Here is a 130,304-nt window from a genome sequence, read left to right as displayed (position 1 = left end):
AAAAATAAAAGTTTAACACATGTACTACAATCAAAGCAAGCATCAAAATAAAAATATACAAAAACATTAACATTTAGTAAATGTACTCTATTTTTTCCACACAGTTATGAAATTGATATACTTTTTTAAAATAAAAACAAAATCAACATTTTGATATCCCTTTTTATTATTTCAGTTCAGGGTCAGCAACTCTCATGCACCTCTAGCACCTCTGCTGGAACACTCCATCATCGCAGTTCCTGTTTACACTGAGCATGTGCAAACCTCCCGCAGGCGACCGGGCCACACCTCCGTGCACCTTCCTCTTTATTTTTCCTAGCTTCCGGACCGCTTCCCTACTTCCTTCACAGGTGTTACCGTTGATACTAATTAAGGCTCTGTTCCATTTAGTGTACCATTGTTCTCAAACCTTTTCATTTCAAGGACCCCCATAACTCTGGGAGTGTACACATGGAACCAAATGGACTCTTACGGGTTCATTTGGTTCCATTTGTACACTCTCAGAGTTACAGACCCGTACAGGGCCATTTGGAACAAGGACACTTTGACCCCCTTTCCACTGGTTGGTTCCGGTTCAGTTCTTTTTGGTGGGAAAAACTAGACCTATATTAAATTGTTTATAGGATAAATACAAGTAAATTAATACATGATAACCCTTCCACAGTAGTAGCCATTATTTTGCATATTTTCCTACATAATGCCTCATTTGCATATTTAAAAATGTTAAATATATAATACAATAAATCATTGTCTTCATGTAAGTACTCAATTGGGGAAGTTTCATAGTGATAACAATCTAATATATAGGTATGGTTTTGCCCACTCAATTCATAATTAATGGAGCTCTGGCTCATGGACTAAAAACCAAAAAGAACTGAACCCGGTTCCCATTGGGAACCAACCAGTGGAAAAGGGGCCTTAGAGACCCACTGGTGTAGCAAATGTTTTCCAGTGAGCCAACATGCACAATAGCATGAGCCTTCGTTAGTATAAGCGGTAACACCTGTGAAGGCCCAAAAGGGGGTAAACAATAATTGGCTACACTAAATAAAAGGTAGAGAAGGAAGACACCTCCAAGGCTCCAACCACTGCTGTATATGGCTGCAATCAGGCAGAAAACTCCTATCTCATACTGTATTTTAACTTTTTGCGTTTTTTCTTTTGTAAATTAACACCCTACGTTGATCACATTGCTACAAGATCTGCTACTTTTGCAAAAAAAATTGAATCCTGAAAAGTAACAGTTTTTGGACATATGAGGTTTCCACCCCGCAAGAGACAATATGCAAATTCACAGTGACGAATACCGCAAAGGAGTGCACGGACCAAATTAATTATTAATTAATAGTTATATTGCATTTACATAATCTCCCGTACGGACTGGCTATGATCATCTTTTATTCATTCAAGTAAGTTACCGGATTGCAGCTTTAAAAAAAAAATAGAAATAAATAAATACAAATAAATAAATCTGTTTGCTGGAGACCATGCTTATGCAACACTCTCTTCTCAAGTCTCTCCCCTTTCTCTTCATTCAAATTAACACTTTTTAGGCCCCGGCCGGGCAGCAAAAGGATCTCTTGTTTCTGCTGTCTTTAGTGCAACAACCTCAATCAGGAGTAATCTGTATTCACGGAATCACGGCAGTTTTTGCAAAGCGGTACTTCTGAGAAATCTCTCTGAAAAAGCCCCGGCTAGATTGGATTCACCTTATATTCAATTAGTCAGTGTGTCTCCCACTCACACGCCACTCCTACCATGCTGCTAGATGCTGTATGATCTCCTAATAGGCTTTACCTCTCTGACCCGTCGAGATCTAACTGTAACAGACCTGGTCGCCTCAAGCGTGACTCTGGGCTGTATAGCCACCACTACTGGTGTCATGATGATCCCATAGTCTAGCGTGACTCTGGGCTGTATAGCCACCACTACTGGTGTCATGATGATCCCATAGTCTGTATAGCCACCACTACTGGTGTCATGATGATCCCATAGTCTGTATAGCCACCACTACTGGTGTCATGATGATCCCATAGTCTATACGCTGTGATGGAATCTTTGTTCATTTGACTCTGAATGTATATTTCGTCGCTGCCGGGCGGAAACCTCCTATCTCCATAATTCTTTCTAACTATTTGTGTTTTTTTTTCATAAATCAATGCCCTACTTGATCACACTACAGCGTCACAGGAAAGCATCAAAAGTAGCACGCTTCAAGCTTGTCCATATGCTACTTTGGTTGTTTTTGAATTTTGAATCCTGTGAAAAGTGTGATTTAGTAAAGTTTTGGACAAAATTACGTTTCCACCCAACCCAGGTGACGATATATTCGATACATTTTGGATACACTCAGAGTGATATTAACCCTGAGCATTTTTCAGTGTATCCTATGTGCACTATTACATGGTTTACTATTACATTGTTATTGCAGCATTAATAGGAATCATTCTTGCTACAATGCAACATTGCCGTTAGCCAATGACTTTGGTATGAATACGTGTTTGTTTGTCTGTCATAAACCATTTGCCTAATGAAGACCTACGAAACATTGCCCTTGTAGCAGTAAAAGGTTGTTGTTGTTTTTGGGAACTATAACCTTTCTCTGATTTCTATATCTTTATCCAGCACCTGTCCTAAAGTAGGTATAAGATTGTTTCTTTTTTCTTCTTTTTTTGTTTTTGCACGATAAAAACAGTACAAAAGGTAACAGTATTAAAAGACAAAAATAAACATAAGACATGGCAAACAACAAGTACCTTGTGTGCAGTCGAATGTGTGTGTGCATGTGTATGTGTGTGTGAGTGTGTCTGTGTGTGTGAGTGTGAGTGTGCGTGTGTATACATGTGTCTGTGTATGTGTGTGCAGAAGTAAGGCTACATTATATAAAAAAGGTAGAAGCAAGCAGAGAGGCTTGATTCATCAGGCTGGCCCTCAATCTATGTTTAAAGTTACTGAGTGAAGTTGAGGAGTTGGCTACTTGGCAATAAGTACGTTGTGTATTCCAGAGTAAAGAAACTATGTCTTTAAAGATGTGCACACAACCTCCTCATGAACTACAATATAGCAGCCCCATGGATGTACATACAGTACAAAGTGTCTAATTGTGACTATTTGAATCTCCTTTGTGTGCATCATCATCAAATGTTATTTAAAATAAAAAAGAAGGAAGTTGTCGTTGGGTACAAAAACACTTTCTACCTTTTGAGTATTTACTTTTTTTTTAGATGGTGCACCTTTCAGCATATTACGTAAGTCATTTAGTGTGAATGCACACAACAACAGAATATTGTTGAAACACTTTCATCAGCAAAATGGCTGTCCAGCACTGATTACTGTGTGTGCTGAGAAAGACTCTTTTCCTGAGTGTTGTCAATGTCTGTATAGGATGGAATAATCAGGACTAAAATGTGGCCAGATCCACACTTCATCCAAAATATTACCATCATTTTAGAAGATTATAGTACAAATACAGACGCTCCTGAGTCCCTTGCCCAAGGGCAAATTATCCCTAGCAATACTTTTAATAGTTAGGGAAAATTAGCAAAAGTTGTGGCAAATCTGCAAAAAAGATGCTTACCACTAGCTTTCTTCACAGATGTGTTCATAAAGATGTCTACTATCACAGAAAGAATTGTTCCAAGCCAACTCACTTGGGAAACTTTGTGGGAGCCAATCAAAGTTGGGGTGCCCGGAGAGCCTTTAGACTAAAAGAACAACATTTTAAAATTGGCCAATATGAGCTTGTGACGTGTGTAAATAGGTTTTTTTTTTGGGTGCTGAATCCGTTCGAACCATTCATTTTCAGTAAAAATGACTTCCTAGCCATAAACTCTGCCATGCCTGCTTTTGTATGTTCCAGACATGTGTAATAACTAATAATCCATTTTATGCATATCTCAATGGATGTCTATGGTGTTTTCTTGTTTTCTTTTCTGCTTGTGTGTTGGGAGTGGGGGAGCATATTAAACAATAAAAAGCATTTTATTAATATATCACAAATGCATCTGAATTGAAAGTAGATGGACAATCTTTAATTAATTTAACTGATTTATTCTTTTCAGAATCAGAAAGGCTTTATTGTCACACCTTAACACATAATTAACAGTAAAATAAGGGTGAAATTAATGTACCAGGGCTCCCCAGATTTTCAGTTCATTAATATATTTTAAAAAAACAGAATCACTATAAAAAAACAAATCAACACATAATTAAAAAAAACCTAAGGTGCTAAAAAGAAAGCATGCTTTTGTAAACAATAAATACAAATAAACATAGAACTATCTCTACTCTTCCAACTCCCTGGCATCTCCCTCACTGCTCTTGTCATCTAGCTTGTTGTTCTTGCAAAAATGTGCCATGGCGGTTACAGTACCACAAGCAGAAATGCACTCATGCATTCAAGTCCATGTTCCATGGGAAATCGCACAAAGGTTTTGGGGACTGGAGATTTGACATCTTCAACAAGCGTGCCGCTACTGGGAGTATCAAACCAGAAAAACTGCCTCCGACAACAGGAGCCACAGGCAGCACAGCACTCTCTCCGAGCTTATATCCAGACCAGAGATTGGCAGCTTCCATTCATACTCCAGTACATACTGGAGTATGGATGGAAGCTTGGTGAAGCTTGGTGAAGCTTGGGGTCTGTTGACGGTACAGGCTATGAGCCTGTACCGTCAACAGACCCCATCACACCAGGCTATGAGCCTGTACCGTCAACAGACCCCATCACACCAGGCTATGAGCCTGTACCGTCAACAGACCCCATCACACCAAACTATCTTCTGAAGTTAGTCAGTTGCAACTGTGAAGGGGACTGTACATACTCAGGTGCTGCTGTAAAAATCAAGGAGTGAAGTGCATTTCTGCTTGTGGTAACCGCCATGGCAAAGTTTGCAAGAGTGACAGGGAGTTGGAAGAGTAGAGATAGTTGCATGTTTATTGTCTCCACCAGGCCGAAGGCATGGGGAGAGAGTATGTTTTGCACTCCGTCCGTGTGTCCGTCCGTCCGTGTGTGTGTCCGTCCTTCCTTCCGTCCGTCTGTGTACAGCTAATCTCCGGCACCGTTAACCCGGCCGATGCCAAACTTTGCACACACACTCCCTGGATGCCAACGATGAACCTCTGCCCCACATTTTCCAGAACGGCCAGTTATAGCGCCACCATGAGGCAGCTTTTCACATGTTTTACCTAAAACTGCACCGATCTGCGTGAAACGTTGCATGCACACTCCCTAGAGGCCAAGGACAAACCTTTCACCTGTATTTTCCGCATCTGCCTTTTATAGCGCCACCAGGAGGCCGACTTTTGTAAAACACATTTTTTGATATTACTCCTCCAGATTCTGTCCAAAAATCTCACAAATCGTTACACAGTATCTCTATGGTCATGTGCTCAAGTCGGATCTGTCCGATATTTCATATTCCATCCTAATTGGCTATAATTGGCTTTCACAGTTTGCACGATTGCCCCGTTTTTAACAATAGCCTCAAATCATGAACGCAGCATGCAATTTACGTGAAATCTTTCACACATTTTCTTACTAGGCTGAGGAATATATCCCACCCTTTTCACATTGGCCTGTTATAGCGCCACCAACAGGTTGATTTTTGCAAAACACATTTTTGGAACAAAATGCCTCAAATCATCCAATTGCCATCAAAGGCAAACATGTTCTCCTAAACATTTTGCCAAACATCTCACACAGTCCTATCCTCCTGGTGGAGACCTGTGCCCAGAAGGGCACTTTTTCTAGTTCATATTTGTATTTATTGTTTACTCTTCATGTGACCACCGCGCTCTGACTGTAGGTGCGCTACCCGTTCAAACGCTATCCAGCCTTCATCAGTGTGACACTGATGAAGGCTGGAAATGTTTGCCGAAATGTTTGTCCCTGTTCAAAAATGCAATAAATATTTTGAACTGAAGTCTTGGTGTGTGTGACCCACTGCCGTTATTTTTTATATATTTCTTGTTCTTTTTTATTATGTGTTGATATTTTTATATAGTGATATAGAGCCATATTCTGTTTATTTGTTTATTAATGAACTGAAAGTCTGAGGAGCCCTGGCAAATTAATTTCACCCTTATTTTAGGCCTACTGTTAATTATTTTTAAGGTGTGACAATAAAGTCTTTCTGATTTTGAAAAGAATAAATCAATTAAATATTGTTATTTTTGTCCATCTACTTCTCTTTTAACAGTTAGTTTCAATTAAGATGCATTTGTGATATATTCATGATTTTTATATTTTAATATGCCCCCCACCACCCCCTCCCACACACGCACGCATGCACGCACGCGCACACACACAAACAGAAAAGAAAAAACCATAGACATCCATTGAGATATACATAACATGGCATATTAGTTATTATGCATGTCTGGGACATACAAAAGCAGGCATGGGCGATTCTATGGCATGGGAGTAATTTTTACTGAAAACAAATGTTTGGAACGGATTCAGCACCCCAAAAAACCCTATTTGCTAATTCTCCCTAACTATAAGGCTTTTCCTTTCACTCATCCCCATACAGGCAATCAAGTTCAACATCAATATTAATGTTATTACTTGTGTTTCTACACACGAACACGTGGTGTATTATGTATCGTTGCCCATGTGGATGGCCTATGTGGGTAAAACCACCAGACAGCTCAAGCAACGAATCAGTGAACATAAGAGCTCCATTCGGAGAAACAACCATGATTAAGCTATTACTGTCCAATTCAATGATTCTAAACATGACATTTCCTCTTTTTATGGATATATATAGACCGATTCAGAAACGGGTCTCATGGTCGCAGGCAATGTATTTCCTGTAGGCGGAGACGACATATCTGCGGTTTCCCCGCACCTCCTTCTACTACAGTGAATGGAAAAGTGACTGATGTTAGTCTGCCTCAAACGTTACTCTTTTACCTGCTTTTTACTAACACTAACATTACAAAGATGCCCAGAACATCGGGATGAACCTGTGTAGTTAATGGCTGCTCCAACAGTAGTGGCAACATTAAAAAAAAAGAAAAAACGGAATGTCAAAATATCTACCGCGGTGGCTGAGACCTGAGTCTATCTGCCTGCCCAGAAGAGGTGGTAACCATGATCTTTTACTCAAACAGTGTGAAGCATATTGGATTCATACTCTACAAACCATTCACCCAAAACGGCTCAATGATTAATTGATTACTAAACGTTATAATTTCCATGTCCTTACGTTTTTAGGGTTATTATTACTTTTCAGTGCCCCATTTTGCACCCTCCTTCCCCTAAGCACTTTAGTTCAGAACTTCTTGCCTGTTTGACAATGAAAGGAGAAATTAAGTCATATGTCCGCCAATTTTTTTTTTTTAATTGATAATTTTTATCCCACGATTTTGCAACCCAGTTTTTTCACCCAGTGCCAATTATCTAATGTAATCCTGGGCGCTACGCTTCCTCTGCCAACCTGGGGGGGCAGCGGACTGACCTCATGCCTCCTTCTATGCATGAGGAGTCCAAGCTGCTTCTTTTCACCTGACAGGGGGGAATTTCCCCGGCCGGACGTAGCGTGTGGAAGGAACACGTTATTCCGACCAGTTCCTTTCCCCTCCACCAGGCGCCCCGGCTGGCCAGGGGGAGGTAGTTTAGAGACCAGGATTACTGCATGTTTTTTGTGAGGGTACCTACCCTAGGGGACACGGGGAGAACATGCAAACTCCACACAGAAAGGCCCTTTTGCCAACCCCAACCGCGGGTATGGGCACTGATGACGTGGAGGAGGGAACACGCCCCCAGCGTCCACAGCGTCCCCAGCGGGAATCGAACCCAGGACCTTCTAGCTGTGAGGCGACAGCACTACCGACTGTGCCACCGTGCCCCTAAATGTCCGCCAAATATGACGTAAATTTGTGGCAACACAAACATTAAATGCCATTGACACTGAAGGGAAAATGTACGTCATATGTAGACGAGCAAATCGGCTAACCAACATAAATTCAGCTGTTCATGAGATGATGTATGATGATGTATAATGATAAGAGCGCCTCACTTCACACGGGTGTGATTTTTATTGTACACTACACGCTCACAGTTATGGGACTCCTTGGAATTAAAAGACTTGAGAACCACTGGAATAAATAAAAAATGCATTCATAATTGTTAATGTACAGCTACAGCTAGCTACAGCTAGCTAAGTAAAGTAGTACAGTAAGAGTATAAAAGAGTCATGCAACATCAACTGAAACATTCAAGATATGACTGTAAACAAAATATCACCATGTGATAAATGACGTGGTCTAAGAATGGCATAGACTGGCATATAATCACTGATACGATACCAGCGTTTTAGGTACAGTAGCTTTCCCGATACTGGTATCAGTATCGGAACAACAACAAACAAACAAAAACATATCACATACACAAGGTTTTTGTCGGTTTGCCTTTCTCAAAGCACCTGGTCTCACAGGGAGAGCATGATGATGAAAGGAAATGAGAAATCTTGTAGTGCACAACAGTAGTGAAGGCAGGATGCATTCATCAATATATCACTGTCTATAGGCGCAGCACAAAGAATTAATAAAAACGTTACACTTTGAACCTATCAAATGGAAATTGTTGCCGTCTGTCAGAAACCTCTTATCTCCATATTTTAACTTTGTATGTTTTTTCATAAATTAATAATGCCCTACATCACACAACAGTGTCATACAGAATTAGTGAAAACGGCTGATATTCGTCACACTGTGACACATTTTGAGCTTGAAGCTCTGCTGTTTTTGCTATCTTTCAATTTGAATCCTGAAAAGTAACAGTTTTGTTTTAGACATATGAGGTTTCCACCCGACATTAACAAAATGCAAATGTATGCAGTTGTAGCAGCTCTTCCCAGTCGATAACTGAACAAGAGTCCTTATTGAATGTTAATAAAGTTAACACAGTCAATGTGTCTTCATCGCCTGATATACGCTTCATATTTCCACTTAGATACAAATGTGACTGGCTTCGTCTTTAAAATCAAATTACCCATGCATTTGATTCGGACAGATAAATGTTTTCTGTGTCCTCTCACACCAGTACAGATACATTATGGACTATAACTGTTATTAGCTATTTGAGAAATGATTTGTTTCCCAGGGTAACAGTAGTGAAGTCTTTTTTGGTCCGTCCATCTGCACGCACGCACACACACACGCACACGCACACACGCACACGCACACACACACGCACACACACACACACACACACACACACACATGTGACATGCAACCTCCATGCCAACAAACACACAAAATTACATTAGACCTGATTCAATTCTTTACCTATAGCCCTCGAAATCTATCTGATTACTGCCTTACGACACTTGGACTGTGAACAGCATGACAATAAGTAGTGTAATACTAATAAAAAAAAGCTCACACAACATTGATCGCCTGGTGGAAGTTATGAATACAAAAGACTCACACAGGGGAAGGCAGTGGAGGCACAGCAGTAAAGATACTGGCTATGAGGTTTGGGGTGGCTCCATAAACATTGCAGGACTGTATGAATGCCCTATTTCTTTAAACAGATCTACAAGCCCACATAGCACCTTGTAGCTCATGCAGCATACAGTAACAGATCTTCAATAGAAACTCAAGTAGCAGCTGAAATAGCAGATCTACAAGCTCACAAGTGCCACAGAAGTAAGTAAGCCTTGCCGAGCCACGAGTCCCATATAGGGTAGGAGCCTATCTCCTGTTTCTGTAGCGTGAGGCAGCTTGATGTACAAGTACACCCCCTGGACATGACCCTAGTATGTCACAGGGATTTGCCCCCAATCCAACCCTTGATGCTGAGTGCCAAGCAGGGAGGCACTGGGTCCCATTTTTCATAGTCTTTGGTATGACCCAGCCAGGGGTCGAGCCCTGACATCCCAGTCCCAGGGCGGACACTCTAACCACAAGGTCAATGAGCTGGTCACAGAAGTACCTCCACTAAAATAAAATGCACATGTTTTATACTTTTTGAAATATTTATAATGGGTTTTAAAACTAAAATAAAAAGGTAAACACTTGATTAAACTGTGTTGTATACCAGTATCAGTATGCTGTGGCAGCTATACTGATAAATGCTGGTGTATAATATACCACACATATACGAACATTGTACACACACTGATCTTTTTTTTTAGGATCCTAAATATAGCGTAAATATACTGACCTTCTATTGTTTTCCTTTACTATTATTATTATTGTATGAAGTGAGCCAAACACAAACAAGTTTTACTCTTATGTACAAGATGTGCACAAGATGTAAGTCTGAATACAGAAGTCAATCGGGGCTGTGATGAGGCGGACATTTTTGCCCAAATTTGGAGTCATACAACATGCAATAGAAATAACGGTGATGGGTCGCACACACCAAGAACTGCATGAATGAAGGCTGGACAAACGCTGGACAAATGTTTTCAGCTGATCAGTGATGAAGCCTGGTTAGCCTGAAACGTTTGTCTATTATTCACTATGCAAGAATAAAAACTAAAGCAGTTCTTGGTGTGTGCGACCCATCACCGTTATTTCTATTGCATGATTTGAACGGGTATTGGGTAACGCACCATGAGTCAGAGCGCGGTGGTCACAAAACAAAGGTGAGTCATACAACATAGAATAGATGACTGAGGTCACAGGCTGGTCCGAGATCCCGTTCCCAAGTTGATTCCACATCTTTTTCATTATTCTTTAGTTTGAAATGTTTTGAAATTGATTGCCTGATAAGTGATAACATGTCCAAAATAGGGACGCCATGCAGGGTTCATTCATGGTTAAATCAGTTATCGACTGTCGGGGGGGAAAGCAAACAGCTCTGCATTGGAAGTTGTGCTGTTGTCACAGTACTGGAGTATATAGTGCATTATACACTCCTTGAGGCAAATCCTTGATGCAAAGTCCTTACATTTTACCAGCTGTACAGTATGTACTGTATGCTTGACTAGCCAGGTTAAGATACTGTATCAGTCTGCCCGATATATGAGCCATTTACTTGACTTTTTGACTACATTCAAATATTGGCAATTGTGCAGCCCAATGTGTGCCAATTTCTAACTTATTTTGGGCACGTCATCTTAGGTGAAAAGTTATACAAATTGCCCAGAAATAGCCTCACGGTGTGGATAGTCTGTTTTAGATATCTAAAATGTTCAAATCGATTAGAATTTATTTTGCACTTTTTTATGAAATCTCAGCCAATCAACAATCAGTGGGCTAGGGGTCTCCAAAATCAGGGTCAGCATCGGGCCCCAGAATCTGCCATCGGTCTCTAAATCTATGACCTGATGTATGACTAAAGACTAAACCCCAGCAATACAGGACATGAGAAGCTTTTGGTTGCTAGCTACCTTATGTCATTCATTCTAGTCTAATTATACCTTTCTGGATATTTGGATACACACTTCTAGGTATACCTTCATGCATAGAATAGTGTCTACTAAAGCATTGGATAAAGACTTCTAGGTATACCTTCGTAGAATAGTGTAAATACTAAATACTAAGGCATGTGTTGCCTCACTTGTGAGCGGAAGGAAGTGCTGATTGGCTGGAGCTATAGTCTGGCAAAAGATAATTCTGTCACTAATCTTCTTGACCAGTGGCAGTGACCACTCTTACCTAAGCGATTCTCACAGTGAGCGAAGGTAAACAGACAGTAATTAACTTCTCACTATAGCAACACCAACGCACTTCCAATGGAAATGTATGGTAGCTTAGTAAGACCAAATAACTGGCAGCAGGCAATTTGTAGCAGGTGCATTCTAATTAAGATCCCACTGTGAAGATTTCTTTTTCTTTTTTACAGGAGCAGTATGTCTGTCCACTAACTAGAACTCTTTCCCATAAGCTACTGTCTTGTCATGTAGGCAACACTGTTCCAGTCTCACTTCCGTTTCACTGTCCGTGTGCTGGATGCAATGCACATGGTGTACATTACATTGGCTCTCCATTTACATTATGGGTCAAGACTCACGGAATGTACATTTCTTCAGCAATTAAATCAACTGGAAAACTAATGGTATTTGCATAAATATATTCAATCTGTACTCCCAAGATTAGCATTCATATTTACATCATACATACATCATATCATTCGCATATAGAACTTATCCAGTTCCCTGTAAAGTAAACTAAAGAAAGCAGCCAATTTGCATGGAGCAGTATGTGGGTTCCCCCCAGCCACTTATGAACACAAGCCAGTTAATTGCTACACACAGTCACCAATATGACCATTAATGCCACAATGTAGGCCTACCTATGGTCCTGTACATACACTGTATTCCTGTGAACTTAGGGAGAGGTGAACCTTAAAAGCATTGGGTCCCTGGCCCCATTTATAACAACTAAAAGTGAATACATGTACATTAGGTTTTTTTTTTTTTTTTTTTACAATCACCTACAATATCAACATAGCTCCATATCCTATAGGCGTATCAGATATATACTACTAGCTAGGCCTACTTTATACTACGACTACTACACCAACTACTACCAACAATAACTATACAACCACAACTGCTACTATACTGCCAGTGCTACTCTCACTACTGCTGCTGCTGCTGCTACTATACTCCTGTAGCCTGCTAACATGGTCACTCACAGTGCATACTGTATAGGCATTTACAATAAAGGAAAGCCCGACTGATATTGCCATATGCATTATATCCTTTTTATAAACAGCAACGGGTTGTGAAAACTCGAAGCCCCATTTTTATTTTCTCATATTTGTCAGAATGTTTAAACACGTGATCATTCGGGAATCGGTATAGTAGGAGGATATAGGCTGGTTGGTGGTGGTGGTGATAATCCGGTGATGAATATAGCTGCAGATCTTTTTTCCCCCCTTCTTCTTCTTCTTCCCCCCCTCCCCGTGTATAAATAAAGTATTCTGGCAAAACTGACACATCACAAACTTAGCAGCACAATAAAGAATAAAACTACAAGGCTACAATTAAACCGAGACGGGGAGGATGTGTATAATAATAACAAAGCACATCAGCGGATAGCTCGTATACAGTGCAGGTGTTACCTACCTGGTAGCATACGTCTAGCTATTATGTGAAGAATGTGCTCCTCTGTGTCAGTGTCTTCAGCAGCAGCGACTCCCACCTCGGATCAATGCATGTTGTTTTGGCGTCCTCCTCGCTGTAACCAGGGGCCGCTCATCCACTCCTGCAGGTAATAACCCATCATGACTGACACGAACTGCATGCTGTCCCGTCATGGTGTGTGGTGTTGGTGGTGCGTGTGTGTGTGTGCTATTCTAACCCGCTGCGGTTCCAATCCAAGCAACCGTCCGAAACTTTTTTTTTTCTCCTCCTCCTCCCCCCACTCCTCTCTCTCCCTCTCTCATATAATTGGCACTATTCTTAGTCTTCTTTCTAAATACTTAATTGGATTAAACTGCACGGTTTTGTGACACCAAGCGACAGGTCAGAGTGGCGCTAGCCGCCCAATCGCGGGTGGGGTGAAGATCTTTGTGCGGTGATCAGCCCCACGGCTCTCTCTCTCCCCCCTACACCGATTTACCTAATCCGTGTGACGCCCAAGCAAGGGTCCCTGCTTGTACCTGCGGGGATAGGATAGATAGGAGCGGCTCGGACTACTGGAGGGAGCTAGAGAGGGCTCTGCTGCTACGGTACAAAAAAAAATCGGGAAGGACAAACGGGGGCTCGAGTCGAAGCCCGCCCGGGACCCGCGCTGCTGGAAACCGCCGCTACTACACGCCTAAATAGCCCCTGATACCGTCCAATACACACAGATCGAGGGGCTAGTCTCCCATAATGATCATAACGCTCCGGGCTCTCTTGGAACACGGGGTAAGGAACCGTAGTAAGCCTGTGAAGTGATCCTGCTGCGGAACTTGACGGGACGCTTATCCATCCCGACCGCCGCCTCGGTTTCGGTCGCTCTCCGTATAGGCCCCGGGGTGTCTGCGCACACCACGGAGAGACGCCCGCCGGTGTTGTTTCACCGAGATAAGGAGAAATTACATTCCTGTGCTGTCAGCACAGCGGGGTCTTAACCGAGAGAATTGAAAAGTATATCTCGGTGCCAAATTAAAACGCCTAATTTCCCCCCAGCCCAATGTCCTTTATCCAATCACGTGCCCTATCTTTGCAGGGCATATGGATCTGAGGGGAAGCCTTATTTTTGTAGCTCTCTTCTTCGAATTGACGCTTTGCTTGAACTCTAGGTGGTAGCGTATAGTAGCTATGGTATGGATTTCTGCAGAGAGGGCGATGCATGTGGGTGATTCGACTACTATTCAGCATGGACAGAAAGTATATTGCATGCATAGCTTATCAAGCTATAAATCCAATATGCCAAAGCAAAGCCCATGGCTATACCCGCCTATCTTTTGTGGTTAAATGCTATGCGGCTGCCATAGCGTTAAAGTTAGTACATTTTGAAAGCTTTGATGATATTTTCTAGAACCTGTCAATAATCCAAAATAGTAGTCTATCAATTAGATATTATAATAGTTCTACCTTGGTTTGTCATGGATGGAGAGAAACATATATATTTCCCACACAAATACAGTATTTATTTTTTTATTTTCAACTTACCTTAATTGACTATACATAACATGGGCGCATTATATTATCATAATAAATAATATTAATATTTTTCTGTAAATATCTGTTTGATTAATTAGGGAAACACTTGTTACTGTATGTTATGTCGATCGAGTGCCCTTAAATTCTCACATATTCTGCATTTGTCATTCATATGTGACTGAAATTATTTTCATGATGAAATGAAATATGGCTGTAACCACCATTTTCTGCAAAAAACTTTTGCAGAAAATAGCAGATCTACAAGCGCTTCGATCATTGCATAATATGCAACTTTGTCCTGTTTGTTGTGTAACAAAAAATCACACCTGTGTGAACTGAGTGGTGCAACTCCCCTCCCCCCCCCCCCCCTCTCTCTCTCTCTCTCTCTCATTAGCAGGCAACAGTGCAGCACTATATCTCTCTCTTCGTTTGTGGCACTACAGTGCTACTCATAGTCACATAGGTTAACACGGACATTGCTGTTCCTTGGAGTGGTTGCACCACTCAAAAATAACTACATTTCCCTCATATGTAGCAGCAGTTATCGACCACTGGGGTAGTGTGGTGGTGCATGGTGTTTACCTGCAGAAAAACACTGTCCTCTTGCTGTATTTGGGTGTTTACATTATGGTTTGATTTGGTAGCCCAAACAAACCCAAATATATAGTGAGAGGACATGCAGTGTGTGTTTCTGGGGGAAACACCACCACACTCCATGCAGTGGCTAATAACTGCTATAGAGCAATGGTTTTCAACCAGTGGTCCGGGGACCACCAGTGGTCCTTGAGGGGGTTCCAGGTGGTCACCAGTTAACCCATTTTGACCTGAGATCAGATTCTAAAAATGTCTTCTACATCCTGACAGTTTTCTGAAAAAGCTATGTTTCTATGTCAGTCGTTCTTCGATTTTTCAAAAATAGCAGACCTACAAGCTCGTAGTGGCGCGCTATGAGCTTGTAGATCTGCTATTTTTCAATAGCTAAAGCATAACATAATGCTAACCAAAAGGGGTTCCCGCCCAAAATGGGTTCAACTAAAATGGTAACCAAATGGACCCTTAGATCTTTAACCCTTACGGGTCCATTCTTCGTTCCTATACTCTCACCTATGGTCATGACGTGGGGGTCATGACCGAAAGAATCATGAATGAATACAAGCGGCGGAAATTAGTTTCCGACGGGTGGCATGGCATCTCCCTTATAGGTGAGAAGTTCAGTCACGCGAGGGAGACTCGGAGTAGAGCCGCTGCTTCTTCGCCTGGAAAGGAGCCAGCTTAGGTGGTTCGGACATCTGGTTAGGATGCCTCTCGAGCATGGAATTGTGAACAAAATTGTATCCACAACAAATATAACAAAAACAACAACAAAATATTCTTTAGTTTTGGGTCTGAGAGGCTAATGTCATCAAATGGTGGTCTGTGGCTCAAATACAAACAAAATAAACAAACAATGGACCAATGGAAATGAAAACCACTAGTTTAGAGGGAAATGATGACAATGAATGTATATTGTTATGTTTTGTTATGTAAAGGGCAAAAAATATCCACTGTAGACTAGAGCCCTGAGGGACTCCAGTCAACCAACAATAAGGTCTAAAGCGGTGGTTCTGAAAGTGGGGTCCAGGGACCCCTGGGGATCACCAGCTACATTCTACATCTGGTCATATTTAGAATTTAATTTAATATTTTTTTTGAATACAGCATCATAATCATTTTAACCACTATCCATATTTTATACGTTGGCTATTAAAACAATAGAAGATCTACAAGCTCGAGTTAAACAGTTTTGGAAAAATCTTGAAATCATTTTTGATTAACTTTTTTTAACACAATATCGTGTCTTCTGGGGGTCACCTGGCATAAAACATTTTCAGATGTGCGTCTGCGGCCAAATATATGTGGTGGTCCTTGATGGAAAAGGGTAACAGTCCGACACACAACATATCTGACACCCTATATACCCAAACCCTAATTTAACCCTAACCGCACACGGAAGCCATGAATGGCACGGGTGAGTCTTAACCAACCACTTACACTTATGCCTGAGCCTCGGGTGAAGCATCAGTGAATCCCCGCTATGAATCTGGCCCCGCCAGGCTATGTCGGAGCCACGGGTGAGTCTTAACCCGGCCACATATGTCGGACTATATATTGGTACATCGGCCATGTACTAATAGAGGGCATGCGCGTGACATCATAATCAAACCAGGAAGTTATGCAGGAATGCCTACTGAGGCACTATGGCCTTGACAGCCCATACATCCAAACGGAAAAGTCATATGCATTAAACGACATTAAACAATGTTAAACTCACTTTTCCTGTCACTTTGCCACTCGATTTGCCATTCACTTTATGCATGTTGCGCATACCCTCTATCTATATAGTCCGACATATGTGGCCAGTAACATCGGACTAACATATGCCACCCAGTAGTCAGTATAGGCCTATACTATCTGCAAGGGAGATGATCAATATAGAGGCCCTTTTCATTCTCTCTTTCCTTTCTTTCTTTCTTCCTTCCTTCCTTCCTTCCTTCCTTCCTTTCTATACCATTACACATGGGACATGCAGTCTTGCCAAGAAACATTCAAACAAAATGATATGCAAAGCGAAACATAATCCCACAATTCTCTTCCAATAATTATTTATCATTGGAGGTTGTAATCAAGACGTTATCAAATGGCCCATGCCTATTACAACACCGTATATCACGCCAGTTAACTGTAGTATAGTATTTTATTACAACACTGTATATCACACCAGTTAACTGTAGTATAGCATTTTATTACAACACCGTATATCACGCCAGTTAACTGTAGTATAGTATTGTATTACAACACCGTATATCACGCCAGTTAACTGTAGTATAGCATTTTATTACAACACCGTATATCACGCCAGTTAACTGTAGTATAGCATTTTATTACAACACCGTATATCACGCCAGTTAACTGTAGTATAGCATTTTATTACAACACCGTATATCACGCCAGTTAACTGTAGTATAGCATTTTATTACAACACCGTATATCACGCCAGTTAACTGTAGTATAGCATTTTATTACAACACCGTATATCACGCCAGTTAACTGTAGTATAGCATTTTATTACAACACCGTATATCACGCCAGTTAACTGTAGTATAGCATTTTATTACAACACTGTATATCACGCCAGTTAACTGTAGTATAGTATTTTATTACAACACCGTATATCACGCCAGTTAACTGTAGTATAGCATTTTATTACAACACTGTATATCACGCCAGTTAACTGTAGTATAGCATTTTATTACAACACTGTATATCACGCCAGTTAACTGTAGTATAGCATTTTATTACAACACCGTATATCACGCCAGTTAACTGTAGTATAGCATTTTATTACAACACCGTATATCACACCAGTTAACTGTAGTATAGCATTTTCAAAACCAAGAGATGTTGAAGCCCACGTTTTAAAGCCACTATTTGTGGACATTTTGCCCATAGTCTCCATTAACCCATTTTGACTTGAGATCAGATTCTAAAAATGTCTTCTACATCCTGACAGTTTTCTGAAAAAGCTATGTTTCTATGTCAGTCGTTCTTCGATTTTTCAAAAATAGCAGACCTACAAGCTCGTAGCGCGCCACTCAGTGGCGCGCTATGAGCTTGTAGATCTGCTATTTTTCAATAGCTAAAGCATAACATAATGCTTACACCAAAAGGGGTTCCCGCCCAAAAGGACATTTTCTTATCGATTACTCACCCCATGGAGACTTGAATTCATGGATATTTTTGAGGGGCGCTTGCCCCTCCTATGTCCAGCTTTGAGGGTTTGTGTAAACACAAAGATTGTCTTAACACAAACATTCAATGCCATTGACAATGAATGGCCAGATTTTGTAAACACAAACATTGAATGCCATTGACATTGAATGGCCAGCGTTGAGTGTTTGTGTAAACACAAACATTGTGTAAACACAAACATTGAAGACGAAGGTGAGGACGCAAATTGTGATTGGCCGGAATGAGATGATGTATGTGATGATAAGAGCGCCCCTCACTTCACACAGGTGTGATTTTTTTGTTTTTGTTGCATTCCTAAACCAATAATTTGACGACCAGCAGTGATTCCCTATAGAATAGAATATATAAATAGAAAAAACTGAATAAAAATACATAGAAAAAAAAGGTCATCTTGGGGGTGAACTATGGCCTTTAACACCAATACATGGTTCTCATACCTTTTTGTGTCATACAAGGACCCCCAAATTAATCTGTATTTGGCCACAAAAATGTTGCTATAAAAAGAAATTCCTGGGGACCCCCTGGAACCCCCTCTAAGTTCTCTAGAGAACCACCACTAATCTACATAATACGAGGTTGCCTTCATTTTTCTTTGCACTTTTAGTTTCTTCTTATAAATGGCATTGCAGGTATACGTTTTGTGAGCATAATGCAATAACATATCAAGTAAATCCCTTCTAACCTATACTATTAGGATATTATTAGGTCTATTATATATATATATATAATAACAATAATCTATCTATCTATCAATAATCTATCTATCTATCTATCTATCTATCTATCTATCTATCTATCTATCTATCTATCTATCTATCTATCTATCTATCTATCTATCTATCTATCTATCTATCTATCTATCTGATGTATAGATATAGGTGGGTAGACGAAGAAGACACAGTAGGAGGAAGTAGGTGGGTGTGTCGGTGTGTGTTTGCCTCTACGGTGTTTGCGTGGACGCATCGTGACGTGTCTCTTTGCACGCATGCCCTCTGCAGTCAGGCAGTGCTTTGCTTTTTGCGCGTCGTCCGGGGCCTTGCTGTGTGTGAGCCGTCCTGTCAGAGCAGAGAGAGACACAGGGAGAGAGAGAGAGAGAGAGAGAGAGAAAGACAGAGAGAGAGAGAGCGCTGTGGATGGAAAACGTATTGCGAGTAGATTTTTTTTGGTGAGGTCATGTTTTTAAGCCGAACGACAGCAGCGGAGGAGACGTAAGATCATTCTTCTTCATCATCATCGGCCCACAACAACAGTCTCGTTTTATTTTGTCCTTCAAAGAGCCGTTATCCGCCATCATCGCACCGCATAGAGAAGAGAGAGAGAGCGAGAGAGAGCGAGAGAGAGACACACCACCATACGGCGTTTGGTTTGATGACAGAGGTAAAAGAGATCGTCGCTATTACGGGTTATTGTTGTAGCATTGGTTGGGGGAGGGTCGCGGTGTGTGTGTGTGTGTGTGTGTGTGTGCGTGCGTTTGCTACTTGCCGATGCGTTTGTTGTCTTCTTAGGGAGGGGGGGGGGGGGTTACATTGTAGCGAGAACGATTATAGCCTTAAATGCCGTCATATCATTGTAATTACTACGTAATAACGCACATAATGTATAGGATACACTGTAAAAGCCCTCGATGTTAATGTAACTCAGAGGAGTGTACGAAATGGAACCAAATGGACCCGTAAGGGGTCCATTTGGTTCCATCGTACACCCCTCGGAGTTGTTAGCCTACATTGTTGCAATAACGTCGTCAACCTATATATGTGCACGGATATACGTATACGAATCCCACCATCTTGCGATTTTTCCCCCCCAAACGTGAATTATTATGATGTGTTTTTTTGTATTGTACAATGATGAATGATTCCATAGCCAGGCGGAAAAAAAATGTACCTGCTGCGCCAGCCCACTGTCGTCAGAAAGCATGAAGGGTCGTGTGTTTTCCAAGGTTAAGACATTTAGCAGCAGCAGAAGGAAAATAAATCAATCGGTATTGATCCTCTGCGATTTATGGTTATATATGTTGTACCGGTAAGGTTTCAATGGTATACCCCCCTACCCCCACCCCCCTGATTCCATTCAAGGCCGTGTATAGTCGGCCATAGCCTTTAATTATCTGCTTCTAATTCACATGCATGCTGAGAAAGCTGTTTTATTCAATATACAGAGGCATATATGTGAGTAATACTGGAAACTATCCAAATCATGTGTTGAAATATAATTGTAATTTTTATAGAAGATATAATTGTAATTTTTATAGAAGACATGTTATTGTATCATGCCACTGGCATCATTGTCCATTAGACTGCATGCTAAAACTGAACGTGAAAGCATTAGCCTGCTATATTTTAGGGCGAGGAGTGGTGTCTGATACTGCCTTGTTAAACCCTGTTCATTAAAATGATAGGCTAATCTGGCCGATAGCAAGCTTCATTAGACACAACCCAAGCCGGGGCAATTAAAGGCCAGTGGACTGGAGGACTAGGTCAACACTAGTCCTTCTAATGCTGAGAGGAGAGGAGGCGTATAGAGGAGGTGCTGCTGCGTCTGGAAGCTTTGTGAGGCGTCTAGATTTCTCCTATCAGCCTCTGGGCCCGGGGCAGGGCCGGTTCTAGCCTGCCCCACTATAGGGTGGGCACGGCGAATATATAGAGGCGGGGGTGGGGGGGGGCAGCCCTGCACGGGGTCAAATCCCCATAACCCCTGAAATGCATAGAAAACTATATGCTGATGCATATCAGTTTATCTATCCATCCATCTATCTTCTCCTTCTTTGACCAGCAACAGTAACCCAATTTCCATCAGCACCCCGTCAGTTAACAGCATTTATGGCAAACGGTGTTCAGGTGGGTCTAAATTCCTATAAATATGCTGCTCACCCAATCAGAAATCATGCATGATAAATGGTGTATAATATATATTCCATCCTCATACCTTTTGATTGGGTGGGCATGACGCACGTTTGGGTGGGCTCTGCCCACCCGCCCCTGCCCCTCCTAGAACCGGCCCTGGCCCGGGGAGCCACTGTTGGGCCGTGAGGATACCACAAGTCTCTCTAGGAGTCTATAGGTCATCCTCAGACGAGCCCTCCATCATCGCTTCCAGTCACCCCGGTTCTCCATGCTCTGAGTACATCCACGGATGCTAATGTGGGACGTCCTCTTGATCGAGGCCCATGTGTTGGTTCCCACAGCATGAATTTGCTGGCTGGCAGTTCTTGATGTCTTTGGCAGTGTCCTGCTAGACTCATTCTCCTGGCTGCTATTTTCTGGTTCACCCTTGGTATTCCCTCATACAGGATCTTGTTGATATACACTCTTGCTGATCTGTTAAGTACTGCACACAACATTCTGGTGTAGAACCCGTCTAGAGATTCTCCAGGGTTGGCTTCACGGTCCAGCATGCCATATAGAAGAACAAACAGAAGAAGCATAGAAGAAGCTGAGTTTGATTTGACGGGGGAGGTTGGAGTTCCATACACTGGTCATTCTGTTCAGGGCCCTCCATGCAAGGGTCTTCCTCACGTCCAGATCTTGCTCGGTTGAGTTGACCCATGAGCCTCGGTACTTGACGTCCTTGACTTCCTTCAGAGCAGTGCCTTCTGTTGTTGGTGGATGTTCCGGTGAGATGTTATAGGTGATACCCTCAGTTTTCTTGGTATTCAGCTGGAGGCCAACCTTGGCACACTGTATCTCCACTCTGTTCAGGAGTTCCTGTGCTGCTCCTGAGCAGGCTGATGTGGTCCGTATAGTCCAGATCTACTACTGTGGTGTGTCGTCTCTCTCAACCTCCTTGGTGTTAGAGTGAAGCCAAGATCCAGCTGCTCTTGTCCACTGATGGCCTTCCTGAGTGCATAATCCAGGCCTATGATGAAGAGGAAGGGGGCTAGGGTGTTCCTCCAGCCCGGATGTCAAACTCCTCGCTGTTGCCATCTTGGGGTCACCACCTTAGCCCTTGTTCCTGCATACATGATGCGGTCTCTATTGCCTCAACATATTAACATTTCTGGATAAACAGCGTAAGCTATTGCTAACATAAGCCGTTTCTTACAATGGAGGTCTGCGAGCAAGTAAACCGGATGTGAAAACATGGTAATCTGCCCAATTCTCGCTGCATGGTGCAGTTAACTATAGTAACTACCATCTATCACCACAGCAGTTAACTTGTAAAAAGTGGTTAAAATAAACATGCTCTGAAAAAAAATGCACGTGGCCCAAAATGCACGCTGTCGCTGTCACGAAAAGGTTGAGAACCACCGATCTAGATGTCCTCGTTGTTGCCGTTTCTTCTGAACTGACTGATTGGATGGGAACACTAACAGGTGCTGCATATAGAGCGTTGCAGTCCCGCCCCCTACCATGGCCCAGGAAATTATTCTCCGTTCATTTTCCTCATAGACATTTCAGAAAGTATTTATTTAAAGACGTTTACGCCGCGGACAAAGCCAACTCGAGTCGTGACAAATCATGACAACAAACACAATTTCTTGGGCCGAACAAATAATTAGAAAGAAGAAAAAAACACTTTTGTTGTTGTTTTTCTTCTTTGTAATTATTTGTTTGGTCCAAAATATTGTTTGTGTTGTCATGAGTTGTCACGACTCGAGTTGGCTTTGTCCGCGGTGTAACCGTCTTTAAATAAATACGTTTTGAAATGTCTATGGGAAAAATGCATTGGGATTCATTTCCTGGGCCATGGTAGGGGGCGGGACTGCGACACTCTATAGGCTCTATGCACATACGCCTCTTCGGACTTCCTTCACATCTGTTACCGATGATACTAATTAAGGCTCTGTTCCATTTTTTTATACAGTGGTTCTCAAATCTTTTAATTTCAAGGACCCCCATAACTCTGAGAGTTATATGGGGGTCCCTTACGGATCCATTTGGTCTCAGAGTTACACACCCGTACAGGGCCATTTGGAATCCATTCAAGGAGGAGACTTTGAGACCCAAGGGTGTTTCCACTTTCCAGTGAGCCAACATGCACAATAGCAGGCAGCACCATGACTCTGTTTGGCCAGCATGGAACAGAGCCTTGAGCCAAAATCTCGGCCACTCGCTCACTCACACTCGATCACTCCAGCATGGCCAAATTACGGTGTAATTGGTGACCTGTCGAAATATGTGAACATCTTGTGGACTTCACACAACTTACATGGAGGTCTTTAAAAACGTGGCCTGAATACCGTTAATAATAACTCTAGCTAATGAATAAACTGCAATAATTTACATTCAGACACTGACATTATTATGTGACGTCTACACGATTGTCACATATTTCAGCAGATCACCAATTTCACTGTAACACCACCATGCTGCATGGAGTGAGCGAGTGTGAGTGAATGAGTGGCCGAGATTTGGGGGTATTGGAATTTGGCTTTAATTAGTATCATTGGCAACACCTGTGAAGGAAGTCAGAAGAGGCCCGGAAGTAGGAAAGAGTTATTTCCAAAATGGAGTATGTGCATTATAGAGCCTATTGGCAGACCACTGGCGTGTTTACTGCATCCCCCTGTAAACCGGCACAGCACACTTTATGGAATGTCTTTTTACAGGGGCTGTTGTATCTGTTTTAGTGGTGCTGTTGCATCTGCCTAATATTATGCACTGAGCACAACAACTAGTTGTTATATAACCAGGTGGTATTATGAATTGTATGTTGTTGCTGCTGTCGAGCTAGAAACCTTGTATCTTTCTTAACCTTTACTGGTTTTCTTTGTAATTTAATGCCCCACTTCGCTACTACAGTGTTGTACAAAAGTAGCAATATTCTTTTTTTATAGGGTGAAAGTCTTTCTGTGTGTGTGTGTTTTTTTTTAGAAATATTTAACCAATACAAAAGTACTAAAGTAGTAACAAGAGGTGGTGACTAAATTCAATAACTACATTGGATCCATTGAAACGCAGGCTTCCTTTTTTTGAATTCCTGAAAAGCAGAGAGTGATATAACTGCTGGGATGAGTTCACCTATAGGTATCAAAGAACGCCCCCCCCCCCCCTCCCCCATGTTGACATTGTGCCAACCCTCCTGAGCGCCGTGCTAACACAGTGATATTAATGACACTGTCCTGTTATCCACTCTAATGCGTTATGAACTTACGACTCAACCCATCAGGATCCGTAAACGTGTGTCTTCTCATGTAACTCATAAAAAAAAGACTTAGTGTATAGTATAGTGCAGTGTATACTGTATAGTGCAATGTAGTGCAGTGAATCTCAAAGTGGGGTCCAGCAAAAGTAGTTAATATTATAGCATCACAATCATTCTAACCACCTTATACGTATATGTACTAAAATATGTCGGCAATTCAAAAACAGCAGATCTACATTTTGCTATTTTTGAAATCTCAAAAATGTTAGGAAAATTGTGCATTCCTTAATTTTACATAAATATTGTCAAATGGTGTGTGTGTGTGTGTGTGTGTGTGTGTGTGTGTGTGTGTGTGTGTGTGTGTGTGTGTGTGCGCGCGCCCACACACGGGTCTCCGCGGCCAAATGCATATAAATTCGGGGATCCTTGACACGATAAAGTTATAGAACCCCTAGTGTGTAGTGGAGCGTGTCTATTGTGATGTTGTTGTGAGGGACTGACACACACACACACAGAGAGAGAGAGAGATGCATGCGTGTTTGTGACGTTGGAGGAGCAGAAGGGGAACACTGACACGTCTCACTGTGGCGATTCTTCCGTTCCTCATATGGACTGTGTTTTGTATAGCGAGACAGAGAGATGATGGCGAGTCCTGATTATTACATAAGCTTCGCTTGGCTTCCTGAAAGGGGAAGGCAGCAAGATAAAATGACCGAAGTGATGTGTTTAATTCCTAGGCCCGGTCATATGGAAAAGTGTAGAGGGCTCTTAAACAGTGTATAGCTAGAAAGATGACCATTAAATAGCAAATGCAACAACCGTGTAATAGCCGTGTAATTGCGCATATTGCATTGGAAAAAGTAGAAATTGGCAGTGTCAATAGGCTACTTATTCACACTTAGTCGCGAATCAATGTCGCGTGGCAGAAAATAGCCGATCTACAAGCTTACAGAGCTCAGCTTATAGATAATTGGTTCTCAAATCAAGGGTCCATTTATACGTTGGCACGAGATATCTCGTGTTTAGCTATTAAACCCTGCTGTGCCAAACACGAGAACACGAGATTTGATAAAAAAGTAATTATCCAGAATTAATAATATTATTTTTACCGTATTTCAGCTTCCGTCGCTAGGCAACGCTTGCCACCGTGGTGTGATATCATCGGAATCCAAAAACTCATTAATCCAACCTCTCGGTTAGCATATTAGCATTTCTATCGCTAGATCACAGCCGCAACTCTGGCTCGAAAATGGACGATTACCATACTTCCGGTTCACAGGGGCAAATCGCGGGGTCTTCTTCACGGCCTTTTTCGTGCATTCTGTTGGCACTGGCGCCAGATTCCAGGCACGGCGGGATGTAATCGGTTAACATAAACATTCTCTTCTGGGGGTCCCCGGCACAAATCTTTTCAGATGTGGGTCCGCGGCAGAATACATTTTGGGGGTTCATGACACGAAAACGTTTGAGAAGCACTGGCATATAAGGAAATGTGGAAAACCGTCACATCAGTTTATTCACACTTAGTTGCGAGCCAATGTCGCGCAATAAAGAAAATAGCCGATCTACAAGCTCACATGGAAAGGGGGGGGGGGGGGGGGGGGGGGGCTGGGGGGCATTTAAATGAGCATCTCTTTGCTTTGTGTTCCTATAGGACCCTCCTTCCCTCTTTGACCCACTTAACATGTGCCTGTGTGGAAGACCTGCCTGCAGCGGTAACAGGGCCTGGACTGGAGTCCTGGGCCGGGGTCCAAAAACTTGCAAGCGGTCACCGGTCGGTCAGTCAGTCAGGCACACAAGGCTATAGGAATCTTCACCAGCAGTCCAGCAGGCGCTTTTGGTCTCCATCCAATGTGATGATAGAGAGATATTCTGAGCCTTGTGTCACACAAAAGCATCGAGAGTAGCATTATCCGGCATCCGCAAGCTCGAAATTCGCACCGCGTTTCGTGCTTTTTGATGCCTTTGTGTCCAAAGGTTTTGGACATACATATCAGATCTTCCGTCTCGGGTCTGGTTTGCTGAGTTGGTTGCGGTGGATCTATTCTGCCTGAAGTGTGAATTTCAGCAGCAGTACTTTTAACACCTCATTTAAATGATTTCTTAGGAGCACCAAGGGAGCCTCGCCATTTTATCATGAGTCTTGGGTCGCGATTTCGATACACAATCACGATCACAATTCGTTGATAATTCACTTTACTTGACTGCCGCGTGTGTGTGTGTGTGTGTGTGTGTGTGTGTGTGTGTGTGTGCGTGTCCATCTTTGTCCCTTGTTTCCCACAGAGAACATTTGTGGATGCGCAGAAAGCAGTGTTTGAAGATCACCTCGCCACCATGAACAAGAACAAAAGAGAACGGGAGTTCTACAGCATCGACGTTGGGGACTCGACGTTCTGCGTGCTGAAGCGCTACCAGAACCTCAGGCCCATAGGCTCAGGAGCACAGGGAATCGTCTGGTAAGCGACGCACCCTCCGTCCATAGTCAGTCTTCGTCTCCATGCCAAAATAATATTGGCGATATTGTTTGCCGTGCATCTGCACAGCATCAGAGGGATTCATGCTAATAAATAAAGTATCTAATTTCATTCAATCTTTAAGAAATCAAACGTTTTGATCATTCCGTCCTCGTGCAAATTACATTGGTTCCATCATCCAAATACATTTTAATTTAAACTTGTGAGCAAGGGTCAGAATAGGGCTGGGCAAAATATGTTGATAATATATTGATACTGTGATTGTGACTAGATACCATCTGCGATTTGGGATATTGTACTATCTTGGTATGGCATACAGGCTAAGTGTTGTCTTTTCCTGGTTTTACAACGCATTCTCACTCCCAAGATGGGCAAGAATGGTTAACTTTTTTGGACGGATTTGACCAAACGTCGACGGCACATGTTGACTGGCCACAACACTTGGCAAGGCGACTCGCTTGGCGGTGCCTCCTGTAGCTCAAGTCCGATTTAGACAGCGCGCCTCCGTCGCTTTAAATGTTTGGGTTTGAGAACGGCTCTTCCGATTTCTTGGAGTGCGGAAGTGCCCGGGGCGGCACTGTTTGACGCCATGATATGCATTTTGGGGAGTGACAGACAGTGTGTTGGGTTTTAATGGCAGCTGCATTATGGTCGAGTGATGCCCTTTTTCTGAATTTAACCTACCCACTCTCTGTTCTCGCTGTATATTATTTGCCTTTTTACTGAATTATTATGTTAAGCATTAAGTGACTAGCCTTGGGAACCAACAGTTCCTGAGCCATGTGGCCCACACAAGTCAGGAGCATATCTCCTGTTTCTGTAGTGTGATGCAGCTTAAGTACACACCCTGGACATGACGCTATAGTATGAAACCAACCCCGACCTCACCGTCTCAGGGCGAACACTCTAACCACAAGGCCACTGAGCTGCTACCATGAAGCTTTACTGATGAATATTTATCCCAAAAATGTCATCATTGCATAAATATTTTTGTGAAAGCACTCAGCCCCACAATATTGTCACAATGTCAATATCGGAGTATTTGGTAATTCAAAATATCGGGATATTAGATTGTGTCTCTATCGCAACAGCCGTACTTATGTATAAGAGTTGACATTTTTAATCAGGGTTCAATGTCAAAAGTAGTATCTTAATAATGTCTCTGTATGTTTCATGGTTATGTCATCATAAAGCCATTGTGCAGTTGAACTGTAAAAATGCATAATGGCGTGGTCTCCACTACTGTACTCCTGCATTTCCCATACTCTGTCCTTTTCTTCCTCCAGCTCTGCATACGACCACAATCTCGAAAGAAACGTTGCCATCAAGAAGCTGAGTCGGCCCTTCCAGAATCAGACCCATGCCAAGAGGGCGTACAGAGAACTAGTACTTATGAAATGTGTCAATCATAAAAATGTACGTTGGGTGAAACTGCTAACACAGAACTACAGTAATTTAGTATTTTGTCGCTGTAGGGCAGAAACCCTGCCATCTCCATATTTTAGCTTTCATGTTTTTTCGTACATTAATGCCCTACTTCATCATACAAGAATGTTGCACAAAATTCAATGTTTTTAATATTATCTTTTAAATAGTCAAGGAATGGCTTTGGACGAAAATGTTTCTGCCCTACAGCAGCGATCTATGAAATGTGTCAATCATCAGGGTTCAATTTGAGAAAATAAATGAATAACCATTTACCCCATTTTATGTACTTCTTTGTAAGACAGCGAAAATAGCGAAAATATCCATTATATGAACTCACCCGTTGTTGTTAATTTAACATTTTAAGATGCTCCGATATATCTAATTATGACTAATTATCACACTGTATGAACAAATCATAACAACGTTATGCTGACATGCATGTCTTGTGTTTCCACAGATTATTGGTCTATTAAATGTATTTACTCCACAAAAAACATTAGAAGAATTTCAAGACGTGTAAGTAACTCTTGGTCTGTGTGCGCGCGCGTGTGTGTGTCTGTGTGTGTGTGTGTGTGTGTGTGTGTGTGTGTGTGTGTGTGTGTGTATGTGTGTCTGTCTGTCTGTCTGTCTGTCTGTCTGTCTGTCTGTGTGTGTGTGTGTGTGTGTGTGTGTGTGTGTGTGTGTGTGTGTGTGTGTGTGTGTGTGTGTGTGTGTGTGTGTGTGTGTGTGTGTGTGTGTGTGCGCGTGTGCGGCTGCAAGCGTGTCTATGTACAATTCTTCTGCTTGTTTGAAAATATGCACATACTAAAACAAAGTGCTGTGTGCGTGCACGCATGCATGCATCTGCGTGTGTGTGTGTGTGTGTGTTACAGATACATAGTGATGGAGCTGATGGATGCCAACCTGTGCCAGGTGATTCAGATGGAGCTGGACCACGAGAGGCTGTCCTACCTGCTGTACCAGATGCTGTGTGGCATCAAGCACCTCCACGCGGCGGGCATCATTCACAGGGTAGGGCACCATTCACCTCCTCCACGCGGCGGGCATCATTCACAGGGTAGGGCACCATTCACCTCCTCCATGCTGTGGGCATCTTTCCCAGGGCGCCCGCTTCGAATGCTATCAACGCATAATGACCAGTAGGTTACTCATCAAGACATGCATCATCATCATCATTTTTCGACCGCGGTCGAGATCATGGATTCCACAATGCTACGCCAGACTTCCCGGTCCTTCATTGCCACCCCCAGTTCCTGCCTACTGATTACTGAAGCATGTGTCCCTAGCGATGACATCAGGGAACCACAGCTTTCTACCTCTGGTCTGCTTTGAGGCAGGACTCCAGAGAAGAAGGGACGATATAACCTCATTGTCAGCTCTGTAGCAGTGGCCGGCAAACTGTTCTTCTGGACCGGACTAGTGAAGAAACACGGGGAAGGTTGCTGTATATTAGATTAGTCGATGGGTGGCTCTTCCAAGACAGATTTTGCGCTCTCATTAGAAGGCGGGTGTAAGTGCCATCCAACCGATTCTCTTGTTTCTTTGAAAGTGTCCATGTCTCGGAGCCATAGAGAGCATCAAGACATGCAATGGAGCCAGTAGGCTCTACTGGAGCCTACTTGCAACGTCTCCGCTCCAGTAGAGCCTACTGGCTCCATTGTATGCTCTTGATAAGTAACCTACTGGTTGATATGGGTTGATAGCACTCGAATCCGCTACACAGGGTAGCATCATTCACAGTGTAGCATCATTCACAGGGTAGCATCATTCACAGGGTAGCATCATTCACAGGGTTGCATCATTCATAGGGTATAGTATCATTCACAGGGTATAGCATCATTCACAGGGTAGCATCATTCACAGGGTAGCATCATTCACAGGGTAGCATCATTCACAGGGTAGCATCATTCACAGGGTTGCATCATTCACAGGGTAGCATCATTCACAGGGTAGCATCATTCACAGGGTAGCATGATAGCATCATTCACATTGTAGCATCATTCACAGGGTAGCATCATTCACAGGGTAGCATCATTCACAGTGTAGCATCATTCACAGTGTAGCATCATTCACAGTGTAGCATCATTCACAGGGTAGCATCATTCACAGTGTAGCATCATTCACAGGGTAGCATCATTCACAGGGTAGCATCATTCACAGGGTAGCTGTCGGTAGCATCATTCACAGGGTAGTATCATTCACAGGGTAGCATCATTCACAGGGTAGCATCATTCACAGGGTAGCATCATTCACAGGGTAGCATCATTCACAGGGTTGCACTATTCTCACATTCCCAACATAAGGATGCCAGGGTAAAAGTGGTTAAAGGGATATTTCACTTTCAAACAAAAATAAACAAAATAAATGAGAAAAGTAATGATAAAAGTGAAATATCCCTTTAATGAAATGTAAAAATGTATTAAAGGGATATTTCTGGTTATCTGGTCTGCAGCCGCTGCTTATACAAAGTCAATTGGTTAATGTGTCCGTTTCACTTTATCTTTTTCCTGTGCAAAACACAGCACCTGACACTATAGTGAAAGGATGTCCAGTTTGCTGGAACTAGCTTAGAAGAAATACAGATAAAACCTCAAAGGAATACCTGAAAAAAATTGCTCCTCGGATCACAGCTCTCCGCCAGGCCAGTCCATCTGAGACAATCCTGGGATGAAAAATAGGTCTGTTTTGATGACTATAGAGATTTGCGTGTTGGATCTGTATAGGAGTAATATGTTTTGCGAAAATTGGCCTCCTGGTGGCGCTATAGCAAGGCCAATGTGAAGAATTTGGGGCAGGTCCTGCTCTGGCCTCCAGTGAGTTTCAGGCCAATTAGTATTCGCTGTACACGCGAATGGACGGAAGGACAGGGGACAAAACATTCTCCGCCAGAGACAATTAAACCAATGTACTTGCCATGTTTGTATCTCGGCTCTCCGTACAAAAACAGACCTAGAGCTGCATGACTCATTACATGACGCACACTGTAGGCAACACTGCATGAATGTAAATTCAGTTATATCAAAGTTACCAGGGCAGACATTCCTTGCAGCAGCACTCGCTAGAACAAACATGTTACATTTATGGTATTTGAGAGCCCATGCATGGATGATGAACAGGGGCGGATTTAGCAATTACAGTATGTTTTAACAGCGGGCGACAGCCAGACGAATTCACCGGAAGTGCATTCTTTGTCGAGACCCGGCAACTACTGGCGATAGCTGGCTATAGCAGGCGAACAGGCGATGGTCGAAAAGTGGGCGGAGGAACGTCGACCGAAAAGATAAAAATAATTAAACTTTTGGGGGACATCGTCCGGCGATAGTGGCCGATTAGGCGATAGCCAATGAAATTCATGTGTCGCTCGCCGTTGTTCTCCCGCTGTTAAAACTAGTGATGCACCGAATATTCGTCCGCAGGAAAATATTCAGCCGAAAATGGCTAAACATTTTCGACCTATTCGGTTTCGGCCCGAATAGGCAGAAAATATATCACCGCACATAGTGTATGCAATTAATGCATTTAAAAGTGCTGAATATATGTTTTATGGACCCATAACAGTGATTATTATTTAGTTTTGCCGTAATCATGTCTTTTGCCATTATCAGGTAGCTTTAACCCATTTTGACCTGGGAATGATTCTACAAATCTGTTTCCTATATTTCGGCCAAGAATTTCCCTTTTTGGTGCATCCCTAGTTAAAACGCACTGTTAGGGACTCGAGGCAAAGCTCAACTTTGGTCCGTCCCCCAAACAAACCCTTCACTTGATACCCTAGGAACAATGTGGGACTGGGAACCCAAGTAGCATAGGAACATACTTTGTATCACAAAAACTAAATAGAATCCTCATTGCAATACTGTACCACTCTGTAGGCAACTTTGGCCAGCATGGGATAGTTAATTAGCCTACTCACCACTGCTGCTATGGAGGATGAAAGAGAACACACTTGTTCCAGAGTTTGTAGGCCTACATTGTTTTGTTCACGCTTGACAAGCGTCAAGGTGGCCTCAATAGAACTCAGGTTTCCTCTAAAAATGGTGTGCTTTTCAAAATAAGAGTCTCTTTTGGAAATGTTCATTAGTCAACAACACTTGTTTTATTTTGAAAATCGACTTACCGAATGGAAGTAGCGTGGGTGAAACTATTTCACATTGGGGAGAAATAAACTGGAATAGTTGATTTGCACGCCTCTGGGCTCCACGCAAATGGCCTGGTGTGTGTGGCGTGGTCCCTAAATCCCACTGGTGAGGAATAGACTGATGAAGACTTTGACAGCATGGCACTATGTGGGTCTACGTAGATGGGAGTACTGTGTGTGATGTGGACGAGTGTTGAAATTTAACAATTTGACTATCATGTTAACAAATAGTGACAGTTTCCTACATAATTAAAGGAATATAGTGATTTTCGGACCCGTAGAAGCAGCCTGTCCTGATAGGCGAACATGTGACACGTGTGAGCCTGTAGATCGGCTATTTGTTTAGCGAAGAGATTCGGTGTAGAGGGGTGAAAAGGAGTTTGGTATTGATGATATGCACACAGCTGCCATCTTGCCAGCAAGGTGCTACCTAGGTGCAACTTCCCATAGACAGCCAATTCATCCAAACAGAACAGTCCTATCTAATTGTATTAAATAACGTCAAACTCACCAACATTGCAGCTGTACGGAAAGCTTGAATTATCCTCTTTCTATATCTGCAATGTGTTTGTTTAATACAAATCCACTGTAGACATCTTATGAGCTACTCCCTGTCAAGAAATTCCTTGCAGATGATTTTTTTCTAAGTACTGGAGTTTGGAAGTGCTCGTTGACTATCACCCAACAGCCCATGTGTACCACCTGTTTAGAATTTGCACATAATGCAGGAGGCAGCAGGAGGTTGCTTTACAGATAACGAGTGCTTCCAAACTCTGACACTCATCTGCAGGGAACTTCTTGACAGGAAGTAGCTCATAACATGTCTACGGTGGATTTTTATGAAACAAACACTTTGCAGATAGTAAGACGATAATTCAAGCTTTTCGTACAGCTGCAATGTTGGTGAGTTTGACGTTATTTAATACAATTAAATAGGACTTTTCTGTTTGGATGAATGGGCTGTCTATGGGAAGTTGCACCTAGGTAGCACCTTGCTGGCAAGATGGCAGCCATATGCATATCATCAATAGACCCCTGAGGGAGCCCGGGCCATGAAACATATATGATTTAAGTGATTAAACTCCTCCATACTTCTCCTCTGACCTGCAGTAGTTCGAGATAAAACAGGGGAGCTCTAATTAGCAGTCTCATCACGATATTCTCCTGTGGATGAACTCACTTCAAAGATATACATGTTAAACCACGTCATCATGTTGGCTTAAGGACTCATTTAATGAGCCGTATAATAATTAAGTTCTCCCTTTGCAGCATAGCTTTGGAATTCACACCGCTCACCGCAAACGCACTGGTGGTGCGCACTGGAGAATTAGGGGGGGGGGGTATTTCTCACCTCTATTCGATCAAATAAAAACCCACAAATAGTAACCTACAACAGGGGTCTTCAACAGGGGTCCTCCTCAGAGGGGTCCTCAGAGTTAACCCATTCAGGCCTGACGTCGAAATAAAAAAAACGTTCGCTCTGAAAGAATATATATTCAAAGATTTGTGCCGCATTTTTACGATTTTTCAAAAATAGCAGACCTACAAGCTCAGTGGCGCGCTACGAGCTTGTAGGTCTGCTATTTTTCAATAGCTAAAGTATAACATAATGATTCGTTAAAACACCAAAAGGGGTTCCTGCCCAGAATGGAATCTGCATGTGATATAAACCTTTTTGAGCGGTGCAGCCACTCCATTGCCCAGCAATGTGTGTCCCTGGCTGGCTGGGTCCCTGACTGGCTGGCTGGCTGGCTGGGTCCGTCCGAGCACGGAAATGCGTTTTTTCACCACCAAGTGTCACTGTTGCGCAGCCTAACACACACACACACACACACACACACACACACACACACAGTACAAGTACAGTATTTTTACATTAACCACTTGAACCATGCCCGCAGAACCATGCATCCCTTTTCTGAGAGGAATATTAGCCAAAAATCAGACCTGTCTGAAGTGAGTGGTGGAACAGCACCCCCTGTTGGTACCCTAAACATACGGACAGACAGACAGACAGACAGACATAGGGATGGACGGACATTTCTGATTGTAGGAGTGGTTGCACCACTCAAAAATAGCCATTCTACAAGCTCACAATGCCTCGAACTGCGAGGCGCTGTGAGCTTGAACATCAGCTATTTTCGGAGCAGACCAAGTACAATTGGCGATATAACTGGTTAACTGTCTGTAAAAATAGAAAAATACGCATCAACATGAATCCAACACAACGCTACACAGTGTCAAACAACTCTATGAAGCTATCTATGAAATCTAAGAGAAAGTTTAATCCGCAACACAGTTTTTATACATTATATAGTGGGGGGGTGGGGGACCTGAGATGAAGCAGGGGCCTGCTTCATTTCTCTCTCAGCCTAGGGGTTCCTTGGCCTGAAAGTGGTTGAAGACTCCCGGACCTTAAATGACATTCTTCTTGGCCTGTGTTCCTTCCCCCACAGGACCTGAAGCCCAGTAACATAGTGGTGAAGTCAGACTGCACACTGAAGATCCTGGACTTTGGCCTGGCTCGGACCGCCGCCACAGGCCTGCTGATGACGCCCTACGTGGTGACGCGGTACTACCGAGCCCCCGAGGTCATCCTGGGCATGGGCTACCAAGCCAACGGTCAGTATAGCCGCCGCCTGTCTGGCAGGTGTATAACGTTCAAATGCTGTATATACATCACTGGCAGTGCTCTCACCACTACTACACATTTTAGTTGTCACGCAAATAATTGCGATTAACGATTTAATTTGAACATCGGAACATATGAATAAAATGCAATTCTGTTTGGCCTTTTAGGCTTCGTAATCCAAAATGACCCAGGGCAGATATGACATATTAATATACAAAGAAATGACTGAGGATTGTGTAATAATTGTGACAGGCCTATAGTCACTGGTTGTCAACCTGTGAGTGGGGGGGTCAGATGGGTGGGCCAGTCGGGTGGGTTCATTCACCAAAGCTTTCAACATTTTCAAGTGAGCCCTGATCCCGGAAAGGTTGACAACTATACTGTTAAAAGTGATTTGGGTTCAAACAAAAAGGGGGTTTAAAAAAAGAAAAAAAAAAGGTTAAAGCTCTATATTCCGTTTGTACAGTAATGGGAGTCTCCTGGTCTCTCTTTAGTAAGCAGAAAATAATCAATGTAATCCAATCAGGAGTTAAAGATCAATTTCACTTGTTTAATCTCCCGATTGGATGAAATTGGTATCCTGAATAAAATATTTTCTAGTTCACTAAATGGCTGCAGAGATGAGATGGGGAGACCCCTGTTACTGAACAAACACCCTAAAGCAATGATTATTATGAGAATAGAGAGATATGTACAGTAACTAACCCTAGCCCTCACTTAGAGCACCTTTAACCCATTTTCTGAAAAAGCTATGTTTCTATGTCAGTCGTTCTTCAATTTTTCAAAAATAGCAGACCTACAAGCTCGTAGCGTGCCACTCGGTGGCGCGCTATGAGCTTGTAGATCTGCTAGTTTTCAATAGCTAAAGCATAACATAATGCTAACACCAAAAGGGGTTCCCGCCCAAAATGGGTTTTAATCTACTTCAGTTACATTTAAATTGTGACCACAAATCCATATTATGTTTATCTAATATAGTGAAAATAGGTTTCATGATCCACATATTTATTCTTAAGTAGCATGGTGCTTCTGTGCATAACTGGATTTGGTTGTTATTGAGATTATTGCTTCCCGAACTAACCCCTTCTAACCGCATGCTCTACCTTCTTCTCCTCTCGTACATGGTACAATCCTGTGTTAACTAGACAACTCGTACATGGTACAATCCTGTGTTAACTAGACAACTCGTACATGGTACAATCCTGTGTCAACTAGACCACTCGTACATGGTACAATCCTGTGTCAACTAGACAACTCGTACATGGTACAATCCTGTGTTAACTAGACAACTCGTACGTGGTACAATCCTGTGTTAACTAGACAACTCGTACATGGTACAATCCTGTGTTAACTAGACAACTCGTACGTGGTACAATACCTGTGTTAACTAGACAACTCGTACATGGTACAATCCTGTGTTAACTAGACAACTCGTACGTGGTACAATACCTGTGTTAACTAGACAACTCGTACATGGTACAATCCTGTGTTAACTAGACAACTCGTACATGGTACAATCCTGTGTCAACTAGACGATGTTCAGCCACTCGATGCAGCCCTTTTACAATACCTCTGTTGCTTTGGCAGCAAAGGCAACAAACAATCATGTAGTCATGACATTGTAACACAGTGGCTGCCTTACACCATTATTTTTAGTGTCAAATAAAAGTACATGAAAACAGATGGATAATGGCTGCCATGAGAGCTAATAAACAAACCAAACATTCTGGAGTTTGGACATCCTGGCAAAAATGATTTAAACGATTATTGTTTTTACAATTGCACACCTTTGTAAAAAAGTGTGGATGTATTATGTCCTTGTTTTCATGAAAACGTTGTCTATATGAACCCTTTAACACGGAGGATTTTACGCTGTACTTCTCTCTTTGTTCACGTCTTGTCCTCCACTACGCTAGTGGACATTTGGTCAGTGGGCTGCATACTGGCCGAAATGGTTCGCCATAAAATCCTTTTCCCGGGAAGGGACTGTATCCTTGCATCATTCTCCCTAAAAAAAAGAAAAGAAACGCTTCTAATCGTAACGCTTTCTTATTTATACGTTCCTTGTTAACATTCTCTGTTGAAATGCTGTGCTGGTTCCAATCTGTGCGGTGCTTTGCATTTGGCACCGGCGCCAAGATGAGACTGTAAGATCTTTCCTCTGGATAGCAATCAATTCTTGGCACGGGTGGGGCAACAGAAAACGCTCGCCAGGTTCTTCAGGCAATCACTACTAACTAAAAAGAGGTCAATATAATACTCCTCCTTCAAGAGTGAGTTTTAGGACGGTCATGGGCTATGATCTCTCTGCAACAAGTCATCGTTCATCTTCATTCCCCCACCGCCCCACCCACCCCTAAAACCCATGGGGGGAAATCTTCCTTCTCACATCTGACATAAGCCTCCAGCTGCTGCTGCTGCTGCTGCTGCTGCATGCCGTCTGCTTTCAATTTCCATCCACGCTGCATACTTTCTTTTGGCTCTTTTTGACTTTCTTTCAGAGCTATAAGTTCCGTGTCATCTAATGCAGGGGTCTTCCCCTAGGGGTGGTCCTCATTTAGCCTACTTTGTGTGATAGGAACTATTCATTATTATTTATTTATTTTCTTTACGTTAATCACTTGAACCATAGCATCACTCTTAGCCGAAAATAGCACATCTACAAGCTAATAAGTTAGCTTGTAGATCTGCTAATAAAAGAAAAGAAATCACACCCGTGTGAAGTAAGTGGTGCAACTCCGTGTGGGGGTCCCCGGGGGGGGGGGGGGGACCCAACCACCCAGCCAGCCAGCCACCCACCCACCCACCCACACACATAGTCACTTAAGGAAGTGGTTGCACCACTTAAAAACACATAGCTGATCTACAAGCACCCGACGTGTTGCGTTGACGTTGTGCGCCGTTTTCTCTTTTTCTGCATAGGTTATTTCCATGACTTACGTTACCTCCCCCTTCTTTCAGGTTTGGTTCTGGTTATAATGGAAACGTAAAAAAAAGAAAGAATTACGATCACTGAATTGTTACTTTCTGGAACATTTCAGGTTATAATATGGAACGGTTCTGGGTATAGGTAAACCTTTATAGTTCCAAAAGAGCCGTTTTTCCTCATCCACACCGCACCATCTTTCTTTGTTGTTGTTTTCTTTGTGTTTGACTTTTGTATTTATTTCCTTTTGTGTGTGTGTGTGTGTGTGTGTGTGTGTGTGTGTGTGTGTGTGTGTGTGTGTGTGTGTGTGTGTGGTCTGCATGCTCTCCCTCCCTCCTCCTCCTCCTCCTGTCATCATCATCATCATCATCATCATCACTCCTCCCGGTCATCCGTGCAGTGGACGTATGGTCAGTTGGGTGCATTGTGGCCGAGATGATCCGGGGGAGCGTGTTGTTCCCCGGCACTGATCGTATCCTTCTCCCCCCTCCCCCCCACCCAGCCACCCGTCAGTCACTTCATCCTGGGTGAAGTGATGTACACCCGCCACACCCTCCCTCCCCTCCCCTCCCCTCCCCACCACACCCACCCTCCCCCCCACACACCCTCTTCAGTTGCCATCTGATCCATCCCCAGAGTTACAGTGGTGGAAAAAAAAAGTACTCACATTTCCTACTTAACCCATTTTGACCCGAGGACGATTCTATAGAAATGTCTTCTAAATCATGACAGTTTTCGGAAAAACCCTCATGTTTCTATGTCAAGGAACCCAAAAACTATATATAATTGGCTACCGACCGCCATCTGCCAGTTAAAACGTTCGCTCTGAAAGAATATATATTCCAAATTTGTGCCACATTTTCACGATTAAAACAATAAATAGCAGACCTACAAGCTCGTAGCGCGGCACCGCGTTATATGAGCTTGTAGATCAGCTATTTTTCAATAGCTAAAGTATAACATAATGCTTAAAACACCAAAAAGGGTTCCCGCCCAAAATGGGTTAAGTAAAAGCATCAATACTGCAATGCAGAACCACTGCTTATGCAGAATGTTCTATTTCAAGTTTTCAAATGTATAAAGATATTTTGAAAATAGCTGAGCTTGCAGGTCGGCTATTTTCAAATGACCGAAATGTATATATAGGGTTGAAGTGGTATAGTGTGTTTTATAATAATAATGATCTACAAAGTAACTCGTAACTTTTCATATAAATTGTAGTGGAGTAAAATTACAATATTTATTTAGTATTGGAAATACTCCAGGAAAATACAAATACCTCAATATTGTACAGTAGTTAAGTAAATGTACTTAGTTACTTTTTCACCACTGCAGTTCCCATCCGATCACTTCGCGCCACCATATTCCTACTGGGTTTACATCCAGACAGTCTCTCCTCCTCCTCCTCCTCCTCCTCCTCCTCCCCCTCCTCTGCTGCCCCTAGCTCTGGTCCATAGCCTTCTACTGCTTCTACGATTCTGCCCTGCAGTATAAGGCTATGGGACTTTCGGTTTTAAATCTCAAATCGAAATCAGACCAGCCTCTCTTTAGCGTATTTTAAAATAACGTTTTTGCTACTCACCAAAACAAAGGCGGGTTGTGTCATTAGAAAGCCTACTTGGCCAAAAAGTACCGTTTATACGTGTGGTGGGGGGCTCAGAGTGCGTCCACTAAGGAAAGTAGGCTTTCTATTGACACAACCCGTCTTTGTATTGGTGACGTTCGTGAGATTTCCACTAAAGAGGAGAGGCTGGTCTGATTTCGATTTGAGATTTAAAACCAAAAGTCCCATAGCCTTATACTCAGGGCAGAATCGTAGAAGCAGTAGAAGGCTATGGACCAGAGCTATGCTGCCCCCATATCACCTTATGAACACTCCCAACCCTCTGCTGCCGGGGGCAGAAACCGCCTATCTCCATATTCTACCTTTTGTTTTGTAAATCAACGCCCTACTCGATCACACTACGGCAGCGTCACACAGAAGCATCAAAAGAAGCAGATCGGCCAAGTGCGAAGCAAACGCGTTTTGAGCTGGTCGATCTGCTACTTTTGCTGCTATTTCTGAATTTGAATCCTGAAAAGTAACAGTTTCGGGACATATGAGTGTTTCCACCCGAACAGAGATGAGGACCACTGCATAGTAGAATTTAAAGGGATGTCTTCTAGAGAATACTACTGGATAGTTATGGTTTGAGTCAGTTATAGAGGAAGAAGATGTAGTTTGTGCTTTATCACTTTACAGATCATGTGGATTTTAAAGCTGCAGTCCATAATCCAGGCTATTTTGCCAGTGTGACACCCGCACACAACCAAGCATGAAATGACGTGTCTTTTCCACTAGTCCCTCCCTAACGTTTTAGTCTAGTTTTTATTTGATGACGAAATTGTCAATATATTTATTGACAATATATGGTATTTATTTAGTCATGGTTTTAGTCATTATTTATATTTAATTATTTAATAGTCTTTATTTAGTTTTCAAATACGTTTTTGTTAATGAAAAAGGTAGTCGACGGACTTTACAATGCAAATTGAATAGATTTAAAACAAATGGTATCAAATGGTTATGGGTGTCCGTGGCCTATGGGATATCAAACTTGGGGGTCCTTGAAATGAAAAAGTATAGATTGGTCAATGTCACATTCACTAAGAACAGTTATGGATTGCAGCTTTAACCCATTTAGGCCTGACGTAAAAAAAAAAAAAAGAAAAGTCTTCTAAATCCTGACAGTTTTCTGAAAAACCTCATGTGTCGTTCTCAAACATTTTCATGTCAAGGACCCCCAAGATTATATGTAATTGGCTGCCGACCCCCATCTGAAAATATGTTGTTCCAGGGACCCCCCAGAAGCAAAGATTTGAGTTAAAAACGTTCGCTCTGAAAGAATATATATTAAAAGATTTGCACTACATTTTTCAAAAATAGCAGACTTACAAGCTCGTATAGCGCGGCTATGAGCTTGTAGACCTGCTATTTTTCAATAGCTAAAGTATAACATAATGCTAACCCATTCTGTACGGGAACCCCTTTTGGTGTTTTAACTAAGCATTATGTTATACCACCGGGTGGCGCGCTACGAGCTTGTAGATCTGCTATTTTTGAAAAATCGTGAAAATGCGGCACAAATCTTTGAATATATATTCTTTCAGAATACTTTTTATTTTTATTTTGACGTCAGGCCTAAATGGGTTAAAACACCAAAAGGGGTTCCCGCCCAAAGTACTTTTCTTTGTTTGCGGATGAGAAGCAAATGTTTGCATACATGTACTTGTACAGTCCAGTGTGTGCATGCCATGCGCGCACTGTGCCGTGGTGTCTCTGTGTGGTATACGTTTTCCCTAACGCCGCCCGCCTCAGACATCGACCAGTGGAACAAAGTGATAGAGCAGCTGGGGACTCCGTCTCAGGAGTTCCTGATGAAGCTCAACCAATCAGTGAGGACGTATGTGGAGAACAGGCCGCGCTACGCCGGGTACACCTTCGAGAAGCTCTTCCCCGACGTGCTGTTCCCCGCCGACTCCGAACACAACAAACTGAAAGGTATAGTGTTTTTTTTATTTTTTTATGTTTTTTTTTGTGGCTTTCACCTTTATTTTATATATGTTTTATGGAGGGACAGACAGTAGACTGACAGGAAATGGGGAGAGAGATGGGGGGATGACATGCAGTAAAGGCCGTCGGCAGGGACGTGGTGGGCCCATAATTCAGCCCGGAGAGTGGAGTTGCGGAGGCCCTCTAGCCTATTTTATTAATAAAAAAAAAAAAACCGCTGGCCCAGACCGGCCTGGACTGGACCGGCCGTTCGGGAGTTGTCCCGAATTTCCCAATGGCCAGCACGTCCCTGGCCGTCGGGATCGGGAGTCGAACCCACGGCACACTGCCAGACTGGATTACCAGCCAAGGTGCCTGGACCGCTGAGCCACGGAATAGTGTTTTTGTTATCTCTGTTGTGGCAGAAACGTCTTACCCTCCACTTTCTAACTTTGTGTTATTTTATTATTATTTTATTTTTTTAATGAATGCCCTATTTGATCACACTACAGTGAGCGTCACACAAATGCATCAAAGCTTGCTACCATTTTTTTTGAATCCTGAAAAGTTATACAGTCTTGGACGTGAGTGCGCAAATCGCCTTCGCGTTTGAGTAAATGCAACCCGATATGGACAGAATAGTAAATCCACGTCCCCCCAGATGTATGTACTGTATGTACTGTATGTATCCCAGTATGTATTTAACCCATTTTGACCTGAGATCAGATTCAAAAAATGTCTTCTACATCCTGACAGTTTTCTGAAAAAGCCATGTTTCTATGTCAGTGGTTCTTCGATTTTTCAAAAATAGCAGACCTACAAGCTCGTAGCGCGCCACTCGGTGGCGCGCTATGAGCTTGTAGATCTGCTATTTTTCAATAGCTAAAGCATAACATAATGCTAACACCAAAAGGGGTTCCCGTCCAAAATGGGTTAATTCAGTCTGACCAGGAGCAGGGATAAAACATATCCCCGCTGGCCCTACAAATCAATGACAAGACAATATATCAAAAGCACAAGCATGGATTTCTCCCATAGTAAATCCAACCCTGTGTATTATACACATGTACTGTATATATATCGATCGCACGTTTTGGGTGAAACAAGCATGCTGATATATGTCTGAAAATGTAGGTGATAATTTGTTCATCACATAATAAGTACCCTTATTTATTGACAACGACGACGAGAATATTTGCATTTTATTCAACACTCCGAAGTCCCACAGGAGTTATTGTATCCAGTGCTCCACCATTTTGTCTCCACTAGCATGTGGAAAATACAACTATACAACGATATGTCTCTCACATATCGGGTTTTTCTTTTCAGCATGAAATCAATTTCAGTAAAATTATTTACTTCCCCTGGTTGGTGCAATCGGTAAAATGCAGCCCCAGGTCCATAGATTACAATATACAATGATAATTTAGCCATTTAGCGCCGGACACTTCTTATCCAGAGTGTGATATCAGCGTGAACAGAGTAAGCGTGAACTGTAGTCAAAGAACTGCGAGGTAAATAGTGACAGAAGTAGAGTGCTGCTGAGAGAACATTGTAGCGGGTCAGAAACAACGGCGTTGACGCAAAAACACCAATGTCATGTTATTCTAATTGGCGTGCCTTGACCTTTGACCTTCTTCCTTCTAATTGGCGTGCCTTGCCCATTGACCTTCTTCCGCTCTGCGTTTTGGTTTCTTTGGGCTCCGAAACAACACCAGTGCCAATTCAATTCAATGGTATATATTGGACTGAGAAAACAAAGGTTTACATTGTGCCAAAGCAAATATGTCTCTGTCGGGTGGAAACTTCACATGTCCAAAACTGTGACTTTTCAGGATTCAAATTCAAAAATAGGAAAAGTAGCAGGATTTACGTGGCCGGGTAAGAATGAGCTTAGGCTTAATGTCAGTCGGCTCCAGGCGAGCCTACTGGTAATCTACTGGTTATTATCGGTTGATTTTCATACAAATCCGTTGCTATGGTAAATCATGTTCGAAGGCAGCGTTTCCGCCATGTTTTGACGTGCTGACTTACATGTTGCTGAGCTCGGCAGCCACAGCTCTATAGGTTGAGCAGAGGTCACTCCACGCCGTGTAGGTTCAGGCCTGCCTTGCCCATTTTAGCTGTGCACCGATTGGTCGTTCTGACATGTAAGCCCACAGGGAAGGTACGGCTCTCGCCTGCATTTACTGGTCAGCTGCCATGTAACCCCTGCAGGGTGATATGACAGCCGACCAATCGGAACAAGCTTATTACCCTCTCTGTCCTTTTCATCACCCCTCTTATCCATGTCAAATAAAGGCTCCCAGCTTTTATTTGACATGGATAAGATGCAACATGATTTTATACACAATAGTGTCACAAATCTTTGAATATATTCTTTCACTGCTTATGGGGGGGGGGGGGGGGGTCCCTGGTGCAAAACCTTTTCAGATGGGGGTCGGCGGCCGAATACATATCATTTTGGGGGTCCTTGACATGGAAAAAGTTTGAGCACCACCGATATAGAATACTGTCAGGATTTAGAAGACGTTCAAAACGTTGAAGCCCGCTGTCTTACGGTACGCGTTTGCTGTGTCCCTGCAGCGAGCCAAGCCAGAGACCTCTTGTCCAAGATGCTCGTCATCGACGCCTCCAAACGCATCTCTGTGGATGAGGCCCTGAAGCACCCCTACATCAACGTGTGGTACGACCCAGCTGAGGTGGAGGCGGTGAGTGAATCAGCCAATGGATAATAATAAAAAACAAGACATGACTCAAGTCATTATATCAGCTTGCATTCCATTCCCTTGCATGTTGTACCTTAGTGGGGCTTTCTGTAGTCACGTTTGCACGTCATGGTGTGGTGTGGGGAGAGGAGAGGAGAGCGGGCTTAGTGTCCCACTGGCTGTGGGGCTTACTGTCCCATTGGCCGTATAGGGCTAGTCTCCCATTGGCTTAGATGCCAGCCAATCATGAAAATCTCACCACTAGACCACGTGACTAGACTAGAAAGTCTGATCATTGATCGTAAAAAGTGTATATTGTTGATACATGATTCTATAGGGTTACGTAAACATTATAATGAATCGTGTCTTGCTTCGGTCTATGTTTTCACCTCTCTCTCTCTGTCTCAGCCTCCTCCGAAGATCACAGACAAACAGCTGGATGAGAGAGAGCACTCCGTAGAAGAATGGAAAGGTTAGACAATCAAGACTAAAAAGGATAACACAAAAAAAGTCCTGGGGACTTTGTTTCCATTGTGGTCCAATGCATTCAAATCATCCGAGAAGGTTTTGGTGACTTATGTCACTATTTACTGTACCTTGTTGTATATTGAATACAGCTCTACTTATTGTGATCTCGCACGTCGCGCTGCATAAGATGCATCTGCTAGATGCCAAAATTGTAAGCGGTCGCAATTTCTGAAATACAACCTCGACTCTAAACCTGCTTGAAATCCATCGCCATCGACCAACAAACTGTTTATTGGGAGTGAAGTGGCTACATGATCCGCTCGTGCGCGTCATCTCTCAATTTCGCGTCTCGAGTTAGCTAAGCGTACTGTAATGACCTATAACAGAGGAAGTCTGGTCATGGATATCTGACGGCCCAGACATCTGACAAGCCCAGACATCATCCCTATTCAATTTCTGGGGGCGAACATGCAACATGGCCAATCTACAAGGTCACTACGCGTTGTGAGCTTTTATACCGGCTATTTTCAGTGAAAACGGGAGGGGCATAGGAGCCCTGTCAACTGATTATCGTCGCCCTCGGGGGTAAAAACAGTTTTTATGTTAAATGAATGCCCAAAAGCATAGCAGATCATCACGCCACGTTCTGAGCTTGTAGATCTGCTATTATTTCTTTATTTGAATCCTGAAAAGTAACAGTTTTAGACATACCAATGAGGTTTTCACCCGAGATGATATAGAGTGTAAAGTGTAAAGACTGTGAGACTTAACTCTTTGTTTTGTGTTCTTACCTCGGCAGACCTGATCTACAAGGAAGTGTACGAGTGGGAGGAGTATACGAAGAACGGCGTGATCAGGGGCCAGCCGTCTCCTTTAGGTGAGTTAATAAAGAACGGTGTGAGGGGGCACGGTGGCACAGTTGGTAGTGCTGTCGCCTCACAGCTAGAAGGTCCTGGGTTCGATTCCCGCTCGGGGCGCTGTGGGCGCTGGCAGCGTGTTTCCTCCTCCGCTTCATCAGTGCCCATACCCGAGGCGGGGTTGGCGAAAGGGCCTTTCTGTGTGGAGTTTGCATGTTCTCCCCGTGTCCCCTAGGGTATAGGTACCCTCACAAAAAACATGCAGTAATCCTGGTCTCTAAACTGTAGGGGTGGAGGGGAAAGGAACTGGTTGGATAACGTGTTCCTTCCACGCGCTACGTCCAACCAGGGAAACCCCCCCTGTCAGGTGTAAAGGAGCAACTTGGACACAGGCATGAAGGAAGCATGAGTTCAAGTCCGTTGCTCTCCCCATGTCCCCCATATATGGGGCGGAGGGTGTGTAGAGCCCAGGATCACATTAGATAATTGACACAGGGGTGAAAAATGGGTTACAAAATTGTGGGATAAAAATGATAATCAATGAATCCAGCCAATGGATTTAATCCATTATAAATTATAATCAATATTATTTTTACAAGTCAATTAGGGGAAAGGTTTGAAGAAATGTAAAAGATATTCAAAAGACGTTTTTAAAATCGGCCTCAAGTCTAAACTGGCTAGTTTTGCACGGCCTCGTTGTGCGACAAAGTTTAACATAACGCTTTATTTTATTTTAAATGCATTAAACAAACACCACATTCTCAATTATTTGATTAATCGGGGGAAGAAACGATCGATTGAATAATGCAGGTGTATCAGTGCATGGATCAAAGTGCTCAGTCTGACTGAGGCTTTGCATTCTTTTATGGAATTGGAATCATGTCGTGGACCAAAAATAGACGATCTGCTATTTTCTGTTATTAGTTATTTCAAGATGAAACTGAAAAAGTAATTGAATATATTATATTAAAGAGTATTTGAATTGGTTAACCAGCTGTGGAATGCATGCTCAGAAGCATCTTCCATAATGGTCTTGAATATTTCCCAAAATCAAATGTTAACCCATTTTGGGCGGGAACCCCTTTTGGTGTTAGCATTATGCTATGCTTTAGCTATTGAAAAATAGCAGATCTACAAGCACCACTCGGTGGCGCGCTACGAACTAGTAGGTCTGCTATTTCTGAAAAGTCGTGAAAATGTGGCGCAAATCTTTGAATATATATTTCAGAGCGAACATTTTTAACTAAAATATTGGCTTCTGGGGGGTCCCTGGAACTACATATTTTGAGATGGGGGTCCGTGGCCCAATAGAAATAATTCTGGGGGTCCTTGACATGAAAAAGGTTGAGGACCACTGACATAGAAACATGGGTTTTTCAGAAAAATGTTAGGATTTAGAACCTGATCTCAGGTCAAAATGGGTTAAAGCCTCAATCTGCAATTTCCTCAACTGGAAAGTATGAAATGAAATGAAATGATTACTATATTTACCCAGGGTATCTGGGCTAAGCTCAAGAACTTGTTTCCAGCCAGGCCCTGCTCATAGAACATTTCATCGTAGTGGTTCAATGCCTTGTTCAAGGGCACTTCAGCGGTGGTAATTTTAACGTGTCGGACCGCTGATTCGAACTGGCGACCTTCCGGTATCAAGACCGCTCCGCAATCCGTTCGGCCACCGCTGATGAACAAATCATCATGATGATTCTACATATTACGCTAATTGTTTAGGCGACACAAATCACAGATTGGGGCCTAAAAAAAAAAGACGGTTTTCAGTCGTGCCGTTGTATTTTGCTTTAAACCATGCGTCGTGTTTCCCGCAGCACAGGTGCAGCAGTGATCGACCGCTCGCCGCAGCAGCAGCAGGCCGCCGCCTCCTCGTCCTCGTCCTCTTCCTCGGCCAACGACGTCTCGTCCATGTCCACGGAGCCCAGCGAGCCGTGCACTGACCCCGCCTCCTCCTCCGCCATGACCGCCTCGGACACGGACAGCAACCTGGACACTCACACCACCACCCTGGGAGCGCTGGGCTGCTGCAGATAACACCCACACCGTCATCACACTCGCGCGCGCACAAACACAAACACACACACACACACACACACACACACACACACACACACACACACACACACACACACACACACACACACACACACACACACACACACACACACACACACACACACACACACACACACACACACACACACACACACACACACTAAAGGCCTAGTCATACTCCAGTTTTCGGTGATGAGGAGACCACCGAAAAGTGACGCATCCCCTAGAGTTGGTTTCTAAACTTTTCAGCCTTAGGCCCAAAACAGAAATTAGATATTCGCCCGGGACCCAAAATAGTGAAAGTAGCCTATTTCGGCTACTTTCACTACTTCTTAAATAATTGTTCTCATTTATGTAACTCTTTGCTTTTTCTTTCACTTCTTTCGTGACATTACTGAAAAGATCTTTGGATTTTGTTGTTAATTCATGAAAAGTTTAGCTTTGCAATAATAATTAAAAACCAAATGTAGGAAACAAAAAAACACTAAGAAAATGTGTTCACCTTTTGTTTGGGTTGTCACTTCATCACCTAAACGTGGAGTATGACTAGACCTCACATCACATGCTTACACGTAAGGAGATCAACCGAGCGGCCGTGCTCTGTTCTGTTCTCACCCGTGCACTTTGTTTTGGCGCAGCGGCGAGTGTCACGGGGAGAAGGATTTAGGCCGATTGTCAAGTTGGTTCGCGGTAAAATCCTCAGTGGTCATTAAAGGGATAGTTCAGATTTTTTGAACTTAAGTTGTATGAAATACTTGCCGTTAATATAGTGGTTGCAACTGTATTCATTGATTGCCCGAGTCCCGTGGTGGGAGTTCTTCTCTGGTTTTGGTGAAATATCAAGTAGTTCCGGTCATTTTGTGGGGGGGCACTGGGGGCCACGCAGTAAAAGTAAATTAATCCACAAAACTAACGTCATTTGTATTGTTGACCTATTTTTTAAATATTAGTGCAACTTCCGTTCTTGTTTTACCCCTCTATCACACAGAACTATGTTTTTGTGTCCATATCACTACGCCCAAAAAATAGTTCCATGTGATAGAGGGGTCAAAGTTGAACGAAAGTCGCGCTAATATTTTAGAAATAGGTCAACAATACAAATTACGTTCGTTTTGTGGATTCATTTACTTTTACTGCGTGGCCCCAGTGCCCCCCCACAAAATGACCGGAACTACTTAATATTGACCAAAATCAGAGCAGAACTCCCACCATGGGACTCGGGCAATCAATTAATACAGTTGCAACCACTATATTAATGGCAAGTATTTCATACAACTTAAATTCAAAAAATCTGAACTATCCCTTAAAAAAAAAGAAAAAAAAGAAACGTAGCTGATTTTCAACCTAAATGCCCCTGTTCTGATGTAAGGATATCAATCATAATAGTGTCATGCAGAAGGCAGACTTTCCGTTATTTTCCGCCACATAGTGTGGCAGAAACAAATGCCCTATTGTCCTGTTGTATTTCTCCACGAAGTATCGACTTTGCTACACGATTACTTGCCGAATAATCTCCCGAATTACGAAAGGATAAATGAACACTGAGGATTTTGGCTGTGTTCGTAGAACTATGCTTTTCATGTACAGTTAGTTTTTAATTCCCCCGAACCCCCCCCCCCCCCCCCACACTGCTGTAAATGATTGTTTAAAAATGTTATTATTTTTCTTGGCAAAGAATCCGAATGTCTCGATGTGAATTTGTGACGTATGCGATAATGCGATGGAAGGCAGGTTTTTTTGATTGACGACCCATTGCTGTTTTTAAGCTACTGCTACACAGTGGATTTACGTTGCTGTTAGCATTACAACATGAATTATGTTTAATATGTTTTTTGAAATGTTATTTTAGCATTTTCTCTTTTCGTTTTTTAAATTTGTTTTTCAGACATTTTGAATGACTTGTATGAACTAATTATTCTGTTATAAGCTCCAGTTAGTCCAGAATGCAAACCTCCCCTTGTGGATTTTAGTGCAAATGAAAACATTTTTGTTTTCACTATTGTCCCCTCTTTCTTGTGGAAAGTACACATTAGTATATCGACATTATACCTTATTTATTAATGCCAGGTCTAAGGATACACGATATATCGTCATCATTGGTATATAAGATGCTTAATTACTACTGGTGGAAACTGGTATTGAATTGCAATATTGGTACCGATATTGGATCGATACGAACATGAAAAAATATGTTATTGTTATCGGCCGAAATGTCAATATTGTGCCTCCCTAGCTAGGTCACCTCTAGGTCACCTAGCTAGGTCACCTCTAGGTCACCTCTAGGTCACCTCTGGGTCACCTCTAGGTCACCAGGTCACCTCTAGGTCACCTCTAGGTCACCTCTGAATATCGTCAGTCGGGTGGAAACCTCACATGTCCAAAACTGTTACTTTTCAGCATTCAAATTCAAAAGCAGCAGATCTACAAGCTGACAATGTGTCGCGTTCGAGCTTGAAGATCTGCTACTTTTGATGCTTTTGTGTGATGCTGTAATATGATCAAGTATGGCATTAATTTAAATGCCATAAAAGTTAAAATACGGAGGTTTTCCGCTCGAAAGCAACGATATTATGTGAACAACGGGGAAAAGTGAACATTTGATTGTCACTCAGCTATATTCTATCGCCTCGGGTCACGTAATTTCAGTTGTATACCACAACATATTGTGTAATGATTTGATGCATTTGGTATGATTTGTGCTCATTAATTTATTTATTTGGCTGTATTCTGGACGAGAAAGAGAGAAACAGTGTAAATGTTGACATAGAGAAGTTAGTGGTGCTAGAACAAAAAAAAGAAAGTCCTTCAGTGTTCATTTATCCATTTGTGACGTTGAGAAGGTCGCGTTCTCAAGAGTTCAATGAACACTGAGGATTTTACAGTGTAGTCAATAGGGTGTCACTTGGGGACTAGGTCTAGGGTGTCACTTGGGGACTAGGTCTAGGGTGTCACTTGGGGACTAGGTCTAGGGTGTCACTTGGGGACTAGGTCTAGGGTGTCACTTGGGGACTAGGTCTAGGGTGTCACTTGGGGACTAGGTCTAGGGTGTCACTTGGGGACTAGGTCTAGGGTGTCACTTGGGGACTAGGTCTAGGGTGTCACTTGGGGACTAGGTCTAAATAAGTCACTTTGGCCCTTTTGAGAAGGTTCTTGCATGCCTTTTTTAATTTACCGTTTGTTTTAATTTAACGTGATTTTATTTAAGTGCCCTTACTCCATTCAGTGACGTTATATAAAGCCTGATTTATACTTCGTCGTACGACGGTTTCCCCCTGGGGGTCTGTACCTGCCCCCTCCCTCCCTCCCTCCTTCCCCCGCTCTACACCAAATCGCTTTTGCCGGAAATAGCCAATCGGCTGCTTTCGGCACACGACACTTGTCCTATGACGGAGTATAACCAGAGCATAAGCCCTCTCCGATGCAGATGCTACTTGTAGTGCATCGTTCTTAGGTCTACCTCACACACACACACACACACACACACACACACACACACACACACACACACACACACACACACACACACACACACACACACACACACACACACACACACACACACACACACACACACACACACACACACACACACACACACACTAAAATACACACACACGCACCCACGCTAACATACACACAACATGCTTCTGGAGATATGTACATTACGGCACACATCATCCAAAAGAACTGCGGGGGAAGAGAAAAAAAAAATATGTTTTTTTTCTCTCTTGTATTTGTGTATTTATTTATTTATTTATTTCACGCTGGGAGGTGGCTATTGTATGTAATGTACATTTCTTTCAAAAGTACTATTTATATGCATATTTTTTTGTTTTTGTTTCTTTTGATTTCTGTGCAATATGATTTGTAGCATAGAATGGGTAGTTGGTGATTGATGTGTGTACATTTGAACCGTAGAGACGTACGTATGTATAGTATGTTTTGATTTTTATTTTGTTTCCCCCGAGAGAGTCAAGAAGACAGTTTGGTACCCGCCCACATGTTTACCTTTGGATGTATTTGATGGCTCAATTCCAAATCTTTCCCGGTGCCCCCTTCTCACGGCGCGGTCTCCCTTACTTCTAGCCAGTCAGTGAACCCTTAGTAGGCTATACCACAGTGGTGGACACAAGTACAGTACAGTACAGTACCAGTACACCTGGTCAAGTGTTACTCGACTAACCGTAGTAAACGTTGTACGGCAGTGCGTGCTTTTAGAAATACGAATAGCACAAATAGCACAAATCAGAAAGTACATTTTCTTTTGAATGTCAAAGCATTGCTGTGTTGACATTTTTAAAATCTTCCCAAAAAGAAATATCAAAAATTGTAAAGAAAACAAAACGTAAAAAAACTAAAAAAACAAAAACAAACATCTGCTACTTTCACTATATTTTAAATAGGGCTTAATTGGCTAATTCAAATTAATTCTCTTTCCATTGTTAGAAATGTAGTGGAGTGAAAAGTGCAATATTTTGTCTGAAAATGTATTGGAGTTTGAGTCATCATAAGTATCCCAAAAAAAAAGAAAAAAGTACAGTACAGTACATACTCAAGTTAAATATACGGTCCACCACTGTTTCCTATATAGGCTGCATCTCAACAGTCCGTTGTGGCTGCCTCTCCTAATGGTCTCCTTCCTCCATTTCCTCCAAATAAAAGGTTAGGATAGTTAAAAAGAAAAAGCTTCACGATTAATGCATGGTAAATCTGGTTTAGTGTATTAGGTGCATTACTGAGTAAAGGAGAGCGAGCCTTTCAACACTATTTGACCGTAATTCAAACGGCGGCCATTTTGCTTTTACTTCATACTCGGGGGGGGGGGTGGGGGAGTGGGGGGAAAACACCCCAGCCACCCGCGTGCATATCGAGCAAGGGGGCAAAATGGCCGCCCGTGCGAATAATGGGGATGATGCTCTATTATATCATCCGTGTCGGGTGGAAACCTCATATGTCTTAAAACTGTGACTTTTCAGGATTTAAATTCAAAAACATAAAAAGTAAGCAGCTCAAAACGCACCGCTTCACGTCTCAAGCTTTGCGGATGTGCTGCTTTGGATGCTTTTGTGTGACGCCGTAGCATGATCAATCAAGTAGGGCGTTAATTTACCCCCCAAAAAAGGGGGTTAAAATATGGATATGAGAGGTTTCTGCCCGACAGCGACGATAGTCTTCTGTGGATTTGGCCAAACGCTACAACAGCACTACAAAGGCTTGAATGCAGCGACTCCCAACTGGTGGGCTGTGAGGTGTCATTGCGGGGGGCCCCCCCAATTAAGTAATTGGAAAAACACTTTTCATTTGGATGATAGCATTAGTATTAATCCATTTAGGCCTGACCTCGAAAAAAAAAAAAAAAAATCTTCTAAATCCTCCAGTTTTCTGAAATATTTGCACGATTTTTCAAAAATAGCAGACCTACAAGCTTGTAGCGCGCCACTCGGTGGCGCGCTACGAGCTTGTAGATCTGCTATTTTTCAATAGCTAAATTACAACATAATGTTTAAAACACCAAAAGGGGTTCCCGCCCAAAAAGGATATATGAAATTTGAAAATTGTGATACAGATACATAGGAACGTAGTTATAGTTCTTAGTTAGTTCCATTGATCCGAGACGGATCGATTTGATCGATCAGTAAAAAATAAACACACTCAGTGAAAATGTATCAGACGGGTGGTCCCCCGCAAACTCTTTCAAGATTTTCAAGTGGGCCCCTGATCCAGAAAAAAAGGTTGGGGTTGGGGACCGCTGCTTTTTGACCGTCAAAATGTGGTGCTGCTTTGGTAGAGTTTGCTGGTATTTAAGGCCAACCGTGCCATGTTTAGCCTCGGGATGTGAAAATTGCCTCACTAACAGAACAAAACGATATAAATAAATGTACATCAAGAACGGGCACTGTGTCTGTGAACCTTCGACTCCTGCAAATAAAAAAAGGGTTGAATTTTAATGTTACAATGTGGTTCTTTTTATTACCCAACGCAACATTGTCTTTGCAAGAACACCAGACAAAAAAGTGCATAATGATGAATGATTATTACTATTTTCATTTAGTTATTTAGTTACTATGGATAGTATGCAGGTAAAACTATGTCATATATTTATCATAAATAAGACCGTTTCCCAGACTGTTGTCTTCTAGGACAGTGGCTCTCAACCTGTTATAATTTAGCTATTGAAAAATAGCAGATCTACAAGCTCATAGCGCGCCACCGAGTGGCGCGCTACGAGCTTGTAGGTCTGCTATTTTTGAAAAATCGTGAAAAAAAACATTAAAAAACAAAATCTTTTTTTTTTTTTTTTTTTTAATTTGGGGACCCCCTAAAATAATTTGGCTCTCAACCTGTGGGCCATGTACCGCCAGGGGGTCCCCACATTTTGGGGTGACTAATGAAGTGACAATTTAAGGACTTTTAAGACGTTTTTAATTCCTCGACAACAAAATGAAGAGAGAAAAGGAAAAGACCATTACTGCGTCAAAAGCAATGATTGAGCAAATTGTCAAATAATATAAGAAAGAGGCAACACAATATTTATCTGTGGAACCGAGTCAAACCAAAATAATGTAATAACTCTTACATTATAAAGTCCTTATAAAGGCAGGGGGGGTCTCCAGTTAAAATGTGATTATTTTGGCGGGTCACGGCCTGATTATGTTGAGAACCTCTGGACTAAGACTGTGGCTCTCAACGTGGTGGGGTTCGGGGACCTCCAGGTGTTTCAGATGAATATAACGTAGTTAAAATATCAAATGTGTAGGCCTAAAGTGAAAAGTGAGGGGGGGGGGGGGGGGGGGGGCATGGTGGGGGGGGTATAACCTAGAATAGAAAGTGGAGCGGAGATAACTTTTGCATTGGCATTCCGTCATATAACTCTATGCTTTCCATACGTTGTTTGGTCGTATTCTGGCTATTCATGTTCAGGGCACTTCGATAATATTTAAGCTTGCGTTATTTAAATGACTGTAGCCGTGACATTTATCAAAAATACCAAATATACGCTAGGATCACTTGATAAATGCCATGTTGACGTGGGCGTATGTCAACTCAAAACCCACGCTGGAATTTAAGGCAGAATATACACTCCATTGATAAATGGAGTGGGGGGGGGGGGGGGCATAATGCATATTATCAAAGTGGGGGGTCAATGAAACCCAAGCGGTTGAGAATCACTGGTCTGGGTAAACAAAGTGGTCAGGTTACATGATGATATATACGACGTTGCAGAACAGTTGAAGAGATTCTATGGAATGAACAAGGTGTTATTGAAGGAGAGAAAGTTCTAGTTTTGGCACCAGCACTTGGCCCGGCCGGGGGGGGGTAGGTACTAGGCACTAGATGGCCGAGCTACACAGAGGGCACAACAGCAAGAAGTAGATACTGCACTGGAGGTATTTTGTCTTCTTTGGAGCGTTTCGGGGGCTTCACCGACCCCCCTCTTCCAGGCATCCTGTTCCGTTCCCCCCGGGTTCTCCTCCGTTTGGTCAGCTCAGTGGTTCTCAGTGAGGTTTATAGGACCCTCAGGGTTCCTTGAGGGGGTTCCAAATGGACCCCATTACAGATCTGTAACTCTGAGAGCGCACACACAAATGGACCTTTTACGGCAGTGGTTCCAAAATCCGGGTCCCCCAGATGATTAGCTTACATTTGTGCAACATTGTTTTCTCACTCAGCAGTAAACAAACTTAGATACAGTGCACAGTGTATGCAGGGTGTCTGTACATTTCTAAAGTGCCAATTTAAGGACTTTTAAGACCTTTCCAATACCTCTAAATGGAAGACAATTCATAATAATAAGACCATTACTTCGTCAAAAGTAACCAACAAACTGTACGAAGACTACGAACTATACGAAATTGTCAAACATTGGTCAAATTGTCAAATATTAACTAAGAAAGAGGGGGAAATTGAGAAAATAGATGATCTACAAGCTCACAACGCCTCACATTGTGAGGCGTCGTGAGCTTGCAGTTCAGCTATTTTCACAATATTTATCTGTTGAACCGAGTCAGACTAAATTGAATGCCTGAACTCCTACAATTCCAAGTGCTTGTCAGGGTATGGGGTCCCGACTCCCCAGTATTAGGTTTAGGGTGGGGCCACCCTAAACCTTTCCAGGCCACCTTTCCAGGTGGCCTGGAAAGGTTGAGAACCACCACCATGCCTTATACCGGTCCATTTGCTTCCGTCTTGTGCGCTCTCAGAATAATTATGGCGGTCCCTGAGAGCCACTGGGGTCAAAATGAAGGCAGGTTTCGGGTGGAGGAGTCTCTACTTTTAGTTGTTGGCGGTGGTGGTCCGAGGCGTTGTGGTGGTCAGGTCCCCCAGGGTGGTGAAGAACTCCTCCATCTCCTTCTGGAGGTGGACGTTGCGGCTCTCTGCGTCCTGGTGCGCCCGCTCCGAGTTCCTCAGGCGGATCTCCAGCATGTGGAACCTCTTCCTCTCCTGGTCCAGCTGCTCCTCCAGGCGGCCCACCTGGCTCTGGTACTTGGTGCAGGACTCCTCGAACCTCCACCACAACAACACAAACAGATTGAAGGATTCAGTGAGTGAGTCAGTGACATCTTTTAATAGGCCATACAGCCTTCCCCTCTACTTTAACCAATTTAGACCCGACGTCGAAATTTATAAAATGTCTTCTAAATCCTGACAGTTTTCTGTCAGGATTTGCGTCACATTTTCACGATTTTTCAAAAATAGCAGACCTACGAGCTTGTAGATCTGCTATTTTTCAATAGCTAAATTATAACATAATGTTTAAAACACCAAAAGGGGTTCCCGCCCAAAATGGGTTAACCCATTTAGACCTGAGAGCTATTCTAAAAAACGCCTTCTGAAACCTAACCAGAGGTTTCTGAAAACCTTCAAATTCTTATTAAAAAGATAATAATAATTGTGTTGCTATACTGCTACAGCAGTAACTAATGAGACACACAAGGCAGCATCCAGATTGAAAGGTATAACAAGTTAAAACGTATAGGTTACAAGAGGTCTAAATGGCAGTTGTTCTCAAATAGAGAGTATGCACATGCATTTTTGTTTTTGTTTTTTTGGGCTCCCGTACGTGTCTTCTATCCCCACAAATACCCAATTTGGAACAATCAGGCTTTCTCATCATATTTGTGTACAGTGGTTTCACAACAGGCCAGCTGATTTGGTGTTACTCGTGATGTAATGGGTATCTCCCTACTTTGTATAATCCCTCCCCCTCTTCAGTTCCACATTTGAATTTTGTCTTGTGGGACGGGCCTTACTATAATGAGTCAAACATGTGGGAGGGGTGTAGCTGGGATGAGGGTGTGGTGGAGAAAATAATTTGCATACACAGCGCCCCCACCACATCAGGACATTGTGGTACTGCAGCTAAAACTTCTTTAGAAGCCAGGACAGAAATTACATATTGGTTATATCAGAGCGGTGATTTAGGCTCAAACCATTAGAAACTAGAATGGGGTCATATGTTATGACGTCATATGCTCGCCCCAAACACGCGCATCGTAGCACCTGACTGAAAACATGACTTGCACGCTCTGCTTGCGCAAGTAACTAGAACTGCACTCTGTCAAGTGCCTACTTGCTTGTTGCACACAAGTAGGCCATAAATGGCCTCTTAGTGCGCAAGCATATGATGTGATGAATATATGTACCAATGCCAGGGTATAATTGGTTATCGATGGTGACGTAACAATGACATGTTTCAGTGTCGGGTGGACTAAAGGTAATGCCCCTATGTATGTAATCTGACACCACTGCCATAACAGGCATAAGTAATCATTACCCTACTTCAAAATACTACTTTTTTTCCTCCAAAAGCAAGGTACGTAGCAAATAGCTAAACCTAATAATTCAATATTGCAAACGCCGAAAGTTTGTAGGAACGCACCCAGGGTGCCGGCCCGATTCCGGCGAGCCGCCCCGCGTCCGAAACGGTTGAGAAATTACAGAGTTACCGTGTGGGGGTCCCTCTACTGTACCCTCTACTGTACTGTACTGTCACTGTACTGTACTGGCACACCCAAAATCACCATACAGTTAATATGTGCGTATGTGTTTGTGTGTGTGTTAGGTTGCGCACAGGTGGTGAAAAACAACCATGCTGTTTTCATACTCAGACGCACCCAGCCACCCAACCAGCCACCCAGCCACCCAGCCACACACATAGTCACTTAAGGAAGTGGTTGCACCACTTAAAAAATAAATAAAGGCGTAGAGCATTATTTTAGGAAGGTCACTGTGATCTTGAATCGGTTGAAATGGCATGTATAGGACTTTTAGACGGAAGGGGAAGGATTTGAGCATAGGAAGGACTGTCTGGAGCAGCATACATACTGCGGCAGTTTGAAATGCCGGTGGCCAGTTCACAAGCAGCTCTGAACCCATGCAGTTAGATCCTCCTCGGGACATCTTTTATTATCCCCTGAAGGTACAGTATGTTTCTGTTCCTCCGTAGCCTCTGTATCTACTGGAACCGTTACTGTTAATGCCCTTAAAGCCATTTTGACCCGAGATCAGATTCTAAAAATGTCTTCTACATCCTGACAGTTTTCTGAAAAAGCTATGTGTCGTTCTTCGATTTTTCAAAAATAGCAGACCTACAAGCTCGTAGCGCGCCACTCGGTGGCGCGCTATGAGCTTGTAGATCTGCTATTTTTCAATAGCTAAATTATAACATAATGCTAACACCAAAAGGGGTTCCCGTCCAAAATGTGTTAAAGTCCTAGTTCTCAAACTGTTGTGTGACTAAGGAAGGACCCCCACATTTATATAAATTAACCCATCTGAAACTATTTTGTGCCAGGGAGCCCCAGAAGAGAGAGAGGATTTGTGCACAAATTATACACATTACAATATACAATTTTCGAGATTTTTCAAAAATGTAATTTATTTTTAGCAGATGTAGAAGCCGTTAGCTTGTAGATCGATCTGCTATTTTTGAATTGCCAACATATAAATGGATAAAGTGGTTAAAATGATTGATTGAGATGCTGTATATTAAACACATTTGGCTGAGGAACCCCTGGGGAAACCCCCACCACCAAGGGCCCCTGGGGTTCCCCCCGGACTCCACTTTGAGAACCACCGTCTTAAAAGGGAGAGTTCAGTTGTTTGGATTTTGGCATCGCAAGTCTTGCAGGGTTCTCAAATAGTCTTTTCTAAATTGGCACTACTGAGAAATGTCCACTGGACGCAATGCTAATGGAAACAAATGGTAATGAATGGCTAGTTGACGCCATTAGTCACACCGACATGGACGATACACTCAGCCGCCAGACATGGTTGCTGCTGATGGTTGGATAAATTCACTGCTGAGTAGACACAGAGTTTATCTGGGGGCACAAAGGAAACGAAACGCGAGGAAATGACGACCGTGTCGGTTCCCTGGCCCACACACCCTCGTGGCACCGCCATTTTGTTTGCCTGCGTGGCATTTCGTTGTCGTCCGAAACCGCTCGTCTCCATATTTTTGAGTGGTGCAAACCACTCCAATAACCAGCTTTGTCTGTATGTACCTGTGTACCTGTGTACCTGTACGTGGGGCCACGTAGGGGTGAGCATGGTTGCTATGGTTAGTGTGTGACGTCACTGCACCACTCACTTCACACGGGTGTGATTTTATTCATAAATTAACGCACTACTAGATCATACTACAGTACAGTATACGGCCTACAGTAGCAGATCTACGAGCTCTAAAAGAGGCCACAAAGCGACACTTTCTCGACCTTGCAGATCTGCAAAATACATACTTTTGCTATTTTGGAATTTGAATACTGAAAACAGCTTTCGACATATGAGGTTTTCACCCGACAAGAGACGACTTCCTAAATAGATTGACAGTGACGTCAATCAATTTATCCAATGAAAGAGTTGATCAAATGCTATTTTCTTGTTCATCCTTGTTAAAATGTACAACCATGGGCCATGTGATAAATAAATGATGCCCCAGCAGTAGTCGTTGCCTCAGTATCCAACCTCAGGCAGGCTGCATCAGCAACATTCAGTATTTATATGCTCTCCCAGAACAATAAATACTCACCCAGGGCACTGCGCTTTTCTAAAGCAACACACATTGATATCCCTTATTACTCGGCCCCGGTTGAATGCTTGTTATTTTTGAATAATGACCGCTGAACTCAATAACAGACCGCTATCTAATGAAAGGGCTCACAGCACCTGCTCATATCGAAGGGCGCTGCTTGATTTCGTGCCGTATCCGACATGGTAAACAAACGCACAATTAGAGCTTTACAGCTAAACATTGCTGCCGAGAATGTTTTTGAAAACCTTTGAAGCGAAAAATACACGATGCTGTAACCGAATATTGATTCTAGTTTACACTTCCTGTAGCACTGACCGGACACACCTGACGTAAATTAATGGAGCTTTCATTTACCGTAAACAATGAACTCCATCCTTGTTGTTGTTGTTACTTCTGGGTCAATTTATTAACTTCTTTATAACGTAGCCGTGTATTGACCCATTAAAACAGGGAAAGCATCTGTGTCGATCTTTGCGTTGACTATTCAAAATGTGCAGATATACAAGCTTGGATATACAAGGAAAACCTTGAAAGTTTGAGAAGTACTGGCATTTGTAGAATCAGCCTCAGGTCTTTATATAGTGGGATAAGCGAGATAATCAATGGGGGGGAGCAAGTCATTATTGAGAAATAAACCCCTTCAGGGTGATGAAGACTGTCGGCATTTATTTCTCAATAATGACCTGCTCCCCATTGATTATCCCTCACTTATCTAATCTCAAGTGCAGACACTACAGCTTGGTGTAAAGGTGCTGCTATGACGAGGCTGCGGCCGTGATGAGCTCTTACTTGCGAATGCAGGTCTCATAGCTTATCCTCTGCTTCTTCATCTCCTGCTTCAGCTCAAACGCCAGGTCGCTGGCGTGGTCGTTGGTCCCCGACGATGACACTTGACCCGTGTCATTATCGCTCGGAGTGTCGGTCTCGGTGCCAGTGGCGACGCAGCCGCCAGAGCTCTTCTCCTGGGCGTCTGTGCCGTCCCCCGCGGCGTCCGAGTCGGCTGGTCTCTCGTCCTCCCCTCCCGACCCCCGATCCCCCTCCTTGTCCTCCGCCGCTGGATCGGCCAGCGATATCTCGAAGGTGCTCCAGAGGCCGGACGTGTCGGCGGGCAAGCTCAGGCTGGAGGGAGCGCCGGTGACGTTGTCGTAGGCAGACAGCCTGTGCGACTGGAGGAGGGCCCGGTGGGAGAGCGGGGGCGAGTCTTTATTCTGGGAGGAGTCTCGGAGCGACAGGGCGTGGTGGTGCACGCCCGTCTCCTTCAGGGACAGCGTGGAGTCCTTGAGTCTCTCCCCGGATGAGGCGGTGCGTCGGTGAGCGCGCAGGGACGACAGGCCGTTCATCAGCCAGTTCCCCCCGTGTCCGCTCGCCGATGACACGTCCCCCGCCGAGCCTCCCATCCTCCCCACCTTGGCCGCGCCCCCGCCGGGACCCCCCTTCAAGGAGCACCGCCACGAGGGCAACGCCTTGGACTGCTTGCTCGGGCTGAGGAGGGCCGCGCCGCCGCCGCCGCTCCCGGCTTTCACCTCGCTTTTCCCGTCCGCCACCTTCGCCTTATTGGGCTTTCCTTCCGTCTGACTCTCGTCTTCCTTCTCCGGGACTCTGGCGGCGGTCGGTTCCGAGTGGTTGGCGTCCGGACAAGGATCGGACGACTGCGGGGTCTCTTTCTGGGGTTCAGCGGGGGGACAGGCAGGGGCTGCTGGGCTAGAGGTTTCAGGGTCAGTGTCGTCCTGAGCGACCCACTCCACTTTGCCCCGATCTGCCACCAGGCCCTGGTGGTTCTGGGTCTTGACCTCCGGTTGGGGTTCTTCTCTGTGGTAGAGGCGGCAGTGTTCGCTGATGAGCACCGTCATCAGGTGCTGCACGTGGGAGCTTCCTGCATGGCCACCAGGCAAAGAAAACAACAAGACATTGCACACAGATAAGTGTAAAACCTTTGGGAGCCCGGGCTCGAACTGGGAACCTCACTGTTTTTCCCATCCGGCAACTCTACCGGCCACTCTAACCCTGCGCCACTGCCGCAAAGGGTAACAGAAAAAGTACACTGTCGGCTATCTTATTCCTGAACATTTGCCTATACTGACAGAAACAAAGGTGCTGCAATTTTAGCTGAATGTTTGCCTATAGATTCTGACATGCACAGAATATAGAATCTAGCGTTCATGTGGGATTCATCTCTTGACTCATTGTGAAATATAATTGTGTGCAAATGATTTACCCTCCATCATGGTGACCGGATCCTCCACTCTGGGCCGCAGGATGTTGGGTCCAAACACAGTGGCCAGGTTCTGAACACTCATCTTGTTCTCGTCGGAGTGGCTCTGAACCTCGTCCAGAAACCTGCGCAAAAGCAAATGTCAAAGCAAGAGAAACCCCACGTCCTCCTCCCAATGGTGGCCTTCGTTGCCAAGTCGGTCTACATTTGAAGAATTAAATACCGATCCCCGAACTCTGAAAAATGGGACCCAGTGCCTCCCTGCTTGGCACTCAGCGCCAAGGGTTGGATTGGGGGTAAATCCCTGTGACATACTAGCGTCATGTCCAGGGGGTGTACTTGTACATCACGCTACAGAAACAGATAGGCTCCTGCCCTATGGGCCTCATGGCTCAGCAAGGCTTACTTACTTACTTAGCACCAATTGTGTTAACTAATTGTTGCTGTCAGGCAGGAAACTCCAATTCTCCAATTCTCTTTTTAAATTTTGTATTCATTTGTGCAAGAATGTCACTCAAAAATAGCAAGAAAAAATAAAGTTAACCCATTTGACCTGAGATCAGATTCTAAAAATGTCTTCTAAATCCTGACAGTTTTCTGAAAAAGCTATGTTTCTGTCAGCCATTCTTCGTGCTATGAGCTTGTAGATCTGCTATTTTTCAATAGCTAAAGCATAACATAATGCTAACACCAAAAGGGGTTCCCGCCCAAAATGGGTTAAGAGCGTGTACTGTAGATCTGCTATTTCTGCTACTGTATATTGCTAAAGCTTGAAATGAAAGTTTGTGTCTGTGGAATCTTTTAAATATTGAACCAATGTTCAATATTGGTTGTGACTAATACAATTTGCTTGTGACTAATAAAATAACTACTTTGGATCCAAAACAGTTTCTTTTTTTTTCGTTTCCTGAAAAAGTACGGTTTTGGACATCGTCTCTGTCGGGTTCAACCCTCAAAACCTCCAAAACTGTTACTTTTCAGGATTCAAATTCAAAATTAGAAAAAGGTTTCGATGCTTTTGTGTGATGCTGTAGTATGGTCAAGTTTTGAAGGTTACAAAAAACAATGACGCTGATGCCATTATGAATCTGTCTCTCATGAGTCATCTCATCATGCTGCCATTGTGTGAGCTGCCAGGGTGGACTCAGCTGTCTTGTGATGTCTTCAGAATTCGAACAACGCTGATGTCTGATATTAATAGCATGGTTGATGCCGAGGAGACGCACGCACGCTATCGACTCCTACGCAGTCAATCAGTGACGTGTCTTACATCCTCTGATGACAGCGTGATGGGCCAAACAGGGACGCTTTCCGTCCTACTTGATCATACTACAGCGTAGCAGATCTTGGGCGACGCGCTTCGTGCTGGTGGATCTGCTACTTTTTGCTATTTTTTAATTCGAAAACCTGAAAAGTAAAAGGTTTTGGACACATGAGGTTTCCACCCGACAGAGACGATTTGAATTTGCCAGTGGACCCCCATTTGAAAAGATTTTTGTGCCAGGGAAGGGAAGGGAGGGGACCACCATAAAAGTAGATTTGTCAACATGTTTCGAAAATAGCCCCAAACAAATCTAATATAGGTCTTACGTATTTAAACAATCCCTCATTTTGCTGGGGAGTGGGGACCCAGTGGGACCCCTGGAGGTCCTTGCACCCCACTTTGAGAACCAGTGCTTTACAGCAAGAATACACTCCGCTGCTGTTACACTGGCGCTGTCATGTCATGTACTTTTGTTTGAGTGGTGCAACCACTCCAAGGAACAGCAATGTCCGTGTTAACCTATGTGACTACAGTATGTGACTGTGTGTGGCTATGTGACTATGAGTAGCAGTAGGGGCAAAAGTGGCGCTGTTGTGCCAGAAACAGAGAGAGAGAGATAGTGCTGCACTGTTGCCTGCTAATTAGAGAGAGAGAGGGAGAGGGGGAGAGGGGAGTTGCACCACTCAGTTCACACGGGTGTGATTTTGTGTAACACCCAGGAATCAAACCGAGGTCTCCCGCGTGGAAAGCCAACATCTTAACCACTAAGCCAAAGGGATATCCCCATCCTCATCAGGCTGAGGTTGTGAGCCACTCTGCTACACTCACCCCCCTTTTGACTTCCTCTCACGGGGACACCTGGGAATCGAACCCAGGTCTCCCGCGTGTCAATCCAACATCTTAACCACTAATCCAAAAGGCAAATTGCCTATGTCTCAGGGGAGATATTAGACTTTTAAGGCCATCTGGCTGAGGCTGTGAGCCCCTCTGCTGCATCTGCACACAACTCATTTGATCGTGTTTTTTTGCAATGTGTCGATGCACAGTATATACTGTGTGTATTCCCTACTTACTTGCATGTGTATTTCAGAAGGTTGTAGTTGACCTGAGGAAGGGCCTCCACTTGTTTACCGAGCTCTACGATACCCTTCAGAAAACAATGACGAGAAAAAAGAGACGGAAATTAGCATTTAGGTGGGAAGACAGTAAAGAGCTATAGGGCAGAGTGAATTGATAGGCAGTTGGAGTAGTAGTTATAGGGAATTATGCATAGAGATATGGTTACCATTTCCTTGTCCTTGAGGAGTAGCTGAGCACAGGAGAGGAACTGTGTGTATTTGGAGAAAGGGATTATGGGCTCGGGCAACTCCCGTATGTACAACTTTAGCAGCGACGCCACCGTGTGGACATCTGTGGTACTGTACGAGAAGGTGAAGGCCAACGTCACAACATATACACAAGATGTGTTTCATTAAAAGGTAGGAAAAGCATGTTTTTTTTTTAACTAAAAAGATTAAATCACTATACTCTGATAGTAATTATTGATATAGTGTTTGTTCAGTAACAGCTGGGTCTCCCTGTCTCCCCAGCTCTTTAACGAACAGAACATTTATTTTCTGCCAAACAGGAGAGCGTATACCCATTTGTCAGTTTCATTTGTATAGTGTTCGAATTTCAATTTTGAGTTACAGACCGTAAGGGTCTATTTGGTTCCATTTGTACACTCTCAGAGTTAGAGACCGTAGGGGTCCATTTGGTTCCATTTGTACACTCTCAGAGTTAGAGACCGTAGGGGTCCATTTGGTTCCATTTGTATCAGAGTTAGAGACAGTAGGGGTCCATTTGGTTCCATTTGTACACTCTTTACAGTGTTTACAGACTGTAAGGGTCCATTTGGTTCCATTTGTACACTCTTTACAGTGTTTACAGACTGTAAGGGTCCATTTGGTTCCATTTGTACACTCTTTACAGTGTTTACAGACCGTAAAGGGTCAAATGAACCCTCGGGACCTCGTACCTGTCGAACACGGGCTTCTCGCCGCGGTCGAACGCGTCCTGCAGCTCTCGCACGTGATTGGTCTGCCCCGGGGCCCTGAAGAGCCCCTCCTCCTGCAGGCCCTGCTCCCGTAATAAGAGCACACACTGCTCCACCAGCACGGGCACCGGCCTCTGTGGGGCGCCACACTGGCCTCCCTCACACGCCATAGTCTCCTCCAGGTGCTGCCCGAAGATACCTGCACGCACACACGCATACACACACGCATACACACACGCACGCACGCGCACGCACGCACGCACGCACGCACGCACGCACGCACGCACGCATACTATGTAAGTATACTTGAGCAAAAGGAAACCTATTTACTTCCCACAGCTGTATTTTAAGCCCTGGGGGAGGTACTTCTCTATCAGGATATATTATAGATTCATGCTATAAGACAAAGAATCCTGGGTGTTTTGTGCCGATACACACTTAATGCCCCAGTCAGAAAATGACTAAAATATGAGTCTCTCTGACTGTTCTAAGCCAAACAGTCTATTCATAGACGCGGGACAAGTCATTAGTCAATATATGGTTCACTAGCGCCTTCCGGTGTAACGTACCTTAGGGTTATTTTTATCACCATGTCATATCGTCTCTGTCGGGTGGAAACCTCATATCTCCAAAAGTGTTACTTTTCACGATTCAAATTCAAAAGCATCAAATGTTCTGATGGTTTATTAGTGTGACGCCGGCTGTAGTATGATCACGTCGGGCGTTCATTTGCGGAAAAAACCAACAAAAAACCCCACAAAACACTAGAATATGGAGATACGTTTTCTGCCCGACAGCAACGACATTATGTGCACTGTCCCAGCTTTTTCTTACATAACCGAATCTTAACCCATTCAGGCCTGACGTCGAAATTTAAAAAAATGTCTTCTAAATCATTTCAATTTTCTGAAAGATTTGAGGCACATTTTAACGATTTTTCAAAAATAGCAGACCTACAAGTTCATAGCGCGGCACTCGGTGCCGCGCTATGAGCTTGTAGATCTGCTATTTTTCAATAGCAAAATTATAACATAATGTATGTAACACCAAAGGGGACTCCCGCTCAAAATGGGTTAAAGCCTCCCCCTTTTCTATAGAAGACATTGTTGAAGGGGATATTTTTATAAACCCTATTTTTAGATTTACATTTGGAACCCAAAACAAATTATTTGGGTGAGTGTAAAATTTTTTTTGGAAATGGTCCATTCGTTTCCTGTCTGGAGGGAGGGGCAAGGTGTTTTTTGTTTGGTTTTGTTCGCCATAGGCTTACATTCTTATATCCATCTGAAAACACTATTCCAGTGGTCTCCATGGGGGGGGGGAAACTAACACAAAAAACAAAGTCAAAATAAATTATAAAAACGCAGCAAAAAAGCCCCCGGGGCATAGTTCCATCAAGATTATCTCTGCTGTCTGGCAGAAACCATCAAACTCAAAAATGTTCATTTTTCAGGAAATTAAAATAATAATAATAATAATAATATATTTATATTTATATAGTTTTCTTCATTTCCTGTAAAAAAATAAAAATAAAATAATAATTATATATATATATATATATATATATATATATATATATATTTAAATATAAGGTTTTCTTTCTTACATTTCCTGTAATATATATATATATATATATATATATATATATATATATATATATTACAGGAAATGAAGAAAACCTTATATTCTTTTACAGGAAATCACTGCCCCATCAAAGTTGATATTGTGACTTCATATAATGTCAATTACTTGCATGAGAGGAGGTGGAGTTACCTGGTTTAGTCAGAAGCACTTTTTATTACTTTTCATTGGTTCCATTTTTTTTAACCAACACACAGATGTAAAGGGTGTTCAATAGCATTGATTCATAAAAAAAATTTAAAAACAAAAAAATGAGTTAGCTGGTTTCTCTCGGCCAGCAATCTTTCCACCCAGCCCTTGTTTTTTTGTCCTTAATGATCTAAAAATAGGGCTCAGGTAAAAACAAAATACTCCCTTAAAAGGAGAATTACAGACCAGCACTTTTTTTCTTTTTACCGTAATCTGATATTATATCCAACAAACAGTGGTAGAGGCCAAAAAACAACATTCAGAGCAGACCGCACGTACCTCAGAGTATGCACGCTGTGTCTTAGGCCTTGTTACAGAAGATGCCGCTTAAAAACAAGTGCTCAATCCTTTGCATGTATGTGTATGTGTGCGCATGCATGCATGTGTGTGTATGTGTGCGCATGCATGCATGTGTGTGCCGGAAGGCTTGCCTGTGCTAGTGCATACTGTGCTGTATATTGCTTTGTTTATACTTTGTCATACGACAGTGGTCAGCGGTTTGGGAAAACAGCAGATCAACAGAGCTTGTACAGTAGATCTGCTCAAAGCTAAGTATCGCTAAGTATCTTCTGAGAAAACAACCCGTTGTGATTTTGTAGATCGGCTATATTTTCATAGAATGTTCAGTCCAGTTGTAGAGAAGCTAGGCTGCTAAGCTAGGGCATTGGTTCTAAAAGTGGGGTCCTTGGAGAGGTTCCAGGGGAACCCCCAGCAAAATGTGTTAATTCAACATAATTTTAACCACCACCATATTTGATATGTCGTCTATTGAAAAAATATAAATGTTTACGTTTCGTAACATAAATCTACTCTTCCGGCGGTAAATAGCAGCTATACAAGCTCGCAGCTTGCATCTCGAAAGTGTTTGAATAATATATTTGAACCCCAGTCGTACCTCCCCCCAGCGGGGCCCATATGGCTCTGCGTATGGTCCTGACCCAGTCCTCCATGTCGCTCTGGGAGGTGGCCATCAGCAGGAAGGTCTCGTGGCTCATCCCGGTGCGGTCCTTCTCCCCACCTCCACCTAGAACAACACAGCCAACCAGATTATCAACATAACCATCACCATAAAACCACACTTATACATGAAGGGATCAATACGATAATGCCAAATAGACACACCACGTTATGTTGTAGAGTGGCTACCAGAAAGGTCACCGGTTTGCCAATATTGCTCGGATTGCCCTGTCTATGTATCGAAGACAAAGGGCCCCATCTTGTGTCAGCGAGGCCGTAATTTGGGGATTTAGCATTGCGTAAGAGGCGTTCCCCTATAAAAATTGCTATCTTGTATACCCTAGCCTAAATCCCCAAACACCTCCGCTATAGCCAATACATTATGCATAGGAGTGATTTGTGGAGAATTAACCCATTTTTGGGCGGGAACCCCTTTTGGTGTTAGCATTATGTTATGCTTTAGCTATTGAAAAATAGCAGATCTACAAGCTCATAGCGCGCCACCGAGTGGCGCGCTATGAGCTTGTAGGTCTGCTATTTTTGAAAAATCGAAGAACGAATAGCTTTTTCAGAAAACTGTCAGGATGTATAAGACATTTTTAGAATCTGATCTCAGGTCAAAATGGGTTAAGACAGAACGAGACCTCTGAGCTGTGAATGTTCTGCAACATTGTGTGTCGAGGCAGCTCCATCTCAGGAGCGCCTTCTTAGTTCTACCAAACGGAATTCACATTGCGGGTGGTTTGAGGAGGCGCTTTCCGCTGCCCGAAACTTGTGTGGGCAAGATAGCAAATTTCAAGGAAAGCGCATCAACGCACCCACGAACACACCTCCAACCACAAAATATAGCAGTCGGCGCTGAATGCAAAAAAAAGGAAATCTCCCTCCATCAAGCCTATACTCCCTTTCCTTGTGGTTCTCCATTTTCATGTCAATGTTTTCAATGTCTTTGGCCACAGACCACTATCAGACAAAATGTTGTGAAAGGGACACGCATAAGAGAAGGTTTGTGATGTTATTATTATTTTTTTTAAATAGGCTACGTAATTCTTTATTAGCAAATGTAGGTGGGAATGCCCTGAACCTCAGACTCTACTCCAACCAGTGATTTTACATAAGCGTATTAGCTCAGGCAGAACTCTGCGATACAGGGAGACTCCGCCAGTATACTTCCTGTGATGGGGGAACACAGCTTGTTGCTGCACTGTGACATTTCAGTCAGGCATTGATTACACATAATGACATGCATTCACTTTATGGACACTCTGTTAATCCATTTTGGGCGGGAACCCCTTTTGGTGTTTTAAGCATTATGTTATACTTTAGCTATTGAAAAATAGCAGATCTACAAGCTCGTAGCGCGGCACCGAGTGCCGCGCTACGAGCTTGCAGGTCTGCTATTTTTGAAAAATCGTGAAAATGTGGCCCAAATGTTTGAATATATTCTTTCACAGAGGCTTCTGAGGGGTTCCTGAAACAACATATTTTCAGATGGGGGTCGGCGGCCAATTACATACATTTTTGGGAGTCCTTGACATGAAATTGTTTGAGAACGACATAGGGTTTTTCAGAAAACGTCAGGATTTAGAAGACATTAATCGTCCTCAGGTCTAAATGGGTTAACCTTTCGCTTTTGAGCGTGCAAGCAGCACATCATCGATGTCGGGGAAGAAACCTCTTATCTCCATACTTTCCCTAAATCAACGCCCCTACTTGATCATACTACAGCTCAGTTTTGAGATTGTAGACCCTCTACACAAGTATATGAATCCTGATAAGTAACCGTTTGGGACATATGAGATTTCCACCCGAGACGATACACTGTATTCGTTTCAGATGGAGGGGAAAGCGCTAAAGCTGCCATTTTCCGATCAGAATCTTTTGAGAGAGATTGAAATGAAACGGCTTGGTATCGGCCCATATCCATTATCCGCAATCCCTCCGAAATATGTCGGCCTCGACAAATCCACGTTGAATAACCTGGATATAAACTCAAAGACATCAGCTGCTCTACATAGATTTGGATATGATGACAGCACATTCCCCACATAATAGGCTATACAGTAAAATCCTCGATGCTAAAGCAGCAATATGTAACTTGTATTGATGATTTTTTTTGTTTAGTAGTGTTAGTGTATGTTAATACAATATAACTTTATTTTGTATTTTGTCTCTCCGCACTTCTATTGAGACATTTAGATTGAGTCAAAGGTCATGTCTCACCTACACACATGATCCGACACGAATTCTGACCTGATGGTCAAGATTCAATGTATCCCCTGAGCAAGCAGCTCAACAGCTCAACTGTAAAAATGTCAGCACTTGTGCAGGAAACCAGGTCCAAATCCGTGGTAGAACAGGAAAGTTGCGTAGTGCTGCTTATTATGCATTTTGTCGCTGTCAATGCTATTGAACACTCTTTACGTCTGTGTGTTGGTTAAAAAAACATATTGAACCAATACCGAAAAGTATTAAAAAGTACTAAAAAGCCCTTCGGACAAAACCTCTTAACTCCATTGGACCATTGGAACTTTCTGCTAAAGCAGCTAACTCCACCTCCTCTCATGCAAGTAATTGACAATATAAAGTCACAATACCAACTTTGATGAGGCAGTATGGCATTGTTTTAAAAATATAAGGTTTTCTTCATTCAAGTACATTTTGAAAAATAAACATGTTGGAGTTAGGTGGTTTCTTCCCAACAGCAGAGATTTGTAACTCTGAGAGTGAACAAATGTCTCATGTATTCACTTTCATAATGTAAACGTCAGAATGTAAACGTCTCATGTATTCACTTTCAGAATGCACGGCACACATCGAAGGAACCCGCATTTACAGTTATTACACAGCAGCAGCAGCAGCAGCAGCAGTGTGCTGTGGTGCATTGTGGGTTATTGTGGGTGTGTGAAATGACCCAGAAAGAGTGTGTCTGTCCCTGTGGACCAACCCACTGACTGACTGCACCAAACCTCTCATTCACTGTGCGGAGTGTGTGTGCTCTCTATGTCAACCGTGTTTTACTAAGACGGAAAGATAACAGAATGGACGATGAAAAACACAGTATACGTTAAAAAAATAAAATAACCTATTAACGCTGAGGCAGATTCTACAAATGCGTTCTAAATCAGTATAGTTTGTGCCGGATTTGTGCCAAGGACCCCCGAATTGATACGTATATTTGGCCGCGGACCCCATGTGAAAATGTTTTGTGCCAGCAAGGGACTCCCAGAAGAGAAGATTTGTGTTAAAAAAATCAAAAATATATAAAAAAAAAAAAAAAAGTTCAAAAACAGGCTAACAGCAGAAAACAAGCTTGCAGCGCGGAACACAGTGAGCTTGTTATTTTTGAGAACCACCGTGTTGTTCTAAATACGTGTTTCTGAAAAACCTATGTTGACCAATTCTATATATTCTAATAGATAAAATCTAAAATGACACAATGCTTTCCCGCTTTTAATGGGTTTAGAACAATGAAGAGAGAAAAAGCACTACCAATGAAATCCAACATAGATTAAAATAATACAATAAAATAAACATGGCAAAATATCCCTGGTACCCATTCTCTCCCTCCCCTTGCTTCTCAATGCATATTGTATGACAATATAGGGTTGCAATGGAAAATAAAAGGGACACTTTGTGAGCATAATAATGGACAGTTGACCACACTGTCCTTTCTCCAACCATCACCATTTTTCTATCTCGACTTTTTTTTTGTCACACTATCGCTCTCTCTCCCCCACCCTCCCCCATCCAAGGTGATACTGGACAACGCTTCACACCTCTATGGAGACACTTTCACACCCACACACACATTCACACTCTCACATCACAACTGTGCACACGCACACAAGCGTACTCACACACACACACAAGCGTGCGCACACAGACACAAGTGTACGCGCACACAGACACAAGCGCGCACACACAGACAAGCACGCGCACACAGACAAGCACGCACACAGACAAGCGCACACACCACACACACAGACAAGCGCGCACACACACACACACACACACACACACACACACACACACACACACACACACACACACACACACACACACACACACACACACACACACACACACACACACACACACACACACACACACACACACACACACACACACACACACACACACACACACACACACACACACACACACACACACACACACACACACACACACACACACACACACACACAGCTTCCCCAGGGTTAGGATGGTGTTATTTCTTTACAGGTACAGTAGTAGAACCTGCTGACAGTGCAACTGAACGGGGCTCTGCTTTCCCAGCATGCATCATTTCCCCACAAAGTTCCTATAGTGATCATCTCCGCTGTAGCTGTTAACTGTATTGACATTTATGTGGTTCATAACATAACAGCTGACTCTCTCTCTCTCTCTCTGTGTTTGTGTGTGTGTGTGTGTGTGTGTGTGTGTGTGTGTGTGTGTGTGTGTGTGTGTGTGAGAGAGTGTGTGTGTGAGTGTAATTGTTGAAAGATAGTAAAGATGCACTTTGTCTCCTATTCGGAATGTGTGCACGTGCATGTGCACGCATGTGTGTGTGTGTGTGTGTGTGCACGTGTGTGCGCGTACATGTATTACTATATTTGTGAGGGCCAAAATGTCCTGCTGCTCCTCACAAGGGAAGTGGTTATTTTGTGGGTTTAAAAAAATAAAAGAATCTTCAGAATTAAGCTTAATACAATTACGAGGAGATTCAGGTTAGGGTTAGATTTATGTCTGATTCCGACTTAGTTTACTTAGTGTGTGTGTGCGTGCGTTTGTGTGTTCTTGTGCGTGTGCAGTGTGTCAGTGAGGCTCAACAGACACCTTTTCTTTAGTGATTTATTACCACGGAGGTTCTTCAAAGCAAAGACTAGCAGCGGGGGAGGGGGGGGGGGGTTGCAGCGTGCTGACTTTGTCCCACACCGAGTGGTTATGAATATTGTGTCCACACCAGGGTTGCCACCAAGCATCCTGTGGAAAACGGATCGTTTTCCTTATGCTATCAAGACCTGAAGCAAGATTCTATATCTATACACATGCCTTTAGTTCTGAATCAGTGGTTCACACACAAACAACAGAACAGCACAAGCTCGCAGCGCGAAGTGACGTCGTATACTGTAAGCTTGTATATCTGCTATTTTGGAATAGCCAACGTGAAAACCTAAAATGACACAGATGATTTCCTGGTTTTAATAATGGGTTATTTGGAAACTAAAAAAAATATATATATAAAAAAAAAATATATATATATATATATAATGTTTAAAATATTTTGAATATATCTTTTTTTACATCAATCTTCTCTTCTGGGGGTCACTGGCACAAGACATTTTCAGGGGGGGGGGGGGGGGGGGGCGGGGGGGAGGTTTGAGAACCACTTGTTCTATAACCGCTCAAGATGGAGTGAGAGAGAACATAAAACCCAGAGTGATGCAGCATCGCTGCGGTTTATTCTGCACAATGTCTCCCCCCCCCCCCCCCACCACCACCTCGTCAATAATTTAAAAGCTCAGAAAGACTTACGCCCACCATTAACGGAGTCCTCAGCAGCCCTAAGGAAGGACTCCCAGGGTTTTTAGTGAGATTGCAACAACAGCCTTGTTGGCCAATGTTGTAGCTCTTTCTGGCAGGCAAGGCAGGCAGGCAGGCAGCACCACCAGCGGGTTCAAGATGCACACGCAGCCAGGTGACACGGAGGAGGGCTCTGAAACTGTGCCACTAGTGTTTTAGTGTTTTAGTGTTTAGAGTCCTTGACTCGTCTCGAGTCCACATTTTCATTTACTCACCCTTAATTAGACTTGTACTACTCGCCCTTACTTTGACTTGGACTTGACTCTGTCTCGGCCCAAGGGACACAGGACTCTTCCCCCACCGGGTCCACTCGAGTCACGAGTCACTACATTGCAATGACTATACCCATATTATGAGGTCAGCCCATTCACATTAACATTCTAAGAGAGCTGTCTGGCGCTTATAGACAACCATCTTGTTAAGTAATGGAGTGTAGCTGACGCGCATGCCTGCTCTCGCTGTGTTTGCTGCACCCATGAAATGAGACAAAAGAAGAAAAAAATGATCTGGTTCTCGATCTTACCTCCCGTCGGTCTCGGTTTTCGACTCGGACTCGACCCCCTCCCACACCCGGTCTTGACTCTGACTCCCCCAGCCACTGTCTACAGGTACGTTCTCTTCCATAACCATCCACCCGAATATCAAAAGGTAGGGTAAGTGATTTTCTTTGGTTAAATAGCTCTATATTCTGATTGTACTCATTGGTTTGCTGTAGATAGTGTTTACTGTTCAGTGACAGGAGTCTCCATGTCTCTCCAGCTCTTTATTAACGCATTTAGGCCCGACGTAAAAAAAAAAAAAAAAGTCTTCTACATCTTGACAGTTTTCTGAAATACCTATGTTTCTGTATCATTGGTGTTCAATATTTCATGTCAAGGACCCCCAGAATGATGTGTATTTGGCCACCGACCCCAATTTGAAAATATGTTGTTCCAGGTTTTCCCATTTCACAATTTTTTTAAAATAGCAGATCTACAAGCTCGTAGCGCGCCACTCGGTGGCGCGCTATGAGCTTGTAGATCTGCTATTTTTCAATAGCTAAAGTATAACATAACATAATGCTTAAAACATCAAAAGGGGTTCCCGCCCAGAATGGGTTAAACAGAAAATGCACTTTTCAGGGCGGGATACCAATTGTATCAGTCAGGATACAGATTAAAGAAGTGAAATAGGAAGTGATGACACAATGAAACGAGCAGACACAATGGGAACTGCATGGAACACTATATAAAACGATCTGATAAATGGGTACTCTCTCCTACTTGGCTGAAAGTACATACAAGTTTCACCCACCTGAAAACGTATTCTCTGCTTTGTTTTAACCAAAATATATATATATATCACTTAGCCTGCCTTTAATGTCTGTCTGAGAGAAATATCTACTGTAGAAGCCCACCTCGGTCTGACTATTTGTTTAACTCAAATTACTTGCTACCGTTTCTTTTGTTTGCTTTTAGGACGACTCCGGGGAGTTTGGGTGGCTCCTAAAAGAGGGTTCACGCATGCTCTACTGTACTGTACTGTACAGTATGCTGTCCTGACCATGACCAGGCCTAGTGCCGACCCCACGCATGTCAACAGCAGGATGAATCAAGCCATTGTTGGGACGTCCGGGACACATACTGTAAGGACAGACAGCCTGGGACGCACGGCTGTTACACCTCATGTTATGAAGCATGGGCCTGTGTGACAGCCTGGGACACACAGCTGTTACACCTCATGTTATGAAGCATGGGCCTGTGTGACAGCCTGGGACACACAGCTGTTACACCTCATGTTATGAAGCATGGGCCTGTGTGTGACAGCCTGGGACACACAGCTGTTACACCTCATGTTATGAAGCATGGGCCTGTGTGACAGCCTGGGACACACAGCTGTTACACCTCATGTTATGAAGCATGGGCCTGTGTGTGACAGCCTGGGACACACAGCTGTTACACCTCATGTTATGAAGCATGGGCCTGTGTGTGACAGCCTGGGACACACAGCTGTTACACCTCATGTTATGAAGCATGGGCCTGTGTGTGACAGCCTGGGACACACAGCTGTTACACCTCATGTTATGAAGCATGGGCCTGTGTGTGACAGCCTGGGACACACAGCTGTTACACCTCATGTTATGAAGCATGGGCCTGTGTGACAGCCTGGGACACACAGCTGTTACACCTCATGTTATGAAGCATGGGCCTGTGTGACAGCCTGGGACACACAGCTGTTACACCTCATGTTATGAAGCATGGGTCTGTGTGTGACAGCCTGGGACACACAGCTGCCTTTTGCAGGCCCAGTCTTCCCTTTCATCTCACTGTATGTCTGTCCCGCACGCACGCACGCACGCACGCACGCACGCACGCACGCACGCACGCACGCGCCTACTGAACATACCTGGAAGGATCTCAAAAAGATGGCGGCTATGTTCCTCCTGGTTGGCTGGCAGCTCGTTGACCTGACTGCCTTGGAGAGGGATACAGCCCTGGTGGGAGGGGGGAGAGAGAGAGAGAGAGAGAGAGAGAGAGAGAGAGAGAGAGAGAGAGAGAGAGAGAGCAAAATATAACAAATATTTGAAAAGAATGTTGAGGCAAGATTATTTTATAGAAATCAGTCAAGATTCTTGACATTTCTAAAATCTGGAATATATAACACAAGTCGTGTATGGGCTATGGGGGTAGGGTCCCTGGCACAACATATTTTCAGATGGGGGTCTGCAACCAACACGTTAATTTGGGGGGGGGGGGGGGGTCCTTGACATGAAGTTTGAGAACCATAGACCATAGACGACAGACAGACAGACATGGCACCGAGGTACGTAGTATTCGACGGCCAAGCGACATTCGGTCGGGACATCCAAATCAATTAGTGCTTCTCGGGGTACGGGACGTGTACTGCATGTTAAACATTATCAGCTCTCTCTCTCTGGGCATCGCTCCAAAGTACAGGAAGGTATAATGATGATGGAGAGAGGGATGAGTCAGGCAAACATTCCTCCATCTCTTCATCATCCCTCGCTCCAGTACGGTACAGTATTATGCCTCCTTCCATCGTCTACTTGCATTACTGATCCGTCCCACATAAGACAGGGGTGGAAGGTCGCCCTGCTGAGTGCTCTGACTGACTGAAAACACAGTGGGGGCAGCAGAAGGGGCAGCTAGTTACTACAGTTGAAACACAGTGAGGGCAGCTAGTTACTACAGTGAAAACACAGTGAGGGCAGCTAGTTACTACAGTGAAAACACAGTGAGGGCAGCTAGTTACTACAGTGAAAACACAGTGAGGGCAGCTAGTTACTACAGTGAAAACACAGTGAGGGCAGCTAGTTACTACAGTGAAAACACAGTGAGGGCAGCTAGTTACTACAGTGAAAACACAGTGAGGGCAGCTAGTTACTACAGTGAAAACACAGTGGGGGCAGCTAGTTACTACAGTGAAAACACAGTGAGGGCAGCAGAAGGGGCAGCTAGTTACTACAGTGAAAACACAGTGGGGGCAGCTAGTTACTACAGTGAAAACACAGTGAGGGCAGCTAGTTACTACAGTGAAAACACAGTGGGGGCAGCTAGTTACTACAGTGAAAACACAGTGGGGGCAGCTAGTTACTACAGTGAAAACACAGTGAGGGCAGCAGAAGGGGCAGCTAGTTACTACAGTGAAAACACAGTGAGGGCAGCTAGTTACTACAGTGAAAACACAGTGAGGGCAGCTAGTTACTACAGTGAAAACACAGCGAGGGCAGCAGAAGGGGCAGCTAGTTACTACAGTGAAAACACAGTGAGGGCAGCTAGTTACTACAGTGAAAACACAGTGAGGGCAGCAGAAGGAGCAGCTAGTTACTACAGTGAAAACACAGAGAGGTCAGCTAGTTACTACAGTGAAAACACAGTGAGGGCAGCTAGTTACTACAGTGAAAACACAGTGAGGGCAGCTAGTTACTACAGTGAAAACACAGTGAGGGCAGCTAGTTACTACAGTGGAAACACAGTGAGGGCAGCAGAAGGGGCAGCTAGTTACTACAGTGAAAACACAGTGAGTGCAGCAGAAGGGGCAGCTAGTTACTACAGTGAAAACACAGAGGGGTCAGCTAGTTACTACAGTGAAAACACAGTGAGGGCAGCTAGTTACTACAGTGAAAACACAGTGGGGGCAGCTAGTTACTACAGTGATAACACAGTGAGGGCAGCTAGTTACTACAGTGAAAACACAGTGAGGGCAGCTAGTTACTACAGTGAAAACACAGTGAGTGCAGCAGAAGGGGCAGCTAGTTACTACAGTGAAAACACAGAGGGGTCAGCTAGTTACTACAGTGATAACACAGTGAGGGCAGCTAGTTACTACAGTGATAACACAGTGAGGGCAGCTAGTTACTACAGTGAAAACACAGTGAGGGCAGCTAGTTACTACAGTGAAAACACAGTGAGTGCAGCAGAAGGGGCAGCTAGTTACTACAGTGAAAACACAGAGGGGTCAGCTAGTTACTACAGTGAAAACACAGTGAGGGCAGCTAGTTACTACAGTGAAAACACAGAGGGGTCAGCTAGTTACTACAGTGATAACACAGTGAGGGCAGCTAGTTACTACAGTGAAAACACAGTGAGGGCAGCTAGTTACTACAGTGAAAACACAGTGAGGGCAGCTAGTTACTACAGTGGAAACACAGTGAGGGCAGCTAGTTACTACAGTGAAAACACAGTGAGGGCAGCTAGTTACTACAGTGAAAACACAGAGGGGTCAGCTAGTTACTACAGTGATAACACAGTGAGGGCAGCTAGTTACTACAGTGAAAACACAGTGAGGGCAGCTAGTTACTACAGTGAAAACACAGTGGGGGCAGCTAGTTACTACAGTGAAAACACAGTGAGGTCAGCTAGTTACTACAGTGAAAACACAGTGGGGGCAGCTAGTTACTACAGTGGAAACACAGTGAGGGCAGCTAGTTACTACAGTGAAAACACAGTGAGGGCAGCTAGTTACTACAGTGAAAACACAGTGAGGTCAGCTAGTTACTACAGTGAAAACACAGTGAGGTCAGCTAGTTACTACAGTGAAAACACAGTGGGGGCAGCTAGTTACTACAGTGAAAACACAGTGGGGGCAGCTAGTTACTACAGTGGAAACACAGTGAGGGCAGCTAGTTACTAGTGAAAACACAGTGGGGGCAGCTAGTTACTACAGTGAAAACACAGTGGGGGCAGCTAGTCACTACAGTGAAAACACAGTGGGGGCAGGAGAAGGGGCAGCTAGTTACTACAGTGAAAACACAGTGAGGGCAGCAGAAGGGGCAGCTAGTTACTACAGTGAAAACACAGTGAGGGCAGCAGAAGGGGCAGCTAGTTACTACAGTGAAAACACAGTGGGGGCAGCTAGTTACTACAGTGAAAACACAGTGAGGGCAGCTAGTTACTACAGTGAAAACACAGTGAGGGCAGCTAGTTACTACAGTGAAAACACAGTGAGGGCAGCTAGTTACTACAGTGAAAACACAGTGAGGGCAGCTAGTTACTACAGTGAAAACACAGTGAGGGCAGCTAGTTACTACAGTACAGTGAAAACTCCTTTGTGTCTGAGACAGGACTGACTACTAAAACTCAACATGGGCCTCTGTCCAGTGGCCCCAACCAACAAGTGACAGCCAGGAAACAAAGAAAACATTTCAAAAACACACACAAGGTGAGTATTCTACGTGTTTTTAGCAATACCACATCTTTGCATTCATAAAATATATCGTACTGACAAAAACATGCACCCCTGTCAAGTGTATATAGCTCAATTGGAGTCCTCCACCTATAAAAAGGAGCCATGAGTCAGGTGTGACTCTTTTGAGCATAGACATAGACACTTCCGGCTCTGGGGTGAATGCTCTCAAGGGAGGGCAAGCTTCTGCGTTGGTGGTGCTTCACAGAAACTTCCATGTGTGTCACAGAGCGGATGTTGGGGTCGGACAAGCCAGAGCCATAGAGTAGGACAGAGTTACGACAACTCCGTTCACTTCATGCAGGGGCCAGTCTCTTCTACAAAGAAAAAGGGACAAACCGGAAGTTTACGCAATGCGTTAAAGTCTATGGGGCTCGTGCAAGTACATGAATCACGAGACCAGGCCGTTTTCTGCCCCCTCAATGTCGTAACTCGTAACCTTATTCAATGGCTCTGTGACAAGTCCCGGGAAAAGATGCGCTGTGATTGGCCAGTAGTCACTTGAGTGACAGCATGGCGTAGTGTGCACCGAGTGTCCCAGAGTGTAAATTGTTCCGGCCTCCCGTCAACACACATGGCTCCGCTCCAACGAACTGCAGCGGCACATGAGGCATCTATTGTTTTTAATGATAATAATTAGAGATGTCCCAATACTGTATCGCAGGGGTTCTCAACCCGTGGGTCGCGACCCCTCGGGGGGTCGCCAAATTATTTTAGGGGGTCCCCAAATTATTTAAAAAAAAAAAAATTTATTTTCACGATTTTTCAAAAATAGCAGACCTACAAGCTCGTAGCGCGCCACTCGGTGGCGCGCTATGAGCTTGTAGATCTGCTATTTTTCAATAGCTAAATTATAACATAATGCTTAAAACACCAAAAGGGGTTCCCGCCCAAAATGGGTTAAGGTTATTGTAGCAGTCAATTTATATTGGGGGTCGGGAGGGGGCGGGGCGGGGGTCCCGAGACATTGCCAAAGCATTTCCGGGGGTCCCCGGCCAAAAAGGTTGAGAACCCCTGCTGTATCGGGTCATATCGGTATCGGCAAATATGCCAGTCTAACCACCAAATCCGATCCGACACAAGGGTAAGGGGTTGACACTATGGCAGGTAAATGAAATGTTGAGACATGTGGAGTTTTCTTTGGAGTTGCCCAAACTGCAAAATGCACATTTGAGTGAGGAGTTTGCTATAAACACAACATATATATAGCTAGATAGGTATAAACACAACATGAGATAACGACGGTATCGATATTCGGTATCGGCTAACACAGAAATTGAGGTATCGGGATCGGATCGGAAGTGAAAAAAGTGTATCGAGACATCCCTAATAATAATGATATTTAAACTGTTTGAAATGAATGAAGACTGCGTTTGTTTCTACCAACCAATTATGTGTCGTTTGTAAAATGAAATGAATATGTAATGAAAGTTAAACTGTATGAACTGGGTCAAATATACATACTGTATAGTACCAACTCTGAATACCAACTAGTATTGTTTGGTGTTGACCATGCAGGCTGTGAGAAAATGTATGAAGATCAACAAAAAGACTCTATTCTATTTTCTCTGGCATTTAATTCCATCCGAGTCCATCTAATGTTTTGCTTTCTTTGTTTTTATCTTTCATGCTTATAATGATGTTCCTGTGAAGGCTGTGATCACGTCGACATTTCTCACATTGTGTTTATTGCTTGTTCTGTTTTGCTTCCGATTTGTACAGCACTTTGGTCAGTCTTGGTTGTTTTAATCCATTGAGACCTGGAACGCATCCATGTCACGTTAGCGTTTAACCACATTAACCATTAACCCATTTTGGGGCGGGAACCCCTTTTGGTGTTTTAAACATTGTTATTTAGCTATTGAAAAATGGCAGATCTACAAGCTCATAGCGCGCCACTAACTTGTAGGTCTGCTATTTTTTGAAAAATCGTTAAAATGTGCCTCAAATCTTTCCGAAAATTGTCATGATTTAGAAAACTTTTTTTTTTTAATTTCGACGTCAGGCCTGAATGGATTAAACATGCTCTATAAATAAAGTTTGATTTGATTTGATTTGAAAAAAGGTTATGGAGAATATGATAGTAATAGGAATGTTGATGAAATGAGTAGTAATATGGTAAACAGAAATATAACTGAACATGTGAGGCTCAAAGCGTCAAGTGGGAAAGCAGTCCGAGGGGGGCAGCTATAGTTACTTACCCCCTTCAAGGACCCCCCGGGGGTCCCCGAACCCCACTCTGAGAACCATGGTACTTCCATGGAAGCAGTCCGAGGGGGGCAGCTATAGTTACTTACCCCCTTCAAGGACCCCCCGGGGGTCCCCGAACCCCACTCTGAGAACCATGGTACTTCCATGGAAGCAGTCCGAGGGGGGCAGCTATAGTTACTTACCCCCTTCAAGGACCCCCCGGGGGTCCCCGAACCCCACTCTGAGAACCATGGTACTTCCATGGAAGCAGTCCGAGGGGGGCAGCTATAGTTACTTACCCCCTTCAAGGACCCCCCGGGGGTCCCCGAACCCCACTCTGAGAACCATGGTACTTCCATGGAACATGCACTATTCTTATGTAACGATAATTCAACATGAGTTCAGCTCTAGCCCTGAATGAATGTGCACACATTTCTGGGCTCAAAAATAGAAAATAATGTATCATAGCTGTCTTCTTTTCCCTGGAGAACAGCATATATTCTGTCGCTTGTTTGGGGGGGTGGGGGGCAGAAACCTTGTATCTCCATACTTAAACTTTTTTCCTTCTCATAAATGAACGCCCTACTTTGTGGCACAAGAGTCATGCCATGCACAATCTTGCAAAAATAGAAGATTAATTTCCCATCTCGTTTGTACATACAGTATAGTGCACTTTATATTTGTCGATGACATGTATTATTCCCCAGGACTTATTTTTTGTATGTTTTCCGAGTAATAAAATATTCAATCTATCAATCCATCAGTCAGGCATTTCCTACAAAGTACCCATTTTGGACATACAAGGTTTCAGTGTAGCGTACTGTATGTTGTACCAGTGCCTTGGTTTCATCCTGGTCCTGGTCCGGTGGTTCCCAAAAAAACTGGTTAAAATAGCAGATGTATTTTTAGTATTTCTAACTTGAAATTCATGATTTGTGTGTGTGTGTGTGTGTGTGTGTGTGTGTGTGTGTGTGTGTGTGTTTTTAGGAATATTTTTAGAATAAAAAAACCAAACATAGTATTAGTAATTCAAAACAAAACAAAGGGACCAATAAAAATGGGTCCACGGCCCACAAATGGGTCCCGACCCAGTGTTTGGGAACCAGCAGATAGTACATACAAGTTTCAGACATTCAGTATATATTTTGTACCTGCCCTTTGGTCTCAGGGTTAGGGTATTAGTACAGTACACATGTTGTACCTGTGCCTTGGTCTCGCCCTGGTCCTTACAGAAGTACAGAGCCTCAGGTTAGAGTTAGTATAACATGTTGTACCTGTGCCTTGGTCTCATCCTGGTCCTTACAGAAGTACAGGGCCTCAGGTTAGAGTTAGTATAACAGTACACATGTTGTACCTGTGCCTTGGTCTCATCCTGGTCCTTACAGAAGTACAGAGCCTCAGGTTAGAGTTAGTAGAACAGTACACATGTTGTACCTGTGCCTTGGTCTCACCCTGGTCCTTACAGAAGTACAGAGCCTCAGGTTAGAGTTAGTATAACATGTTGTACCTGTGCCATGGTCTCATCCTGGTCCTTACAGAAGTACAGAGCCTCAGGTTAGAGTTAGTAGAACAGTACACATGTTGTACCTGTGCCTTGGTCTCACCCTGGTCCTTACAGAAGTACAGAGCCTCAGGTTAGAGTTAGTAGAACAGTACACATGTTGTACCTGTGCCTTGGTCTCGTCCTGGTCCTTGTAGAAGTACAGAGCCTCAGGTTAGAGTTAGTATAACAGTACACATGTTGTACCTGTGCCTTGGTCTCGTCCTGGTCCTTGTAGAAGTACAGAGCCTCAGGTTAGAGTTAGTACAACAGTACACATGTTGTACCTGTGCCTTGGTCTCGTCCTGGTCCTTGTAGAAGTACAGAGCCTCAGGGCGCAGCACGAACCAGCGCAGCTGCCAGTTCTTCATGATGCTCCGCTGCCTCTTCAGCCAGCCGGACTTCAGTGCCCTCTCCTGGTCAAGAGGAGAACAGGGCCTGGAGACCCGAGACAGCTCTCCCAGCACCATGCTCTTGGAACGGGCTGTGTGGACAGTCAGTGGACACACGTGGACAGAGAGAGAGAGAGAGAGAGAGAGAGAGAGAGAGAGAGAGAGAGAGAGAGAGAGAGAGAGAGAGAGAGAGAGAGAGATATTAGCCACCAGAAGGGGCAAGGTGTTGCTGCGCTGCTGTCAAGACTCAAGGCCCATGTTTCTTGCTGATACATTAACCCAGTCTGGACATTATGTTATACTTTAGCTATTGAAAAATAGCAGATCTACAAGCTCATACGAGCTTGTAGATTTTTGAAAAATCGTAAAAATGTGGCACAAATCTTTGAATATATATTCTTTCAGAGCGAACGTTTTTTTTATTTCGACATCAGGCCCACTGCTTGGTTATGAACATCTTATCATCACAGCTCACTGATGCCACGAAAGGACAGCAGTTATAGTACAGGCACAGAGAAATGTAATGAAATGAAATGATTACTATAATTACCCAGGGTATCTGGGCTAAGCTCAAGAACTTGTTTCCAGCCAGGCCCTGCTCATAGAACATTTCATCGTAGTGGTTCAATGCCTTGTTCAAGGGCACTTCAGCGGTGGTAATTTTAACGTGTCGGACCGCTGATTCGAACTGGCGACCTTCCGGTATCAAGACCGCTCCGCAATCCGTTCGGCCACCGCTGCCACTATAAGAGGAGTATTTTAAAATACAAAAGTTGTTGTCCGTTCTGTAAGGGTCTATTTGGATTTGGTGGCTCCCACAAGGATAGTGACACTAATATTAGTAGTTAACCCAAATAATGACTTATTGTCTCCACCAGGCCGAAGGCTGGTGGAGACAATAGTTTTGCACTCAGTTTTGCACTCAGTCCGTGTGCGAGTCCGTGTGCGACTGTGCGTCCGTCCATCCGTCCGTCTGTTACCAGCTAATCTCCGGCACCGTTAACCCGGTCGATGCCAAATTTTGCACACACACTCACTGGATGCCAACGATGAACCTCTGCCCCAAATTTTCCAGAACGGCCTGTTATAGCGCCACCAGGAGGCCGACTTTTGAATTCTTTTTTTTTTTATATTACACCTCCAGATTTTGTCCAAAAATCGTTACACACTCAGTGATGTAAATAGGGTGCGTTTTGCGTCCCAAAACGCACTTTATAGTTATGGGACGCAATAAACCATCAGCCTCTGCATCCTGTGGACGCAACTTTATCCTGGCTGCAGCTGCACTGAAGACTATGGCACTCTCTCGGTCACACACTGTTCTACGTGGAAGTCTAGCACTCTTTCGGTCACACACTGTCATACGTGGAAGTCTAGCACTCTTTCGGTCACACACAGGCTGCAACATCGGGTCTCATCACAACCCAATGCGCGACCCGTGAAGTCGGGGGGGGAAATAATAAAAGAGAGAAAAGAAAAAGACGGAGTGACAAATCGTTAGCAACAAGCTATGCTAACAGACTAGTGGTGGTGGTGTTGGCTATTAGCTTGTTGCTGCTGCTGATTCAACGCACTGATTGAACTTCACTTCATGTCCGCCTGTAACGTGAACGAATCCTGACACCAGCGCTGCAAAAACAGACAGATCTACAAGCTCTCAACGCGCTGCAAACGGCGCTGCAGAGATTAGCCTCGGTCCCAGGCTCACTTAACTGCGAAAAAGAAGATGTGCAGAGATGGGCGCATCTGCGGGTTCTCAACGCGTTTGTTTTTGCAGCGCTGGTGTCAGGGTTCGTTCACGTTGATCTACAGCTCTCAACACGTTGTAAACGGCGCTGCAGAGACAGGCGCATCTGCAGTAGCCTGGCTAATAAGCCAGACTAATATCACACAACACTGTCGCGGTATATCAGTCTGGGCTGGCTCCACTTGGATTTCATTTCCCGGGGAACATTTTCTCTTTGACGCAATTGGTCAGAGCTACTGTCAGTCAAAAGTCTCAAGCATTGAACGTCACTGTACCAAAGCCCGCCTATATTGCATACCGTGTCCCGATTGGTCCGACCTGTTCTCTGCTGTAGGAAAGAGGCGTGCTACTGAGCCTCGCCAGACCGTAATCCGCTGGTAGGCAACTTTTTTTTGCCAACGGCTGATTCGGTCTGGTTTATTAACCAGGCTACATCTGCAGGTTCTCAACGCGCGAGCTTGTGAATCTGTCTTTTTTGCAGCTGCCATTCTTCCCCGTAGACAGGGACTCAAGTGACTTCTAAGTTCCACTTTTCCAAATAAATTATTTTACATCCACAATGGCAAACCTATTTGCATTTTGGCTAAGTACAATAATTGCAACTGCAACTTTTGGTTGGTTGTTAAATCCACTGTTGCCCACTATTAGTATTTCTTACTGAGTTGCGCTTGCTAATACTACTAGCCTACATAAAAAGATATACTGTATAGGCCTATTTGATATTTTTGAGTGGTGTAAACCACTCCTACAACTGGCTTTTGTGTGCAGAAAAAAATGAGCATGGTTGCTATGTTCAAAATAATTTCTGACGTAATTAAATCACACCCGGGTGAACTGGATGACCGTAGCAACCATGCTAATTTTTTCTGCACAAAAAAAGCCAGTTGTGAAATCACATCCGGGTGTGATTTCATTACGTCAGACCACAGCTGATCATGCTATATAAAACCTTACACCACTCAGTTCACACGGGTGTGATTTTTATATATATATTTTATAAAAAAAAAAATAATATTATTTTTGAGTGGTGCAACCACTCCCTTACGGAGCTATGTGTGTGTCTGGGTATGAGCACAAAAATAGCATGGTTGTTTTTCACCATCTGTGCGCAACCTAACGCACACACAAACACACACGCACGTATTAACTGTATATATGATGCTTTTGGGGGGTGCCAATACATTACAGTGACAGTACAGTAGAGGGACCGCCACACGGTAACTCTGTCATTTCTCAACCGTTTCGGACGCGGCACGGCACGCCGGAACCGGCCCGGCCCCCTGGAACCCCCCCCCCCCCCCCCCCCGCGAACCCCCTCACGGAGTTGCACCACTCACTTCACACAGGTGTGATTTTTTTTGGGACTCATAAGAATTTTTTGGGACTCATTTGAATGACCACCTGTGCATCCCGGGACCCATTACATTGAAAACCTATTTACATCACTGCACACTATCTCTATAGTCATGTGTTCAAGACAGATCTGTCCGATATTTCATATTCCATCCTGATTGGCTAACATTGGCTTTCAAAGTTAACAGGATTGGCCCGTTTTGAACAAAAATAATCAAATCATGAACACAGCGTGCAATTTACGTGAAATCTTTCACAGACGTTCCTACTAGGCTGAGGAATATATCCCACCATTTTCACATTGGCCTGTTATAGAGTCACCAACAGGTGGATTTTTGCTAAACCCATTTTTGGAACAAAATGCCTCAAATCATCCAATTGCCATCCAAGGCGTAAGAATAAAAGGCACCCTTTTCACATTGGCTTATTATAGCGCCACCAGGAGGCCACAACCTGACCTGCCCTGGTGGAGACCTGTTATCTAGTTTTCTATCAATTACACAACCCTTGACAATTATAAGAACTGTTCTTCGTCTCTGGTCCCCAGGACCCCACTATGAGAACCAATGCATTAGAGAGAGAGAGAGAGAGAGAGAGAGAGAGAGAGAGAGAGAGAGCGAGAGAGACAGAGACAGAGACAGAGACAGAGGCAGATACAGAGACAGAGAGGGAGATATAATTATAGAGAGTTATTTTTAGGATTTTTCTCTCTTTGTTCTGCTCAGTGTCCATAATCATTATTCATAGGATTGTCTCTAGGGCAGGGCCGACATCCTCGAGGTGCCGAACATCCTCGACCAGTCCATCCAGAGAGCTAGATCTCCTCTAATAACCCTCCGGGTTCGTCTATCATTCTAGTGGCTTGAAGAAATCCTACTTTATCTCGGGAGGATCGATACACCTATTTCATTACACTCTATCATGCGACTCGGATATCGCTGAGCGAGGAAGGGGAGGAGGAGGAAGTGGTGGTGGTGGGCCGCGATTTGTTTTGCCCGCTGCACTGCATTGCTCTACACACACACACACACACACACGCACACGCACACGCACACGCACACACACACACACACACACACACATGCACACACACACGCACACACACGACGTGTGCTCCGCATCAGCTGGCCCTTTTCTCACCAGAACATAACGGACTGATTAAACACATTGATTATGTATTACGGCACTGTATGGCAGGGGGAAGAGTTCGGAGGAAGCAAGCAGAGCGACAGCGCAACAATCCCTTGGGGGAGGGTGCAAGGGGGGGGGAGCGAGAGAGAGAGAGAGAAATCAATGGCTTCTTTTTCTCTGTTAATTGCATCTCTCTTTCTGCTGAGGACAGCAGCGGTGTGGGGAATGTATCTCTGTCTATAACTTAGAGCTCCGTCGTATGACGGTGTCCGTCACAGTGCGCCGAAATCGGCACCCGATCCAACAACGCGACGACAAAGCTCGATTTTGAGGCGCGACCTCGTCGTAGGAGGTAGCGGTACTGATTACCGTAGCCGTCGGGGAAGAAACCTCTTATCTCCATATTTTACCTTTTTTTTTTTTTTTTAAATGAATGTCCCTATACGGCGTTACACAAAAGCATCAAAAGTAGCAGATCTGCAAGCTCGAGGTTTCCACCTGATAGAGATGATAAAAAAGGGGGGCTTAAGAGCCTGGCCTGCATGGGTTCCATCTGGCCTTCTGTTTCTCTCTCTATCTCTCTCAGCCCTCCTCCTACTCCTCCTCCTGCCTGAGATGATGCCCATTATATTCCTCCTCCTCTTCCTCCTCCTCTTGGGCGTCCCTCATTTGCAGAGTCATGATTGCCAGGAAGGAGGAGGAGGAGAACACACGTGTCATTAACCCATTCAGGCCTGACGTCGAAATTAAAAAAAAAAACGTTTTCTAAATCATGACAATTTTCGGAAAGATTTGAGGCACATTTTAACGATTTTTCAAAAATAGCAGACCTACAAGTTCATAGCGTGCCACTCGGTGGCGCGCTATGAGCTTGTAGATCTGCTATTTTTCAATAGCTAAATTATAACATAATGTTTAAAACACCAAAAGGGGTTCCCGCCCCAAAATGGGTTAATGGTTAATGTGGTTAAACGCTAACGTGACATGGATGCGTTCCAGGTCTCAATGGATTAACACAACTGTCTGTCTGTCTGTCTGTCTGTCTGTCTGTCTGTCTGTCGGCCGAGAGGCCGCTAGATTCCTGCATCTATGAACAGAGAGAACTATGGCCCCGGCTACAATACAGTGGTTCTCGAAGTGGGGTAACGGGGGGCCCCCAGGGGTCATTGAGGAAGTTAATACTGTATATAGCATCAAAATCAGTTTTTCGCAACATTATAATATTATTTATAATATTGTATTATACCTTTTGACTATTTGAAAACAGACGATCTACCATCTCACACCGGGTCATACCGTGACCTCGTTGTGAACTTGTAGATCTGCTATTTTTTTGCTATTTGAATCCTGAAAAGTAACAGTTTTGGACATGATGAGGTTTCCACCCGACAGATAAGAGACGACATGACACATTTGACATAACATAACATAACATAACATAACACGTTGTAGGCTATAACAGATCAACCAGGTGAAGCAAAAACATACGCAGTTAGAAATGTTAGGCTTTTGGCCCAGCAAGACCTCTGCCCTGTCACACCTTTTCCGATCTCATCTATGATGTATAAAGGCCAGAGGATATTACCAAAAAGGCATGAATATTTCAGCGTTATTCACAGTGGCACAGCAACGTAACTTCTATGCCTAATGATCAGATTTTTTATAGTAGGGCTATGGGGCTAGATCTAACAAAAAAAAATCTACAAAATATTTTGGACCAATTATCTCAATATTGTACAGTGGATATATTTGTATTCTCCTTGCTCTTCCTCAAACTCTATCCTTCCTCCCTTTCCTGAAAACACGTTTACACACAAAAAAAAGAAGAATTTCACCCAACTCTTACACCGGCAAAGCTGTGATGTGACAATAAAATTAATTCTGTAGATTGTGAGGGATTTCAATATTTATACAATGAGATCTTTGATAACTAATAACTATAGGCAAATGATAGAAAAGCTAGTATAGTCAGTTCAGCCTTTGAGGCCAGGAAAAGACAACACATCTCATATCACTACATTATATCAATATAATGTGTCCAGTAGTTTATAGGGATTTTCTTCATTGCTAGATTCCTCTGACACGTGGGATTTCCAATCCTAATGCACTACACTACAACAGGGGTTCTCAACGTTTTTGTCCGGGGACCCCCGGAAATGCTTTGGCAATGTCTCGGGACCCCCGCCCCGCCCCCTCCCGACCCCCAATATAAATTGACTGCTACAATAACCTTAAACCATTTTGGGCGGGAACCCCTTTTGGTGTTTTAAGCATTGTTATAATTTAGCTATTGAAAAATAGCAGATCTACAAGCTCATAGCGCGCCACCGAGTGGCGCGCTACGAGCTTGTAGGTCTGCTATTTTTTTTAAATCGTGAAAATATATATTTTTTCTTTTTTGAAAATAATTTGGGGACCCCCCAAACTAATTTGGCGACCCCCCGAGGGGTCGCGACCCACGGGTTGAGAACCCCTGCACTACAACATCAAATGCATGATGATTCAGTGACAAGACCTGCTGTCACTGAAGCTACTGAACCCCCCCCCCCCCACGAAGCCGTGAAGGTCGCCTTGAACCCTTGCGCCAGCGGCAAGACAATCTTGCCTTAGGTTCGGCTCCAGGCCAGTTGTCTTCCGGGTCTGGAGGAGGTTCGGTCTCGGGCCATGGCCTGCCGCACCCAATGGAGGCCTGCTTGAGCAGTTCGATGAGGTCCCACCCCTCTTTTCTGTCACAGGGAGGAAGCCCCGCCTCCAGGGCGAGTCGTGGCATGTCGGGGTCTGGGAAGTCGTCCCCGGCGGCCATGTTGTCGTCTACGTCATCATATCCGACCTGGTCCAGGACCCTGAACTCACCAGAAGCCTCCTGGTAGGAGGGCAGGTCGTCGTCGAGGGGCTGGTCATGGTCCATGACGTCGGCCCAGTCGACGTCTGGGTCGAGGGGAGGAAGATGTCACGGTCCGGGCTGGGTCTATAGGATCCGGCATCCTCCCGGTGGTCGTTAGGGCTGTAGGCCAGGTCCTTCCGGGAGAAGGAGAGGAGGCTGCCAGCATTGTAGCTCCGTTCTGCTCTGAAGGAGGAGAAGGAGAAGGAGGCGGCTGGCTGGCGGTGGTGGCGCCTCCTGGTGGTGGCGCCTCCTGGTGGTGGGACTCCAGTCCGGCCCTGGGAGCCTTCCTGGTTGGGGGGGAGGTCCCATGATCCTCGTCATGTCGCTGTCGGGACGCGAGGTCTAGCGCCTGCCTAAACAGCGTATCTAAAATCAATGCTCCCAGCTGGTGGGGGGAGGGGGGGCCATGGTTCAGGGGCTGATCTAGAAAGACGGTCCCTGAGATCGAAATTATCAAGGCGAGCTCTATCTTCATAGGCTTTGACTCTGGCCAGTCTTCAACCCTTCTCTCTGTCTGTTATCTTGGAGCAGGTGGGGCACCAGTCTGGCTTCTCAAAGGCATCTCTGATGTGTGGAAGACCAAGACAAAATATGCTCTGTGCATTTGTGACCGTCGGGGAGAGGAGGTAAATACAGCCGCGGCTGAAGCATGTCTTTGGCTCCGCGGGGCAGGGGTCGAAATCACCGTCATCACCGCCGGTGTCCATGGTGCGCGATAGAGCTCTTCTTTCCAGCGGGAAAAGCTAGTGGTCGGTGCCGTTCGGCTGGAGAGCAAGCTAGCGTTTGTAACCTGGCTAGTGGCTACGGTGGTTGCTTGTTGTTGTTGTAGGGGTGGGGACGCTAAAATCAACGGCTGAAGACTAGCTAAAAACACCGGTAGCAAGCGAATTAGCGTTGCAGCCTGCTGCAGTGGTTGTTATGATGGTTGTTGTAGCCGGGCCGCGGTGGTTAATAAGATAGTTGTTGTAGCGGTAGTGCCACTAAATCAACGCCTAACGGCTGAAGACAAGCTAATTACCTATAGCTTGGTTAGTTAGCTGTAAAACTGTGTAGCTAGCGAGGCTGTAGCTAGTTAACGCGACGCCGGGTTGGCCGACGGCTAATAGCGGGACGGGTAGCGTGTAGCTAAAAGGCTGCTGGTGTCTAGCTAGTTAGCACGATGCCGGTAGGCCGAAGGCTAATAGCGGGGCAGATAGCGTAGACGATGGGGAAAAAGGTCCCTGACGGCTACTCTTAAGCAGCGGGCTCGCTAAAGGAGGGAATCTGAAAGCTAGTACCACTAGGGAGGCTAAGCTAGCAGGGCGAGCAGCAACCCTGAACATGGCAGCTAACAGCAGGGCCAAGCGAAGCAGTCAGCTAGCTAAGGGCTAAGGTGCAAAGCTAGTGAAGAAAAGGACTAAAACAACAAGCCACGTGACTGCTCACTTGTGTTTTATCATCTGTTGAAAGGACTTACTGCTGGAGAAAAACCTTCTGCAACGTCCGTGAGTGGGAAAAGCACCTCGCAGGGGCTGCGAATTCCCAGGTACAAGTATACAACTCGTCCGTTCTTAGGGAAAGCTTTTTCAACAGCCGGTGGTGAATTTCTTTGACAGAGTGATCTGCGGCAGAAAGGTAGAGGAATGACGCTCACGGGCCCAACCTCCAGTTTTATACCGAGTGGGTGGGGTTGGGGATGTCACCGTGAGCGACACTTTCACGATCCAATGAAATTGTTCGTGAGTGCATGCAGAGTTACTGTGAATTTGCGCCACGAAGTGGCGGGACCCCAAATGACTCTCTTCGAGAGAGGAACTTAATGCAACTACATTGGATCGATCCGTCAGTTCGTTTTCCCCCATTTCTTGAAAAGTGACATACAAGGTCGACACGACATGAAAGCATGTCACTATACTGTGCGTCCACGCTTTGTACGATGCAGGCCTCGCGTCAAATCCGTCAAATCCAGCTGTTATTTGCTTTGAGTGATGGTATATGAAAGGGTCAGAGCACATGAGCAGAGTCTGGAATCTAATCAAGGAGAGAACACCATTATCGCAGACTGAGACATGGCCGAGGGAACACTGCCGCTCTCCCACCGCGAGGAGGGAAAGAGGAAGTGCTTTTCTCCTTCTGAACACATCAGCGCTGTCGGGACAGAAACCTCTTTTCTCCATATTGTACATTTTTGTGTTATTTCTTTATTCAGAAACCCTACTTTGACCGTGTCACACAAAAGCATCGCGCCACATTTCAAGCTTGTCGATCTGCCAAATTTGTGAATTTGAATCCTGGTAAGTAACAATTTTGGACATATGAGGTTTCCACGATATACTCAGAGCATACAGCCACTTGAACCCTAGCATCCTTATTGCGGGGGGGGGGGGGGGGGGGGGGGGCAACGAACAGGCGTAAAGAAATAAATAACAGATCGACAAGCTCAAAACTCGCCGTGCTTTGAGCTTCGGCTATTTTCGCCGAAGCGATTCAGCACTGACGGAAATACTAAGGGGACCTACTCTAGAACCCTGTGGGACCCCTGTCAACTGAGGGTTTAAGTGGACCGGCGAGGAGATGAATAGAATAATCGATGATCCTGCTCACGTACACAGTATACGATATACCTCCATAATACAGCCATATAGACAGCTGCTACCCGCATGCATGCAATGCACGCACACATGCAGACCCAGACTCAGATACACGTGTATATACTGCTTAGACACACACTGAGTACATGTAGTACACTCCATGTACCCACGACCGAAAAACAGCTAACTTCATGTACCCACGACCGAAAAACAGCTAGAAGACTCAACCCCAAGGTGTATCTCTTCCAGACACAGGGACCCACCCCAGCATCATCAGCCTCACAGAATAGCTCACACACTTTCCTCCCGAGAGGCACCGAATGATACAACTCACCAAGCTCAGGCTAACAGCAGCAGCCACCTACTACTACTACCACTACAGATTGCGCAGGCAAACAGAATGTTTAGTTATTGCATCGTAGTAATCTCCCGGCCCCCCCGAGCTTAGCTTATCCTGTGTGGTTTGCAACTTCCATACATATTTGTTGGCCACGCCAGAGGGCATGATGTGAGAAACGTGTTAGCCTGCACGCTCCACCGACTTTGCCGGCTATTAGAGGACTTTGGCTCTGCATTAAAGAGGGGGTGGAGGGTTGGAGGGGTGCTATGTTTGACACACAGCTGTCGTGATTTACAGGAGTCACTATCCTCACTGAGCCCCCCCAGACATACCTCACACTGTACAGCAGCCACCCTCTCCTAGAGGCAACTCTCCAATACTGTCACCGCACAAGCCCACAACCCCAGCCTGATGTTGGGGTGAAAACCAGCAGCAAATAGTAGGAAAGGGGAGTTGGCTGCTGCGCTGTAGCTGTGAGAGGACTACTTCTACCGTTTCCCTGCGTATAAACGTGTCAAGTTGCAAACCCCCATTGTTAAGAAGACTATACCGTGAGGCTAATCCGTCCTGCAGCTGTGTGGTCGGTCTCAGCCCCGCAAAGCAGTAGTGTCCTCACCGGACCGGACCGGCCGGGGGGGGATTTACCACTTGAACCCCGACATCTATCGGCACTAGCCAAAAATAGCAGATCGCCAAAAACATTAAGCTCACGGACACGTTGTGAGCTTGTAGATCGGCTGTTTTTGGCGAAGACCTTTTGGTGTAGACTGAAAAAAGCGGTCCACGTACAAAGCCAACTCGGGTCCAGTTTACTGAGTCTAGTAGTATAGGGTTTAAGAGGGTTACATTGCCCAGAGCTTGAAGACTGTATTAGTGAGGGTCATAAGATATGACATCACCCCTCCAGTACAGTAATCCACGTCTCACTACTGGACTCTGGGGACAGTGACATCTTAGCCGTTGCCAATAAAAACCTCTTTCCACATCACCTGTCATCATGGTGGGGGACCAAAAAAAACAAACAAGATTGACATGCACGCCGGCAAAGCTGACCAGAGCCATATAGGACAGCAGAGTGCCGGCCCGGGAATGATGACACTGGTGGCCACCTTTCTGCTGTGATTAGATATGATCATGTCACCTGCAACAAGCTATAATGCTATTACACTGTGACAGAGAAGAGGAGACAAGACAAGAGCAGGGCGGGCAGTGCTGGTGTAGAGATATAGGTCTGCAGAGAGACAAGAGAGAGAGAGAGAGAGAGAGAGAGAGAGAGAGACTGCAGAGAACAGAAAGAATAGAAGGCGAAAGAGGAGAGGCTGGGAGAGAGAGAGAGAGAGAGAGAGAGAGAGAGAGAGAGAGAGAGAGAGAGAGAGAGAGAGAGAGACGTTGCTCGCTTACCCCGGCGTGCCTGTTTTATCTTGGGACTCAGCATGGTTACAGTTGCTGTGCTGCTCCCCCTCACAGAGACATGACTGCATCCCTCCGCTCATACACACACAATTCTGTAGCTCACACACACACACACACCCACGACACACACACACACACACTTGCGCACGCACAAACACACTCACACACTCACGCTGCCGGTGACGACAGCCTCGCCCAGATGCACCTCATGGTCTTCTTAGCATCTCTCTCTCTCTCTCTCCTCTCTCTTCCGGGCTTGTGGTTGCGCTCACACTCTGACTGTCTGCTGTCATGCATGCTCTGTCGTATCACTCTCACCGTCTCACTCTCTCTCTCCTTCCAGTCTACTACACTCCCTTTTCTTTCTTTCCTTCTGTCTTTCTATCCCTCTCCCTCTCTCTCTCTCTTGGTGTCCCACTGGCCCAGTGCGCTCTTCATCTCATATACCTAGAGCCCTGCCCACTCTCTCTCTCTCTTTCTCTCTCTCTCTCTCTCTGCTGTACTCTGACTACACTCTCAGTATCAATTTGTCACCGTCTATAAATATGTCCGGCTGTGTGCCCTCTGTGTTGTCACCCATCATGAGCCCCATCATGAGCCCGCCCCCCACTGGTCAAGCCCTCCCGTTATTATCGTGGCTTTGATTAGGGAGCGGCGGCGTCGACCTAAATGATACCGTCCCATAAGTGTGGTCAAAGTCATTGCATAGGACAATGTCATGACCAATGTTAAAGCTAGAGCTAAAGCCGTCTCTCTCACAGGAGAGAGAGGGGTACTGGCATCAATTGTCCGACCTACAATGAAGAAGAATCACACCCAGTGCGAGGTGTGAGCAGTGCCTTTGATGAGTTTATTTCACTGAGCTATGTATGAACTATAGAGCAGGGGTCTTCAATAGGCGGACCGCGGTCGACGACCGGACCGCCTCTCTGTGGACCCTGGGCAAATACAAATAAAAACCCCTTTTTTTTTAACTTGAGGCTAAAGTTTTTTTTTAACTTTAGCCTCAACACAATACCTCTCATTTGCTGTGATTTTTTGGAGGGGAATATTTGTGAAACATTTTATTTCCATACTCTGCACCCCAGTATTGGTTGGTTGGGAGGGGATCCGATTTGTATAAGCTTGCCTTGGTGTGACTGTACTAAACAGGCATGGAGCCCTGCTCTCCGCTGGCCGCTGCGTGGCCTGCGCCGCGCTCATGGGACCGGACCTTAGTCTTTTTCAAAAATGATTAGTGGACCTTCAGCATTTCTAGTTGAAGACCCCTGCTATAGAGGAACAATATTAACTAGACAGATGCAACCCTGTGTAATTGCGAGTGTGGTGGTTGCCCTATCTCTATAGGAATAGAGTTGAGTTGGGTATGTCACTGTATACTGTCCAATCAGATGGGGGCAAAGCGTACAGACGCCTTGGGAAGAGTTCCGAATCGCTGGCCAATCGGAGGGGAGAATAGAGTTATTGCTCGATTTAAATGTTTTTAAACTATTTACGCGTTTTCAACGATTTAAGGGCTGGAGTGCAATAACACTAGAGAATGTGCTCCTCGGAGGACAGATCTCCGCCAGGCCAGGTAGGGTATTGTGGGCCAGTAATGTTCGTAATTATAGAAACTTTAGATGACTTTAGCCAATCAGGATGGAATATGAAAAATCGGAGTAGGAGTAGTACGGTAATATAAACAAATGTGTTTTGTAACAATCGGCCTGCTGGTGGCACTATAATAGGCCACTGAGAAAAGGGTGGCATTTCGTCCTCGGCCTATAGTGGGAATGTGAGTGCAAAGTTTCATGCTGATTGGACGCTGCGTTCATGATTTGAGGCATTTTGTTCAAAACGAGTCACTCCTGCAAACTTTAACCCAATTTGGGGGTGGGAACCCCTTTTGGTGTTAGCATTATGTTATGCTTTAGCTATTGAAAAATAGCAGATCTACAAGCTCATAGCGCGCCACCGAGTGGCGCGCTATGAGCTTGTAGGTCTGCTATTTTTGAAAAATCGAAGAACGAAGATAAAAACATAGGCCCTCATTTATCAATCGAGTGGAAATTCTGCCCCAAATTCGAGTGTAGGATTCGTAGTACACCCACGTCGGGTCGGCATTTACAAAGTGATCGCAGACAGCTGTTCCTTCCTAATTTCAGTCCTAGCAGTGATAAATGTGACGGCTGAAATCAATCTGGCACGCCCTATAAAATCTAGCCGCGCCCTCGGTTTTGCGACATGAACAACTGCAATACGACCTGGAAACCATGGTTACAGGGGAAAAAAAGTTTCTGCTGCCCCCTCCCATACACACACACACACACACACACACACACACACACACAGACGCACGCACGCACACGCAACTTGTTGTATCTTAAATAAATAAACCTGCATGAATTAAATAAAGCTGTAGGACTACCCTGTCTGTTTCTCCTCTCGCTTCGCTTCCCTTGCTGCCCGCTTCACCCCCCCGCACGCACGCACGCACATATCGCAATTTGCAAGCAACTGTCACTGTGTGTTGTTAGTTGTATATTAAATTATTAAAGTCTTTTTAATTTAATATACAACAAGATATATTAGTGAACGAAAACCTGAACCTGTGAACCATGAATTAAATAACAAATAGGCACACACACGCTGCTGTTTTGCATAGGTGCTCCTCCTGTCCTGTCTGTCTGTCTCTCTATCACTGTGGTCCGTCCGTGACACCGTGACCAATATGCACCGCACGTTCGAGAGTCTTTAGATTGCCTCGCAGTCGCTAGTCGCTGCAGTGGGGGGGCTGTCAACTGTCAATATATGAATGTGCAGCCAAAACCGTATAGCCTCATGTGGCTGGCACTGGTGGTGGTGGTGGGCTGGCTGGGTAGTTTACCTATCTCCGATGCGGTTCCCACTTGCGCTGGCACGGTACATTTGGCATTCGAGCGACGCGTCGGGTTTATTAAACGAGGAGGAGATTGCACATACCAAACTCCAGAAAGACATCGGCCTGCTGTAGATTAGGCTACAGTAACAGTAGGCTACCCACGCTGGGACTCTCCGCAGCTGCACCACTGCACTATAGTACTCTCCAACGTCCCGTCATGGAAATATTTCAGCACAAATATTTCAGCCCAAATCCTCGCATGTATGAGCTCATGCAAAACACTGTTTAAATGGCTTAGCATACCTTGCAACATTGTTTTTAATTGCGCGATTTTAATTGCTTGCTTGTAAAGTTGGAAATCTCCTACTAATTTCATATGACACAAAGACACATCGTTGATGTATTCTTTTACTTTATTTTTATTTTTTTACATTTAGCCCATACCTATACAGTTTTATATAAACAGCCTACATATGTTTAGATGCCTGTGACAGCCTCTCAGCTGGTCAAACAATGCTGCTCCGCTGTTCTACGACAGAAAAACAGGTGAGGACAAAGCGTACGACAGCTCCCGACCAGACGTGGTTCTTGTCTTGGCTCAAGTTCAAAATCAGACGTTGGCGCAAATCGTAAATGCCGAAAATTGCGGTAATTTCGGCGTACACCCATATTTTGGCGTACGCACGGTTGATAAATGAGGGCCATAGCTTTTTCAGAAAACTGTCAGGATGTAGAAGACATTTTTATCTGATCTCAGGTCAAAATGCCAATCTTAGCCTAGCCTCGGTACCCAGGCTTTCATTTTCGTCGGCGCAAAAAATGAAAGCCTGGAGGAACGCCATTGGCCGCTCTGGTCTAGAAGTGGGAGTGAACCCTTCCGGGTGGGCGTCGCTCCAAATGATGTGACGTAGCGCTGCACTGGGGGGGAGAGAGGAGGGGCCGGGGGTGACTGACAGATCGGTGAGATCCAAATCTCTGCCGCGACCCGCCCCTCTAGACCAGAAACCTAACACATTAGCTCAGGCTAATCTTAGCCAATCAGGACGGAATATGAAAAATCACACCCGTGTGAAGTGATGCAGCGCTCTTATCATCATACATCATCTCATTCCGGCCAATCACAATTTGCGTCCTCACCTTCAGTCTTCAATGTTTGTGTTAGGACAATGTTTGTGTTTACACACACCCTCAAAGCTGGACATAGGAGGGGCTATAGCGGCCCTCAAAAACCAGACAGATCGAAGATACAGTCTCCTGCTATGCTATAGCGTGCGTGGGCTTGCATGTGTCTACAGTGCATGTGCGCACGCGCTTTGCCTTCCTAACGGGTCCATTTGGTTCCATTTGTACACTCTCAGAGTTAAATTAACATTGATTTTACAATATAAATTGGGGGTCCCAGAGATAGAAATGCCATTAAATGGGGGTCTGTAGACTAACATACATGTCAAACTGAGGGTCCTTGAAATTAAACGGGTTGAGAATCACTACTAGAACCATAAAGATCTTCTCTTATGGGGGTCCTTGGCATATATTTTCAAATGGGGGTTCGTGGGCTAATAAATGTCAATTTTGGGGTCCTTGACATGAAAGTTTGGGAACCACTGCTGTAGTGTGCATGCCAGGTGGCTAAGTGGTGGTGCCAGATAGACCAGGCATGCATGCGTAGTAGAACCACGTCTGTACTACTTCATATCACATGTCTGTTTGTTTACATTCTCCAATGCAGCTGCTCGCTAAATTTGTATTCCTAGGATAACCCTAACCGCACGCAAAGCCACGTAGTCGGAGTAATGTGATGTCGGAGTTAGGGTCAGTCCCCATATCACCTACAGTAGGGCTCTGCACCAATGTAACAAACACAAGAGTTAGGGTCAGTACCCATATCACCTACAGTAGGGCTCTGCACCAATGTAACAAACACAAGAGTTAGGGTCAGTCCCCATATCACCTACAGTAGGGCTCTGCACCAATGTAACAAACACAAGAGTTAGGGTCAGTCCCCATATCACCTACAGTAGGGCTCTGCACCAATGTAACAAACATAAGCGACGTGAGCCGTGATGTCACACATTTTGCGGATTCATCGTTTTTGCCAGTTCACACCAAGACGCCAGGCAGAGCGTTTGTCATAGACTTCCACTCTGGAAGGGGTTTTCACCTCGTTTACGATAACACTGTTGCCGTCAAAGGCACGTCTGACATGTCATTTTGCCGTTTCCTCTAGAGACCGTTGCCGTATAAAGGTGGCCAAAGACAATAGAGACTGCGCATCCGGTGTGCCGTCTGCTTCAAATAACTTTATCAACACCGTCAACCAACCATGTGCTACTGTACCTAATCTGAGTTCCCAGAAGTTCTCGCATAAGAACGGGAGAGGCGAGGAGGACCTACTGTATACACGACACCAGGGGGTCCTTCTTCTCAATGGAAGAGTAGGAAGACCCCATCAAACCACCGCAGATGTACCCTATACCCCGCCATACTGATCGCTTACAAAAAAAACAAAAACACACACACAAAACCCGTATTCATTAAAACAATTGCTGGATTGCAGACTTTCTGAATTTGACACTAAACATTTTATGGAAAGCAGGTTTCATTGTAATTGTTGGCACCTGTGCGCCACTGCAGAAACCCATAGAAGCATCTGGAAGTTGAAAGCCCCCCATATATTTATGGTGGACTTCAGTCCCGTTTTGGCAGAGACTATGGAAACTGTTCTGCAAACCCTATAACCCATAGTGTCCTGCGTTGTCTGATCTCATCCAGTCCTTCTCAGCGGTTATCATTTCAAGGAACCCTAGCCTGGTTAATAAACCAGACCGAATCAGCCGTTGGCAAAAAATAATTGCCTACCAGCGGATTACGGTCTGGCGAGGCTCAGTAGCACGCCTCTTTCCTACAACCGAGAACAGGTCGGACCAATCGGGACACGGTATGCAATATGGGCGGGCTTTGGTACAGTGACGTTCAATGCTTGAGACCTTTGACTGACAGTATCTCTGACCAATTGCGTCAAAGAGAAAATGTTTGAACCCGCCCCCCGGGAAATGAAATCCAAGTGGAGCCAGCCCAGACTAATATACCGCGACAGTGTTGTGTGATATTAGTCTGGTTTATTAGCCAGGCTAAAGGAACCCTACGTTGATCTGCATGAGGCCACGGACCCCCTCCATCCCCCCCCGATCTACACCATAGAATCCTCAGTGTTCATTTAACTATGAGAGTGTTACAGATGAAACCAGATGGGTTCCAGGGGGTCCCCAGCTAAATGTGTTAATATACAGTGGTATTATTAGTAGCATCACAATCATTTAAACCCCTTTATCTATATTTTATACTTTGGCTATTCAAAAATAGCCGTACTGTAGTTACCGTAGTTATTTATTCATTTTATCTCGAAAATGTTTTGAAATTGAATAATGTTGCATCTTTACAAATATTCTCTCCCTGGTGCAAAACATTTTCAGATGGGGGTCCGTGGCCAAATTCTGTACGTATACATTCAGATGTCTTGTGAAAAGGTTTGACAACCTCTGCCACACGAAAATAAATGCCTGGGTACAGAGGCTATTAAATGGGTTAAGTCAAAATAAATCTGAGTAATTCTTCCACCACTGCGTTCAACACACAAGTTATTGAGTAGTCATACTTACTATACTGTAGATGATAGATAATACAATGGACTAAACCATGAAGTGATATGGGCCGCATGTACACAGTGAGGTCCTGAGCATCAATTTATCCATTTGTAACAAATGTCAGTTTGGTTGCATTTGTATAACACTCAGAGTTGAATGAACACTGCAGAATGTACGACGTATCCTATTCATTATTGTCTCTATTATACTTGTCATGCCATAGTTATAACAGCATGAATGAGAATCTTTCCACAATCCTAAGGGTTTGGTTACAGGTAAGATTACAAGCAGCAAAGAAGTGTGACGTGTCAAATCACCGAAGTTCTCTGCAAATAAACTCAAACCGATAATCAAGCCTTACCCGACAGCCGGTCACTGGTCGAACGAGCCAAAGGCAAGTCCATGGCTGTGTGTGCTGTCCATCTGTGTGTTATGGCTCGTTCTAGAGGCATCACACACACACACACACACACACACACACACACACACACACACACACACACACACACACACACACACACACACACACACACATATATAACGGGCAACACTGAAAGCCCAGTTCTGCAGCTAATTGATAATTGATAAGACAGTCAAATGATGACATTCACGTCCTCTTAAAGAAAGGGGACCAGTATAGCTGCCACGGCGGTCACAGCAGTGACAGTCAGCCTGAGGAATGCTGCTAATATGTCGTCTCTGTCGGGGTGGAAACCTCTTGTGTCTCGATCATGTGTCCAAAACTGTTACTTTTCAGGGTTCAAATTCAAAAGCAGCGAAAGTAGATGATTGACAAGCTAAAAAAAAAAAAACACGTGGCAGATCTGCTACTTTCGATGCTTTCGTGTGACGCTGCAGTGTGATCAAGTAGGGCTGGTTATTTACGAGAAAAAAACCCACAAAAAGGTTATGAATATGGAGATGAGAGGTTTCTGCTCCGACAGAGACGATGTGCTGGTAAATAGACGGAGGAAGCTGTGTCAGGAAGAAGCCACAGTCATGCGAGGATTACTTGCCGTGTTGTTATCAGATGGCCAGACCAGATGACTCCCGAGTCCTCCTGGGCCCTTCTCCGGGTGTGTGCCGCCGATGGAATACACACATCGTCCTCCCCGACACCTGCCGGAACAGGTTTTGAAGTACGGTGATTAGAAATAGTGGGATTATAATGCTGTTAGCTGTGCGTGCAAAATGCCTTCTTGCTCTCGGCTTCTGTGTATCCGGTCTTCGAGGAAGTGAGCCGGCCTTGACAGAGAAGTGAAATCTGCTGAGCTGATGTTATTACCCTGCCCTCGCTCATAAGCAACGTTTACTGAAATGAGAGATTTATCTAGTGTACTGTATACAAAAATCACAGGGAAGTGAAATCACAGGCTGTGAATCTGGTGACAAAACCATACAAACCATTTTGACCTGAGATCAGATTCTAAAAATGTCTCCTACATCCTGACAGTTTTCTGAAAAAGCTATGTTTCTGTCAGTCGTTCTACGATTTAAAAAAAATAGCAGACCTACAAGCTCATAGCACGCCACTCGGTGGCGCGCTATGAGCTTGTAGATCTGCTATTTTTCAATAGCTGAAGCATAACATAATGCTAACACCAAAAGGGGTTCCCGCCCAAAATGGGTTTTAAAAAACACTTTCAACCTGGTGTCCCTATTTTTTGGCTTGTCATTATAGGCAACACATGTCAGGAGAACAGTTCAATAGAATTAAAAACACGAGAGCTTGACAATATGCTATTTTCTCTATTCATTATACAACAACAAGTCTCGTAGGTGATTTTTCTAGGTGAGGGGCCCAGATAGATGCCGTGCAACGACCTGTGTCAAATCTGCTAGTTTCGTTAGATCAATAAATGGTGTTGACCGATATTTGTAACACCAACATGTGAATTGCAGAACACAATGCATCATAAACCATGAAAACAGCACATGAAACAAACCAAACATATTCTGGAAACCTAAAGAATCTCTCACCACCGAGAGAATAATGTGATGAATGAATGAATGCATGAATTAATTAATTTAATGAATGAATGAATGAATTTAATGAATGAATGAATGAATGAATTAATGAATGAATGAATTAACTACTGTATGCCTCATGCCACAGATGGTCCATCCCATATAAAATTCTATTGAGAATTAGTTATTTCTTTACAGATTTGATTTAGAATAGACTATTATGTCAATTGAGAAATCAATAAACATACCGGTATGTCTTCTTGAATACACAGACCGGTAAGCAGCCATTTTAAAAAGCCATGCCTTTGTTTCAAGGAGTCTCTCTCTCACAGGCCTGCATGCCGACCCTTTTAACCTGAACCGGCCTGCTTTTACCGTCGACATAACCACTCTCCAGTCAGCAGTGCAGATGGCAGACAGTGAAATATAACACAAGTGGCATAATGAACCAGCCCCACACACACACACACACACACACACACTAGTCCAGAACATACCTACCTCAGAAGGGTGCGGAGAACGTCATCCATAATCTAGACATATGGCCCCACGGGACACATAGGAAATGAGCGTGTATAATTGGAAGGCGCACAAGTAAAATGCTCAGTGTTAATTGAACACCGGGAGTGTGCAAATGGAACCAAATGGACCCGTACTGGGAAGTTAAATGATACTGTGCATGAGTGGACCTGGACCAGTAGAGGAAGTGGCAGGGCAATGACACAGCTGGTCACAGAGGCAATGTCATTATGCTGTTGGCAATGCCAGATCCAATGCACTGTGGTACCTTGCCACAGTTGCCACTTTTACCTACAGTGACATCACACCCTAGTAGTAGGTGCAAATATTAGGGGAAGAGAATCGACACCACTTGAGTGTGTTGGAGGCGAAAAACAAAAGGTGCTTCTTCTGTACATTTGGCTCCTTTCTGTGGCGTAGGAGCTTAAAATATATATATAAATTATTATTCTTTTTCATTTTTGAGATGCCTAGTCCATACACTATGGTACTATGGCACTAGGACAGAACAATATATGACGGTATACCAGAGTGGGGTCCGAAGGATCACAATACGTTTAACCACTTTAATCCTATTTTATACTTCAGCTATTCAAAAATAGCAGATCCAATATAGGGATAGGCCGATCAATTATGGGGGTCATTGACAACTTTATAGAATAGATGCTAGGCTGCTTCCTTTTTATAGTTAGGCGCCACATAGACCTTATATGGGTCTGTAACTCAGAGTGTATAAATAGAACCAAGTGCACAGGTCGTACAATTCGGATTCATTCACACACTCTTTTACAGTGTAGATTGGAACCCCAGAGATGAATGGAAGGGAAAAAGAGTTGAGAATAACTGGTCCACAGAGCAGAATAAGTGCATTAGCTTAATGTTAGCTACTTACCACCATCTGTGGTCTTCCATGATACTCGTAATTAGTTGTTCTGAATTCAGTTGATTCTCTGATGACGAGACATCGTCACGCAGACAGAGGACTTCAAGTTGTTCAGCCGAAGCGTCATCTGTAGAAAAGATAACTGTTCAGCCGAAGCGTCATCTGTAGAAAAGATATCAGAAAATGAACAACATGCAGCTTCAGTGATAAGCAGTCGATCAGCCTGAACTCATCCATCGCCAAGGACTTATTTAACTTCTTTTTCATGATGTCCTGGAGCGCCAAGGACGTGTTTTCGTGTTTTATAACATGGTAAAAAAAAAAAAAAGGTCAGGGCCTTTTGGCGCCCCCTAGTGGCGATGGATGAGTTAAGGTCTTGGTACTCAAGATGAGTTATTGCGTGGATTCTCTCTCTTCTCTGCTCAGGCTCAACAGAAACCATTGCCTAACAACGCTGCTTAATTTGCACTGATGTCGGGAATCTCCAAAATAATTTGCCATACCATATTTATGTCCAGACATAATGTGTAATTCGCAGACAACTTATAACGCAGAGAGCGTACACAATGAAACCAAATGGACCCATACCATGGTTTCATTTACACACGCTCAGATTATAAATTAACACAGGGGATTTTACAGTACAGAATGGGATCGCAGAGATAAAAATAGCCTCAAATAAGATAAATTGAAAACGCTTCGGAATAACTGGCCATCTGTGGTTAACCAGGTGTTGACTCCCTGCATTGATGACAGGGCCCGGTCGGCCTAGTGGTCCGGGCACCTAGGCTGCTAATGACAGCGTGTCGCGGGTTCGACCCCCGATCCCGACGACCTTTATGCTGCGTGTCACTCCCCCTTTCTCCCCCCCCCCATTTCCCGTCAGCTTACTGTAAGTGTAAACTATCAAATAAGGGCAGAAAAAGCCCCAAACATATCTAAAAAAAACTCCTGCAATGACTGGATGTCTCTGGTGGGCACGATGGGAGCTGTCCGCTCTGTGTTTGGTAATGGTTCAGACAGAGGCCATTATCTTACAGAGCGTCATCTATAGAAAATATATGTCAATAAATACATTCATGAACAGCAGCAGCTTGCCGAATGATGCCGCGGTTCCAAGTCTAATGATGGCAGCATTCATACTGTACCTTTACTTTACTTGCAAAGTAAACAGGCAATAGGCAATCAAACGGACATGCTTCAGGCTCAATGCCTTTGTGAGGATAATCAAGCATTTTACTTTTCAAGAAAAAACAAATGTACCTGAAGGATACAACACGAGTGTATCATCATCATTATCTTTCACTACAGAAGACCTACTGTATATCACAGTAACGTCCACAGGGTGGAGCTGTAGGCTACTAGCACAAGACACCATGTATAACAGACTTCAGGCTGAGGTGAAAGAGGGCACTGATGCTCAGATATTTAAAAATCACACCCATGTGAAGTGAGTGGTGCAACTCCATGTGGGGGTCCCCGGGGGTCCCCGGAAGTTCCAGACCCCCGGAAAGTGCCCTACCACACTAATAATAATAACTAGAAAGGTCGCAATTTTGAAAAATTGCAAAGTGTGGTTGCCCAAGGCAGAACTGGCAATCACATTTGGAAATAATCTGATCATTTTATGATGTAGGCTATATAGTCTGAAAAGTACTAGGCGGATTTTCACATATTTTTTATCACACATTATTGATAATGATGTCTTGCAATTTGATATTTAAAATAGATATTTGACAAGGGCTCCTAGACTAAAATTCACGCTTTTATCCGCAATTGCACTATCCTTTCACTAAGCCTCCGGACTAAAACACGCCGGTGTTTTAGACAAAGTTACGTTTGGTTCCTAATCCTAAGTATTAATAATTTAGCTGGAACCCCTTCAATGACTCCTGGGGGTCCCCAGACTCCCACCTTGAGAACCACTGGCCAACAGGATCTAACTAATGCCCATTGAGGGTCAATTGGTTGCATTTGTGCACTCTCTGGGTCGGTGTACAATATTCCAATTTGATCGTAAACAAAGTTAAACAAGTGTTTTAACCGATGCAATATCAAATGGGTTACTTTATTTAATATTACACCCATCTCATAGGAAATCAATGCAATTTGCATTACATTAATCAATGGTTTACTGCAAAAACTGTCGTAATGTGTGAAACACTGCCACCTCCTCTCCATAATCACTACAACAATAACTACCTGACTATACACATTCAAGTAACTGTTGTGTGCCTGTTTTTCTTTGACCCTCATAATGACAATCTGACTCCACTCGCCTAGTAACAAAACACCTGCGGGTGACAGGTGACCTTTACAACTCTGTTCTGTCACTGGATTAGTCCCTTTCGGACTTATTTTGTATTTGGGTGGGATGTCATCCCAAATAAAAAAAGATAACCTTCAGGGTTCCGAAAGGGGCTATCTTTGGATGAACAGTTCAGATGATGTTGTGTCCCTACACTTGCAGTTTCACTTTGGCTGACAAAATCAATACATCTGCAACGCACAGCTATAACATTTCTAGTTTGATTATCAACTATTCCATCAAAGTGGTTGTGGCCCAAGGCAGAGGAGTTGGAGACATTATTCAAAACTATTGTTGGCAACACAGTGAGGCGGTTTATTTTTAGCAACCAAAAGTGAAAGTATTTTGAAAGTAAATTGTCCTTTTGGAATTAGGGAGTATAGTTTCATGAGGCCTACTGGAATAACATGGCTCCACCAGATGGGGGTGGTATTGATTCACAAGTTCACAACACGAGTGTGAAGCAAGCTTCTTCAATCTGGCGAAGTCAGGTTACTACTGGGAAGTACTTGATATAAACATAAAACGTTAAGTGTTTGGCATGTTTTACTGTGGTTAGGTTTAGGAATAGAGTTAGGTTTTGGCACTGTTTTACTGAGGATAAGGTAGGAATAAGGTTAGGTTTAGGCATAGTTTACTGAGGTTACATTTACGAATACCAGGTAGAGACAGTTTCAAGGTCCCAGATTTGCGCCCAGGGCGATCTGTGTTTTGGGGCGACCGTTTTGGAATTCCCTGGCTGGGACATACTTGCATGATATTCAGGGGCTTCAGGGCTGAGGACACAAAGAGTCCAGCTCGTCCGTCTGTGCGTGCTCCATATGTCTCAGCCTCCGTGGAGGTAGGTCCGCTGCTGGCACTTTGCCATCCTGTGTGTTGTCATTAAATGTCAACCCACTGTCAATAGTGGTCCCAGGGTATTTGTAGCTTAGCTGCTAACCCTCTCCACCACTGCATCACCAAAGTGTCAGCTGCGGAATAGGGTCAAGGTCATCCTTCCTCCGGGGTCTTGCTCAAATGTAAAGTCAGGCAGAGAAGAACAGGAGATGAAGAGGGGAAGGGAGAAAGGAGAAAGATGCTTTTCATTTGACGTTCATGCAGATAATGAGGCCTCCATGACTGTATTTCTGACTGTTTATCATACAGAATTATCTTACTGTCTCTCAGCCACTGTCTCTCTTTACTCACTTTATCCTGTAGATCAGTGGTTCTCAAGGTGGGGTCCAGGGACCGCCCTCGGTCCTTTCAGGGTTCCAGCGGGTCCACAGCAAAATGAGCTAATGTAGCATCAAAATCAGTTTAACCACTTTAGTTTAACCCTATACAATATACATCATCAGATATAAAATGTAGAATATTTTTGGAAACAATATAGCAACACAAATCTTGTGGGGGTCCCTGGCACAAAAATTGTCAGATGGGGGTCTGTGGCCAAATGTATTAATTTGGGTGGGTTGACATCAAGACGTTTTGATAACCATCGCTGAGAGTTTAGACCAGTCAGTCACTCTCAGCAGGGCTGTTGAAGCGTTCTTTTGTATGTAACTTAGTCAATTTTAAATACTTCAGCATTTAAGCTGCATTGTGTAGCTTTTCTGTTCTACCCCGGATTTGTCCATTAGTGCTTTTGAGTTGTTCTTTTGTAGTTTAGCCGGCCAAACATTATAGTATAAGTCTCTGCTGAAAGACTGAAGTATATTAGACCACTACACCATTATTAACAGGGTTCATTTGAAGGGTTTGTTTCAAAATGTCACAGCACTCCTGCATTTAACTACAGTAGGTGCAGGGTTTGAACAACACTCAGGTGTGAGTGGGTCGGGTGAGTGGGGAACATAGAACCTGGGGAACATAGAACCTGGGGAACATAGAACCTCAAAATGTGATGCACATTCTGCACTGAGATTGCACACTAGGGGTGCATTCGGAAATGCGCACCGGGAATGTGGTTAGTTTGTTGAGTGTGGTGGGCGGTGACGTCACAGAGTGTGTTCGGTGTGCCTTATTTACGAATGACCACAGCTGTGACACAATCACACCGATTCACACTGGACAACCCCAGCTGCACCTTCAGAGACAACAGGTGTCCCCTAGTGTTTTTGAAATGTTCTTTTATACTGTGAGACACTACCAGAAACATATAGTACATTGTCCTGAAAAACAGAGTACCTCAACCATTGGTTTAAACATCATGCCTTCCCCAGGGGTACCGGGAAACCCAGGGGACAGACATGGCAGTCACCAAGCCTGAACATGGTACGAGTCCTGGGTTAAAACATCACGCCTTTCCCGGGGGTCCTGCTGGTCCCGCTGGTCCTGGGTAAAACACCAGACCTTTGCCAAGTGTCCCACTGGTCCTGGGAATCAGAGTGTTATGGTCCATTGAATATAATACTAGGAGGAGTCTGCATTTAATGAGTATATGATCCTCCTTCAGGTTCAAGTAAAGTGCACGCACATCAGGTCAAAGGGAGAGAATGTGATTGCCCCACCTCTTTATCCCCACACCCCCCCCCCCCCCCCCCAATTTATTTCTATTTCAACATGTACCTAGATTGAATTATGTTTGAGATATATCATTGCTGATGTCTTTGTTGTTTTTAATGAATGGATTAATGCATGGGACCCGAATGGACTGTACCCTGGGCCCCTGTGCTGTTCATTTTATTATCTGATAAAATGATCAATCAATCAATCAATCAATCAATCACGCACGGATGCACGCACGCACATTAATAACATGGACATCAGCGACTGTATTCAACACATATATGAAAACATTGGTAACAAGACAACTCACCCTTTTTCCACCTCCAAGTGAGTTGTCCGGACATCTCACCCGAAAGTCAGTAAGTAGGCCTATTAGAACTGTGATTAATTGATCATACATGTTATTTATGTTGAGAATACAAGTGACAATAACACATTTGACATTTTGACAATAACAAAATAAAGCCTATCTGACTTAGGAGCACTTCCAAACTGCAAAAAGAATCACATGCACAGACTTTCTTGACAGAAAGTAGCTCATAACATGTCTATGGTGGATTTGTATTAAACAAAAGCTTGGCAGATTGAAAGAGGATAATTCAAGCTTGGCCTAGAGCTGCAATGATGGTGAGTTTAATATTGTTTAATACAAGGAGATCGCAAACGCAAATTGGATGAGTAGGGAGTCAATGGAGGGTATTGCAACTCTAGATTAATCTCATTCTAAAAAAATCACACCTGTGTGAACTGAGTGGTGCAACTCCTCTCTCTCTCTCTCTGTCTCATTAGCAGGCAACAGTGCAACACTATATCTCTCTCTCTGTTTGCAATATCAGAGTCTGGAAACATGACATAGGAGAGCTTATTATTGCCACAGTCTTCTGATCTGTATGACTGGGTATGTTGTTGCACTGTGTGGTATAAACACTAGTTATTTCAGCTGCTGTTACCTTTCTGTGTTGGAATCTTGTTGGTTCCATAGTCCATGCGATGACTAGTGAAGGGTGAAGGCAGCCTCCTTTTGAGCACTGGCTTCACTCACGGATAAATATTTTCCAAGTCCTTGTTGTTGTAACTGCATTCCCTTTTCTTTTTTACCGTGGTCTTAGTTTCTCCTCCATGTTTCTCCACAATTTTCGCAACTTGTGCTGCGTTTGTTGGGCTGTTTTGGTGGGCGTGCCGTTCACTAAACTAGCGTGCCCGGCTGTTTGATTGACAGCCAAATGAGCCAATCCTATTCCTACCTATGGTATTAGGCTACTCTGCCCCCCCCACACACACACACACACACACACACACACACACACACACACACACACACGCACGCGCACCATGACGTACGGGGGAAGTAAACTGTGTGTGTGTGTGTGTGTGTGTGTGTGCGTGCGTATGTGCGCTACTGTGCGCGCCGCGCATGCATTTAAAAGGGGGAGGGGCCGCCTCGCAACGCGAGAGAGAAAGAGAAAGTCGGCAGAGAGAGAGGGGGGCGGGTGGGGGAGACTTGGGACTGGGATTGATTGATTGATTGATTGAAATATTTATTAACAGTTTGCAGAATTACAGTACATTTCGAGCACAAACTCAATACAAAGGCTGTTAACTGTGAGTGGACGACCCAATTAAGCATTGCACTTGTTTCCAACAGGGTCCACCATGTTCAATTCATCAAAACATTTAGAGACGTACAAATAGACACTTCAGAGAGAGAGAGAGAGAGAGAGAGAGAGAGAGAGAGACAGACACACAGAGAGAGAGAGAGAGAGAGAGAGAGAGAGAGAGAGAGAGAGAGAAAGTCGGCAGAGAGAGAGGGGGCGGGTGGGGGGAGACTTGGGAGAGATAGAGAGAGGGAGGGAGAGGGAGAGGGAGAGATCCACTGTTGGCCTACACTAGGAGTGCTGTCATGATTTCATGTTTTTCTTTTTTTTGGGAAAGGCATCATTTCTACAACAGAGTAAAGAGTAAAGAATTGAATTGATAAAACGTTAAAACCTAGCATTCAAAAACTCAACTCAACTCAACTGTTAAAGGATTTGTATTTGCACATTTCTCGATATTGACATTACAAATGGACTGGATGTTATGGCCCAATTTATAATCTGCTCAAGAGGCACTAATTTGGTTAAATGCTATTTTTCAAAAGGTGGATTATCATTCACCATCATACTAGCTATCATGTTCTCTTGCAGTTTAAGCAAACTATTATAAACGGGTAAAGGTTTGAGAACCACTGTCCTATAATGCATTTAAAATAGGGGTGTTTTCCAACCCCCCACACAGAAAGGAAATATTATGAAAATACATGCCAATATATTACCGCCGGTATATATGGCAAATATAGCCTATGCAGAATATATGCTGCATAGATGCCATGCCCATATGCCAGCTTCATATATGTACATACTACATATAACAATATGTGGATTTATAGGAAATATACTGTGATTCCTGTCCTGCAGCCTTGTTCTGTTGAGAGAATCTTAATACAACTGTTCAGTCTATTTAAAAGTATAGGAAAGATAGCATAACTTCCTATGTTCCTAGTTTGAGAACCTCTGGCCTACAGGAAAAAGAATGTTCCTCACAAAGTCTTGTTTACAAATGGTTTAATACTGACTTGATGGTATATTTGGCCAGTGTCACGGTCCCCCTTGTGGCCGAACTGTCAAGTTTAAAACTATTTAGTGATTTGTCATTTGTTTTCAATGGTTGGGATTAGAATTGATAAAACTACAGAAATGAGTGGGGATGTACATATGTGAATATAGATATATAAAATATTGAGTAATGCATATATTGGGGGTGTAATGGTTGGGACTAGAACTTAAGCCAGGAAAATGGATTGTAATATATGGTGGTGACTGTGCCAACCAATGGACTTTACTAACATGTACAGTATGCCTGGATCCTCTTTTTGGACTTTAGTTCTGCCTTCATCAATATTGTTGCAGTGTTCCACAAGAGTCCCAATTAGCATTCACATCCCCCAATCCCAGTTGTTGTTTTGCAATGCACCACTTCAAGTTTAAGTGGTTTAAGTCTTAAACGTTGTTGGTTGACTAAAGTTCACCTTCTCAAACCATGCACTTTTTTTTAACCCATTTAGACCTGAGGACGATTCTATGAATGTCGTGTTTCTATGTCTCAAACATTTATGTCAAGGACCCCCACAAATATATGTAATTGGCCGCCAACCCCCATCTGAAAATATGTTGTTGGGGACTCCCCCAGAAGCAAAGATTTGAGTTAAAAACGTTCACTCTGAAAGAATATATATTCAAAGATTTGCGCCACATTTTCACGATATGAGCTTGTAGGTCTGCTATTTTTCAATCGCTCAGTTCTATATTATTTGGGACATGTTCCATGTCCTATTATGTTATGTTTGGTGGTTGCTGTATAATGAAATGTATCCAGAGTTGTTTGCTCACTTTGCTGTCCATTTTGATGGATGTTTAAAGAGCAGATGTTTAAAGTTATTCAGGCTGTTAGCATATTTATTTCAAATAATCTGTTTCACAGGTAAAGATAAAAGCAAAAATGTTAATTTCACACACTAATTTATTTACAATAACTCTACAAATGTATAAACAGTATAATAACAGGCAACAGCTAAATAAATGCAAACAATGTAAATTTCACACAATAAAAACAATATAAAAGTATTTACAAAGATATTTACACATATTTACAAGTCTCCAGGGCATCAAGGCGTCACCACTGCAATGAGTTTCATTAATGTGGTTGACCTTAAAAACCGTCCCGACTCGACCCTTTGGTGTGGTTTGGGCTTTAGTGGTAACTACCCTTCCGCCGGGGCGAGTTCTGCGACGTCTTGTCCATTGAACCATTGTCCATTGTCTTTTAGGGAGGATGAATGCCCATACACCTCTCTCAAAACGTCGTCCCACTTGAAGTTCACCACAGTCTGCCTCGGCTTCCTCCTCGCCACCCTAGCCCTAGGAGGAACGGGTGACTCGAGAGAATCAGACTCAGAATCAGGTATGATTATGAGTCTGATTCTCTCGTGGGTCTCCCGTTCGAACTCCTGCACCTGTGTAGAAAAGAAAAAAGAAAATGGGTTAGTTTATATTGTTGTTAAGAAGCTGTTATGATTTTATGTGTTTACATATACTTATATATATCGTTGCTGTCGGGAGGAAACCACCTAACTCCATTTTTTTTTAGATTTTCTTTTTTTTGTATTATATATAAATCAGTGCTATTGAACTAGCATATTGAATTCTAGCTATTGACGCTAGAATTACATCTGTGAGTCGTTTTGAAAATATTGAACCAATGGAAAGTAGTAAAAAAACGCTTTGGACAAAACCTCTTGACTCCATTGGACCCTCAAACTGCATGCTAAAGCAACTAACTCCACCACCTCTCCCCCTCTCATGCAAGTAATTGATAATATATAAAGTCACACTCACACCACCAACTGATGAGGCAGTATTGCTTTGTTTTCAAAATATAAGGTTTTCTTAATTTCCTGATTTCTTTTTATTTTCTGAAAAATTAACATTTTGGAGTTAGGTGCAATCATATGCGATATGCAATCATGCCAATGTAACTAACGTATTATTAATGAAACACTCGTACCTGAACTTGAGGGTTAAATGTGACTCTCTTCACAGGCTTCTTGGAGCTGGTGTGACCACGGACTGTCTCCAGAGTGCCGTATCCCTCGCCGTTTAATGCAACCTGGCAGAAGAGAAGTGTTAACCATCTTAATACTCGATGATTGTATATTTATATGTATTATATATGATACCGTGACTATATTTCTATATATTGTATATTATACAAGGAGTATTTATATATATATATTATATGTTATACGGTGATTATATTTATACATATATATATTATAGTATACAGTGATTATGATAGTATGGAGTTGTCGGTCATATGCTGTTGCTAGTATGGAGTGCTGATTGCAGTTCTCAGTCACAGGTCTGGCTGGTGCTCGGAGGCGGAGACTTACCTTCCACCTGCCCACCTCGTCAACAGGAGCCTATCATCATCAGAAGGCCAGCCAGAGGAAGACTACTTAAGAGCAGCTGTGATGCCAGCTCGTTGGCAGTGTGACTCAGTCAGTGATATTGAGAGCACTCTGTCCTGGGAGCTGTGAAGCTACACCGTGTATAAACATACACCAGGGTCTCCAGTGTGGAGCACCCTGCGTGTTTATCTGTCTGACCTATATCGCTGGTGGATGTTACAAGTAAATATGCTTACCTTGAGTTGAATGATAAGTTATAATTTACAGGAGTATGGGAGCTTGGTTTTTTGTAACAGTCATCCTTTTATTAGGCAGTAGGTAGTGTAGAGAGTTTATGTAGGTTGATAATTTGTAACCCTTTTCCTTTTGTTTGTTAGGCTTAGATAGAGGGTTCATTTGGTGTTCAGAATAGGTATAGTCCCTTTTGTTTGTTTCCCTGATTTGCCCCATACAGCCTCTTTGTTGCATTGTATATAATTTAAACGATACGTAATTAAAACCTTGTAACTCGACTTAGCTCGAGAGGGCTCAGCCCCTAAAACTTTAAGTTGGTTGGAAACCCAGAAACTACCGTTATTAGTCGCTTACAGGTTGTCTAGACCAGGGGTTCTCAACGTTTTTGGCCGGGGACCCCCGAAAATCCTTTGGCAACGTCTCGGGACCCCCGCCCCGCCCACTCCCGACCCCCAATATAAATTGACTGCTACAATAACCTTAATAATAGAGACAATACACCATATATAAATACTGAAACCAGATATAATCATTAGGGAAGGTGTATGCATGTACGATGTGTACTATATGTAAACTCTTCATTTCCATTTTCAAGCCATTCAGTTGCATACATATATACATATATGCCCGTATTATATATGTGATCAGGTCTAGCAAAATGGTCCTCATTTCGCCTATAATGAAAAGGCAGAAAATCTAAAATAAACTTGATTTTTTTTTTTTGTGATTTTCGTTTTTTTTCATATTAACACAGCTTGAATGTTGAAGAAAGTTTTCATTCCAACAGATTATTGATTTGGGCAAATTAAATGTATACATTTATAAGTCAAAGTAGGCTAGCCAGCTCTAGGTGTTGAAATGTTGTGAACATTCAAAGGGGATTTTCTCAGCTTTGGGTAAAACGGCACAATCATTTTAAAATGGTCATATCTCCTTGAAATATTTTCGAGATGGTCGAGATGAGGCCCTATTTGCCAGACCCGGTCACATATGTATTCAAGCTATACTATTGTATTAATTGTATCTATATACCCTCTGTCTATTGTGTAACACCTTATTGAAATGGTGTGAATAAACATGAATTCACTTGCCAGCCCTGTTGCATCCTTTAAGTACCCCTAGACACATAAAGGAATCGTAACACTTATTTCAGATTAACTACAATATTTCATTTAAAGTAGAGCTGGTAGTAAAACAAAAAGATATGGTTACAAAAAATATATTTTTTATCAAAGAGCTTGAGAGACGGGGAAACCCCACTTACTGAACAAACACTCTACAAGCGATGATTACTATCAGAATATAGAACTTCAACCTTTTCTTTAAAAATAACACTATCTTTATTAGGCACATTAACAATAGGATGTCATTTCAAATAAATGGTTAGACATGTTCAGTTCTGTTGATTAGAAATTGATAGTCCAAAATAGTCTCCCTATTGACTTACATTGCAGTGAAACAGATCTCAGAGGATCATGTTACATATATCAGAATCCACTTTGTTTGTTTGTATGCTAAAAGTATGACTTTGAGACCGGTTTCATTGTGCGTGGATGGCGGCGGTGGCTAGAGTGGCTGGATGGTAACCGCAAGGTTGCTAGTTCAAACCCGGGCTCCCCCAGAGTTAGTGTCGAAGTGTCCTTGAGCAAGACACTGAACATCTAATTGCTCCTGATGTGCTGGTTGGTGCCTTGCATGGTTTCCGCTGCCATCAGTGTATGAATATGTGTGTGAATGGGTGAATGTAATGAACAATCTATGAAGCGCCTTGGATAAAGGCGCTATATAAATGCACCATTTACCCAAGTGTAATTTTGCTTTAATGTGTCAAGCATGTCCATTTAACATTAGTAAATACATTTATGAGGAAATTACATTCATGGTCATTTCCTCATATAATTCCTCATGAAATACTTACCTCCAGTGTGGGTCCTGTAGCTGGGAGTGGCAGGATGGCACCATTCATCTTCAAATCAACCTGGAAATTAAACAGATGAGAATATTATTTATTTAGTTCTCCAAGATGTATCTGATTGAACACACACACACACACACACACACACACACACACACACACACACACACACACACACACACACACACACACACACACACACACACACAGAGAGAAAGCAGCCCGCAGTTAATGTCCTTTTCACATAGTTGCATGGACAGAGCAACGGAAACGGAGTTGGGGGAAGGACAAAAATGTGACTCCAGCAGCCCTCATTGGCTAGCCTCTGATTCCCTGGCTCCGCCTTCAACCAATCATACCCACCTGTGCCCTATAAAAGGGCTGTGTTTGGCTCAAGCTCTCTCTTCACCAACACCAGTTGTATATTAACTAGAGACCAAGAAACATTGCTGTTGTTGTTCTCCTACGCTATATCTAGTGTGTATGCCCTGCCTTGGGACAGGTAAGACGGGGGCCCCTATACATAGACAGCACGTAGGCAGAATCTATGTTAAACCACACTAGGTAAGGGATGGTTGCCACTTTTGTATTTATCCTCATTGGACAGTGTAGCTAGGCAGTCAGGCTTTTTGTTTTCATGTCAGTCAGTTAGACAGTTTTTTGTTCACCTTAGCTGCTTAGTTTGTTATTTTGGCAACATCCGTGTCCCCTGGCAGTGGCATACTTTTGTTTTGGAACTTTTATACACTGTAAATATATTCTGTATACACAGTAAATATTTCCTGCTTTAACTTACTAAAAACGCAAAGGCTTTTTGCCTCTAAACCTGTGTGGTCTCAGTTTATTTGCACCTTTAATGCTTGGTATCCCATTTTCATATTTATGTTGTGTTACTCTAGCCTCTAGACTTTGCTAAAATAAGGGTTTCGTAACAGTGGGCCTTAGGAAAATGTCATTCCATCAGCTTCCATCTTACCTCCTCTGATGGAACGAAATGTTCTCAATGCCTTCAGATCGAACTGCTACCTCATCTTCTCCCCAGCTTTGTGTCCACGGACTTCACATCAGCATATTTCACTTCCTTCTATCATTCATCTTCCCTTTTGCTGGAGTCCAGCAGCTTCTACCTGTAAAATGACACACAAAATGAGATCATTATAAGATCACGCAGTGACATTACAAAGAGCAAAGGAAAACGCAATCAAATATGCTACTGAAAACAATAGTGGACATTGTCACATGATTATACACCTTACCGACTTCATACCTACCGTACACAGAACATGAAGCATATGTAGTAATGTCAGGAAACATTCTTCTCATGTTTGCCAGTGGACGAGCTGGGGGAAGGACAAAAATGCTCGTCTGAATTTATCGTGGGCCTTGGGAGAATGTCATTCCATCAGCTTCCATCTTACCTCCTCTGATGGAACGAAATGCTCTCAATGCCTTCAGATCGAACTGCTACCTCATCTTCTCCCCAGCTTCGTGTCCACGGACTTCACATCAGCATATTTCACTTCCTTCTATCATTCATCTTCCCTTTTTCTGGAGTCCAGCAGCTTCTACCTGTAAAATGACACACAAAATGAGATCATTATAAGATCACGCAGTGACATTACAAAGAGCAAGGGAAAACACAATCAAATATGCTACTGAAAACAAAAGTTAAGTGGACATTGTCACATGATTATACACCTTACCCACTTCATACCTACCGTACACAGAACATGAAGCATATGTAGTAATGTCAGGAAACATTCTTCTCATGTTTGCCAGTGGACGAGCTGGGGGAAGGACAAAAATGCTCGTCTGAATTTATCGTGGGCCTTGGGAGAATGTCATTCCATCAGCTTCCATCTTACCTCCTCTGATGGAACGAAATGCTCTCAATGCCTTCAGATCGAACTGCTACCTCATCTTCTCCCCAGCTTCGTGTCCACGGACTTCACATCAGCATATTTCACTTCCTTCTATCATTCATCTTCCCTTTTTTTGGAGTCCAGCAGCTTCTACCTGTAAAATGACACACAAAATGAGATCATTATAAGATCACGCAGTGACATTACAAAGAGCAAGGGAAAACACAATCAAATATGCTACTGAAAACAATAGTTAAGTGGACATTGTCACATGATTATACACCTTACCCACTTCATACCTACCGTACACAGAACATGAAGCATATGTAGTAATGTCAGGAAACATTATTCTCATGTTTGCCAGTGGACGAGCTGGGGGAAGGACAAAAATGCTCGTCTGAATTTATCGTGGGCCTTGGGAGAATGTCATTCCATCAGCTTCCATCTTACCTCCTCTGATGGAACGAAATGCTCTCAATGCCTTCAGATCGAACTGCTACCTCATCTTCTCCCCAGCTTCGTGTCCACGGACTTCACATCAGCATATTTCACTTCCTTCTATCATTCATCTTCCCTTTTTCTGGAGTCCAGCAGCTTCTACCTGTAAAATGACACACAAAATGAGATCATTATAAGATCACGCAGTGACATTACAAAGAGCAAGGGAAAACGCAATCAAATATGCTACTGAAAACAATAGTTAAGTGGACATTGTCACATGATTATACACCTTACCCACTTCATACCTACCATACACAGAACATGAAGCATATGTAGTAATGACAGGAAACATTCTTCTCATGTTTGCCAGTGGACGAGCTGGGGGAAGGACAAAAATGCTCGTCTGAATTTATCGTGGGCCTTGGGAGAATGTCATTCCATCAGCTTCCATCTTACCTCCTCTGATGGAACGAAATGCTCTCAATGCCTTCAGATCGAACTGCTACCTCATCTTCTCCCCAGCTTCGTGTCCACGGACTTCACGTCAGCATATTTCACTTCCTCCTATCATTCATCTTCCCTTTTTCTGGAGTCCAGCAGCTTCTACCTGTAAAATGACACCCAAAATGAGATCATTATAAGATCACGCAGTGACATTACAAAGAGCAAGGGAAAACACAATCAAATATGCTACTGAAAACAATAGTTAAGTGGACATTGTCACATGATTATACACCTTACCCACTTCATACCTACCGTACACAGAACATGAAGCATATGTAGTAATGACAGGAAACATTCTTCTCATGTTTGCCAGTGGACGAGCTGGGGGAAGGACAAAAATGCTCGTCTGAATTTATCGTGGGCCTTGGGAGAATGTCATTCCATCAGCTTCCATCTTACCTCCTCTGATGGAACGAAATGCTCTCAATGCCTTCAGATCGAACTGCTACCTCATCTTCTCCCCAGCTTCGTGTCCACGGACTTCACATCAGCATATTTCACTTCCTTCTATCATTCATCTTCCGTTTTTCTGGAGTCCAGCAGCTTCTACCTGTAAAATGACACACAAAATGAGATCATTATAAGATCACGCAGTGACATTACAAAGAGCAAGGGAAAACACAATCAAATATGCTACTGAAAACAATAGTTAAGTGGACATTGTCACATGATTATACACCTTACCCACTTCATACCTACCGTACACAGAACATGAAGCATATGTAGTAATGTCAGGAAACATTCTTCTCATGTTTGCCAGTGGACGAGCTGGGGGAAGGACAAAAATGCTCGTCTGAATTTATCGTGGGCCTTGGGAGAATGTCATTCCATCAGCTTCCATCTTACCTCCTCTGATGGAACGAAATGCTCTCAATGCCTTCAGATCGAACTGCTACCTCATCTTCTCCCCAGCTTCGTGTCCACGGACTTCACATCAGCATATTTCACTTCCTTCTATCATTCATCTTCCCTTTTTTTGGAGTCCAGCAGCTTCTACCTGTAAAATGACACACAAAATGAGATCATTATAAGATCACGCAGTGACATTACAAAGAGCAAGGGAAAACACAATCAAATATGCTACTGAAAACAATAGTTAAGTGGACATTGTCACATGATTATACACCTTACCCACTTCATACCTACCGTACACAGAACATGAAGCATATGTAGTAATGTCAGGAAACATTATTCTCATGTTTGCCAGTGGACGAGCTGGGGGAAGGACAAAAATGCTCGTCTGAATTTATCGTGGGCCTTGGGAGAATGTCATTCCATCAGCTTCCATCTTACCTCCTCTGATGGAACGAAATGCTCTCAATGCCTTCAGATCGAACTGCTACCTCATCTTCTCCCCAGCTTCGTGTCCACGGACTTCACGTCAGCATATTTCACTTCCTCCTATCATTCATCTTCCCTTTTTCTGGAGTCCAGCAGCTTCTACCTGTAAAATGACACCCAAAATGAGATCATTATAAGATCACGCAGTGACATTACAAAGAGCAAGGGAAAACACAATCAAATATGCTACTGAAAACAATAGTTAAGTGGACATTGTCACATGATTATACACCTTACCCACTTCATACCTACCGTACACAGAACATGAAGCATATGTAGTAATGACAGGAAACATTCTTCTCATGTTTGCCAGTGGACGAGCTGGGGGAAGGACAAAAATGCTCGTCTGAATTTATCGTGGGCCTTGGGAGAATGTCATTCCATCAGCTTCCATCTTACCTCCTCTGATGGAACGAAATTCTCTCAATGCCTTCAGATCGAACTGCTACATCATCTTCTCCCCAGCTTCGTGTCCACGGACTTCACGTCAGCATATTTCACTTCCTTCTATCATTCATCTTCCGTTTTTCTGGAGTCCAGCAGCTTCTACCTGTAAAATGACACACAAAATGAGATCATTATAAGATCACGCAGTGACATTACAAAGAGCAAGGGAAAACACAATCAAATATGCTACTGAAAACAATAGTTAAGTGGACATTGTCACATGATTATACACCTTACCCACTTCATACCTACCGTACACAGAACATGAAGCATATGTAGTAATGTCAGGAAACATTCTTCTCATGTTTGCCAGTGGACGAGCTGGGGGAAGGACAAAAATGCTCGTCTGAATTTATCGTGGGCCTTGGGAGAATGTAATTCCATCAGCTTCCATCTTACCTCCTCTGATGGAACGAAATGCTCTCAATGCCTTCAGATCGAACTGCTACCTCATCTTCTCCCCAGCTTCGTGTCCACGGACTTCACATCAGCATATTTCACTTCCTTCTATCATTCATCTTCCCTTTTTTTGGAGTCCAGCAGCTTCTACCTGTAAAATGACACACAAAATGAGATCATTATAAGATCACGCAGTGACATTACAAAGAGCAAGGGAAAACACAATCAAATATGCTACTGAAAACAATAGTTAAGTGGACATTGTCACATGATTATACACCTTACCCACTTCATACCTACCGTACACAGAACATGAAGCATATGTAGTAATGACAGGAAACATTCTTCTCATGTTTGCCAGTGGACGAGCTGGGGGAAGGACAAAAATGCTCGTCTGAATTTATCGTGGGCCTTGGGAGAATGTCATTCCATCAGCTTCCATCTTACCTCCTCTGATGGAACGAAATGCTCTCAATGCCTTCAGATCGAACTGCTACCTCATCTTCTCCCCAGCTTCGTGTCCACGGACTTCACGTCAGCATATTTCACTTCCTCCTATCATTCATCTTCCCTTTTTCTGGAGTCCAGCAGCTTCTACCTGTAAAATGACACCCAAAATGAGATCATTATAAGATCACGCAGTGACATTACAAAGAGCAAGGGAAAACACAATCAAATATGCTACTGAAAACAATAGTTAAGTGGACATTGTCACATGATTATACACCTTACCCACTTCATACCTACCGTACACAGAACATGAAGCATATGTAGTAATGTCAGGAAACATTCTTCTCATGTTTGCCAGTGGACGAGCTGGGGGAAGGACAAAAATGCTCGTCTGAATTTATCGTGGGCCTTGGGAGAATGGCTGGGGGAAGGACAAAAATGCTCGTCTGAATTTATCGTGGGCCTTGGGAGAATGTCATTCCATCAGCTTCCATCTTACCTCCTCTGATGGAACGAAATGCTCTCAATGCCTTCAGATCGAACTGCTACCTCATCTTCTCCCCAGCTTCGTGTCCACGGACTTCACATCAGCATATTTCACTTCCTTCTATCATTCATCTTCCCTTTTTCTGGAGTCCAGCAGCTTCTACCTGTAAAATGACACACAAAATGAGATCATTATAAGATCACGCAGTGACATTACAAAGAGCAAGGGAAAACACAATCAAATATGCTACTGAAAACAATAGTTAAGTGGACATTGTCACATGATTATACACCTTACCCACTTCATACCTACCGTACACAGAACATGAAGCATATGTAGTAATGTCAGGAAACATTCTTCTCATGTTTGCCAGTGGACGAGCTGGGGGAAGGACAAAAATGCTCGTCTGAATTTATCGTGGGCCTTGGGAGAATGTCATTCCATCAGCTTCCATCTTACCACCTCTGATGGAACGAAATGCTCTCAATGCCTTCAGATCGAACTGCTACCTCATCTTCTCCCCAGCTTCGTGTCCACGGACTTCACATCAGCATATTTCACTTCCTTCTATCATTCATCTTCCCTTTTTCTGGAGTCCAGCAACTTCTACCTGTAAAATGACACACAAAATGAGATCATTATAAGATCACGCAGTGACATTACAAAGAGCAAGGGAAAACACAATCAAATATGCTACTGAAAACAATAGTTAAGTGGACATTGTCACATGATTATACACCTTACCCACTTCATACCTACCGTACACAGAACATGAAGCATATGTAGTAATGTCAGGAAACATTATTCTCATGTTTGCCAGTGGACGAGCTGGGGGAAGGACAAAAATGCTCGTCTGAATTTATCGTGGGCCTTGGGAGAATGTCATTCCATCAGCTTCCATCTTACCTCCTCTGATGGAACGAAATGCTCTCAATGCCTTCAGATCGAACTGCTACCTCATCTTCTCCCCAGCTTCGTGTCCACGGACTTCACATCAGCATATTTCACTTCCTTCTATCATTCATCTTCCCTTTTTTTGGAGTCCAGCAGCTTCTACCTGTAAAATGACACACAAAATGAGATCATTATAAGATCACGCAGTGACATTACAAAGAGCAAGGGAAAACACAATCAAATATGCTACTGAAAACAATAGTTAAGTGGACATTGTCACATGATTATACACCTTACCCACTTCATACCTACCGTACACAGAACATGAAGCATATGTAGTAATGACAGGAAACATTCTTCTCATGTTTGCCAGTGGACGAGCTGGGGGAAGGACAAAAATGCTCGTCTGAATTTATCGTGGGCCTTGGGAGAATGTCATTCCATCAGCTTCCATCTTACCACCTCTGATGGAACGAAATGCTCTCAATGCCTTCAGATCGAACTGCTACCTCATCTTCTCCCCAGCTTCGTGTCCACGGACTTCACATCAGCATATTTCACTTCCTTCTATCATTCATCTTCCCTTTTTCTGGAGTCCAGCAACTTCTACCTGTAAAATGACACACAAAATGAGATCATTATAAGATCACGCAGTGACATTACAAAGAGCAAGGGAAAACACAATCAAATATGCTACTGAAAACAATAGTTAAGTGGACATTGTCACATGATTATACACCTTACCCACTTCATACCTACCGTACACAGAACATGAAGCATATGTAGTAATGTCAGGAAACATTATTCTCATGTTTGCCAGTGGACGAGCTGGGGGAAGGACAAAAATGCTCGTCTGAATTTATCGTGGGCCTTGGGAGAATGTCATTCCATCAGCTTCCATCTTACCTCCTCTGATGGAACGAAATGCTCTCAATGCCTTCAGATCGAACTGCTACCTCATCTTCTCCCCAGCTTCGTGTCCACGGACTTCACATCAGCATATTTCACTTCCTTCTATCATTCATCTTCCCTTTTTTTGGAGTCCAGCAGCTTCTACCTGTAAAATGACACACAAAATGAGATCATTATAAGATCACGCAGTGACATTACAAAGAGCAAGGGAAAACACAATCAAATATGCTACTGAAAACAATAGTTAAGTGGACATTGTCACATGATTATACACCTTACCCACTTCATACCTACCGTACACAGAACATGAAGCATATGTAGTAATGACAGGAAACATTCTTCTCATGTTTGCCAGTGGACGAGCTGGGGGAAGGACAAAAATGCTCGTCTGAATTTATCGTGGGCCTTGGGAGAATGTCATTCCATCAGCTTCCATCTTACCTCCTCTGATGGAACGAAATGCTCTCAATGCCTTCAGATCGAACTGCTACCTCATCTTCTCCCCAGCTTCGTGTCCACGGACTTCACATCAGCATATTTCACTTCCTTCTATCATTCATCTTCCCTTTTTCTGGAGTCCAGCAGCTTCTACCTGTAAAATGACACACAAAATGAGATCATTATAAGATCACGCAGTGACATTACAAAGAGCAAGGGAAAACACAATCAAATATGCTACTGAAAACAATAGTTAAGTGGACATTGTCACATGATTATACACCTTACCCACTTCATACCTACCGTACACAGAACATGAAGCATATGTAGTAATGACAGGAAACATTCTTCTCATGTTTGCCAGTGGACGAGCTGGGGGAAGGACAAAAATGCTCGTCTGAATTTATCGTGGGCCTTGGGAGAATGTCATTCCATCAGCTTCCATCTTACCTCCTCTGATGGAACGAAATGCTCTCAATGCCTTCAGATCGAACTGCTACCTCATCTTCTCCCCAGCTTCGTGTCCACGGACTTCACATCAGCATATTTCACTTCCTTCTATCATTCATCTTCCCTTTTTCTGGAGTCCAGCAGCTTCTACCTGTAAAATGACACACAAAATGAGATCATTATAAGATCACGCAGTGACATTACAAAGAGCAAGGGAAAACACAATCAAATATGCTACTGAAAACAATAGTTAAGTGGACATTGTCACATGATTATACACCTTACCCACTTCATACCTACCGTACACAGAACATGAAGCATATGTAGTAATGTCAGGAAACATTCTTCTCATGTTTGCCAGTGGACGAGCTGGGGGAAGGACAAAAATGCTCGTCTGAATTTATCGTGGGCCTTGGGAGAATGTAATTCCATCAGCTTCCATCTTACCACCTCTGATGGAACGAAATGCTCTCAATGCCTTCAGATCGAACTGCTACCTCATCTTCTCCCCAGCTTCGTGTCCACGGACTTCACATCAGCATATTTCACTTCCTTCTATCATTCATCTTCCCTTTTTCTGGAGTCCAGCAGCTTCTACCTGTAAAATGACACACAAAATGAGATCATTATAAGATCACGCAGTGACATTACAAAGAGCAAGGGAAAACACAATCAAATATGCTACTGAAAACAATAGTTAAGTGGACATTGTCACATGATTATACACCTTACCCACTTCATACCTACCGTACACAGAACATGAAGCATATGTAGTAATGTCAGGAAACATTATTCTCATGTTTGCCAGTGGACGAGCTGGGGGAAGGACAAAAATGCTCGTCTGAATTTATCGTGGGCCTTGGGAGAATGTCATTCCATCAGCTTCCATCTTACCTCCTCTGATGGAACGAAATGCTCTCAATGCCTTCAGATCGAACTGCTACCTCATCTTCTCCCCAGCTTCGTGTCCACGGACTTCACATCAGCATATTTCACTTCCTTCTATCATTCATCTTCCCTTTTTCTGGAGTCCAGCAGCTTCTACCTGTAAAATGACACACAAAATGAGATCATTATAAGATCACGCAGTGACATTACAAAGAGCAAGGGAAAACACAATCAAATATGCTACTGAAAACAATAGTTAAGTGGACATTGTCACATGATTATACACCTTACCCACTTCATACCTACCGTACACAGAACATGAAGCATATGTAGTAATGTCAGGAAACATTCTTCTCATGTTTGCCAGTGGACGAGCTTGGGGAAGGACAAAAATGCTCGTCTGAATTTATCGTGGGCCTTGGGAGAATGTCATTCCATCAGCTTCCATCTTACCACCTCTGATGGAACGAAATGCTCTCAATGCCTTCAGATCGAACTGCTACATCATCTTCTCCCCAGCTTCGTGTCCACGGACTTCACGTCAGCATATTTCACTTCCTTCTATCATTCATCTTCCGTTTTTCTGGAGTCCAGCAGCTTCTACCTGTAAAATGACACACAAAATGAGATCATTATAAGATCACGCAGTGACATTACAAAGAGCAAGGGAAAACACAATCAAATATGCTACTGAAAACAATAGTTAAGTGGACATTGTCACATGATTATACACCTTACCCACTTCATACCTACCGTACACAGAACATGAAGCATATGTAGTAATGTCAGGAAACATTCTTCTCATGTTTGCCAGTGGACGAGCTGGGGGAAGGACAAAAATGCTCGTCTGAATTTATCGTGGGCCTTGGGAGAATGTCATTCCATCAGCTTCCATCTTACCTCCTCTGATGGAACGAAATGCTCTCAATGCCTTCAGATCGAACTGCTACCTCATCTTCTCCCCAGCTTCGTGTCCACGGACTTCACATCAGCATATTTCACTTCCTTCTATCATTCATCTTCCCTTTTTTTGGAGTCCAGCAGCTTCTACCTGTAAAATGACACACAAAATGAGATCATTATAAGATCACGCAGTGACATTACAAAGAGCAAGGGAAAACACAATCAAATATGCTACTGAAAACAATAGTTAAGTGGACATTGTCACATGATTATACACCTTACCCACTTCATACCTACCGTACACAGAACATGAAGCATATGTAGTAATGTCAGGAAACATTATTCTCATGTTTGCCAGTGGACGAGCTGGGGGAAGGACAAAAATGCTCGTCTGAATTTATCGTGGGCCTTGGGAGAATGTCATTCCATCAGCTTCCATCTTACCTCCTCTGATGGAACGAAATGCTCTCAATGCCTTCAGATCGAACTGCTACCTCATCTTCTCCCCAGCTTCGTGTCCACGGACTTCACGTCAGCATATTTCACTTCCTCCTATCATTCATCTTCCCTTTTTCTGGAGTCCAGCAGCTTCTACCTGTAAAATGACACCCAAAATGAGATCATTATAAGATCACGCAGTGACATTACAAAGAGCAAGGGAAAACACAATCAAATATGCTACTGAAAACAATAGTTAAGTGGACATTGTCACATGATTATACACCTTACCCACTTCATACCTACCGTACACAGAACATGAAGCATATGTAGTAATGACAGGAAACATTCTTCTCATGTTTGCCAGTGGACGAGCTGGGGGAAGGACAAAAATGCTCGTCTGAATTTATCGTGGGCCTTGGGAGAATGTCATTCCATCAGCTTCCATCTTACCTCCTCTGATGGAACGAAATTCTCTCAATGCCTTCAGATCGAACTGCTACATCATCTTCTCCCCAGCTTCGTGTCCACGGACTTCACGTCAGCATATTTCACTTCCTTCTATCATTCATCTTCCGTTTTTCTGGAGTCCAGCAGCTTCTACCTGTAAAATGACACACAAAATGAGATCATTATAAGATCACGCAGTGACATTACAAAGAGCAAGGGAAAACACAATCAAATATGCTACTGAAAACAATAGTTAAGTGGACATTGTCACATGATTATACACCTTACCCACTTCATACCTACCGTACACAGAACATGAAGCATATGTAGTAATGTCAGGAAACATTCTTCTCATGTTTGCCAGTGGACGAGCTGGGGGAAGGACAAAAATGCTCGTCTGAATTTATCGTGGGCCTTGGGAGAATGTCATTCCATCAGCTTCCATCTTACCTCCTCTGATGGAACGAAATGCTCTCAATGCCTTCAGATCGAACTGCTACCTCATCTTCTCCCCAGCTTCGTGTCCACGGACTTCACATCAGCATATTTCACTTCCTTCTATCATTCATCTTCCCTTTTTTTGGAGTACAGCAGCTTCTACCTGTAAAATGACACACAAAATGAGATCATTATAAGATCACGCAGTGACATTACAAAGAGCAAGGGAAAACACAATCAAATATGCTACTGAAAACAATAGTTAAGTGGACATTGTCACATGATTATACACCTTACCCACTTCATACCTACCGTACACAGAACATGAAGCATATGTAGTAATGACAGGAAACATTCTTCTCATGTTTGCCAGTGGACGAGCTGGGGGAAGGACAAAAATGCTCGTCTGAATTTATCGTGGGCCTTGGGAGAATGTCATTCCATCAGCTTCCATCTTACCTCCTCTGATGGAACGAAATGCTCTCAATGCCTTCAGATCGAACTGCTACCTCATCTTCTCCCCAGCTTCGTGTCCACGGACTTCACGTCAGCATATTTCACTTCCTCCTATCATTCATCTTCCCTTTTTCTGGAGTCCAGCAGCTTCTACCTGTAAAATGACACCCAAAATGAGATCATTATAAGATCACGCAGTGACATTACAAAGAGCAAGGGAAAACACAATCAAATATGCTACTGAAAACAATAGTTAAGTGGACATTGTCACATGATTATACACCTTACCCACTTCATACCTACCGTACACAGAACATGAAGCATATGTAGTAATGTCAGGAAACATTCTTCTCATGTTTGCCAGTGGACGAGCTGGGGGAAGGACAAAAATGCTCGTCTGAATTTATCGTGGGCCTTGGGAGAATGGCTGGGGGAAGGACAAAAATGCTCGTCTGAATTTATCGTGGGCCTTGGGAGAATGTCATTCCATCAGCTTCCATCTTACCTCCTCTGATGGAACGAAATGCTCTCAATGCCTTCAGATCGAACTGCTACCTCATCTTCTCCCCAGCTTCGTGTCCACGGACTTCACATCAGCATATTTCACTTCCTTCTATCATTCATCTTCCCTTTTTCTGGAGTCCAGCAGCTTCTACCTGTAAAATGACACACAAAATGAGATCATTATAAGATCACGCAGTGACATTACAAAGAGCAAGGGAAAACACAATCAAATATGCTACTGAAAACAATAGTTAAGTGGACATTGTCACATGATTATACACCTTACCCACTTCATACCTACCGTACACAGAACATGAAGCATATGTAGTAATGTCAGGAAACATTCTTCTCATGTTTGCCAGTGGACGAGCTGGGGGAAGGACAAAAATGCTCGTCTGAATTTATCGTGGGCCTTGGGAGAATGTCATTCCATCAGCTTCCATCTTACCACCTCTGATGGAACAAAATGCTCTCAATGCCTTCAGATCGAACTGCTACCTCATCTTCTCCCCAGCTTCGTGTCCACGGACTTCACATCAGCATATTTCACTTCCTTCTATCATTCATCTTCCCTTTTTCTGGAGTCCAGCAACTTCTACCTGTAAAATGACACACAAAATGAGATCATTATAAGATCACGCAGTGACATTACAAAGAGCAAGGGAAAACACAATCAAATATGCTACTGAAAACAATAGTTAAGTGGACATTGTCACATGATTATACACCTTACCCACTTCATACCTACCGTACACAGAACATGAAGCATATGTAGTAATGTCAGGAAACATTATTCTCATGTTTGCCAGTGGACGAGCTGGGGGAAGGACAAAAATGCTCGTCTGAATTTATCGTGGGCCTTGGGAGAATGTCATTCCATCAGCTTCCATCTTACCTCCTCTGATGGAACGAAATGCTCTCAATGCCTTCAGATCGAACTGCTACCTCATCT

General features: G+C 43.6%; 2 protein-coding genes and 1 long non-coding RNA gene across 5 annotated transcripts; 2 read left to right on the top strand and 1 right to left on the bottom strand.

Annotated features, from left to right (window-relative positions):
* Nucleotides 1–19,467: 19,467 nt before the first annotated feature.
* On the top strand, nt 19,468–47,664 carry mapk8a (mitogen-activated protein kinase 8a). 3 transcript variants are annotated; one of them, XM_079511633.1, is made up of 12 exons: nt 19,468–19,724; nt 26,715–26,887; nt 28,192–28,321; nt 28,791–28,849; nt 29,206–29,344; nt 34,928–35,093; nt 38,430–38,501; nt 41,388–41,570; nt 44,148–44,272; nt 44,678–44,741; nt 45,537–45,614; nt 47,423–47,664. In XM_079511633.1, exons 1-12 carry the CDS (start codon nt 19,716–19,718, stop codon nt 47,635–47,637), a joined length of 1,413 nt encoding a protein of 470 aa, XP_079367759.1. In that variant the 5' UTR covers nt 19,468–19,715; the 3' UTR covers nt 47,638–47,664. The 3 variants fall into 3 exon arrangements, with proteins under 3 accessions (XP_079367759.1, XP_079367760.1, XP_079367761.1); XM_079511634.1 differs by lacking the exon at nt 38,430–38,501 and adding an exon at nt 37,020–37,091; XM_079511635.1 differs by having other exon boundaries at nt 47,418–47,574.
* Nucleotides 47,665–50,250: 2,586 nt separating this feature from the next.
* Nucleotides 50,251–52,982, top strand: LOC306931053. The gene is made up of 2 exons (XR_013790958.1): nt 50,251–50,571; nt 50,772–52,982. It is a non-coding gene; the product is annotated as an uncharacterized lncRNA (long non-coding RNA).
* Nucleotides 52,983–55,932: 2,950 nt separating this feature from the next.
* On the bottom strand, nt 55,933–94,843 carry arhgap22a (Rho GTPase activating protein 22a; the record flags this gene model as incomplete). Its single annotated transcript, XM_079511934.1, has 10 exons — nt 55,933–56,164; nt 60,482–61,565; nt 61,908–62,029; nt 64,242–64,315; nt 64,454–64,586; nt 65,186–65,402; nt 67,929–68,057; nt 75,962–76,049; nt 83,279–83,475; nt 94,810–94,843. The coding sequence occupies 10 exons, from the start codon at nt 94,841–94,843 to the stop codon at nt 55,933–55,935; spliced, it is 2,310 nt and encodes a 769-aa protein (XP_079368060.1).
* Between the last annotated feature and the right edge of the window lie 35,461 nt (nt 94,844–130,304).

Source organism: Electrona antarctica (assembly GCF_951216825.1).
Source record: "Electrona antarctica genome assembly, chromosome: 10".
NCBI classification, from domain to species: domain Eukaryota; kingdom Metazoa; phylum Chordata; class Actinopteri; order Myctophiformes; family Myctophidae; genus Electrona; species Electrona antarctica.
The sequence above is the reverse complement of the archived record's forward strand: the minus strand, read 5'-3'. Positions and strand labels throughout refer to the sequence as shown.

Coding starts and splice junctions, on each gene's coding strand:
- mapk8a (XM_079511633.1), top strand. Junction 28,850..29,205: donor TTAGAAGAATTTCAAGACGT/GTAAGTAACTCT, acceptor TGTGTGTTACAG/ATACATAGTGATGGAGCTGA. Junction 35,094..38,429: donor CATGGGCTACCAAGCCAACG/GTCAGTATAGCC, acceptor TCATCCGTGCAG/TGGACGTATGGTCAGTTGGG.